The sequence below is a fragment of the Patagioenas fasciata genome, chromosome Z (assembly GCF_037038585.1).
Source record: "Patagioenas fasciata isolate bPatFas1 chromosome Z, bPatFas1.hap1, whole genome shotgun sequence".
Lineage (NCBI taxonomy): Eukaryota > Metazoa > Chordata > Aves > Columbiformes > Columbidae > Patagioenas > Patagioenas fasciata.
The window spans coordinates 85,029,373-85,151,268 of record NC_092560.1 but is presented as its reverse complement, the minus strand read 5'-3'; the positions used below and the strand labels follow the sequence as shown (position 1 = coordinate 85,151,268).

Sequence of the window (121,896 nt, the reverse complement as noted above, 5' to 3'; positions counted from 1 at the left end):
AGCATATTTACACCGGGCGGTTTAATTCACAGAGAGGATGGGAGCGGATTTGTCAAGAAGCTGCTGGAGAGGCTGACACATGAACCATTCACATATGCGGGGACCTCAGTCATCACAACATTGTCACACAGGTGCCTCATCATGTCACCTTTTGCTTGTAAACTGCCAATGAAGCCACATACGTCTCCACATCTACAAGGACAAGCCCAAACGCAGGACCAGAGGATCGACAGAACACTGAAGATGACACTGGGGGACAACAGGGTGCTGGGCCGGGCTCAGCAGAGCCGCCCCGGCTGGGCTGGGCTCAACTGGGTGCAAGCAGCACGGCAGGACAGGGACACAGTGGGGACATGCGGGGCAGTGACACTCAGCACACCAGCGTCCCCCACCAGGGCTGCGGGGAGCGGACCCGGCCCCGCTCTGCGCCCCAAGGGGCACGCGTGGGATCCCGGCTGCATTTCGGCTGGAAAATGAACACGCACACGCGCACACACACACACACGCACACACAAGATGCACCGTGAGCCGGCGGGAGGATCCCAGGCCACGGCAGCCGCGGTACAGGTACCTCAGCCCTGCTCCACCACAGCGTCTCGGTCCGCGGATTAAAACTCTCTCTTAACCCTCTCTTTAATTTGTTTTTAATCTGCAGGGTTACATATACATCTGTATGAACACAATGGACATGCACGTTGCGTTAGTTCACTTAGAAAAGACCCTGATACTGTACTACAGAGTTCTCCACCGTACACCACATTCCCGCCGCAGGGAAGATGAAGCTTGACGGCAGTTTGTGTTAAACATTCCTAATGGTCTTCATTTCTTGCTTTTTCTATATATAGTTATTATTTTTAAACAGCAAGCAGATATGTGTCTTCCGGATGTCAATCTCATCTCCATGTACAGCGTACTACACAGACATCTAAAAAAATCCATGTTTTTTAGATTTAGAAGCCATTTTTAAAATTCATTTATTCCTTTTTGGGGCAGGGAAGATTCTACAAGTACCATTTTCACTCTATTATGTAAAGACAGCCGCCCTCGGTGAGCTTTTCAGACAAAACCAGCAAAGAAAAAGCTATACAAACATATACATCAATATGTTTAAATAAAATAGTATTTTATAGATCTTTTTCTTTCCTGTGAGCATAAAGCAGCACACTTGCACACTATTAAATATTTCACAGAATGAGATATGTAAGAGGGAAACACAGTCAGAGCTAACGTTGCACAGGACAGGTACCAACACACCCACCCCACTAACTCACCTCTCGCCGTTTCTCCGGCCAGAAGGGTCCCCGCCGATGCCGGTTGTGCCGCCCCGGTCCTGCCCCGGTCCCCGCGAGGCCAGCGCGGCGGTGCCACCGCGGCTTTGGGGCCTCGCTGCCCCGCGCCTCCCGGCACAAATGGCAGCGGCTTTAGGAAGAAAACGCTTTTTATCTTTTTTCTTTTTTTAAATAAATACCTGCATTGGTAAAGAAAAACACCCTTATATATAAATACTCCTTTTTTCAAGTTTGCTATTCCACCTTAGAGAGACTTTTTTTGTTATGTACACGTGGACTGTTTCTTGCAGACGACAGCAAACAGTGACCGGGCACAACAGCGCTTCCCGTCCTCGGAAACTGAGACTTTGGGTGAGAAACCCCCGGCACGGAGCCCCCCGGCACCCCAGGGCTCCACCTCGTTCAGTGCTCACTGGAGACAGTACATGTAAACACGGGCTTTTTGGTAAACACTGACATTCTGCGAGTGTCCAAGGAAACGTGCGGTTAGGAGGGCTGCGGCAGAACCCACATCCAGCAAGGGGCTGGATTTGGCCGCTGGCACAGCCGGGGTGATCCCGAGGATGCCACCATGGCAACACTGGTCCCGCTGCTCCATGCTGCGCAGGAGCCATCCTCAGCACCATCCCCAGCACCGTCCCCATCCTCCCGCTGCAAGGGAACCACTGGTGTCAGCATGGGCACGGCGAGGAGCGCCGCGGCAGTGAGGGTTCCCCTAGACCATGAAGCGGTGCTCCTTGCCGTCGTGCGCCATGAGGATGACGAGGGGTTCCCCTAGACCATGAAGCGGTGCTCCTCGCCGTCGTGTGTCATGAGGATGACGAGGGGTTCCCCTAGACCATGAAGCGGTGCTCCTTGCCATCGTGCGCCATGAGGATGACGAGGGGTTCCCCTAGACCATGAAGCGGTGCTCCTTGCCATCGTGCGCCATGAGGATGACGAGGGGTTCCCCTAGACCATGAAGCGGTGCTCCTTGCCGTCGTGTGCCATGAGGATGACGTTGCGGTTGGAGGTCCAGATGAGCCGCGCCAGGCGCAGCGCGTTGTGTGAGCCCGGCGACGCCGGCTGCACCGGTGGCACCTGGTAGGTCTTGATGCAGCGGAGCTGGGGCGCCGAGTTGAGCATGCCGATGCTCCCCAGGAGAGACGTGTTCATCTGCAGGGACAGCACCGTCAGCCCCTGCCTGGATCCCCCTGGACCCCAGCGTCCCCTCGCCACCCCAAACCGTGACAATCGATGTTGCTCGAGCTGGGCCAGCTGTGCTGTTTAATGCCCTGTTGGTGCACGACCGGGCACACGGGAAGCCCTGACCAACTCTGTGCGCTCAACCTTACTGCGCTGCTTGGGGGAGTTTTTAAAGGATGCTGAACATAAGCGTACGCCTTCAGAATTTCAGGGAAAACTGTGAAATATTAATGAGATTGTATTTATGCTAGACTGGCGTTTACCAAAATCACTAAAACACTAGAGCCGAAGATGCGCAGAACAAAGAGCAGTCGTGGTGGGTACGGACAGGAAAGCCCAACAGCGGGAGCTTTTCCTTGCCCGGTGGCTGAAGGGCCGATGGGAAGCGACCTCCTGAGCCCGGCTTGCTGTGAAGCAGCCCAGGCACCGCTGATGCGCCCCGTGCAGCTCCACCATTTAACAAACGAGACCCTCTGATCTGACCCAGCAGGAGGCACAAACCCTGCCCTCGGAGCAGCGCCCCGGGAAGGCTGGGCGGAGCGGGGACGCTGCGGGCGCGCTGCTGCTGCTGCTGCTGCTGCTGCCGCCACCTCCTGAATTCTGATCAGGACAGAGCACGAGCCATTACTTTTTCGCGGCTCTTCTCGGCAGCAGCGCGGTGTCAGAGGGTGTAAATCACGGCATCTCTAGCAGGGAGCGTGTGAGCACCACTGACATTTTCACAATTTAAATCATCTTGAGTAATAACCCTTTTAAGATGACTAATGCTACTGATTTTCCTGCATTAATAATAGTGCCAAATAGAACACAGAAGGGAAAAATCACTAGCGCACGAGGTCACATTTTAAAGCTAAATGTGTAAGAATATTTAACTCTCTATGCAAAAGCCGCTTTAGCGTGCACATTTACACACCTGGAGGAGCGCGGCAGATCACGATTTACAAGTCATGCCCGACTTTTTTCCTGCCAATTCTGAAAGATCTGGTCTGATTGCTTCCCAGATTCTCCCTCAGCACTTAAATGGAACAAACACAGCTGATGGATGAAGATTCCTGCTGTTCTCATTTACCGTCTCAGAAAGCGCACGATACAGCGATGGGTAATCATTTACTAATTTCTTATAGCACCTGTAGAATTACTGAATGGCACAGAAACTGGGGAAGCACGTTAAAGAGCGTACCTGGTACTTACGGGTATAACTGAGTTCTGTTCTATAGTCTGGCTACTGTAAGACTCAAAGACTGCAGTAGCGCACATCGCCTGATCACATCGGCTGCTTCCAAATAACAAATTAAGTCTAAAGCCATTTGAAGGAAGAAAAAAATCCTGCTTAGAGGATACAGACAGCAGCCTACAGCTGACAAAAAGCATCTGTACCGATGCGAGGTTGCCAAGAAAATGATCGCTCACCTTTTAAAGACAACAAACCCCTAGATACCTCACAAAATGGTGGCCTGAGTGGTTCAGGCTCAGCGTTTGCACCTGGGGCTCCCCGCTGTCAGCGTCTCCTCGTGCACAGCCGATCCCCAACCATTACCGGGGTGGTGAGGGCTGCAGCCTTACCTGCCAGAAGCAGAGGTGGCTGTCGGAGTTGGAGTAGGTGGCGAGGTAGCGGCCGTCGGGGGCGAACGCCACGGCCGTGATGGGGCCCTTGTGCCCGTGGATGGTCTGGGGAGGGAACGGGAAGAGAAACAGAGCGGTCACCACGCGGCACCGCCACGGTGCCCAGCACAGTAACCACAGACACACGAGCACGGGGGCTTCCAGAAACCCTCTGTGGAAGGCTGAGGGAGGGCAGTGTCGGCACGAAGAATTAAACCTGACGCAGAGATGCCTCCCAAGCTGTGTCTCCAGCCCTGTCACACGCGGGACTCGTGCCCAGCACAGAGAACACCTCCTCCTGACACCCAAATGGGAAAACGCCGTGGAAACGGCTGGTCAGGTGCTAAATACCACGACAATTCATCCTAAGAGTTCTAATAGCTGCTCAGTCAGTAAAATGGAATTAAATCAGCGCAGGAACACAATCCCCGCCAAACTCAGCTGTTACACCAAAGTGGTTTGTCAGGCATATGCACATACTCTGCAACACCCGCTCAGCAAAGCCGGCTGCGACAACAGGAGCAGCTGCGCTACACCCATCCCCGGCACTCCCGGAGACGAAGACCGGCTCGGGGCTGCAGACGGAGCTGGCCGCATAGAGTAAGAACCCCTTAATATACTCATCTCTTGTTTATAATGCAAAAGGCATGTGAACTCCAACCTGCCCCTGTAATGTAATCACCACAACCTGGGATGAAAGTTTGAAAAGGCAATTAATTAGGTGATCCAATGCTGGGACCCATCAAACTCTTCAGCACTTAACAAGCAAGTAATACTTGTCAATAAAATATGTTTTGGTAATACAAAGGTAGAAAAATCAATAGTACTAGCACACTTGTTGCTCTTTTTACTACTGAAAATGTGTTCTAATAAGTACAATCCTTAAGGGAATTAATCTGCTTTGTTATTTAAAGGAAGTGCTTCTCTAATTGATGCTAATCCTTTCAAGCCAAGATTTATTTTTCAGTGCACTCCGTCAACAGGCACTTCACAACGCTCATCTCGTGCTTCCGAGGCCAGCGGGTAAGCCTAACGAAACCAAATTAGTGCTGCTCATTCCAAATACTCTGCTTGCACCCAGACATTTGGTGCTGGGACTCCTGAACGCTGCGTTAACGAACCGCAGCGCTAACGAGCCAGCGGAGAACACGCGGCCCAACGTGCTTTCTGTGGGATGGCTTTGGACCGGCTGCCCCCAGCTCTGCTGCTCCGAAGCGGCTCCGTCCGCACGCAACGAGGAGCGCAGGTCTCGGTCTCGGTGGCGGGGCAGAGCGCGGGAGCGGCTGCAGCTGCGGCAGCGCCGGCGCAGCCACCGCGTTCTCACGGGGGACGCTCCCGGCAGAGCCCGCGCTGTCCCCACGCAGTCCCCAGGCACGGCAGACCAGCCGGTGACAGCCACGTTCTGAGCGCGGCGTTCCCTAAACCCTGCACTGAACTGTTACAGGTGATGTGAAACAAACGCCGTATCACCACGGCAATTCCATTTTCAGAAACTTACTAAAACGCACACTTCAAGTTGATAAAGTAACCTACACACCCTATTGAGACATACTAATATTTTACTGCCTTTATTATTTGACATTTGTCTCCCCGATAACCCCGCTCGCTGCCACCGCTTAGGGCTTCACTACAGGTTACAAAGGTTAGAACAGGACTAAAAGAACACGGGCAAAGAACTTGCAACGAGTGAGAGATACCTGAGTCAACCAGGACCCAGGGCCACAGCACCAGCACACAGCCTGCTGTAAATTAACGAGCTAAAACTTCAGCACAAGGAAGAACATCTACACCCACACTATGCCTTATTTCCCCTCGACAAGTTGCAACCTTTTCAAGCAGCGTTTGGCCAAATTCAAATGCCATGTATACATTTCAAAAGAGAGACAGATTTGAGGATGCCAGCTCACCTGAAACAAATTACCAAGAGCATCCCAAGCAGAGGACATGAGATGTCCAGGGGCACCAGCACACTAAGCCGCGTACCTGTTCCAGAAACTTCCTCGTGGCTGCAGAATTACCAGCGGTGCTTTTGGGTGCGGGTGCGTGATTTCTGGCTCACACAGTGCACGGATTCCATGGGGTTTTGTCAACAAAGGCCACGTCTGCAGACGGAGCGGCCGCAGCTCTGCCGCACGCACAACTGTTTTCCAATTCACCGCGAAACATCAATTATCTTTATCAAATAACAGTATCTCATCTCAGTCCATTATCAAGATGGAGTCTTATTTTAGCTGGACTGCAGCCCTATCTGTATATCAAGGCTGGCCGCGGTGCCAGAGTGAGCGAAAGGCTGCGAAATAATCAATAATCATCAGCAAATTGTGGTCGACAGGTTGCGAGGATGGAAGTTTTTGATGCAACCTGCACCTTTCTGCGCGGCTGATGAAGCTCACGCTCCGCGGCAGGGGCGCGCCGCCAGGGCAGCTCGGACGCGGCACCGGGGACCGCGGCGCTCCGGCCACCGCAAAGCCCTCCGGGATGCGCACACAGCCGGGATCCAGGGGAGAAGCTCGCTCGGGAAAGGGCAGCGAGAAAGGACACAAACGGGAACACCAGACAGGTCGCCAGCGATACCTGTCTATTTAAACACAGCCAGCTCTCTGCTTTCCAGAATAAAAGTGGGATGAGATCACCCACATAAATGAAAAAAAGCATAAAAACATACATTAGGTTAATCGCAGAGCACCCTTTCTATCCAAGCTGTTAGCTTTATTCAGCGCTTTTCTTATGATAATTTATTTTTGAAATAGAAGTAAGGCACAGAACGAGGTTGCAAGCGTTTTGTGCCGGGTTTTCACTTCTGAGCATGGCGTGAGCGATCTGCAGGCTGAACGTCGCCTCCCCGGGAGGGACGGAGAGGTGATCCAGCCACACACCTCCCTTCCAGCACCCAGCAGATCCTCCAGAAACTGAAACCCCAGCAAACCTGCCACCACCCACATGGCCAAGCAGGTCATTGTCTGAGCACCAACCCTGCTCCCCTTCCCGCAGCAGATTCCTGTTGCGTTGTGCTGCCCGTGTCGAGATCTCAGTCTCGACCTCCGAGATGCACACGGAGACACTGGAGGATTAAAATGAGAATTAGTGTCTATTTCCTAGCAAAAGTAGAACTGATGTGCAAGATTAAAGACTGATTTCTACCAGCCACCAGGTATCTTCAGAATCTGGCTTAAAACTGCTGCATTTCCTCTTCAGACAACAGAATAAATGGCAACAAAATCATTTGCTTTTCCAAACCAAACCAATTCCTCCCAAAGAAAGGCACGTTTCATATCAACTTGATGCTAGTGAAACCTTTACATAAATATAACATGAACACTGTCAGCGTAAACCCAAAGTATTCCAGAGCGTTCCTCCCCACAATCTCCTCCAAGGCACGGATAATTAGTAGGAACTTAGAATGTGAAGAATGTGAAACCACCTGGTAGCCTATTAGCCTGGAAAATACTGAATACATGACTTGATAGAAAAGGGAAAAAGAGAGAGAACCTAATCTCTCCCTAAAAATGAGGTAAAAAAACCCCACCACGTATTTTGAATTCTCACAATACAATAAAAAAGGCTGCAATTTTAAGCCCAATTTAAAGCTTTAACAATTAACTAAAGTCCCAAAGCCCTGACATAAGATATTTCCTTGAAAGTGAGATTTCATGTAGAACAGTCTAGCAATTGTAAATATTCATATTGCAGTTACAACCTCTCTTTCAAAGGCATTAGGAAGAAGCGCACGTTACCAGGCACATCCGCACAAAGCGGTAACGCGAGCCAAGAGCACGGCACAAACGCAGGTAACTCAGGTGCTGAGCTACCATCTTACCGGCTGTACTCATAACTGACACCTTGTTAAATAACTGATACTAATACTGTAAATTTCACTGGAAAAAACCTGTCATCTATAAATGTTGATCTATGGTTTGTTAAGAAAGGTGATCCTTGGCATCCATCATTCTATTAATCACTCGGTGTCATTTTCCAGTCCGTACATACAACCGCCTTTCCTGAAAGCGAAATAGAAATGTGCTGGGAGGAAAAAACCCCACCTAGAAAGTGGTTTTGTTCCTTATCGATGCAGTTCAAACGCCTCCCCGTTTTTTGTTCAAGCAGATCACCAGCACCCTGTGTCACCTGCAGTGTGAAAATCAGGGAAGCGTGTTCAGAGCATGGCTGCGAGAGGCGAAACCCAACACCTGAGCTTCACCCGCAGCAGCGCAACGACGCTGTAACGCACCGGGTAAGGTCCCACATTGGATCATCATGAATTACTCAACGCCCACATCCCCACACAAAAGCAATCTCTCCCTTTAGCCAGCATTTCTGCTGGTTTTGGGGTGAGACCCCAACAGCCAGAACTATATTGGCGTGGGGACAGATCCGTGTCTCAACTCACGCTTGATCCAAGCACACCAGGGCAATTAATGCATTTTGATAACCATTGTGAAAGGCTTTCACTTCTGAATAAAAGCATGTTAAAAATGTTCAGCTTTTTCCCCATTTCAAAACTTCCTCCTACACAACCCTGAAGTTATTTCACATCTCCTGAGCAGCCTGGAATCTGCTGCTGAGAAACAGAAGAACTTACAAGATCGGATTTGGAACAAGAAACCTGTATCCAATAGATGGCGTTGCCCCCTAATAGTCATGTACCCAGCACACTCCTAATTTTCAGATCTTATAAAGAATAATAAAATGTGCAAAGGAGCCTGCCCTAATTATCGCAGGAGCCCCAAAGTGTATTTCCATATTCAGCAGTTTTTATAGTTCATTAATAAATCACGATCCAAGTGACTAAAGCTCAAACAACATAGATCAGTCCATACTTCCTATTTGCCTGCATTATATAGCTATTTATAAAATAAATCTGGCCATCTGAGCTTCCAGAGGACATCTGTCTAAGCAAAACCCACCAGAACATCCCATACAAAGGTGTCAGGTGCCAGATTTGGGAAGGAAAGCCCGGAATCTGGGCACAGCCGTGCTCAGCCCAGCGGGTGCTCTGCGGATCCGCAGCACAAAACGCCACCTGCTCTACAGCGCACACATTTGTTGAGGACTAACGGTAACGTCTTTTAAACACAACAAAAATGCACGGCTACACACACACAACAATAAGGCAGATCCAAAATACAGATATTGTGTCCAAGCTTTACATAAAGACCATTGAAACTCAAGGAGCTGATCACGCAGTACAAGGAATAACAAAGAATGTTACCAGAGAACTTCTCTGAAGAGATACGGCAAATACTTGGTCATGTAAACGGTTTTAACTCCAGGTGCTCATTTCAACATGACCTGTAAGTCTATCTTCTCCTAGGGCACTGGTCACCCGTAAGAAAACCTGGATCTTATTTGACGTCAGAAAAGCGTAAGTACCTCAAACGTAAGCATCGTGGCATCTTGTAGGGAGGAGTTTTAGGAAAAAACCAAAGCCCTTGGTGGATTTTCTCTGTTAGGTAAGTGCACTGCTATAACCACTTATACAAATGGTGTGTTTCAGAGCAGGGGTGCACCCACCCAGCCCCGGGAACTCCGTACCGAACCGGGGATCCCCGCGGCGCTGCCCCGGCGTCCCGGCTGCTTTACCTGGCACTTGCCGGTGCGGATGTCGTAGAGCGCCACGGAGCCGTGCCGCGCTCCCACCGCGATCCGGTGGCTGCGCTCGTAGTAGCTCACCATGTAGAACCTGCGTGGGACACGAGAGCGAGTCACAGGTGAGACCGGGGGGTTCACATCCATCTGCAACGCCATCGCGTGATTAGTGTCGGAACAGAGCTTGATTGAAAAACCCATCCACCGCCAGTTTTCATAGGTGGCATCCGACTAACAAAGCCAACTGGTGTTTGATACGTTCTGCAGAATCACATCACATTTATTTACTTCTATTACACAGTGCTCGACTTCTCCAATGAGTTTGGGAGTAAACCACACGATGATCACCAGGTCCCCGAGTGTCCCCGTGCCTGTTCTGTGTACGGGGAACACAACAATGCTGGATGGCAAATGTTAAACCAGGCAATCCTGACACCCTACAAAGCACTTTTCCTTGAAAATCAAATGAGAAAGAAAGAGAGCAAGCATAGGGAAAAATACACAAACTCATACATGCTTGTTTGGCACGGGGGGGCGCAAAACGAGAATTTATCCAGCACTCCCTTATCTAATAACATCCTGCAGGTGAAAAGGAACTGAAGCATGTGATAGTCCTTAACATTCAGGCACCAGTTTGAACTCGAACAATAGCAAAATCCAAGGAATTTCTAGACCTTGCAACACGGGAGAGCCAAAGCACAGGAGAGCAGCAGGTGCTGCTGCAGGCCAGCAAACGGCATTGCCCTCGCTCCTCACGGCCTTCACACGCTGGCTCCGGATTGCTCTGGGAAAGAGGGATCCACCAGACTGCACAACAGCAGAGGGTGCGGGGAAAAAAGCTTAAAGGAAACAGCTGGTTTTGGGTGCAATTTTCTAAAAGAATTAATTACTCCTTAAGCTGACATCCGGTTGTCAGCTCTTTAGCCTCATTCTTTATGTTAAATGTTCATTAGAAAGAGCCTGTTGATTAACATCATGGCTAAATTAAATCTTAGTTTCAAATTCCAGTATCTTGCAGCAGCCAGAGGGGTTCTGGATAACAATTCTGACAGGCTTCAGGACTATTTCACTTCTCATTACTTTTCCTTTCCACGCAGTGAGGCGCTGGGCACCACCAGCATCGCCACAAGAGCTGACGGACCCTGACCCCTCCAAACCCTGCAAATACCCAACCTCGGCCCGGCAGAAAGAGCTGGGGTATTAAAAGAATTACCATCGGGATTATGGCAAAGTGCTTCCCCTTGGAACCTCTCCAGAGATTCAACCATTTGCTGAAATCCAATGAACATTTCCATTGGGCTGAAGGGTGGGGTGCTGTATCATTTTTACAATGGCTCTAACTATGTAGAATAGGAAATATTACTGGTAATCTAACAAAATTTTAAGAGGACATATCACTATAAAAATCCAAGAGGAATAAGGAGATTTTTGCATTAATTCCCACTTAGCCTTGCATTTCTCTTTTAAGGTAAGCCTTTTAAAGTACCGGGAAGAAGGAAGATTACCTCTGTCAGTGGACTACCTGTCAACAACATCATTCTTCTTTTCTTGAAACTATTAAATATTTTAATAGCTTATTAAATTAAAAGGTAACGGTCGACAGATGATTATTATAATTTATTGGTTGTACAACTTTAATGGTATAACTGGGATATTTATCACAGTCTAAAGATACTGTAAGTGTTCCCATTTTATAAATCACATTTTACTATTTGAAGTCTCATTTTCAGGGGGTGGCAGAATGAGCCCAAGACAAAGAGAACGGCTGATGGTGAAATCGCACTGTGGGTCAGCGAGGGAGGCGGCTCCGGGGCCACCCGTGCCTTTGGGTGCGCGGTGATCCACCGGGCCACCGGCAGCGCCTCACGAGGCGGCACCGCCCTCCCCGGCCCCAAGATTCTGGGCAAGCTCCTATTTGTCACTTTCCCGAGCTGCCTCTCGCCACGAATGGCGGATTTTCAACGCTGCCCGAGCCGTTTCGGCACACTGGGGTGTGCGGGGCAGCTCTACGTGACCAGCAGCGCTCGCTCCGCTTTGCGGGGGAAAGCACCGTGCCAAAGGTTGTTTTGCTCTTGAGAACGAGACACATCCTGCTGGTGACCCAGCAGCTTTCCTCACGGTTTTCTCACCTGCAGATGGCTGGAAAGCACTCCTGAAGACCCTTCTTCTTAACCAAAGACCCTTCCAGGCAATACATGATGATGTCCATCACCTTGGAAACAAAAAGTTAAAGTCATTTGATATACAGTATTTTATGTTCCATAATAAAAGTTCTAACTAGCAAAAATAGAGAATTTCCATGCCTGACTGCATCTTTGATATCCAACTTTCAAATATAACTGAGATAAAACAAACAAGAACTGTCCTGCACGTGAGAAGAGTTTACACCAGCAATGCTACTGATAACGGGAACCATTCAGAGCACCCATAAACAGCTTTAAACCAACAAACCAGCAGTGAACATCAGTGATGGAGCTCTACAAGTAGCTCTGGTTTGAAAAGGGCCTCTGGGCATCAGTATCAACGTTACAGATCTGTCACATCATTTGTACCGTTCCTCAACAGCATCCATCAGCGCCAATGAATGTGCCAGATCAACCATGCACGGGATCCCCAGTGCCACGAGCACCCCCGAGCTCCAGCAAGTTCTCTTGCTTGGGGTTTTGCCCCAACAAAGCAGTTTAGTGCAATTTAATGCAATTTTAACATTTAGAGTTCAAAAAATGAGCTGGGCAGCATAAATCAAATCCTCTTCGTGCACAGAAAGGTTTGCGGCCCACACGAAGGAAACTCCACAAGACACGGAAGCCCCAGCAGGGCCGGCGGCACAGCCTCACCTCCACCAGCAGGTCCACCACGTCGGTCGGCATCTTCTCGATGAGGATCTCGATGACTCTGAGAATCTCCCCTTTCGCCCGGGCCAGGGTGGTGGTGTGGATGTTCTGCTGGGACTGCGTGTTGGCGGCCAGGGCCGTGTGTCTGTGCACCTGCAGACAGCGGACAATGGTCATGGGCAGAAGGTCTGCACCGTGCATGATGCTCTGCTTCACTTGGAGATCTGGGGATCGTTCCTCATCATCAGTGGAGCCACTAATGGTCACCCTTGGTGGAGTCTGCAAACTAGGGCTTACCTGCTTTACGTCATTCTGAGTCTCACTGAACTAAAGGCCAAGGTAAGGGAATGCCCGGGTCTTGATTACATCTTTCCTTAGGTATTAGATAGCTGCTTCATAACAGGCTTTTCTGGCTGGGCACTGAATATTGCCCACCCTATCGCTTTGGCTCAGGCTCAGCCAGACTGTGCCCAGCCCACACCAACCCCTGCGGCTCTGTCCCCACTCCATTTTAACTCATACTTAATGTGGTCCTGTCTGCATTGCCCAGAAAAAGCAGGATTTTACACATCCTATTGGAAGTTTCCATAATCAGCGTACAACGATTAAGCCAGACACAAATTACATCCCAAATTCTGGGTGATTTGAGCATCTGCGGGAATACAAACATTCCGCTTTCCGGGAGGGGCGGGCGGGAGGGCGCGGGTCCCGGGGTCACCCACCTCCTTGGCGATGGTGGTGATGAAGGCGGGCGGGCGGGCCGTGGCGATGAGCGACAGCGCGTGCCGCGCCGAGCGCGCCGAGTCGGCCGCCGGGCTCAGGGGCAGCCCCATTGTGATGCTAAACGGGCGCCGGACAAAGCGGGAGAGAGAAAAGGAGCATTAGAAATATGGAGTGAAAAGATTAGAAACAGCTTATAATGTCAGTTCAAGGTCAACGGGAGCACTCAAACAGTTAGAATATAATGGACTTCCAACAATGAGCGGTGATTAGGAGTCAGGGTGTTCTATCATCAAATACAAAATCGAATAATCAACCATGAAGATTGAAAACAGTATGCGCATCTGTCTAAAGCGTTAGAAAGGCCTTGTTAACAAATTATCCGTATGTGCTGAATACATATAATCCAACTGAGGACGAGGCAAATGTGGAATGTCTTCCCGAGAATTTACGGTTTCTTCTTTTATAATGTTTTAAGCACAGGCTGCAAAAAACCCCCCGCTCACGGTAATTGTCCTGAACTGAGCTCAGCACTGGTTACCGGGGAGAAAAGCTTCCGCCAGAACCGCCAGCACTGCACCCACGTGGCCTGATTCGCCTTCCTGCGTGACCCTGCGGCAGCGGCACCAGGTGACACAGCCCGTGCCCTGTGCTGCCCAAACACCGACAGCACTCACATGCTCTTTAGAATCTCTAACACCGAGTTTTAGCCACAATTCTTTGGATAACAGCAAGGGACTAACTGCCATCTAAATGCCCCATACGCCACATTTTCATTTGCTATGATATGATAAATGCAAGAAACGATGAGGTAATGATGACTATAGCAGCGAGGAAAGAGCCTGCAAACCAGTTTGCCAGCTTCAAAACGTTTCCAGGTGTTCTCCAGGTGTGGTCGGTCCTGCTGCTGTGCCCACACCTGCACCAAGCGCTGGCCCCACGAGCTGTGAAGGAGCTGGTCACAGTACCAGCGCGTGTGAACCAGAGTGTTAATAACAGTGAAGCTTTCCGCTAAAAAGCCTCAGAGGCTCAAGACTTTGTTAAAGCAGAAGGCTGCAAGCAAGCTCCGTGTCAAGCAAGGCTTGGAAAAGAAAAGCACAGTCGTGGAGAAGAGCAGAATCATCCCATGCTTTATCTCTGGCATCTCTATGTGCTTCTATTATAAATTGGTAAACCCTGGTTTATCAGATTCATTTGCTCTGAGAACAGTCAGACACAACCTGCTCTGAAAAGAAATGAGGGAAAGGAGACATTGCCCCATCTTTGGGGTTGTTTCAATCACAACACATCTGCTGCCGCAAGCAAACCAGACGCCGTCCCCGTTTCCCCCTCGTGTCGGCACAGAGCCCAGCCGAGCGCAGACCCGCAGGACCCAGGGCGGCCAGGAAGAGACCGGTTCGTTGGTCCCAACTCCAAAAACACTGGAGTTAATCTGCTTATTCACCTTGCAACATTAACATCTGAGAGCTGCTCTTCTTCTGGGCACCCTCCCTTCCCCAGATGCACCCCACCTTCCCCCAGGCCTGAATCCCAACAGCTGGAGGCTTTTGGGAACCAATACGCTATTCAAATAATATCTTCAACTAAATATAGATTCTCTTCATAGATAACTTGTTTATGTGTGTAGCACAATTTGTCACAACCAGATGTCCCTATATAAAAGTTTTCCACTAAACACAAAACGAAAGAGATTTAGCCTAGTTCAGTACACACGTATATAAACATATGGATCAATCAGAATGCAATTTGCTAATTTTGGTATATCATAATCTATATCAAACTATAGCTTGTAATTCAATAAGCAAAACACCAGACAGCAACGATCCCTATAATCATCGTGCCAAGAAATCCAAGTCCACTAAGTGCTGGAAAACCCCTCTGAACGGAGCAGCCCCACTGGCACAGCCGGCTGCCCGCACTGGGGGGACTGGGGCAGCGAAGTGCTTATAAATACCGGAGCTTTGGGAAACACCTCAGATATTTAGTTAATTCAGAAGGGAAAAAGAAAACCACGGCTGGTTTTTTGGTCGATAGATGTGATCTTTTTGTTAGTTTGAAAAAGCAGCAGCTTGCCATAAAGCTCCTTCCCACCGCACCCTCGGCAGGAGGGGCCCGGGGGGCAGGTGTTTCGGTGCGGGGCCCGCGGCGGAGCGGGGGGCAGACACGCTGAGCCCCCACGCGCCGCAGCGGTGCCCAACAGGCCGCTTTCAATCCAAACCTCGTTATGGGTTAATAAGCAAACGCCTTCTCGCTCGTTACGCCATTTATCAGGACGGCAATTGCGCTGGGCTCCTCCAGGCTGCGCGCCGATGCGCTCACTCGCCCGCGCGGCAGACGGAGCCGCGCTGACCTGTGACAGCAGGGACGTCACCGTGGGACGCGGGGACCGGGCACCCCCGCCAGCCCACGGCGGCACAGGCGGGACGGAAACATCGCGGCTGCTCCTGCGCAGCGCAAAACTCACCCAAGTCCACACAACCAACCACCTTCAGCCCGTTTTTAGTTCAGGTCTTCAATCAAAACTCATGGATGCTCAATAAAAACGCTGCTCGTGTCCTGCGAGGTTGCACACGTTAAAGAAATCCCAAACAATAACAGTCAAGAATCCCATTATCTTAACACCAACTGCATTAAGAGACAGGATTTTCCCTCTATTGCAAAGTCATCTTAATGACCTCACTGAAGCATTTAGCCATAATTATTGGATTTAACCATAATAATCTGCTGGCATGACTGACAGCACATAGCACAATCAAGTGTAAAAGTTTGCCTACATGTTTGTGCACATGTAACTAAAGTTGTACAATAACAGCAATTTCTAAGAAACAACACAAATACACACTTAGAGTTCCACGCAGCAAAAAAAAAAGCATTACATTTTTCCGTGTATTTTAGGTCAAAGTGTCAGACTTCGTCACAAAACCTGCTCCTTCCTCCAACCCCAATTACAAATACCTAATTGAAAGAAGACTTTATTTCACAGAGGTTAGAACGCAGGTGCAAGGCAGCACACCATATAAATCTTGATTTAGGACACCTTCTTGAGTTGTTCTCTGACCCCAGAGCCAGGCTGTGCTCTATTGAGTTTATCACTTCTGAGCAATCCTAAGTCTACAGGTTATCTTGATGCTATCAACAGCGGTGCTGTTGAAAACACAACCACCTTTTCAAAGGGCGCTTTCCAAAACAATTCACATCCTAAGAGCTTGAGCTTGTAAAACCAGGGTGGGGAGGGGGAAAATCCACGTATTCAGACACACTGGTGGGAAATACCTTCTGAAAAGACTGCTTTACAACAGAGAAAGGGTACAAAATAGTATAGAATCATAGGGTGGTTAGGAAGGGGCCTTGAAGGTCACCCTGTCCGAGCCTTGCTGTGAGCAGGGACACCTTCCCCCAGCTCAGGCTGCGGGACAGACTGATGCATTTTAGATATAAAAACGTTTAACTCGCTTCTCGGAATAACTGGCAATACAATGGGAAGCCAAGCGCCACGTACCCCCGGCGCAGAGGGGGTGATGTGCTGTTGGGAGGTGCCAGCGCCGCGGTGTCAGTGTCATGGTCAGAACCCCTCCTTTCCCCACTGGAAACAGCGAGTTAGACGGTTGAGACGCCCCACTGGAAACCGGAGTCACCCCACGTCCCACCCCTGGGCAGGATCCCACCCGCTGGGCTGGTTTGGGGGTGAGCACCCAACACCTACTTGGCCAGCTGCTTCTCGGCGTCGGCGCAGAGCTCCAGCAGCCCCATGAGCACGGCCGACACGTCCATGTAGGGCTCCCAGACGGTGAAGCCGCGGCCGATGAGGTCGATGGCGGTCCTGCGCACCGTGCTGTGCGCCGGCAGCTTGGCGCTGGGCGGCTGCAGCAGCAGGAACGTCAGCGCCTTGCCTGCGGGGGGACAGAAGCCGCTCAGAGCCGCGCCGGCACCCTCTGCTCCCGCAGCCCCCCGCAACCGCAACCGCGGCACGGCCGGCCCAGCCGAACGCACCGCAACAACGCTGGCTGCCCCGAGGCTTAAACGTACTATTGGCAACACTAAATAAATAGTATTAAATGCGGTTTGGGAAGAGTACGCAAAGGCTACATAGCTAAGTATTGTTGCCTGCAAATGGTGCAAAAGACAGAATAAATCAATACAGAAACAACAGTCCTCCCTTCAATAGACACTCACTGAGAAAATCATGTAAATCTGTAACATTAGCAGAAACGTTCAGAAAAAAACAATTCTGAAATAATTTCTACGAAAAACAAGCTTAAAGGATTAAACTTGGGAAAACTAGTTAAAATGAACCATGCTGAGATGACAGGCTTTTTAACGGGGATCTCGGCTCCTGGTGGGTCTGCTCAGCTGAGACACGGCGCAAACCAGGCACCCAACTCACCAAACCTCCACCAAAACAACGGCTCTTTTCCACACGTGCTGCACGCACTGAAGAAATGTGATCAATCATTTCATTTAGGAGACTATTTTTTTTAGTAATTACCTACCTATAAAGCAAAGGAAGGCTAAACCAAGCAACACTCCCAGATAACTTATCATTATTGCTACATAATTATTCGTTACCTCTTCATAACGTTCATTCAGCTCGCTCTGGTGGCAAGGATAGCCTGTTAACAGGTTTTTCTCCAGCTTTCAGAAGCAGGCTCTGAGCTGCTTGTTTTGTGTGTTAAATGAACCACCTGTGGTGTGACGTGCTCAGCAAAGCCAACAAGAGACGCTTCCCCAGTCCGGTCACCCCAGCCCCACACGTCTAAAAGAACTGAAAGGTCCTTCTTGAAGCGGACACCAGGCCACAAAGCTCTAATTTGTCTGAATTTCACGTCTCAAATATCAGTATTTTTTTGGAAATCGCGCCGACTCGAACATGAGGGCAGAGAAATCCGCCCCTCGTCCCGGGATCTCCGGGCACCGCTCCTGCTGCAAACGCAGCTCAGGACGGGATGGATGAGCCCACGTCCCTCCGCCGCCCGCTCCTCCGCCTCGACATCTTTGTTTAAGCTTTGACTTGGTTTAAATGAACGAATTAATATTGACAAAAACATCAACTAAGCTAATGAGTTGTTAGTTAAGGCAATAAACATGTCACATTAGAGTCAGCGCAGTAAAGAGGTAATTAGCCCGGAGCGGCTCCGCCGGGGGGGCACCGCGGTGACCGGGACAGCGTCACCCACACGGTGCCACCGGAGCGGTGCGGCCGGTGCCTGCTCCACGCAGAACCGCAGCAGAACCAGCGGCTTGTCTGTCTTGTTGGATATATACATAACACCCTTGAAACCTGAAGATCTGCCCCGGTGAAAACAGTTGTGCTGATTTACACGCGCCTTCTGCTAACGACAGCCACTGGGAAACTCAATAACAGAATATTATACAGAATAAAGCTCCCTTCTTTAAAAATTAGGCTGCGACTTATGAGATGGAGTCACTTCAAGCAGTAACTCGGCAGAAAAGCAGTTCAGGAGATGAAATTCCTATATAATAAAGCTCCATATGCAGCAAAGCCGGTGCTGTTAAACACCTGCCTGCCTTTCCAGGGGTTTGCTGAACACATCAAGGTTTGAGCCTTTGCTCCTTATGGCATCTTTATTAATGAAGACGTGACATGAATACTAAAGCTCATCAGTTATTTTCGATGCATGTAGCCCCCGGATTTCCAAGATGCCTTTCCTGGCTGAGTCTGGAGAGCTGTGACCACATTACATCAGTCAGCATTGTTACCCCCGATCTGCCGAGAGATTGAAAAATTAAATCATTTGCAGAGGCAAATCAATAGCACAGGCACGAAGGAGACGCTGATAACTCCGACTCGGGCCTCACAACGTGCCACGGGATCAAGTTCCAGCTAAATACAAATGATGGGCTCGGGAACGTGAGTTAGCGTCCTTGCACCTCGTTCTGTTTTGTGTAGGAGGTGCGGGACTGCTCTCGTTTCCAGCCTGCCCTCCCAATTAAACCAAATTGTCACCCCTTCGGAGGGATGTTTTCCCGGTTTGACGAATATCTGTGAATGCCAAGAGAAATACAGAGATATAAATGTGGAGAGCCGGGTTAAAATCCATATCCCTTCGGCCCTCCCTGCTTTGAGTACAGCAAATTCTTATTGCGCATCTTCTCTCATCTTTCAGACAGGTATCAAACCAGGGATATCCTTAGGCCTAAATTAAAAATAGCCACATTATTGAAGAATTTGTTCTAAAGACTTAATGATAAAATGATTTCTTTTCAGTCACACTCAATGTCCGATTTCCTAGGTGTTTTTACAGAACCCATTTTCACGTTGGCCTTTAATATCATTCTGACACTTAGGTTTTAACTGAACTCCCTTTGGCTCTGGTCTCTTCGAGCCATTTAAACCTCGTCCTGGCACCAGACCCAACGCCTGCAACTCCTCAGCCCCTTTCAGCACTGACACGAGTAACGCCTGCGTTCATTTGCAAAAGCACGGTCTCACAGTGTATTCAGAAGCAAAACAGTCATCAAGTGTGACAGTAGCGAGATCGTACCATATTCAAAGCAAGAAACCTCAGAAACGTAATTTAATCTTCGGGGGAACGCTCCCTCCGTGTTAATTATGCACGTCATTTCTGGAAATGTAACGAGAGGTTTAATAGGTCAGAACAATCAATTCTGGGTGCAGTAAATTGCCAGCGTCTCTGTTAAACACCATAGTATATATTGCTTTTCCAGGGGAGAATATCCACTGGGGGGCCAGGAGAGCGCTGCCTCTGCATCACGCAAAATTCTGGAAGACTTTGCATCATTCATTAGGAAGGGGACAAAGGAAAAAGCAGAGAGTCTTTCTAAGAGCTGGTTTCCCAGCCTTTTCAGCCTAACCCCGGCCTAGTTAAACCCACCTAACAGTGCCATTTTTCTTCCTCTCCAAACCTGCAGAGGGGGAATCAGATGTGAACGCAAGATCAATTCTGTTCCAAGACACTAAATGAGGTTTAGATCAGACTTGTTTCAATTTATGGAGAGAGCCCAACTATGCTGCCTTAAATGCCTTCTTCCTCCAACTCCGAAATTACATTACAGAGCTATAGCAAGAGTACACTACCATTATTTTAATCCAAAATTTGTTTATAATCTAGCATGAAGGAGAAAGCCAATATGACTCGGGTCATAACTGTGCATTAAACTTTGTATTTTCATTCCTGTTAATTGCATAATTCCATTAAACCACACTATTTATTTTAATGTTTTCTAAGGAAAGCTATTTCCATAGAAATGATCATCATTCCATAGGAAGTAGCTGTTTCTTCCACCCCACTACTGACCACACTATGAATCTCAGGTCTACCCCATGTTAAATTCTACTGTCAGATTAAATATATTTGGGACACTGCAATGCTGGAAACCCCAGTTTAACAGAAGACATGAAACACCTGACTTTACACCCCACATCATTCCCTGCTTGTGTACACTTGGTGTGCCTGCATACGTGTAAAAAGGGACTGCAAAGCCACAGCACAACCTCTCTACCACAGACACCGCTCCAGCTGCCATGATTGTGTGACGTGAAACCCCAAAACGCGCTGTGCGAGGAGGTTATGCTCGTGTAGCCTGAAAAACAGTATCAGTAACTCAGTGCCACGAACATGCTGTCGTATTTGACACTGACTGAGTTAAAGGGCAAAACACTTACCATTAATAACTATACTGATGGCAGATGCTTGGAAAAATACACTGCGTTAACAACAGAATCAAGTATTTTCATATTCAGGACGGAACAGTCGTTCAGATTTATCAGCCCATTAACTTTATAAACACAGCATTAGCTGCAGTTTAAGTGTGATGTGGTGCATCCGTAATGAGAAATTCTTCGGGTGGCGTTTTATAATTAAATATCTCATGAACTATTTGTAAGGTCAACAGAGATTAATGCAGGATGGCAGGCGAGGTTACCACGGGGATTTCTAGAGAATTCCACCCTCTCAAAAAGGGTCACGATTATTATTTTCTTAATTACAGTAAGAAACCACAGGCGCAATTTTTACAGCACAAACTCTGCGGGTGTTAACGGTGTAAATGAAGGAATTCATTTTGACAACCGGTAACTTATTTGAGTGCTGCTGACTCCCACCATGGCTTCCATGCTACGGCCAGGAACACAGAACCACCGCACCCACTTTACTGTGGCGTCTCAAAGTTTTAACAGGACGCACACCAAAGAGAAAACACGTAAGTCTGAGTGTGCACTACGAATTTTGCTTTTTCTTGCTTGAAGAAATGATTTTAGAATAGAATCATTTTGGTGGGAAGAGACCTAAATGCACCTGGCTCTGATTTTCCACCAGACACCCTGCACGCCTCCCCACGCCCTCATGGCCGGTACGGTTTTCTCCAGCTCCACATCCCGAAAGGTCTGTGCGCGAATACGCGACCCCGGCAGCGCCCAGCCCTGCGCGAACGACTCCACCGAGAGCAGGAGCCGCCGCGCGCTGAGCGTGCAGGGAGCCAAGGGGAGACACCTCCTGCCCCACCCGAGCGCTGGGCCACTCACACGTGTGCCTGGCCAGGGAGTAATTGGACCCGCCGCTGGTCAGCCCGAAGCCCTCGGGAATCTGGCTGGAGCTCCGGGGCCGCGTGAGCAGCTTCGGGGGCTCGATCTCGGCCCCGAACTCGGCGCCGATCACGCCCAGCAGGACGATGGCCGTCGCCTGCTTCCGCCGCTCCTCGTACGACGTCGACATCTTCTTCATTTGGGGGAGGCCGGACAGACAACCTACCACGGAAAGGGAGAAACGGGAGAAAAACCAAAAGTGAGGGTTTTCATTAATATTGCAAACAACGTTGTGTTTCCCAGTAAAATAAAACAGATTTTCATTTAACTTCAATCGCATCTTCAGGACCATTACTGCCCTTACCCGGATTTTTGGCTGGTGAGGATGATTCCATTTTACTTTTCAAAACAACACATGACAAAAGTCTAAACACCACCTATTTCCAGGCCTGTGTCCAATGAAACCCCCTCCAAAACCCACCAAGATATCACAGGAAAAAAGAGCCACCAGCAATCTGCCTAATTTATATTTTAATTTGTTCACTTGAGAAAAGATCCACAAAATCCTGGTGCTGCACGGCTCCCTCTGCTCCCGAGGCTCACGTGGCTGGGCAGGAACAGCACAGAACCCACGGGGAAGGGAACCAGATTGAGAACCTGTCTGCACAAACCCTCCCGGTGCAGGGAAGGCGCTGTGCGGGGACAGCGACGCGCGGCCGCGGGGAGGGAAACAGCGGCCAGCTCAACAATGGCAGGGGAGGAAAGAAAGGAGAGCAAAAAATCAATAGTAACTGCCTGAAGAGAAAGAAAGATGAAAATGGGCTGGAACAGACAAAGCCAAACGTGTAACAGCTTTAATCGGTTAGCGACGGCTCAGCCCAGTCCCGCCATCTGCAGACACCGGCTCCTCGTTACCGCTTGCACATGGGCCCCGCGCCGTCCCCACGGGGCACCGGGGGTCCCGCACACCCCGCCTGGGGTGTCCCCACCCAGGGACACCGCTGTCACCAGCCAAGGGCCACCGCCAGCCCAGGTGCTCAGCGCCAGCCCGCCTGACAGCTCGGATCAAGATGAATTGGCACCAACTCCTGATCCAAGATTGTTTTATAGAGTTTAATTTCGTTTCTTCCCCTGCTTGGATGAGCACAGCCCCGGTTATGGATTCCTATTCTAACACGGCCACCAGCAGCTGCCGGGCAGGGCTGGGGACACCATGGGCGGCGAGTGGTGACCTGCTGTGGGCTGAACACAAACCCACCCGTGGGCTGAACACAAACCCACCCGTGGGCTGCTTCCACTTGGAAACTGGTGCTGCACCGTCCCACCTTTCGCTTGATTCCAGCAAGGTGAAGTCAGCCCTTCGCTGGATCCCAAGATGGATGTCGGAGCATCCTTCAAATCACAGGCCTGGCTCAGCAGAACTTTCCCGTTTCAATGTGAACGGCAAACACCGAACCAGTGGGCGGCCCTGAGCCCCAGTGGGACAGGAGCTCCATCGCTGCATGGCACACAATGCTGCGTTCAGTCTGACAGCCCGCTACGTCTGGAATTAACACGGGATCCCGAGGGAAAACGGAGCCGGTTCCCCGGCTCCAGCGCCCGGATGCGGAGGAGACGACTCTTGAGGAGCCAAACTATCAGTTCCAACCAGAGCGCGGTGGGGAATATTCTCAGAGGGTTTCGTGAGCGATGCGGTGTGTGTCAGTCTCTACCCTGCTCACTGCTGTAACGTGGCATCTTCTGCCTCAAAAAAACCCAAATAAACCCAAGAAACTATAAAAACACCAAACCAACAAAGAACCCCAAACCCCGACCCTCTCCCTGGTAACACCCCTTCCCAAAACCTCCACATAACAGAGGAAAAAAACCTCTAAATATTTTTGCCCCCCATCCCTTTGATTTTTTAATTACTAGCAGAAACATGCAGTTAATTGCAATGATTTCCTAGAAATAAACTGACAGCCAGTTGGGAGATCTTCAAATGAAATAACGTCTCTAGAAGCAGTCCTTCCTGCACTTCCATTTGTCTCAGGAAAACGCGGTATTTTCTCAGCGCGCCGTGCCTCCGTTTAATCACGCTAACGGGTGACACGCAGATCCATTTTCTTGACAGGACGGTTGATCACCCTATCACAGGGAGAAAATTAATAACCTCAAATAGCTCTATGTGGAAAACAGAAGCTGCCCTGCTCAAAGGACAAAAAACCTCCTGCATTTCAGCTGTAAAAATAACACAGTTCCCACTGCACGCACCCAAGAGGAACCCGCGGCGGCCACGGTAAACAGCCCAAAATATCTCCATCTGGGAGAATCACACGTCCACAAGTGCTGAGAGGAGCCAGCGTCACAGATAGGAAGCGCGTTTAGGAAGCCTTTAAAACACAGGTAAAATCTTTCTGAAGTTTAAATTGTTTAAAAGGCTGTGAGGTATTGATCACTTCATTTAAAACCAGAGTGCAGCCACGAGGTCAGGCTAAATCTAACAGTTTGAAGCACTTTACTAAATAACTCCAAAGATCGCGTTAATTGGCTTTGCACAGTTCTTGGGTAAAATTAATTTTATCCTAGCTTACAATAAAAGGATTAAAAGACAAATTAAGTTGTGCAGGTTTAAGTGGAGCGGGAATCAATGGATTTGAGCGAGGGCTGAGCGGCTGCCGGCCGGCCGGGCTGGATCTGCCCATGCAGCAGTGTCCTGGGACACGGACTCCTGCTCTCCAGCCTCTTCCTCCCTTCCAGCTCTGACAAAAACACACAGGTCAATCCAGAAAGTCCTCAGTCCTTCCACACGACACTAGGGAAGACACAAACACCCAAACTTATCAGCAACAACCTGCGCACCGGGAGCTGTCAGCCTTCCTCTGCGCTAAAGGGACACGGGGAAAGAACACAGAGGAGCTATGGGAGAGAGCTTTGTTTCATCTTGGCTGTCAATAATCACAACCACTTCTTCACGTCAAGTGTACTATTTTCTTACACTAAACACATTCACATAAAGCTGCTTTGCTTGTGACCTCGAGAGGAAACTGCAGAAACCTTTCAGAAAACTGTATGCTAAACATGCCTATGAGAAATACCTTTACCTTTAATAGCTCATGGTTCTTAAACCAGCCGAAGCCATGCTGCATGCTTGCCTACAATTCTAGTTTTTAAGCTACGTACAGAAGAATAATTACAGTAATTTCAGCACCTCCTGGAAGCTCACAAGAAATCAGAACCGAAAAATATGACGAGGAAATAACAACAACAGCAAGCAATCAGGAGAAGAATGCAGAACGGCTGCTGGGCAGCGTGGCCATTGCTGCAGAGGCAGCTCCCTCCTCCGGCACGGCCGGGAAGGGCTGGGACGCGCCGGGGACACGCTGGGGACACGCCAGGGACACGCTGGGGACACGCCAGGGACACGCAGCCATGCCCACGGGCTCACCAGCGAGCTCCTCACCATATAGCGCTACAGAAACATCCAGTGGCCCCACACAGTTTACCTGTGAATATGGAAACCTGACATGTGCCCAAAGCTGCGACCCTCACCCTTACAAACCAGAACCACTCCATTCAACAGACCTGAGATCCACACAACCTATTTTGTAAGAGGTCTTGTTACTGTTCCTATAATTGAGACAAGAACTATAAAAGACTAAAACCAAACTACGCTGCAGCTTCACCCAGATATAGTTGAAATGCACACCGCTGGAATGACATCTATGCAATACAACTAGAGACATTTTAGTGTGATAGCAATTAGTATTTTCAAATGAAATCTGTGTTTTCCAAAGGTATCTGCTAAAGCACTGTCAGCCAGGGAAGGGGCCACACGAGAACCAACGTGTGTCTATTGTTCTCCCTGATGAGGTACACACTTCAAAACAGAGATATGTATGTTTAGATAGCAAAAAAGGGCTTGATAAAACCACTTGAAAACAGATTCAGGTAAGGATGAGCAGAACCACTGTGGAACAAACCCAAAGGCTGTTTTCTGGGGGTTTGGTTTGTTTTCCTCCCTATCAGCACGCTGATTTCTTTGATAACACCTGTCCTGCTATTTTCTTCATGTGTCCACAACAAAGTACTTGAAAATACTCCACATCATTTTTCTGACCGTTCACAGGACACTGCCCGGCAGACAGGTCTGTTAACCGCAGGACACTGTACATCAGACAGGTCTGTTAACCGCAGGACAGTGCCCGGCAGACAGGTCTGTTAACCGCAGGACAGTGCCCGGCAGACAGGTCTGTTAACCGCAGGACAGTGCCCGGCAGACAGGTCTGTTAACCGCAGGACAGCGCCCGGCAGACAGGTCTGTTAACCGCAGGACAGTGCCCGGCAGACAGGTCTGTTAACCGCAGGACAGCGCCCGGCAGACAGGTCTGTTAACCGCAGGACACTGTACATCAGACAGGTCTGTTAACCGCAGGACAGTGCCCGGCAGACAGGTCTGTTAACCGCAGGACAGTGCCCGGCAGACAGGTCTGTTAACCGCAGGACAGTGCCCGGCAGACAGGTCTGTTAACCGCAGGACAGCGCCCGGCAGACAGGTCTGTTAACCGCAGGACAGTGCCCGGCAGACAGGTCTGTTAACCGCAGGACAGCGCCCGGCAGACAGGTCTGTTAACCGCAGGACAGCGCCCGGCAGACAGGTCTGTTAACCGCAGGACAGCGCCCGGCAGACAGGTCTGTTAACCGCAGGACAGCGCCCGGCAGACAGGTCTGTTAACCGCAGGACAGCGCCCGGCAGACAGGTCTGTTAACCGCAGGACAGCGCCCGGCAGACAGGTCTGTTAACCGCAGGACAGCGCCCGGCAGACAGGTCTGTTAACCGCAGGACAGCGCCCGGCAGACAGGTCTGTTAACCGCAGGACAGCGCCCGGCAGACAGGTCTGTTAACCGCAGGACACTGCCCGGCAGACAGGTCTGTTAACCGCAGGACAGTGCCCGGCAGACAGGTCCGTTAACCGCAGGACAGTGCCCAGCAGACAGGTCCGTTAACCGCAGGACACTGTACATCAGACAGGTCTGTTAACCGCAGGACAGTGCCCGGCAGACAGGTCCGTTAACCGCAGGACAGTGCCCAGCAGACAGGTCTGTTAACCGCAGGACAGTGCCCGGCAGACAGGTCTGTTAACCGCAGGACACTGTACATCAGACAGGTCTGTTAACCGCAGGACAGCGCCCGGCAGACAGGTCTGTTAACCGCAGGACAGCGCCCGGCAGACAGGTCTGTTAACCGCAGGACAGCGCCCGGCAGACAGGTCTGTTAACCGCAGGACAGCGCCCGGCAGACAGGTCTGTTAACCGCAGGACACTGTACATCAGACAGGTCTGTTAACCGCAGGACAGTGCCCGGCAGACAGGCCTGTTAACCGCAGGACACTGTACATCAGACAGGTCTGTTAACCGCAGGACACTGTACATCAGACAGGTCTGTTAACCGCAGGACACTGTACATCAGACAGGTCTGTTAACCGCTGGTGTGTGCTGCCAAGGGCAGGACATTTGCTGCTCTGCTTTCTGACAATATTCCCCAGTGATGCCAGCAACACGGCGGCGGCCGGAGACGGGAGACCCGGCAAACCCCTCACGGTGAGCAATGGCACTGATCAGGTAAGCACAGAATACTCTTTTTAGAGACAGCTGGAACCACAAAAACACCTACAGAAAATGAAAAAAGGTTCATCTCTGTTAAATGTTTCCTGTAAGGCCTTGTCTCAAATCAGAGGTCTGAGCACAGGGATGTCGGAGCCCCCAGATCATCCTCACCATATGCTGTGAAACGGTCATTTTCGGGCTAACAAACCCTGTCGGGAACCTGTTCACCTCCAGCCAAAGTGCTACAGAGCGGCTCCTGGCAGCCCAAGGGTTAAGCCGCCGATTTTCTGCTGTGGAGGTGGTGCTACTTTAAGCCAACAGTGTTTAAATCCAGCCCCACACCATCGATCCAGCTGCTCTGCTCAAGGTGAGACCAAATCAACCTGTCGGAAGCTCTGAGCAATAGGCCTGGTGGTGCTCAGCGTCCTCAGCCCCGCATCATGCTAAATCGGCAGTGGATCGCTCTTCCGCAGAGCCGGAATCAGCCCAAAGCCCAGCTCAGCCCAAAGCCTCGCTTAAACCCAGCCATGGATTATACGTATTAGCTCCTTTCATGCAGTTACACACTCCCATCTGGCCTCACCGCAACTCTTCTGCAGGAGGAAACACTGATGCGAGCACCAATTAGCACCTTCTAACGAGGCGATACGAAGCCAGCAGCAACCTGACCCCGCGTCCACAACCGCGGGTCCTGACGCCGCTGCTGTCGATCACCGTCCGAAAACCCCCAGACCTTTAACAGTTACACCTGAAGCAAGTAAAGCAACACCACATTTGATTTTGGAGCACACAGAGAGAGCTTTCCCTGCTTTCTCTCACCAATAAACGTCCCTTTTTTCGGAGGTGCTCAAAGCGTCAAAAAGCAAGTGTACTACAAGTATCTAACCAACTAAAGCCGGATGAATGCAAATGTAAGGCATTATTTTCAACAGCATTTAACAAGCTGTTAACAAGACAAGTGTAGAGTTTTGGATCTCTCTAGACATAGGTGAGACTTCAGTAACACCAGAACAGATCTGGACTTCACATTCTGACGTACGATTATTATTTTATTGAAAGGAACGTTAAGAGTAAAACTATTCTACATGATAACCATTTTGAAACCTAACGGCAACTTTTCTGATGCTTTATGAAAAGATGTTGCTCCCATTGGAAATCAATAGGAAGGCAGAAGAAATTAGATAGCTGTGATTTGCCAGGGAATCAATAAGAAATAGAGCGATATTAGAATGCACGTTCTTTCACTTCTACATATTAAAATTCGACCCACAGGTGAACAAAACTTCCAGAATTTACGGGTGACATCCCGTGAGGTGCCATTGTATTTTTCGAAGGTACCTATCATATCATGTCTGACAATGTAAGGTATTTTGCTTTTAAGATCTTCCTGTTTCTGACAGATGAAAATACACTCCTGCTGCTTCAAGGTGTTATTTGCAGTGATCGAACACTGCTTCACGAACGTGCTGCGGCACAGCAAATCCCTGCTGAATGTTTATACGCGGGCATCTCCTATGGCGCTTTGCACCAGCCATCCCGGGGGGTACTTCAGGTGCAAAGGCACTGAACCCCCCAAAATGTCCACGGACAGAGGGAAGCTTCCAGCACCCCTCAGCACGGGAGTCCACGGACACGGGCAGACACAGCCCAGGCTTCATTTACTGCTTGGTTAGACCAGTATTCTTCGATAGGCACACACATTTCGTGCGAGCTGTAGCAGACTTTACCTTGCAGGGGGATCATTTCAAGCCGAGGAGCCGTAATCCCCGTTTTACGCGATCCCGGAGGCTCCCGATGCGTGTGTGCTGAACGCACGCCACGCTCCGTTTGCCTTTCAGTCAATTAAGCTTTAAGCTGTCAGCAAACAAGACTTTTAAGTTAATTTTGAATGGCCACAAATCAAGCTGAAGGTTGTGAAAGGGCACGCTCGCATGCCGGCATGAGAAAGGCACTTTAATTGCCTCTGAATAGCTATTATATGCTGCAATTTGCCTATTGAATCTTAGATGATCTATTTATTTCGCAAAGTGCAAAGACTGGTGAAAGAATTAAGTGCGTGAACTTTAATCACCTTCTCTCTTGCGTAAGTAGGTAAAATCAAAGTCTTTGCATATAAGAAGTACGACTGGAAGCACAATCTTTTAGCGCAGTTCAATACGGTTGCGTTATATTGTATTTTTGAACGGTGCCAGCTGTCCAAACTACAGCTGGCGTGTGGAACGAGCCACCTCCGGCGCAATAACGTATTGCCGGTTTTTTAATCACAAGTAACTGGCTGATCAACAATTCCTGCACCCACAGCTTCACCGAGTGGTGAGAGATGCTCCGTACCCACACAGCAAAGTCTGCCCGCATTTGGGTCTTTTAATAAGCTATATGTAATTATTAATTAAAACAGGCTTTGACATTTTAAACCTTATTAACATCTATGGCATTTTTCACCAGCAAGTCTAAAAAGGCAAATTGAACAAGCGCAGAGGTTTCAGGTCTTTGCTTTCCACCACCACTCCACTGTTGGGGAACCAGTATCACCTCAGGGCAACGGCGTCCAGACACCTCAGCAATAACACCGCCAGTTCACAACCGTTATTACTCCTGGCGATGCGGTAAATCCATATTCTGCAATGAAGTTACCGGATGACAGGTGGAAAAGAGCTTACTTGTCGCATAAAGAAGACAGCAATCTCAAACCACAGATGCCCAGTAAACTTACACAAAAAAAGCCTTCCCAAATTTCACAAGTTGCTTCCAACACTAAAGGAAACCTTAAAGAACTTGTAGGTTATATTTACTAATATACTGGTCATCAATTAAATGTTTCATGTAATAGTAAATAGCACAAGATAACAGTAATCTCCACATGGAGAGCCCAGGAAACCCCACGCTGCAGCGTCTCTGCCTAATGTCGCCGAGCGAAGACGAGCGGGCAGAAGGACGCAATTACGGTATGAATAGTTCTCTAAGACAAAGAGAGCTCACTTTTCCCATTCAACGGGATTTCTGAGAGCAGCTGTGGCACAAAGGGAGAGGGGGCAGCGCTGGAAGCAGACATCTGCCACCACCGACAGCGCGCAGCCACAGACACAGCGGGGCTGGTACCCCGCAATGGCGTGCAAAGCACGCACCGACCTCCATGGGTGTGCACCCTGCAACAGCGTGCAAAGCACGCACCGACCTCCACGGGCGTGCACCCCGCAACGGCGTGCAAAGCACGCACCGACCTCCACGGGCGTGCACCCCGCAACGGCGTGCAAAGCACGCACCGACCTCCATGGGCGTACACCCCGCAACGGCGTGCAAAGCATCACCGACCTCCATGGGCGTGCACCCCGCAACGGCGTGCAAAGCACGCACCGACCTCCATGGGCGTGCACCCCGCAACGGCGTGCAAAGCATCACCGACCTCCATGGGCGTGCACCCCGCAACGGCGTGCAAAGCACACACCGACCTCCATGGGCGTGCAGCCCGCAACGGCGTGCAAAGCATCACCGACCTCCACGGGCGTGCACCCCGCAACAGCGTGCAAAGCACACACCGACCTCCATGGGCGTGCACCCCGCAACAGCGTGCAAAGCATCACCGACCTCCACGGGCGTGCACCCCGCAACAGCGTGCAAAGCACACACCGACCTCCATGGGCATGCAGCCCGCAACAGCGTGCAAAGCACACACTGACCTCCACGGGCATGCAGCCCGCAACAGCGTGCAAAGCACACACTGACCTCCACGGGCGTGCAGCCCGCAACAGCGTGCAAAGCACACACTGACCTCCACGGGCGTGCACCCCGCAACAGCGTGCAAAGCACACACTGACCTCCACGGGCGTGCACCTCGCAACAGCGTGCAAAGCACACACTGACCTCCATGGGCGTGCACCTCGCAACAGCGTGCAAAGCACACACCGACCTCCGTGGGCGTGCACCTCGCAACGGCGTGCAAAGCACACACCGACCTCCATGTGCAGCCCACACTGGTGTGCAAAGCACACCAGCGCTACTCTGTGCAGACAGCCCGTCAATGCCGCCCTTAGCACGACCACTACACCAAGAAGCTTCGTTGTCCTTTTAGAACAGGGTCACGTTTCATTTGTATCAAAACTTGTTTTTGTATTCCACCAGCAGTAATTCTGTCTCAGGCAACTTCAACCAGAGACTTGACCCGAAACCAGAGCTGCCATAGAAACTGTCTGAGATCAACAGGAAGAACCAGTTTTCTGTTAGACTTCCCAAAAAGCTGCACAAAGCCTAGTCCATGAGAAGACAGCTTTCGCGATCTATAATCTGCAGTATGCTATACTAAAATACACTGAAGTCATTCCAATTTCAAGGATATTGATATTTAGCATATAGGTATTTTGCTTAGACACTATGTAAATCAGCATTAAAAAAGATCAAAAGATAACTGCTTATAATTAAAACACCCATTTCCTATGGTCTGTCACTTCAGAACATGCCTTTGTCTGTGCTCACCTGCAGCGGTGCCATCCCAGCCCATCCAAACCCAGTGTTCTCATGTCTGTGCTCACCTGCGGCAGTGCCATCCCAGCCCATCCAAACCCGGTGTTCCCATGTCTGTGCTCACCTGCGGCGGTGCCATCCCAGCCCATCCAAACCCGGTGTTCCCATGTCTGTGCTCACCTGCGGCGGTGCCATCCCAGCCCATCCAAAGCCCGTGTTCCCATGTCTGTGCTCACCTGCGGCGGTGCCATCCCAGCCCATCCAAAGCCCGTGTTCCCGCGGCGGTGCTCACCTGCGGCAGTGCCATCCCAGCCCATCCAAAGCCCATGTTCCCGTGTCTGCTCACCTGCGGCGGTGCCATCCCAGCCCATCCAAAGCCCGTGTTCCCATGTCTGTGCTCACCTGCGGCAGTGCCATCCCAGCCATCCAAAGCCCGTGTTCCCGCGGCGGTGCCATCCCACCCCATCCAAAGCCCGTGTTCCCGTGTCTGTGCTCACCTGCGGCAGTGCCATCCCAGCCCATCCAAAGCCCGTGTTCCCGTGTCTGTGCTCACCTGCGGCGGTGCCATCCCAGCCCATCCAAAGCCCGTGTTCCCGCGGTGGTGCTCACCTGCGGCGATGTCGTCCTCGGCCAGGTCGTGCTCCTCCTCCTGCGCCTTGGCCTCTGCGCCCAGCGTGTCCGGGCTGGCGCTCCCGGGCTGCACGGCCTCCGTGGGCACTCCCGCTGGAACAGGCAGACACCCGCTACAGTCAGTGAACAACACCCTCACCGCAGGAAAATCAAATCATCCTGTGCTATTGTGAACCACGCAGTGCAACGCCACTAAACAGATAAAGAGCAACCGCCTTCCCATTTCCCTTCACACTGTATACACAAAATTATCCTTTAAGAGTCCTTTCCACACTGTAAATATCTCTCGGTTTTTATTCTTTTTCTGACTTCTTCCAGCAGCATTAAAAATATTAGATACACATCTTACAGACTAACAACCATATACACTGGTATTAGGAACTAACACCATTATTACAATTCAATATTTACTGCAGCACCCTAAGCTTATTATTCATTTGATACACTGAAATGTTGCAGCACAGAATTATTTGCCTTATCCCCTTCTGCTCTTTTAAATCAAACTTTGCAGGAGCAAGATGATCAACCTCCAACATAAACAGCAAAGTCTTGGGGGCCCAATCAAACTCCCTTTACTTCAATGAGATGTCCCATTTCAACTGATGGCAGTTTAAGTTTTACTCAATTAATCTAGCTCTAAGGCCATTTTTCTATCTGCAGCAGCATCACCAATCTCAGAACGCGTCTGTTCCTCGTTGCAGAGCCAGCACCCCGAGCGTGCCGCGTCCCACCACACAGCAAACATTCACACTAACTGAGGTAAAAGACATTAAATACAAGCATGATATTCAGCAAAGAAATCCCTGGGAAAGGAGAATTCAATTTGCAGAATCCATTTGATGCTGAAGATGGTCCCTGCTCTTTAAACTCAGCACGCAGAGAAGGGCAGCAGCATTTTTCCCTTTCTGAACGTCATCTGAAAACACATCCCCATGGCAAACGCCCCAGGACCACCAGCACCTCAGAAACAACTGTGTGCTGTGAAAAGGAGGAGCAGACAAGGCCAGGGCAAATATTTACAGTCGTATGACAACGTTGGTAGCTACAAGATGAAGCCTTGGAAGCTTAGCTGTCCTCCTCCCTGCGGGAGCCTGAGCACCACCGACACCTGCAGCATCTCCACAGGTTTAACCCACAGCACCACTTGCCCAGCCCTCCTGCGTGACGCAGGGTCACAGGCTCACACGCCAACGTGGGACTGCAGGGCCCAACCAAACCCCGGATCTATCGCTCCCCGCACACAGCGATGTGAAGCTCAGGGCAACGTGGCCAAGCAGGAGCCGCCTGTATGCTGGAGACCAAAGGGGAAAGAACCTCTGCCCCTCTATTAGTGATCACCGCTTGTTTTAATCAAAACACCCCTGTTAACGGGTAAGGGAAACACTCTACATCATGCATGAGAACTATTGCAGAGCAACAATATATGCTGGACACAAATATGCTGCTATTAACTTCTGCCCCTGCATCCAGAGGCAAAACAGAGAGAAGTGGAGGATAAAGGAATCAAAGCAATATTTAGCTTTCATATTTCTTCTCCTCTTCTGGTATAAAACTACCCTGCTCACAAGTTCATAAACAGTTCTTATCCCCTTCAATTCCTCCCCAGACCTTTTAAAATGTGTCTTACAATGTAACTGATACGCACACTTCACTGACAGCAGCACATTTGGAGCCTCTATTTTGTTTCTCATATCATATTCTTCAGGGTGTCAGCATCTTTAAGTCCATTCACATGGACAATAAGACTTAAATGCCTCCTCAGCCCTGTCATTCAGGAGAACCAAACTCTGTAACCTTAATTCACATAGTTTATTTATATTAACTGTGTTCAAAACTAACTCCAATTTGCTAGTCCTGAGCTGTTTGACAGGTAGCAGCTACTCCTGAGCGTAAAGGGCAGCTCTAGTTGTATTCTACAAACTGAGTCCAGCTGACCTCCGAATCAGTTAAAAATGATCCGAACACCCAAACTGGCCCGAACACCTGCCAAGGCGAATCGCGCTCTGTGCCCCGACCAGGCACCCGCTACACGCTGTAACCAGCAACAGCTCCATCTGACCAACAAATCCTCAGCATCGCTTTAAATAACCGCTTCCGTGTCATTTACACGTTCCATTTAGATTTAATAACATTATTACGCATCTCTCAAAAATCAATTGGTGTTTAATAAGATCTTTCTCTGAACAGAAACCACATTCGTCGGTGGAAAGATAATCTCATCTTTAGGAAAGATGAACACCTACAACTTAGAAGCAAATGTTCTCATCCACTAAAGCATGAATTTTTACTGGTTTGCTATATCAGGCAGATGCTTTTGGACATTATTCTACAAAGGCAAGTTTCTAGCTGGATAATTGACAGGAGTATCTCATGATACTGACAGTTCTTCCAAGAACAAACTCTTAGAGTCCATACAACCTCTGCTTTAATAGCAATGAATTAAACAAAAACACTGGAGAAAAATACAGCAGCTTAGTGGTCAGCAGCTATTTGATGTATTAATATCTGGTCAGCCGTGGCTGTGAACACCAGCCTGGGCAGGAGCTGCACCCAGTGTTGCACAGCCGCTGATGGACACACTGCACCAGCTCCTTCCAGAGGCCTCTTACGCTCCTGGGGTGCCAAAGGATCCTTTATAACAACTCCCGTCATCTAATTATACATTATTTGAAAAGGAACGTCAGTGTTTGACCTTAGATTTTCTCCCCCTAGATTGCAGCACTGTTCATGAGTGTACAATTTGTTTTTTAATTTTTTAAAAATTCTAGTAACCGAGTTTAGTGGTTCAACACGGCATTACTTACGCGATATAACGCTGTCGATGTACTGCGGTAAGTAAGGAGCCCAGGCGTCGATGGTTTCCTTGCGCCCCGCCTGCTCGATGCGCCGGAGCTCGGCCAGCAGCAAGGCCTGCGCCGCCTCCCTCACCTGCAACGCAACCCAGCGCCCGGGCTCAGACACGCTAACACTCACACACCTTGGTTTTAGTCCAAAAGATTCAATGTGCAAGGAAGCTGAGCGATAAAAACACTCGCGGCCAAATGGGATATAAATGCACTTCCCTGATGCATAAGGATATGCGGTAAGCGGACTCGCGTCACTCACACGTTGTAATGGGTTTCCAGCAGTTCCCAAGGAAGCCACCTGAGCACACATCCCTCCCGCACAGGACCCCCGTGTCCCCACCACTCAAACACCCGCTGACAACCCTTCTAGCGGCTGCTGCAGAGATGCTCCGAAATAGAAAGCAACTCAGCAGCCTCTTGAAAAATATGGGGTAAGGTCTCTTTAATTCTAATAAGATCCTTATTGGAATCACCACAGTTTTTAATTTCTGAAAATACATACAGTGTCCAGAAAGTGGGAAAAAGAAGTATTAAAATGTGATCACTTTTTCAACATTTTGACAGGTTAACCGGAAAATTAACTTACTGAATCTGATATAAAACCTGCAGGAACGTGAGCTGGAAAATGATGTTTGTATTTTTTAAAACCAAGTTTCTCTTTTAGCGAATTTACCTGTCAGCTAAAGCCTTCTTATTAAATGTGCTCTCCTGAAGGCCAGATCCATGTTTTGGTAGACATAGCAATGGAATGCGAGGTCATTGATAAGGACGGATGCACATCTCGCAAGAGGGGCCACAAGGAACAGGTGACCAGAAACTGACCAGCAGAGTATAACATCCCATTCAGGTGATACTTCGTATAAAAGCGGGAGATCGAGGATCTCATCCCTTTTCCCTATGGCCGACATTAGCAGAGGACCTTGTGAGTCGTCCCTGCGAATCAAGGCCCAGTGACAGACTGAATCCAGCTCCGGTTGGCTGCAGAGTCCAGTCCAGGACTTTGGGTGCCGGCTCCGCAGTTGTTGGGACTTTCCGGATGGGTTTGGTATATTTTGTATTATTTTCTCTATTTTATCAGGAGCATCAGTAAAACACTTAATTTTTCCAACTCTCTTCTCTCTGTCCTCCTTTCCCTCCCAGTCGCCTGTCCTTAGTGGGGAGAGGGAGGAGAGGGGGTGAGCAATACATCCGCCAGGGTTTCTCGCCACCCCGCAATGCACGCCCGCCCGAGGAAGAGGCGCTCACCTCGAGGCAGCGGTCCTGCCAGCGGCGCGCCAGCATCTCCAGCAGCGGCGGGCGGAACTTGTCGAGGCCCAGCAGGTCGGGCAGCATCACGCAGTGCATGGCGGCCAGCTGGCTCCAGCCTGCGACAAGGGACAGCGTCAGTGGCTCTGCCGGCACCGCCAGCGCGGGGGCGGGAACGCGAGGGGAACCCGCACCGGTGCCGCGGCAGGGCGCCCCAGTGGTGCCCTCTGCCGCGGGCTGCCCCGTCTCTACCGGTGCAGGAGCCACTCCACACGCTCGGGTGGTTAACTTGCACGCTTATGAACACACTCAACACACGCACTAAATACAACAACGAGCCCTTACAAGTATTATGGCCATTTCTTCCCAAAAGCCTAAGCCATGGTTCTGCGTTCAGGATTTAGATGCCCAGTTCAAACCATAATTAGTGTTACTTATTGTACTTATTAATGTCCTACATGCAAGTGTGATAGAATTCTATTACAGAAAACTTTGCATATGAATTGCCACACAGGGTTTTCTGTCCCATTTTAAAGGTACACAAATCTATACCACCACGTTTGTCTACCCTTATCCCCCCATCTAAAGTGTCCTTCACCAGGCGTGTTCATGCTACAACCCTGCAATGTTTCACAGCCAAACCAGTGGTGAGAAGCGCACTGAACTCAAACAACACAGCTTGCAAAGGTGCTTGGAAAGCACTCTATGCAAAAGCATTCTTTCAGTATTATGCTGCTCTACGCCGACTTGAGAAACCGGAGAAATACTTTAGGTGAGCATACAGATCTATATTATTACATTGTCAGCAATACTGAGCATAAAAATCTAAATATTTTAACTAATGAAGCTCTTCATGGTGCTACAACATAATGTCAATTTTCTTTAAATAAAAATGGATTCTACAGAAGAATTTCCAAGTCAAGAGAGCAGTGTTTCTACTGCTTGAGATGCATGAAAGCAGGAATTTACAGCTTAGTAGGAAGGGCATAAAAATTGTGATTTAAAGCAGCTTGTCTACAGGGATACAAGGGGGTGGGTGGTTGGTTTGGCCACCTCCCGGTCCAGAGAGCAGCAAACCCAGAGCCCTCGGACAGCCCATTCCAGGCAGCCCACGGCACAGATCCGCTCACCCCGCCAGCGCTACAAAGGGCTCCAGAATCAACTCCTCCACAACAACACCCTAAACACATCAAATTAAAGCCATAACAATGATAAGGGACATTAGTTGAAAGTAAAAGACAAACAGATAGAAAAGTGAGGAAAGAATACCTTCATTGACTAAGAAACAGGTATGTAAAGGAGGAGCAGTGTCAGAGCCAGAGGGCCCAGCTTCAGTGCTGGAGGCAACAGCAGGAGCGACTTGCAGAGGAAAGAAGAAGAAATAAAGAGAGAAAACAAAAGGAAAGTGAGGAGAGCAGCTTCTGAAAAACAGATTAGTACCACTGAAGAATGAAGAACAAAGCTGGAGGGAACTGTGGTAATATTAACTTAAAAAAACTCTAGGTTTTACAAGAAGTGCGATGCCAGTGAGGAGAAGACATGCAGCTGCAGAGAAACACAAACACCCACAAACTCGCAGCTCTGGAAACAAAGCCATCACACACGTGTCTTCAGATCGCTACATTGGGCTTGACAGCACAGTTCCCCAGGAATTTAAAACAGGAGCTTTGCTGCTGCTCCTTGTGCTTTTTTAGACAGGTGTGGAATTTGCACTGGTGGTTAAACCCCTGAAATAACCCCTTGGCAACCTGGGCCGCCCGCCTGCCACTCGCAAGCATTGCAGCAGGTATTAGCAATAGGGAGTTCTAACAGGTTCCTTTGTGTCCCCACCCAAATGATTTTAAGCCCAAGCACAGCAAGGACTAAGAAGTGCAAGCAGAGCACAGCGTGTCGGAGCACAGGGGAGCAAAGAGGAGAGCCCAGCTCAGGCCCGGTGCTCAGAACCCAACCCTGACGTGTATTGTACAGACTGCAGTGTTTCTTGGTGCAAACGGCATTTAAAAGCAGTTCTAAACATTATACTTCCACTACCATTATCACATGAAAAGATGCGCAGACCTTATGGCACACACATGCTACAACCCGGGGTCAACACGGAGATTTAGGGGTCACTATCCAACACTTCCTTCCTACAGAGAAATTACCATATGTCATGCACAAGCATCTTCAAATTAATGCCGCTCTTTTATTCCGTTGCAGAACAACAATGGGCCGGAGCCCCCGACCCGATGCGGCATTGTCTCGGGAATGGTCTGTTTGCTTTCCCCGCAGTCAGCTCCTTTTGTACCGGGACATCTGCATCACAACTGCTGCTCCCACCGCGCCCCACACGTGCGGCCCAGGGACCGCCGTGCCCTTCGGGGGGCACAACTTCGCTTCAGGACGCGTTCACTAAGCTGCTCGCTCTACGGAAATCACCTGTTTGTAAAAACACGACCCGCTCCGTTCCAAAAGCGAAGCCTTGCCGTGAAGCTTTCCCCTGGTTCTGCTGCAGTTCTCAGCCTTCCTGCAAGGTCGGGGCTCATCCGGGACACACACGGGTCACACCAACCCACAGCAAGGGGGGCACCACATGCATTAATTGTCCCGCTAATTGACTTTCAAGAAGAATAGCACTAGAAACGTATGAGTAGCAAGATGCTGCCGTGGTGCACGGGGGATGTAAAGGGGGACATGAGCAAGCGCCTTCCCCAGAGCAGGCACCACAGGTCACTGGACCTACCAAACGGGACGATTCCGGAACAGGAGCGTTCGTATATGGTTTTGACAGCACGCTGAATTTCACCTTTATCAACTGTCTCTCATGAAGTTTTATATATATATAATATATATATGTATACATATATATACACGTTTCTACCGGATCTCTGTATGCCTGTCCCCCAAATTAGCAAAGCTGTGCGAAAGAGAAATTACAGAGTTGCCATTTGGGAAAGGAAAAACCAGAGTGGAACAACATCTTTAAAAACGAAACACAGACCCTCTCTGTGACAAATGTGCCTTTTCTCCCATCGAATTTGCCATAGAGACATCATCTCTGAGAAACCCTGACCTTTCAAATACTTATCTTTCCAGGAGGAAAAGCAAACAGCTGTAAAACAAAGAAACAAACAAAAACCCCACTAAACCAAAACAGCCACAGATGTTGAGGCAGGAGTCCTGATTTCCCTTTTAATTTAAGCATTTGTCACTGCCTGCTGGTTCTCTGTTCATGTAGCGCCCTCGATCCTCAGATATCAGTTTTGGCCTCTTTTGCACGCAAGTGAAGCAAATCACAGGGTTGATGTAAAAGCCGCCCGCTGTGCTCACTTGCTCCGGAACACAACAGCAGTGGCACAAGGCGGACAGCCAGGGAACCCTGCAGGGGCGCCCGCCGTCACCCCGCATCACCGCACGGGATGACTGCACCAGCTGTGTTAGAACAGCTTCCTCCCCCTTCATAAAAAGGAGAGGAAGTGTATATATACCACGTAGATGTGTTTTACTTATAACATACAGTATGTTAGTGTGCACAGCCCTTAGTTACAGACTTTAAAACTCTACCTATCACCCCAACACCACACTTAAAATATGTACTTATCTGTAAAAATTCCTTGTCAGGGAATGACTTCATGACAGCATCAGCATCTTAGATTCATTCTTAAAAAGACCTTAATCATTAACGTTTTTACCTAGAACGTTACAAATCTTTTTCTTTCCACATAGAAGCTAGCAATATTTTAATCATTTGATAGTGAGGTGATAACTACAGTGTTAAGAGCTCAAGTGACATCAAATTGTTCCAAAGCAAGTCATTTCTTACCTTGCTTAATTTGTCCTTGGGCCGCATGACTGGAAACAGAAGGGGGTGGCTTCGCTTTGGACATCTCGGGGGTGCCTGGCCTAGGAGGCCTGAGCACAAACGGCACATGAAGGAAGGAGGATGGGGAAATAGAGAAAAACAACATTATTTGCTGGAGATACTATGACTAAAACTTCAAAAAGCAACACTATAAAAAACCGTCAGTTTGACAGGGAAAAAAATAGTGTCATTTACAGTTCCTCAGTAAGCTTATTCTTGGTGATTGAAAGTTCATCTGTTTTGATTTATTTAGAATTTGGCTTCATTATAAAGACTCTTTGAAAACAATAAGCACTAAAAAAGAGGATAAAAATAGCCTCTCAGACCTACTGGTGCATATGTTAATACAGCTCTACGTTCTACTAACACTGTAACTTCAGCAACTCCATTCGAAGCAAGAAAAGCATAAGAAAATACTACATTAAGAAAAGCAATAAGCTCATTTCCATCTAGGTCCCCCGGGTTGTCATAGCCATTCAATACAGCAAACCCACAGGAAAATTAAACAAAAGACAAAGCTGTATTGAAACAGAGCTCAAAGGAAGTTGTCCCGCTGGAGCGTCTGCGGTACCTGCTGGGCCCTTTCTTCATGTGGTCCCCGATGAAGGTGGCGTTGGTCATGCTCATCAGCGTGTTGGCCAGCGAGATGACGGAGAGCAGGTGCTGGGTGGTGACGGCGCGGGACACGCCGTAGGTGCCCTTGCCCAGCCCCTCGGTGAGGGACGCCTTGCGCCCCCCCTCCACCCCGCGCGAGGGCTGCCCCACGGGCTGGTTGTAGCCCGGGAGCATCAGGGACATGTGGCCTCCCCGGGACAGGAGCCCGAAGGACACCGAGCAGTGCGGCTTCAGCATCCCGAGGCGATCGAGGCAAAGCTCATCCAGAACAGAATTGAGGCCCCAGGCATGAAGACAGGACATAAAAAGCTTTGCGGTATCCATGGTCAGGTTATACTCTAATAAAGTTAACGGTTTAGATTTGCTAGAGCGATATTCTGGGTCACCGTCTTCTCTCCTCTGTCTTATCGACTCTTCATCCTCATCTTCATCATCGAGAAGATGCTCTTTTATGTTCTCTTTGATGGTTTCCTTGACCTGCTGGAAGAGGACGGCCGCTCGCTTGCCGGTCAGGAAGGAGCCTCCTTTGTCGGCCGCTCCGGCAGCCTTCTGCAGGCTCTCCGGAGCCGTGAGCGCCGTGTTGGGTCTGGAGGCCTCCTCGGTCAGCAGCTGGATGATCAGGGCTTCCACGTCAAAGAACAGCACGTGGATATCTGGGTCTGTTAGGTTGGTCTTTATAGCTTGGACCATCAGGGAGTTATGGGAGTATTTAGGTAAATTCCCCTGAAAAGTCAAAGAAGAAAATTAAATTTCAGTTGCGTTACTTTCTTAACACTCTTCACCAAGTTAATTGGGTAATCAAAGTTCAGGAAACTCACATGATAAAACATGTTATGACAAACATTATAAAACAGCAGAAAATAGTTCTCAAACCGTAATTAATTTTCAGCACTTAAGTTACTTTGGTTCCATTTACATCTATTTACACGTATATTTCAGTAATACTTTTTCTGAACTGTCACACAGCAACAATTACCAAAATGAAAGCAAATCAAGCTCTAGCTCCACCTTCAGCAAGACGTGCAGGAACAGATAACACGTGTCCAACACGGGGGAACAGGAAACCAGATCAACGCTCCTGCCGTTCCTCAGAGTCACAACATCATGAGAGAGGGGGATTTGCTTGTGATGAATATGGATCACAAGCGGATGGACAGGGTTCCCTGTCTGCTCATCCATGCTACAGACTAGCAGAACATGTACAATGGAGCAAACACCTCAGACTCTATGAAATGCTGCTAAATCCAGATTTGAAATAAACTGAACCTGAAAAACCACAGTAGAATGCACACTGAAGTGGGAGGTGGCATCACGAGCAGTAACATACACTGGGGAACAATGTTCAGAGATATGTGGGAGTGATTGTGTTGGCTGACATGAAGATATATTATTATTCATCTAGAAAGAGGTCAGTTTATCTGATGCACAAGTTCTGTCCTCACTGACCCTAGAGAAAGATGGTGAACGCAGTAGAGCTGTGACGAGGAACTTCATGATCAGACTCCAGTAAGAAAACCACAACCACTGACAGCACTAACAGAAAGCACCAAGTGAAATGTGGTTTTGCAGTGTAGCTCCAGATAACACCGCCTGCGTTAGGAACTGCACCATGAGGCTGAAGAAGGCCGAGAGTTTTTCTTCAAGGCCAGTTTGCTCCTCGGACTGAGCCGAGCCAGGCCAGGGAAAGCTGGCTCAGATAAGAACCCTTCAGTTACAGCAATGAAGACTTCCCGTATTTAACACAGTTATTTATAGAAATAAACGTTTCGGGTGCTGCATCAACACCAGACAAGCCAAAAGCCAACTCGCCTTGTCGGAGGCCTCGGAGGCGAGCAGGTTGGTGGCCAGGGTCTGCAGCTTCTGGTGCGCCACGTTCTTGAGCGCGGCCAGGCTGCGGCGCGTCATGGCCTGCTTCAGGTTGACGGCGGGGTGGCTCAGCGCGTCCACGGCCGCCGGCACCGCCTCGTCGCAGGCGTTCAGGATCTCCACCGCCGTGATCCCCATCACGCACCTGTCCAGTGCTCCTGGCGGGGCGGGAAGAGGGACGGTAAGCACAAACCGCCCCGGATGGCCCAAGTATCACAGGTACAACAACGGGTGAAAATCATTTACATCACAGGACGCAGGGCGGAAAAATTCCTGTTGTGTTAACAGCGATTTTTAGAACTAACGTTCCTAAAGGGATGGAGTTTGCCTACATTTCCATTAAGCTACAGTGCGCTTAAGGAAAAACCAAATTAACAAAAATGAAGACAAGTTTAAAAAACCCACAGCGAGATTCTGTGCTGCCCAGAGCAAAGGCTGCAGTGGCCACCAGTTCTAGTGGAACGCTGTTCTCACTCTCAATTCCCTATCCCACCAACCACCTGGGTGGATTAAATTCCACAGGTTTCTCAGGTTCCTCTTTGCTTCCTAGAACTTCAATTAAAAAAACATTCTCATCTAGTTTTCACAGTAAGCTGAAAATAACATTCAGACTTCACTGCCGGTTTGTGGGTTTGGTTTTTTCTCTCCTATGAGAGTTAGGAGTTATAAGGAAATTGCATACATGTATTTTGATGCATTTTTTCCTCACTTTCTCCCTTTCAAATATCACAAAATTTTCTACAAAGCTGTTTTTATTCAACGCCTTGTTGCCTGTTCTGTTAAGGCCCATTTTTAGTTTCTTCCAAACGAAGCATCAGTCCCTTGAAAACACAAAAGCACCAAAACAAACAGCAAAACCCAACAAACACCTTCTTCCCCCCGCAGAGCAGCGGTGCTGCACTTCCCAGCAGGCGCTCGGGACAGCGGCCACGGGAGGCCGGGCACCAACAACCCGCGGCCACCACGCACAGCCAACGCTACACCTGCTCCAGGCAACCAGAACCCACAGGGGAACGGCCACAGCACACTGCGCGCGTCCAAAACCAAACCAGCTATTCCATACAGTAACATCTGTATTTCACCAAAGCTCACATCATCTATACTTTCTGCAGAAATGCTACGTTTCCAAATACAAATGTATAAAAAAAATTTAACCCTTCTCTCAGATGCAACTTAGAGAAAACTATAACCTAATACATACATATATATATACATATATATATAAATATATAAAAAAAATTGTTTAATGGATGCCTTTGAAGTGAACCTTACCGGTGTCCATCTGCCAGACGTACACGGAGCCATCGGAGCAGCCCACGACCAGGTAGTCGTCGGAAGGTCTCCACTTGATCACCTGGATGGGGAAGAGGTGGCGGGACGCCAGCATGATGCATTTCTTCTCCCGCAGGCTGAGAAGCCCTACCGAGTGATCGCTGGCCACAGAGCAGATGCAGTGCTGGACTCTCGCCTGAGAACAGAGACAAGTAAAAGAAACCTTAATCATAGCGCTGACAGGTTGTATATAACAATTTCTTCTTCACTGGGCCAAGCGTGGGGATCAACATCCTATTTATAGATAAAATACAGGCAGACAAGTCTATGGCTAAACTCACTAGAAACAGAATCGCACTTGTGGAAATTCTCTTAAATCCAATCTCTTGCACCTCATAAGGAGCAAACAGGTATTAGAACCATTTTGTTGGGCAAAAAACAAGTAATTACTGTTTCCAAGTAAATCAGTGTTATTTTGTTAACTAAATTCTACCTACTCATGCAAGTTACAGCAGACTAAAGTGTCTTCAACCCCCTTGCCTTGCCTAGCTATGGTTCAATATCCAGCTTTTCCACTATTTTTAACCCTTTATGTATCTAAAACATGATGCAAACAAAACCATGATTAACAGAACAATTGAATTATTTTTAAGTGTCTGCAATGTTATACATGGGGTCAGTGCTAGATCTTCAGTACTGCACATTACATTCACATTCTCAAGAGGGATTTGAGGAGCTGCACCAGTTACGGAAAGCGTGAGACAGGTTATCAGACGTATGATGGAAAACTTACACTACAGTTTTCTGGTGGAACTAGAAGCTGTGTAATTTCTCCACCATGCACACAGAAGATATGTTTCATCTCGCCAGAAAATATATCCCATATGATGACTGAGAAATCCACACCACCTGAGATCAAATACCTTTGATCATAACGAGAGGAAACCTGATGAGGATACAGTAAACATGTAATTTTGTTTCGATGGCCGCGGAGGGTCCGGTGAGGTGGCCAACCTGAGAAATGGGGTGAGGGGCAAGAGGGGGAGAGAGGAGGGGAGGGAAGAGAGAGAGGAAAATGTAATTCAACAGGACAGTTACCAGGTTTGGTTTTTCTGGACATGGACTGTTAGGCACGTGGGGGTTGTGTAAAATAGTGTAATGACATGAAATTTAAACTGGAAAAGAGTTTTTGTGAACACAGAGCAATAATGACAAGTCTGTTCACTGAGACCAAATAAATGAGTTAAATCACTCTCATCCTAACACTCATTCTTCTATAGTTAATGGAATCATTGAATACCAGGTTGGAAGGAATCACAGTGGTTATCTGGTCTTTGCCTTCCCTGGCAAAAAGTTAAACGGAGTAAGTCAGTTATAGAAAGGAAACACTACAACCAACAGCTCTGTATGTAACTGACAAGCTCAGAGGTACGTTTACAGACAAATATTTCCACGTCTTTTCTGTTTATCAGCATTCGTAAAACCAACCCCAAATATTTGTTCTAAAAGTACAATCACAGAAGTATGACAATAACATTATCTGGGACCAAAACACGCACCAGCAGGCCACCCCGTACCACCCAGCACGCTCCCCAGCGCACAGGGGGAATCCTGTTGGACCTTCCCACCGCGGGTACAGCCGCCACCGTGCCCAGAACAGCTCCGGGAGGGACACTGGATGTGAGCTGTTCCTAACTGCGGTGTACATGGTGCCCGGCATGGGCTGCGCTCTTACATCTGGGCAGGAACAACCCCAGGACCCAGTATAAGTCGGGAAACAACCTGTTGGAGAGCAGTGTAGGGGAAAGGGAGCTGGGGGTCCTGGGGACAGCAGGGTGAGCATGAGCCAGCACTGGGCCCTTGTGGCCAGGAAGGCCAATGGTACCTGGGGTGGGTTAGAAGGGGGTAGGTCAGAGAGGTTCTCCTGCCCCTCTGCTCTGCCCTGGGGAGACCACACCTGGAATATTGTGTCCAGTTGTGGCCCCTCAGTTCCAGAAGGACAGGGAACTGCTGGAGAGAGTCCAGCGCAGCCACCAAGATGCTGAAGGGAGTGGAGCATCTCCCGGGTGAGGAAAGGCTGAGGGAGCTGGGGCTCTGGAGCTGGAGAAGAGGACACTGAGGGGGGACTCATTCATGGGGATCAATATGGAAAGGGGCAGTGTCAGGAGGATGGAGCCAGGCTCTTCTCGGTTACAGCCAGTGATAGGACAAGGGGCAATGGGTACAAACTGGAACACAGGAGGTTCCACTTAAATTTGGGAAGAAACTTCTCAGTGAGGGTGTCAGATCCTGGCCCAGGCTGCCCAGGGAGGTTGTGGAGTCTCCTTCTCTGCAGACATTCAAACCCGCCTGGACACCTTCCTGTGGAACCTCAGCTGGGTGTTCCTGCTCCGGGGGGATTGCACTGGATGAGCTTTCCAGGTCCCTTCCAATCCAGACATTGTGTGCTTTCCAAAGGGACCCACGCACCTCTCCTGAGCATGTGTTCCCCTTGCAGCAGCTGCACGATGGCCGTCTGCGTGGCGGGCACAATGACAATGCTGCCGTCCTCACGGCCGCACACCAGGCGCCCGTGCGCGGGGATGTACACGCTGGCCGTCACCCGCAGCGGCTCGCTCGCGCTCGGCACCACGCTCAGCTGGTCGATTATCCCCGCAGGCCGAGGACTGAGCTTATCAAAGGCTTCCTGGAGGGACACCGAGGTCGTTGTTGGCAGTCCTGTTCAAAAAGGAAACGAAATTAAAGGGGTGAGGCGGGATGATTTAAAACATAGTAATAATAAAAGAGATGAAGAACAGAAATGAGGAATGCTTTTCTGAGAAGACCTCAAAGCTCAAATACACCATGCCACAACATTTTGAACAAAGTAAAAGGTACATACTGGAGATTAATCTACTGTGTAACATGGAAAAAACATGTCAGAGCTGGAAGAGCAGAGGACTGAAGCTACAGAAGGAAGTTCTGCAGGCAGACAGCAATGACCACAGCTAGCATTCGGAATAAAGCAGTTAAAACTTAGTACCTGAAAAACATTCAGAGCAAAATCAGATTTTGCTCATGTAGGAAAACATTAAGTTAACATAACTCTTACAGGAAGCTAACAACTAAAGAAACCTCAGCTTCGTGGATCTGTAGGAAAAGCAGCAGAGCTCCACACGGTCACAACACACAAGACAGAACAGCTGCCCACGGCAAGGCGTGGGGAGGAGGCTGCTCGAGCTGTACCTTTCGCACTGCCCGGCTGGTCCAGGGCCTCCGGCACACTCCAGATGCACAGCCTGCCCGAGGAGTCGCCCTGGATCAGCAGCTTGTAGGAAAACTGCCCGTGGCCACAGAAGAACCGAGTCACCGGAGGGCAAATTAGTAGCTGGGAAAAGAAAAAAGTAAATTAACAACTTTGGAACACATGCAAACTGCGTACCATCCTCAAAATGTACTTTCCCCACATAATCCACCGCACCTTTTCAAAGCAGGGCAAAAACTACCTACTTTATGCTTTATCTTTCTCACAGCAGAAATAAGAAATACAACAATACAAACCAGAAGAAACTGTGGTTAGTTATAAAACAAGCCACAGGTTTAGGGGAGAGAAACAAAGATTTCTACATATATTTGGGTTTATTCTAAATATGGTAGTATTTCTAATACTTTGTGTGTATATTCTAAAACTGTTAACATCCTAACTGCAAGGTGAGCTGAAGTTACACTGCTCTGTGAGGAATGTGGTCTGCAACAGAAGCAAAAAAGGTTTAACATACATATATGTATGGGAACTGAAGATTCGTTTGACTGGAGCCTGAGCTCCACGTTCATGTGAAAACCAACAAGAACCAAACCAAACTAAACTAAACTGTAGGGAAATTGTCTCTTTCTGCTTTCTCTAGGGAAAGAAGAAATCCTAAAGGGCTACTCTGAAAAAGAATAACTGGTCACAATGTAAGCGCGTTTCGGTTCTCCGCAAGAGAAATGCGGTCCATAAAAGCAACGCCAAAGCAATGTATGTTACCTGTTTATCTGCTCTGTCCAGCACACTGTACAGTAACGGCGGAATTGCATTTTCCACTGCTTTCCCCACGTCTCTGCGAAATGAATCGCTGGCCGGCAGGCAGCTGGGGCGAAGAACAAAACCGCTCTGGTTACTGGAGTGTGGTTAGTACAGCGCTAGCTAAACCAGACTAAGCAAAACCAACCCTCAAGCTCTTAACCATGAAATTTTTTCCATCAATAATACAGTGTCTGGTTTTTTTTTTACTTTTGTCATTCTACATTTATTTAACCTCTTCAATACCTAACTTCAAATTAATTTCATCTTTTCACATCTATGTGCACAAACTCAGCTGGTTGTGCCTTCCATCAATGGGCTGAAAGAGTACTCTGGTACAGTAATACAATCAGCACTTCCTCCATATAGCAAAATCTTATTTCTTCCTTATTCGGACCTAGTTGAGGAAACATTTAAGTGCATCTGTTCCCATCACACAGCTCCAGTAGGAAGCAGGAAAGACATAGCAAATAGATCAGAAAGCAGTGAAGAAGTCCTGCTTGAGGAGATCCACATTACTGAGCATCGCTGCAGCGTCACAGGGGACACACGCTTGAAAATATGCTCACGGAACACTGGTTTCTGCAACATTCATGGGATTTTGTAACCAAATAAAAGCCAGATACTCAATATTTCTTCAAAGCTGCTCATGTCTTTATCCCAGAAAATCAATTACCTGGCTGGTAATTTATATATGAAGCTTTGTCCATGTTCAGTCCATACAATCACTTTATCAGCTGACACGAAGTCGCCCCCAGTCCAGGTCTGATCGTTTTCACTCGGGACAGAACACAAGAGGGAATAATCTCCCGCATCAAAAACCTGAAAAGAAACAGAAAAGGCTGCTGTGATTAACCAATTACCCACTAAATGCCCAGAAAGCAGATAATTTCAGTGTCAATGTAACTACGTTAAAGGACTTGGAGCCTCTTGATCCAAACGTCCTACTGGGCACGTATGGAAATCGGGCTCCGCAGCAGAGCTCGGCCTTACCCGCCAGTACTTGGAGCAGACCACGAGCAGCGAGCGCTGCGTGAACGCGCACAGGGAAACGCTCTGGCAGTTCTGGCAATAGATCGGCTTGGACTCCTCTTCAAATACTGGTGTTGTATCCTGAAAGAGCCAGCAAACCAAACCAACATTGAATTATGAGCCTGAAATTAAAGAGAGATGTTAGCTTCTGTAATCTCATCTGCAACAACAGCATTTCTTGATGGTTTTAAACTTGCTCACCTCATGAGCTTGTCGATGTTCCTGCAAACTCTACCTGGATAACCACGTTCTGTTTTGGTAGTTCTGTGGGTATAGCATATCCTGAACAGCAGCCTTCCTGGGACGCAGACCCTGTCTCTGCAGCAGGACAGGATTTTCCTGAAGTATTATTTCCTCATTTTCAGGACAGGGAATAAGCGTTGTGCCCTGCACAGCACCATTCCAGCGCTCAGACAGCAAACAGCACCCGAGGCCCAGCCCAACACGCAGGTGGAGACCACAACACAAGGAACCACCAGCTAATCATTTTTCTTGCTCAAACCGAACTTAGGGCCGTGACAGAGAGCACACGATGAAAAAGGGACTATGCCGTTTCATAAGCCACCAGATGGCCAACTTCTGAGGAAAAACCAAACCCTTGTAGCAGTTCTTATTCTATGATTCCTCATAAGAAGATCTGCAAGAGCACGCGGTATCCTCCTTTGCCACCTGAGTCTAACAAATTCCCCAGCTGGACGGATTAGCCGTGCCTGTTTAGCATCAGCACCGGCAGTGATCACCTTGATCCCGGCAGTGAGCTGGAACCAAGCAGAGTCAGCTCATCTTCCTTCTTTCTGGGCTCCCCACACCCCGAACAGCCTGAACTGTGATAGGCTCCCGTTTAGTTCTGGCTTTGCGCTCCTCAGTTCCACGACAGCCGCTCTCCACAGCTCAGAGCTGCGTTTCCAGTGTGACCGTGGAGCGATGTGGGCTAAACCACGGCCAGCTGCAACAGGGCTTCCAGACACGCAGCAAACCTCTTGTAAGACTTTCTTCATTAGCGCACAGGACGGCAGGAACTGCCAAATAACAGAGAGCTGTAGATAAGCCCTAATAAGGAATATTCCAAAACCTCTATTCTCTGCTCAGCAAGCCCTTCAGGCATCCTCACATGACTTCCGATCTTTCTCAAAGAAAGGACTGCAGATACACAAATACGTTTAAGAGCATAAGAAACACAGCTGCAGAACTTAATCTTCCAAAAGGAGTATTGTGATAAAGTCCCTTCTGTAATGCCACCACCACATTAAGACACTTCCTATGCGGTACAGGGCCAGCTTTAACTGACTTATTTCTTCTATCTATTATGCATAGTAAACCTGTATTTATTAGCATCATCTCTTTCAACTAATGAGCCCTTATAGTGCAAGCTCTTGCATGTAAAAGTCTTGCCTGTCCTGAAGTTACGCATGCAACACAGCATCCCTATCAGTTTGGAAAGCTAAACACTACTGTAACAACCTTTGTTACTAATTCCCTTGGGAACTCAGAACTCCTGTGAAATGTAGCACAAGATGACTTCACAACAGAACAGGACTTTCAAAGTAGGGAAAGAGAAAAGTATCTGTTTGTTACACAAAACATTTCATGGCACAAATCAAAAACAGATTTGTAGAAATTGGAGATGATCTTATGCTTAACTTTGAAATAAGTTCTCAGTGTCAAACAAAGATCAGGAGTTCTGCTGGTAACCTGAAGAATCAGCAAAGCAAATTTAAGGAAGCTGATTTTCAAATAGCAAAGAGGAAAAAATACAATATCATTAGGTGCTGGAAGAACAAGAAACAGCATCAGTAGAAGTTCTCCTTCTATCAGAACAGGCGATATCATGAATTCAGCAGCTTTTACCTGCATGCGACTGACTTCAGAGGTGATGATCCACACTTTGAGGATGCCAGTCACCGAAACCGCCACAACCGTGTCCTCTGGGGAGAAACACACGTCGGGCTGGTGAGGACAAGGACACGAGGACGGACACTGCAGTTCCTCCCCGGCCCTTGGGAAAGCTGACAATACTGTCCCTCTTACAAAGGCAAAGCCATAGCGAAAGCACTAAAAATAATTACCTTGTGTTCTATCGGATCGAACGATAGTCATGGAGCTGATCCAGTCGGGAGATATCTTTGATAACAAAGAGTAGAGAACTTCAAGGCTGGTGGCATCCACAACCAGAATTTCCGGATAATGCCCGTGGCACAACAGCCTCCCCTCGCGCTGAGTCCCAACGGTAAACTCATAGAACTGTGTGGATATCAACAGAGCACAGAAGTTATACTCCATGAGATATCAATTCCTTCGTTTTTAATCGAAACCACAATGCCATAGGTGCGTTCTGGTGCCCGTGTGTCTGCCGCTGACACCGCGCTGCCGCGGGAGGCTTGGCCAGGCCCCTGTCCCGCACACCCGCTCCCAGCAGCGCCTCCACTTCCCCAACAACCTCATCCGCGTGTTCCCACCTCCACAAACACACTCCTGTCCTCCTCTCTAGCCAGCTTCTATCATTTGGTATGATGCATTTGTCCAAAAGCTGAAGCATAGCACGTATTTCAAGCTCTGGGGCACCTGATGCTACAGCATGCGCTATTTATGAGATACTTCAGTACGCATACGGTGTCACTATTAAGCTTAAAAAGACACAGAGCCTTGTTTTGGTAGCTGATCCACAGTTGTCCCTGCGCCGCCGCACAGAACAGGAGCCGTGCAGCTCACACGAGCGCTCACCTGGATGCCCGTGTGGGTGCAGGCCAGCTTGGTGAACTCTATGCACCTCCCGTCATTCACGTCCCACAGACACATCTCCCTGAAACACACAAGGCAGATTAAAACTACATTTCAGTCTTCCAAGGATTTGCAGATCATGTACACCAGGAGAAACTTTGCCATTTGAACCATTTGTCAGTGACTACATGAACTGTATTTAGGGAAAGGAAACTCAAAATCAACTTGAACTTCCAGCCCTTCTATCCAAACCTACGGAGTCTCTTCTTCCCCACAAAGACAAGGGAAACAAGTGAAATGCCAAGGTTCATCACTAATGATTGATATTAAGTAGACACAAGTACATAACTGAGCATTTCTCGCTTCTCTCGCAAGCGTTTCAAGTCATTCTGTAGTTCTATTGCCCGAGTCAGGAGGTGCTGAGCAGGCCCAGGAGCAGAGCACATCACCTCTGCCTTTCACCCCATTTACAGCGTTACCCTTACAACTTCCTTAACAGTTAATCAGAACAGACTGTCAGCTGCTTCTCACCTTTCTCCCCCTTTTACATCAGATATATAGCTTCACACTGAAAAGACATTTTGGTTCTAAATCCAAAGGAGAAGATTTCAGTACTAAGTAATCAGTACAACGTGGAAATGCTAAGTTTTCACACATTCTACTCTCAACTTCCATGTTAAAAGGTTGTTCAGGCATATTGTTCCCCACCTCTTCCAGGTAAGAACAACTTCATTTTAACTGGATATGTAACAGACATATACCTGGTCAGGCACATTTATATAGACAGAGGCTAAGAAATTTCTTCCTCAACCAGAACTGATCACATTTGCCTTAGCCTGGAGGTCCGACCTTCAGTAAACAGCCTTCTAAAAACACAGCAAACGAACAGAAAAACCCAAACTCCAAGTCCTTTTTCCTTTATAGGCTTGTTTTGCATAGCAGAGAAGTCTGCCATTCAAGCAGCAAGGCTCAAGAACAGGCGGATGCTCTGGGAAGGAACACCTGTGCAGATACAACGAGCTGCCCTCTCCGCCCCGTCCCCAGCACGGAACAGGCGTGCACGGGGACACGCCGGAGCTCACCCGCTCTCCGAGGCGCTGACCATGTACTGCTTGTCGCTGGAAGCGGAGGCCTTGGACAGACACGTAATGGAGGCGGTGTGCCCGAACAACAGCGCCCTGGGATTAATCTGGAACGGGGAAACCAAATGGAAAGTGAAGACAGGCACAGGAACTTAATACCCAGTCCAGGTCTTCATTTTATGTACTAGAGAAATACAAGTGTTGATATATATACACACACGTTTAATTAGCATAGCAGCAGATACATAACCTTGAAAGAGTTTGCACAGCATGCTGCTCTAGTACATGAAAAAGCGTTTCTACCTATTCCTGTAAAGTAAATCTGTAGGGAAAAAAGCATTTTGCAAACTGATGTATGGGTAATTTCAATCATGGGCTGAATTTGGCCCAGCTTGAATGAAAAAATTGTGTTCTACTGCAACAGTAGTTTCCCCCATCAAGTATAGTTCACAACCCTATATATTCATAAATAAGTCTATATTAAGCCTATGCATAAATTAAAGATAAAAACCTGCCCTTTTGATCTGCCCTTTCTAGAAAGAACCAGCTGCTCTCTCGTATTCTTTCTTTTTAAATATACCAGACGCCAGCCTTACCTCCAGGTGCAGCGAGAGGCACCAGAACAGAGCTCCATATCGCAGAATAACATCGCACCAGTTTAAAGGCAAGGCAGACAAGGACGGGGACACCAGCCTTACCTCCAGGTGCAGTGACAGGCACCAGAACAGAGCGCCATATTGCAGAATAACACCACACCCGTTTAAAGCCAAGGAGGATGGGGACACCAGCCTTACCTCCAGGTGCAGCGAGAGGTCCCAGAGGCAGATCTGGCCGTCGTGGCAGCCGGTGACGATGACGGGCGGCTGGTCCATGAGCAGCAGGGAGGAGATGCAGTGGGTGGGCGCGCGGCGGCCCCACAGCACGATGGGCAGCACCAGGCTGTTCCCCGCCATGGCGCCGCCGCGCCTGCGGGATGGACGAGCACCGGTTACACCACGGGGCCCACGCTTAACGCGCCCCGATCCTCACTGAACCTACACTGACTCTGGAATGACTTTGTACACATCACAGTCACTACCCCGCCATTCCTCACGTAACGCAGCGCACAGTCACCACTCCTCAGGAGCGCCTGCATCTTCAGACACGGATTAAATGACATCCTCCAAACAGCCACCCGAAAAACACAGTGAACTGTGGGAGGATTACAGCATCACCGTTTGGATTTCTCACATGTTTTGCAAAAGATGCTTTTCCAAGTGGCATTTCCCTACACATACAGGCAGCACATTGCATCTCCCTATGTGCACAGACGCTTCTGCCAAAAATCACTCTCTTTGTTATAATAAATGTAAGTAATAAATGGCTGAAGTCCCAGGCTGCGGCAGCTATGACACGCCTGACAGCAGAGTTCATCCCCATTGCAAATGCAACAACCTGGAACCAAAAACCAGTTCTGGAGATGTCTGTGCACTGGTCAGAGCACCACGGTCGCCCCAGTGTCCCACTGACACGGCTCCTTCAAATTCACATTTACACTGGAGAACCTGGTGCCCCACAGTAGGTGAAAACAGGGGGAAAACGTTTCCAAGGCCAATGCCACTCCTGAATTCACCCTCTGGCAGTTCACTCCCCCTCGCACACACCGCTGAAGGGGCTGACTATGCAAATATGAGCTCCTTAGAAACACGAGTAGCCTAAATTAAAGATGTACGCTGGTTTGGAACCTTTCCGTTTCTGGTTTCCAGGCCTCGGTGGTAAACATTTTCAAAGCGTCATCTCCCTAAAATCAGCACATAGGGAAAGATTGGTTTTCAAAGAGTCAAGTTGTATTGACATAAAAGCAACTCCGGAACAGCCAGTCCCTCCAACACAAGTGTTCTGAGGAACTCGGTACTGCTACACGTGCTTATTTAATATCTGAAGGCAGCTTTGATCAGCACCATTTGCCACACAGCCTGGATTCTGGCCACTCTCCAACCAGAAATACATGCAACACTATCGTCACACCAACATTTAATATACTAAAACCTACTGACATAAACAACATGTGGAATCTTTTATCTGTCACAAAGCCAACATGGTCTTGGTGACTGTGAAACACACAAAGGTGTCTGACCCACAGCTTCGGAGAGAAAACACATCACAGAAACTCAAGCAGCAGCAATACAAACAGCTGGGCAGGTGAGCAGGAGTTTTAAGCACCAAATAAAGCGCTGGTTTTGATAACCAACGGCTTACACGCGGTGAGAACCTGCAATCCCCGAGTCTGCGTTGGCTTGGACCGAGCTGCTCTCAATAAAGAAAAACGCTGATTTTTGAGTTCTATTTCTACTGTACTAATGGTAAGTTTATACAAGACATACCTAGGATCCATCCCAGCTCCTATTACTCTCAGAAACAACTGAAACCCGGCCCGCGTGGCCATCGGCACAGAAAACACATCCCTGATGTGCACTCAGGTGTCTCCTGCTCCGCGCTCCAAGAGCTGCGGAGTCGCTCTGCTCTGCCTCCGTAAAACCAGGAGTTCCGGAGACCCACTGCTTGGAGCGCTTGTGATAAACGACGGGTGAAAGCCTTGTGCTGCAGAAATAAACACACACAATATTGCGGAGGTTTATGTTCTGAAGTCACCAGGCTCAAACCAGAACAGAATTTCTCATTTAGAGAAGGAGTAGAAACACAAACGCAAGCAGAATTCACCAAGGAAATATTTTTAAACGCATATTGCCCTGTCTTTCTACAGATAGACACCTATTCTCCTTTCGCTTGACCGACGCAGCAATGCTTGCATTTGTTCAGACATACGTAAGCCTATCTTACAGCGCTACAGAAGAGGGGAATTCTGCATTATGAGCAAAGGAAAACGAAGGTGATCCTGAGCCCCAGCCAGGCCGGTGCATCCTCTGGGTGACAAACTCCCATTTGATGCAAACAGAGGAAACTCCGCAGATGTTGCTCGCACGGCCATGGACCTGACCTTTCCTCATCCTGTGTCACCCGGCGGGGACGCCCACGTTTCAACAAGTGCTTCAGCATCACAGATACCTTCTACGGCAAAACACTACACAAAGGTCAATGTAAATTCACGGCACCTTTCATCTATATAAAAGTTACAGTGCAATTTCTATGAGAAAGGAGTTGTTTATTGATTTGGCCAAGCGCTGCCTGCAGCCCCAGTGCAAAGCACCTGTGCAGCCCGGGAATCCAACACCACAATGTACACAGACAAACGGGGACGGGACAGCAGCAGGAGCAGAATAATGAATAACTAAGCACGGCAAGTGATGAAACAGCTCCTGGGGCCTCTGAACCGCAAAGGACACACTGTGGTTCTCCACAGATCCCTTACACAAAACCTGCAAAGTGCCATTTTAGGCCAACTCTTTTCTTGCACCCAATTAGACTGCCTTGATTAACAACTACTTACTCGGAGCTGTTATTTAATGGAAAAGTATAAATAAAGGCCATCAAGCATTGAACTCGCTGTGCACAGCCTGGGACGAGCAGGGGTAAAACTGGCCGGGAAACGCAGCGTTCGTGGTTATGCAACGGCAGATCAATTGTTCTGTCTGGATGACCACGGCACAGAACCGCAGCATGATTACTGAATGCTAACGAATACACTGACCTTACCAAGAGCTACAATTCTAAAAATACTTGATTTAGAGTGAAATAACCACAAAATCAAGGGAAAACCAGAAATAAAGTGTTAAGACATAACAGAAAGAAATGCAATCATAAACAATAACAAAAATCGCCAAAGCAAACAACCAAAAGTACTCATCTAACTCTTACCACCCGGTTTTTGTAACGAAATAAAACACCTCTTCCCATTCCTCTCCCTCGGTGCTGCCCCAGGCCAGGGCCCAACGCTCAGTACTTACAGCGAGCGGGCGGTTGGGAACGCAAACGGCTGCACTTGGCAATGAACACGGGACCTGCCCTGCCAGGGCACCGCATTGTACCCCATGCTCCGCCAAACTGCCCGCAGAAACCACTCAAGCAGCAACGCTACAAACCCTTGCTTCAGCTGGATTTCAAAAGGAACGTACAGGATATCCAAGCATTCTAAAGTATTAGCACATACACCTATTTATCTTTTCCATGCAGAAAAACGCAAGAGAAAGCACTGAAAACACAAACAGCAAAACACTTTCTAAAGGCTCACGGATATTCACAATTTAACACTTTCATCTAAGAGAAGCAGAATTCTTAGAATATTTACTATCAACCCTTGGGAGAGAGAGTAAAAAGAAAAGCTACCTCTTTCCGTCTACTTTTTTATTATGGTACCGCAACAACTTCATTAAAACCTTCATTTTCAGAAAATACCACAAGCTCATTTTAACAGCTGCAGAATTCAGTCCACAAAGAGCAACCCTTTGCTGTCACCAGCAAACTCCAAATACCCCCCTGCAAAACCCAAACCTCGCTGCCTGTAAACAATCAATATTTCATTTTTACATCAATGATGACAAACCACAGCAGCAAACACACACTGTCCCATTGACAAACGGGCAAAAAGGCAGCGACGTTACCAATGAAACGCCACCTTTGAGTATTTATACCTCCCGAGAAAACACTGAGTTTGCAGAAAAGGGAACTGAAGTTGGAACTGGAAAAAGGAGACATCGCGCTGAGTTCCTCGTGCTAAATCCCCCTCTGTCTTCACTGGGATCGTCAAGCTTTCCTCTCCCGCTTCCACAAGCGCCGCCAGTCCGCTTTCTTTGCCCCAAACATGCACTAAAAGAATGAGCGTGTGGTTTTGTAGATGGGGGGTGTGTATATCTATTTGTGTATAAAGGCATACCTGCATCTATTTGCCAGATACAGACATCTCAGCTATGTTCTTTGCATTTAAAGTGATACCTTGGACTAATTGATGATCCAAAAAAACCAAAACTAATGTACTGATCTGGTAGGATAGCCACACAACTCTCCACTGCTCTGCTAAGGCTGCATTTGGGCAAATTTCACAATCTGGGATAAACTCCTATTTGAGTAAAGCTATTAAACTGATTTCTCAAGTACAAGATATTAAGTACTGCATCAGAGCCTCCCATAAACACCTTGATCAAGCCACAGCCCTCTAAACACTACTGAGGACTAGTATGCTATGGTAAATCACAGCTAACTCACCGAACCAAAGCACAACCAGAAGGCAGTAACTCCAACCCCCAGTGCGCTGGTGCAGTTACACACAGAGGCGCAGACAACGCTGAGTCAGCAGTGGTCACTGTTCAACCCGCTCCGGTAGGACGGGCAGGGTACAGAGACAAAAGGCAGATTCACAGCTTTATGACTACTGCTTCTGCACCAGCCACGGCACTCGGCTGGTCCTCTGCCCCATCTGTCACACCAAGGAAACCCAGCAGCCGTTGCTCTGGTTTGAGGTCTAAGTGGAAAGATCCTGCGCACACCCACAGGAGGACTCAGAGCTTTAGCAGATGGGTTGTCACCTTCTGCCACAACTCACACCTGCAAACTAACCCCAGTATTTTAAAAAGCATTTGGCATTCCTGTCTGTCTGCTTTTTGCATGTACTTTTACCTTCCAAAGTGACAGCAAGACCAGAAGAAAACCACCCACGCGCCTTGCTCCACCTGTACACAAACTGTTTGTGGAGCAGGAACATTTTACCGGCCACTTCCTCAGCTTGTCCCGCAACTTCCAGCCATGATGGGAAACCTCAAGTTATATACCCTGACCCAGCACCCAGAATAAGGATTTTTACAGCCAGAAAACGGCCTAGAACAGAATTAGCGTAGGGTGGGAAGCCAGCAGTGACTTCCCCCTGCACAGGGATCCTCCCAGGGCTGGGAATGAACCCTCCTTCGGGGAAAATACAAAGATACAGCTGCCTTGGTTTGAATGGAGCACAGCAAAAGCCAGGAAGGGCTCTTTCCAAACACATTTACTTCGATTAAAGCACAAGCATATAAAGAATTCATCTCAGGATATGTGCAGACATTAGAAGAACCGGCCAGAAAAATAAATCCAGGAATTGAGTGTTTCTTTATCATATATGCTCTCAGTATATAACAGCTCCAAAACGAACCATTAAACGCTGCCAAATGAACATCTGCTTTTAAACAAATGTAACTGTGCTCGCGTTCAAACAAAGCAATTCAGAAAGGTTGAGAATAAATCATCCCTTTCCCTATCAATGTTTACCACATGTTAATGCCATTTTTCTGTATTTTCAGCAGCATTTAAATGACATTATTATCCAGCTTTGCCCCCAGTAAGTACAGAGATGGCTGCCATCCATGACACCGGGACAAGCCTCCTAAGTGCATTGCATATTTTCACATGAACAGCAATTTTTATGCCTAATATTTTTCACGCATATGGAGTCTCTCATTCAAAAAGACATTAGTTAAGCATTGTAATACGCCTCCCAAAACCATTTACATAAAGACAATCATGCATTTATGGTAAAGGCTCATTTCTGTTACATCATGGCTTGCATTTGAATAATCCAATGCGTTTTATAAAAATGTGAGGATTTTTAATTTAATTACAAGTTACCTTTTCCCATTTTACACTTGGGGATGGAGAAAAGGGATTAATGGGGTAGGGAGAAGAAAATGAAACCCCAAGAGCTGTCCAGGGGAGCTGATGATCCCTCCATACCCGAGAGGCACAAGGAGCGTCTGGGGCCCCAGTTCCACACAACACCCCTAATGCTACTGCTGGGAACACTCACACCGGCCTCACCACCCCACTCATTAAAGCTCAATCCCACATCCCCGCAGGACAGAACGAACCTGCTGCTTTGCACTCCATCTGGACTGTCCCGCTACACAGAGCTTCACATGAAGTGGGCAGGCGATTTCAATCCAGGTGACAACAACTAACGAGCCAGCCCATCATTCTACTTAGGCTGATTGGGGATTAACAAACCAGTGGCATCTGGCCACCTTTTATCTCCATGTTCTTTTGCTGATTCAAAACTCATCACCTGAAGCCTTCTTTGCTTCTCCCCTAAATCAGGAGCTTCTCCACACATCCAGCCAGCAACTCCACATCTCTTTAAATAGATTTATGCCTAATAGCCATGCCCAACCTGCAGTGCTACAGCACAGAACCTCTGTGTTTCAGCACAGTACTTGTCGCAGGGCTCCCTGCCCTGAGTTGACCATTATGTATACAGTAATCTAAATTAAAAGACTGTAAACATTGCTGTCAAACCTTCCCAAAGCACTCAAGATCAAAACCAAAGTCAATGAACACAAACTTGTGTTCCAAACCAGAAACAGACAAGTAACCAGTTAGGACACAAGTTCTCCCTTAACCTTCAGCTGGCAGTAACAACAGCGACAATCCAATGACACATCGCTGCTGGCCCCTTGCTACAGCTGAGCAAGCAACTACAAACATCTCATTTTCAAGTATCTAACAATACGAAGGTAATGTTGGTTATCCCCCCAAAACCACAACTGCCTCTATATGAAGAAGGTTACAAAACAAGAAAAAAGAGGAAATAATAATTTGGGGCTCTAAGTCCTTCATTACAGTTGATACCTTTGAAAGCCATTTGCAGGTTTTGCTGGCTCGTAACTTGATGACACATTAAACCCACATATGTTTTTCCCGTTTAAAACTGTCACGATCACATGGACAGTTATCATAAGCAGTTGCCAAGCAAACCACATCACATCCCCAGCTGCTGTCACAGAAAAAGGGAACAGATTAGAGAAACCACGACATAACGAGAATTTGGCAATGAAAGAAATTCAGGTCGCTCCGCAGGCCTGTTTCTGGAGGAAGGGTCGGTAACTCCGATAACCGAGAAGGGGCTCTCGTTAGCGACCGGCCGCGGACACCGACCCCGGCACACCCGGGGCACTGCGGAGCGAGCGCCGGTCTGCGCTCAACCCCGCGGGGAGCACAGGCCCGAGACCCGCACAGGCCCCGGGACCCGGCCGGGGTGCTGGGGACTGCGGGCCCGCACTGCGCCGCTGCTCGGCCTGCTCACCCGCGGCCAGGCCCCCACACCTGCTGCCGCCCCCAGGCCCCGCCGTCCTCTCCGCACAACACGCCGGCCCCGCCGCCGTCGCACCGCACCCGAGCGCCGCCCGCCCACGACGGAAAGTCCCCTCTGCCCGAGGGCTGCCAGCGGGCACCCACCTGTCCGGCCGGGCGGCGCGGAGGGTGCGGTGCGCACGGTCCCGCCCGGTGCGGCGACCAGCTGACACCGCCGGCTGCCGCGACTGCTGCCGCCGCTGTCGCAAAGCCCCCGGCCGACGTGACTGACGGCAGGCAGAGGCGTCACCATGGCAACCGCGCGGCGCAGCGGGGAGGCGGCGGTAACGGGGCTCGGCGGGCGGGCCCGGGCGCGCGGAGCAGCGCGTGCTGGGCTGGCGGAGGGGCCGGCACGGGCACCGGCGGGGACGCGGACACGGGCCCGGCGCGGGCAGGACAAGGCCGTTCCACCGCCTGCCCCGGTGCCGTGTGCGCACAGCTGCGGATGCGGTGTCGGTAGTGACAGTGCAGAACGGGGAGGGAGCGCGGGGCTCACTGCTGGCTTTACTTAGCTTATCCTGGAACGTCATTAATACAAATATTTCACTAGTTACCATTTTTCCCCTTAACTGCTGATGAGCAATTATGGCTCCTAATTTGTCCAGTTACCACACTCACCTTGCTTTACAAATACCTACAGCATTAGGGAACTAAAATATCTACATGTTATATCTGCAGAAGAGAAGTATCGCCCCATAACGCCACAAAAACTAGCCAATGACAACATTAGAACAATTCTAAAGTTGGCACATTCTGAAGGAATTCCCACCATACGCGGTTTCCACCTTCCAGGTGAAATAAAGCAAAATAGCCTACCTGAGCTGGGTTTGTTCTCAGGGCGGTGTCAACGGCCCATGCTGAGGAGATGAGGCAGGCTGCTGATGCTGTTGCTTTAGCAAAGATAACGTTTCTACTGCTGGTGTTTTACCTGTGCAAACAACTGCCTCGGTTACGGACAAACCCACGCGGCCGCCACCTGCCCCACACCAAAATGGCGCGGCGCGCCGCGCTTGCCCCTGACTAAAATGGCTTCCGGGCTGGCGGTGGCTCCGCCCCCTCGCTCTCTGCCCGCTCTCAAAATGGCGGCGGCCGGGCCGCCCGCCCCGCCCTCAAGATGTCCGCCGGCGGGCGCGCCTGCGCCGCGCGGTGCATGCCGGGCCGTGCATGCCGGGCCGCCGCTTCCCGCCGTGACGCTGCAGTAGCCAGGCCGGCTCCGCCGCCCGCCGCTCGGCGAGGATGGTGGGCGTCAAGGTGATCGCCAACGACACCGAGTTCCAGCCCGAGCTCAGCGCTGCCGGCTCCCGCCTGGCCGTGGTGAAGTTCACCATGCGGGGGTGAGTGAGGCCGGGGTGCGGGCTCCCAGGCCCGTCACGGTGGGCACGGGGGTCCCGGGGCGGCGGCCGCCGCTCCGCTCTGTCCCCAGCGCCATCCCCGCGGGCTCGGTCCCGCTGCGGGGAACGGCGCTGGGCCTGACCCAGCGGAGGCCGCTCCCGGCCCGGGGCTGCGGGGCCTCCCGGGGCCGGGAGAACCGCTAGGGCCTCGGGGGCTTCCGCTGGTTTTATGTGGTTCGGAGCCGAGCTTTCGAAGTTGGGAAGTGCGGTTTGGGGACAGAGTGCTGTATCATTTCAGTCATCGACCAGCTGCTGTGGGTAAGAGCTGTGAACTGTTGTTTTTTTAGCGCTAGTGACACCCTTTGTCTGTAGTGTGTAAGTATAGTCACAGCACCAGAACGGTATTTTCTGTTTCTGGTGTTAAATTCGCCGTTTTGCAGCCGAACCGGCTTCCCTGGCCCTGTTTGCGGGTGCGCTAAGCTTGGCTCTGGGATCAGCCCCTGCGCTGGCCTAAGGGGCGGCTGTGGACAGACCCTGTACCTCGCTCAGGGCTGCTGAAAGCGGCTTTTGCCTCCATGGAACTTCACGGGGTCTTCATCCTTCTGCCCAGGGCACGCCGATGCTCTCTGGCCCTGCTCGAGAGCAGTGTGAGGTGCAGCCGGGTGTAACGTGGGTGAACTGCTGGCCAAAGGCAAGCCTGACAGTTCTGATAGTCACAGCGATTTGCAGAATTAGGGAGAATAGTGAAGAATAGTGGTAGCGCTGGGGGTCCTGGCCTTCAAAGCGCACCTGTCAAAGCCCTAGCTTTAATGCCAGTGATCTGCATCTTTATTTTTCCACCCCGTATTTAAAGGTACAGTTGAACCATTCCACTTCTAATGGCTGTTTGGCGTTCAGGAGAATTCAGGTCTAATGTTCTGAAAGGTGTTCTGTTCAGGTAGAAGAGGCTGCAAGGACCACCAGCCGTGCACTGAATGGGTGCTGACAAAAGCATCGCTACACACGTCTGAGATCTGGTCGCTGCTGCTTAGTTCTGGGCTTGGGGTTCTCTGTAAGTCAGTGACTTTCCTCCCGTGCTGCAGCGGTGCTGCTGAGCGCCATCCTGCCGTGTGCTTGTGTGCCCAGGGTGTGTCCTGCCTGCTGACAACCTGGTGTTTTAGGTTCCCGTTGGATTAATGACTTGGTGGCTCAGGATATAAATCCCTACGAGTCAGCCTTGCTGCGCCACTGTGGATCCAGACCCGGGACGTCAGGAAAGCTGGAGCGAGTCTTGTCTTGCTGCACCTCTTGGCACGTTGGCATTGACAGAGCTCTCGGTTATGTGCTGTTGGAAGGAGTTTCCACGGGGATTTTTTGCTGTTTCATTTCTTGATTGCTGCTTTCGCAACAAGCTGAGTTGTGCGAATAGTCCTTAGCGGGATGGTTGTGCCTGTACGCTTCATCTGTGCCAGCAGAGGTATAATAATTAACAAGTACGCATTTCCAGCCAGGTTGACACAGTGAAGTCAGCGGAAGTCAGGTCTGTTCTGCCAGGGCCAAATAAGTCTGGTACTAGCTGGTTACAGTTGTAGTGAGTGAGATTTAGTGGAGTAAGGATTTTATCATTCCTGGCAAAGGTTTGCTACATTATTACTGTTAAATATTTCAAATCACACATAGAGATTTTACCATGGACGTTATTTTCTCACAAGTGGTGAGTGGAGTGCTTGTACTGGTTTTCTGCTGAGAGCTTTTTTGCTGTTTCAGGGAAAGCAGGGGACTCTTGGCCCTCCCTTATGTCACTGCAGCTAGCAGGACTTTGGCTCGTGGTGAAACAGGCTGGAGCTAAACCCATTAGCTGGAAAATATGAAGTTGGTATTAATTAATAGGTGAAGCTAATCATGTGACCTTGAAACTGTCTGGGGAAGTGGGACTTAACACTCGGTGATGTGTTTCTAAGTGTCACTCTTCATTGTCTCGCCAGGATCGCTCACCGTCTGTCAGCCAGGTAGGGAGGTTATTTTTACATGTGCCAAGGATGTCGGTGAGAACGTGAATGTGCTAATTCTCTTTGGGGCTGATGTTTTTCAAGAAAAGTTGCAATTAAAGTGCTTGTGTTTTTGTGTTCGTTTTCACAGCTGTGGCCCTTGTTTAAGGATAGCCCCGGCTTTCAATGCGCTGAGCAACAAGTATCCCCAGGCAACTTTTTTGGAAGTAGATGTACATCAGTGCCAGGTTGGTATTCAAACCTGTGTTTTCAGTTACAAGAGGAGGAGCAGACAAGGGAGTGAATGGGAGACTGAAGGAGAAGTGTTCAGCCCGTTGTCTGCTGTGGCTGTTGACACGTTTGGTGAATCACAAATAGCCATGCTGTGAAATTCTCCAAACTGGGGACAGGCACAAGATGTGAACAAACAACACTTGGATTTAGAAAAGTATTCTCGCAGCCTCCACTGTGACATCCTTCATTTGGGCTCGAACAGTTCCTGCTGCTCGTACTGTTTACATAATACTGCTAAGTGCAAACGATTCAGTATGAATTAAAGAGTAAGCCTTCCCAAACAGATATTGATGTGGTTCTCGAGCAAAGTGAAGAATGCAATAAACTGGTAGGATTAGTGGGAGCAGATTCCACTCAAGTGGTACTCAGCTGTTTTCAACAGACAACAGTGGTGCAGGTGAGCTATTGATTGACTTAAGGGTTGCTAACAAAAACAACATTGGTATGTTGAAAGGAAGTGTCGTGAGTTACTGCAAATTATAATGGAGATGAATATGAAAGCGGTAACAATGTTTGCAAATGACACTAAATGATGGAAAGGTTTGGAAAAACTACCGTGGGTGCGTAACAGTGGCAGTGTGAAGTCCATTCAAAGGATGACCAGATCATAATGATTTGGGAGGATCTGAAGAAATTAAATGAATTTAAAATTGTCGTCAGAGTTGAAGCTCTTTATAAAATAAGAACTATTGTCTGTGGTGTTTGAGGTGATGGAGCTGGATGGATACCTGGTATGTGCATTCTTGCCTAGGTAAGCAAGCTCGTTTTTGCTGTCTGATGTTGGTAATACTCTGTCGGGTAACGCTTGTCACCGATTCCTGCATTCCAGGGAACAGCAGCCACCAATAATATATCGGCGACACCAACGTTTCTGTTCTTCCGGAACAAAGTGCGAATCGACCAATACCAAGGAGCAGATGCTGTGGGTTTAGAAGAGAAAATAAAGCAGCACCTGGAAAATGACCCTGGAAACAATGAAGATACAGATATTCCCAAAGGATACGTATGTATCTCTTTAGATTGATTGACTGTTTGTTTGCATAACACGCATGTTTAAAAAAATCTCTTGCTTTTTCAACATATTCTTAGTCAAGTGATACTACTTTAGGCAAAACCGTAAGTTCCCTGTGGCTTTAAGAAGGTAATTTGTCTGGGCTTCCTTTATTCAGACAAAATTCATTAAAATGTGCTTATTCAGTAACTGTCTTCCCAAAATGTTTTTTAAAGCGTAAAAACATCCATGGGAAAAGACTGTCAAAAATGTTGCAAAGTTGCTCTGGTTGTTCCCTTGGCTTTTACTGCTTGGACTGTCCTTGAATTTGTGCTGTGGTGGTGCGAGATGTCAATGGTCTGTCTTCAGGCCTTAACGTATGAAATCGGTGGTTTTCAGCCTGGCACGCTGTGTGCCAGTTGGACGTGGTTTACTGCAGTTGCAGGTAGAAACTTCTGGTTATCTGGAAGGGGATACAGGTGATTCTGGCTCTGCAGTAAAGCCGCCTTTTAAATGGTCGAGGTGTGGAGCATGGATAGCACTCTGTGTTCATTCCAGAGTGTGTATTTAAAGCTTTTAGTTGGACTCTTTACAAAAGAGCTGGGCAATAAAACAACTAGTTCATGGTGAATTGGGTTTTCTGTTGTTCTGTGTTTTTAACAAGGTGTATGGAGAAAGGAGCAGGGGAAGGTTTCATAAAGTTAATTGGTATGCAGAAAAAGATATAACGTAAGGCTAGCTTTGCATATAGAGCCGGGAGGAGCTGTAGTGGTGATGTTTTAGTCAGTTCTGCAATATGTAATAGATTTTTGGGAGGCCTGTTTGTGTTCGGTTTTGGGGTTTTTGGTTAGCTGATGACAGCTCCAGCCTGGTGTCAGTTTGCCTGTGTTGTGGTGTGACTTCATGGTGCTGTGGTCTCGTTATCTAAAGTGCATCCAAAAATCCTCCCTGAGCCCCATTGGTTATTCTCAGAACAGCAAGCGTGTGCTGCAGGGTGGGGATGTGGAATGGAGGGGAAAACGTCATTCGGTTGTGAACAGGACACATCCGAGTAGCACAGCGTTCGTAGCTTTTGTTCGTAGTATCTTGTGAGAGAAACCCCTGAGGTTTGCTGTGTGTCTTGTTATTTTAATCTGTTGAATGAAGAATTTCATTCATCCCGATGCTTACTAATCCCAGAGGAGTTGATGGCACACTTGTCACGCACTCAGCGACGCTCTTGCCTTTCCTTTCAGATGGATTTAATGCCATTTATCAATAAAGCTGGCTGTGAATGTCTTAATGAGAGTGATGAGCACGGATTTGATAACTGTTTACGTAAAGACTCTACCTACTTGGAATCAGACTGTGACGAGCAGGTACAGTAGACAGTTTTCAGTGAGGTTTTCAATGATGGTCAGTTCTGCAAGCGTTTTTTGAAGAACTTGTCTGCTTTATATCATTATGGTGGTGTAAGAGAGAGCGGGAGATGGTAGTAGGATCTAAGTAAAATTAGTATACAAAGGTGGTTGTAGCCTTTCCATTTTCACATCCCTTTATGTGTGAAGAAAATCCAAGCTGAGCAGCACTTGCTGATATGTTAAAGTGACAAACTAGTGTGTGTGTGGAATATAGCAGAGGTAATACTTGATTTCAAAGCTCAGACTCTTTTCTGGTTAATTATTGCGCTATGTTTGGCTTTAAGCATGGAGAAGACAGCATTTAACAGCAACTCTTTTCTCCACAGCTGCTTATTACCGTCGCTTTTAGCCAACCTGTCAAGCTTTATTCTATGAAACTTCAGGGGCCAGATAACGGTGAGTGAAGTGTCTGTTCAATCACACTTTGAGACTAAAGCTTGCCTGTGTTTAGCTGTGTTTTCTAAAAGTGACACTGTCCCTGGAACCTTCTGAGAATCCCACACTAAGTTGTTTGTAAATGAATGTCCTGCATGGGTATTTGTGTGACACAAATGTAAGTGGTTACTGTTGTTCCATATGCTGCAAAGAGAAACTTTCATTTGCTCTAGGAATGAATGTGGGAGCTACTGAAAGGCATAGCTCTGTTTTTCTGGTAACTCAGTTTACATTATAAAGTTACATGAAGTGTTTAGTGTCATATGGCAGACTATGGCTTGTAGTGTTTTACTGGATGTGTTGTGTGGAGTTGTCTGTGACGTGGGTGAGCAGTACAGCTTGGGGTGTGCTTCACTGGCGGGTGGTGCTGGGGGATCCGCAGGACAGATACCGGAGCTATGGGAACCCGGGCTTTCCCTGAGCAGGATCTGGAGGCTGTGACGAGCGAGGGCTTCTCAAGCAGCATTTTGGAAGTCTATTTAAACACTGGAATACCGCTCCTGTATTTTAACGCAGGGCAAGGTCCAAAGTACATAAAAATCTTCATCAACCTTCCTCGATCTATGGATTTTGAGGAAGCAGAAAGAAGCGAGCCGACTCAAGCCCTGGAGCTGACAGCAGACGATATCAAAGAAGACGGTATCATCCAGCTGCGCTATGTGAAATTCCAGAACGTGAACAGTGTCACTGTGAGTACCAGCGCTGCGCTGGGGGTCAGAACTGGGCTTTGGAAGCTGTGCGGGTGGGGTTTAACCAACCCCCAGGAAAAGATGAGCGTTCTGTATAATCCTTGCTTCAAGTAAGGGGACTGTAGCTTCTCTAAAGGTTACGGAGACCTTTATAATTGGAAAAAGTGTTGGTTAGTTCAAAAATCTTGGGCACCTAATGTTTGTATGTATTAATTCAAGGATGGACAGTTTACCTTAACTCCTGTATTTGGGTTTTTCTTCAGTTGTTTGTCCAGTCCAATCATGGTGACGAAGAGACAACAAGAATTACATACTTCACCTTTATTGGAACTCCAGTCCAAGCAACAAATATGAACGACTTCAAGCGAGTGAGTCCTTACTTCACAACACTGCTGAATGTTTTAAAATCTACTCAAAAATGGGTTGGCAGAACACGTGCACTTGGTTGGTAGTACAGCTCCACAACTGAAGGTGGTTTTGGCATCCAAAAGAAAACGTGTAGCTTCATCTTACAGCTGTTTGGTCTTGCTTAAAGTGTTTGTTCATCAGCTTTGTCAAAATAACTGATAAGAACGTATGTAGGAAAGCTTGAGGGGCTGTCCAGTTGTATATGCTATAGCAAATGTTGGGTTTTTGACAGCTGTCAGATTTATGCCGGGGTTTTGAAACTTGCTTTCTGGTGGGGTTTGCGAAGTAGAGAAGCAGTTGCACGTACAAACTAAACAGGCTCCTTGGGACCGACCTGGCTCCTACTTTGAAGGGTTTCATTCCCTGGGCAACATTAAGCTTGAGATCTGGTCACAGGATGCCTGTTACATTAAACATCTGCTTTTTAAAGAGGAAATGAAGGAGGAAACAACTTGTTACAATGATTTTAGACACACTAGTGCTGAACAGTAGGGCACTCTCAATTGGTGATTTTTCTTTTTTTGAGAACGTGAAATGGGCTTGAAAAGACTGAAACCTTAACACTACTTACAGGTTTTTCACAATGTAGTTAGGTCTTTTTAAAGGAAAGCGCTTTAAATCTTAGTAGCCTTTGTAAAAGGGCAAATGCTGCTGTCACACCTGTGTACGGACTCGCGTGGAGGTGACCGGTGACACTGAAACACCACAAAATTTGTAACGTCAGAAGGTTGAAAACACCAACGCTCATCCGTGTCGTGTACTTGGTATTTTTAAGGTCAGAACACGATCTTAACTTCTACATGTAAAACGTAACATCTTTGCAGGTAATAATTAGGTTAATAAGTAGAACAGGTATTGCTGCTTTTTGGTGACACTGGAAGTCTTTGAAAAAGTCATTCTCATGTCCTAAAGTTAACTGGATATCAATTTTAGACCTTCCTAACACACCACTTCCAGTTCTCCCCAGACTCGAAATACGTTGATTCACAGTCTGCTTACCCTTTTTGTTCGATACAGCTCTTTTGCACTGAGTTGTGCAGTTAACGTGGTTCATCTGCAGTGCTTCCTGGTGGTGTCGGGAGGGGAACGGGACTGGCTTGGGATTTGTTCTCTGTCTCACTTCCAGTTCTCTGTAGACTCTGCACGTCAGTTTTGCTTTCAGAAGTACCGGGAGTTTCTTTGCCCAGCGGTGCTCAGCAGAGGGGCCGATCTTCCTGGGCTGTGCAGTCGTGGAACTGGAATTGTTTGGCTTGGAAAAGACCTTCAGTATTGTGGAGTCCAGGCGTTAACTAAGGCAGTGGCTAATCCTGTCTCAATTCAGATCCTCATTGACGCTATGTGTAAATTCCCGTTTGCTTCCTGAACGTGTAGTTTTGATATTAGGGTGTTGAAATATTTCATAACAAATGGGATGTGTAGTCTGACAGAGCTGCAGTGCTCTTAGGAATTTTAATTTTGGTTTCTTCTCTTCCAGTGATCCTGTCAGCTATGAAACCTTAATATAGTGTTGGGCACTAATTATATTTAGGTTTGTAGATTAACTGGGAAACCTTATTGTTCTTTTCATCTCCTCGAGTAGTTCCCCACACTGCTCACTGCTCTCATCCGTCTCACTCCCTCGCCTCAGTCTGTCTCTACCGTTCGTGTTTCTCTTCTAATTACGATAGAAATAGCATTGCAATGTGATTAAGAAGGTGGAGTGGGGTCCCAGCTGGGCCCCCTCCAGCGATGGGGGCTCTGCCGTGTCCCTGCGGGCTGTGCCACCAATTCACGACTCGCGCTCTGAAAAATTCTTTGCATGTAGTTGGTGGTGCTGGATTGAGTGAGCAAAGCTATAAAAGCTGCTTTCAAACTTGTTTTAATATGTTGTGTGTATCCTGCTTCTTGCACAATGTAACTCAGATCCTCTGGGAGGAGGGAAGGAAGTCTTTGGAGTGGTGGAAAAGGGGGACACGGAGGAGAGGATTCCCGCTTAGAATGGCCTGCGGTGCAGGGAGCGAAGCACAGGCAGGAGTGGGAGACATGGGGTTTTGCCCTGTTCAGCAGAGGGCTAGCATGAATGTTCCCTTCCTATACATATTTAGTATATTCCGAAATGCTTGATTTAAAGGCATGTTTGTTTTTAAAAATGTCTTTAACGCTAGAAGAGTTCGTGCTGCTGTTTCTGGGCCGTGCAGGCTCTGACTTAGGGCATAACTGGTCATGCGAATGCCCCCGGTCGAGGCTGTTTGGGCTGCATCAGCTGGTGCTGGAGACATGGTGCTGGAGACGCGCTCTGGGCAGGGTGCTGGGGGTGTTACTCTTGATTGGTAAGTTAGCGTTAGGTTCCTGTGACCTGTGGTGCACTCGAGCCATGCTTTTGTGTCTGGAAAGGCCTGCAACCACCCATGTCCCAGGTAGTTCTGGTTTATTTCTGGTGTGAGTGAACCAAAGGCACGGGTGCTGGGTGTGAGGCTGGAGCAGGAACACGGGCAGGCTGTGCGGGTGTCCTGTCCCCTGCTGCTGCAAGGCTCGCTGTCTGCTCAGAGCCGCTCATCTGCGCTACACGCTGCGGCTTTTTTTTCTTGTAACGTTTTGTTTGTTTGTTTTTCAGCTTAACTTCCCTTTTCTAAAGAACTAAAAAGGCAGAAGAAGTTAAACAGTAATACTAAGGTTGAAGCGGCCGTGCAGTGCTCCCTTGCTCCCTCTGCTCATCTCGCGTCTCTCACCCTTCCCAGCACCCAGCGCTGCTGCGATAGCCGCCTTCTGCACCTCCTGCCGTCAGGAAGAGCCTTCTCCGCCTTCTGGCTCATCAACTCATCTTCCCCTCCGCTCCCTGCTCCCAATCTTGCCTTAAACACTTCTCCTTACCTCTCACTCTTACCAAATTCCTTCCTGCTGTTATCTTGAACTTGACATTTCAAGGCAAACCGTGCAGTACTTTAAAAAATAGCTGGTGAGCTTGTACACGTGTGGCCGGGGCAGGGCTCTCCCGCCAATCTTAGTTGCTCAAGCTCTTTATGTCTGAAACACACCACGTGTGCTCCGGAAGGTTCGGTCATGGAGTGTCTGCAGCGCCGCTCTGGGTAGCGAGCCCTGGGCTTGGTTGGTTTGTCGCGGTGAAGCCCCGGGCCGGTGCTTGGCTTGGAGAACAGGCCGCTCCAACCCGCCGGCCCTCGCGCACGGCACGGCCGCGGCTCCGCTGGGACAGGAGCGGTGACAACTGCTGGGTGTCTGTGCACGTGTCCCCTTGCTTTGGGGAAGTGGGATGGTCAGAAATGGGCTTCTTTGAGCTGTGATCACGGAATATCCATAGTGGTGTGATTGATTTTCACAGATAATACACATGGGCCACTTGTCCCTTTCTGCCTCAGACTGGTACAGCAATGTTTTCGTGTTCCACACTTGCTAACACCTAATCTTTTAACTGTGGTTTTTCTTTCTTTCTTTTTGGCTTAATCTGTGTGTGAACACAGTTTGGTGCTTTGGAAACACACAACAAATGAATACTGCTTCTTGACAAGTTTAACTATCTTTTTAACTTCATTAATTGGATCTTAACGCAAGTGTTTGGGCTTCCAGTTTTTATTCTTCTTTCCTCACATTGTGGGTTTGGAATTTTCCTGACCTGAAGCATTAGCTGGAATTTACAGCTTGGAAAATGCTCCCGGTCAAGGGTTCCTTGTAGGTGAAATGGTCTTTAAAAGTACTTTTTATGGTTAGATCTCAGTGACTTTGTGACGCTGATAACTCAGCTGACCCAAAGCTGCTGCGCGGGGAAAAAATGTGGTGAAGTTTGACAAGAAACGCAGCAGGGGGAAGGATGAGAAGATGAGGAAGGGGGTTTGGTTTTCTGGTATCACTACTGACTGCGTGAGGTTTATTGTTGCTTGACTGCAGAGGTGATTAATACTGAACACGCTTGCTGTAGGAGTCAATTGCTTAGGATACAGGGAAGGTTTTACCCCTCTGTTTTCAGCGTGATTACGAGCACTAAAGGGAAATCCTTTGCTCCGCTGGTGTCATCTTCAAATCTGTGTTCTGGCAGCACCAGTCAGAGCCACAAGTGCTGCATAGGTTTGAACCCCATTACGGGGAAGTGCTCTCAGTGGGGTGCACAGCAAGGATGCCCAGGGGAACGAGCACACTTCTCTTTGGGCACCCAGTGCTTCTCTTCCCACTCTAATATTTTATACAGTGTATTAAGGGTGGATGCTTGGTGTATATAACATATTAAGCATGGTCTGCTCTGCAGTTCCTGTCTCCTAACTCTTCTCCAGATGAGACCGATGCTTTGCTGTCCCTATGGGGACTAAACGTAAAGTTTGGTTGTTGTGCATCCCTCTTAACCCTTAGAGGGACCCAGGCTTCTGCCAGCGCTACAGTAACGCATGCTGAGGTGCATTCACCTCGTTGAAAACTCGGTTGCACTTGCTTATTTTGAGAGTTGCCTTAAAAACTCCTTGGCAGGACTTTTTTCAGTTCAGCAGTGTTTGTGTTTTTCTCTTACCAGGTAGTTGGCAAAAAGGGAGAGAGCCACTAGGACGCAGCAGACACTGGGAGGAGGGAAGGAAGGAAGGAAGGAAGGAAGGAAGGGAAGGCCTTATCGCAATCAGATCTCCACTTACCTACAGCTCCTGGATAATTGCTTGACCATAACCAGAGACTGTCAGTCTGTTTCATTTAATGCCATTACCAATAAATCATTGCTTTTGTTGAGACCGTTTCCCCAGCGTGTTTCTGTTGTAATCCTCATACATGTATTTGTAAATAAAATGCGTTACTTTTGCCAAGTTTAATTTTGCTCCTCTAGTAACTGTGGCTCTTCCCTTGTTCCGTTCAAACCTCAGAGCTCCACTGGCTTGTCTGTAGGAACAGAAGACATAACGCAGCTCGCATTTGTTCAGAGAGTTTAAGATGTGGGATGTAAGTAAAACGCGGCCTTCAGAGCCCATCTGAAAACCCCGGCTGCCCGGTGTGGGACCGAGCGAACCCGGGGCCGTTGTTCTCACAAACAGGCACTGCTGGGGCAGGGAGATCTTCCCCTGCTCTGGAAGCTTCCGTGTCCTTCCCCGCCTCGAAGGGCGCTGGAGGAGGCGTTTCAATCCCTTCCCCTGGACGCGCAGGTTGGTCTCGAGCTCTTCAGCACCGAGAGCTGACTCTTGTGCAAGTGTTTGCTTTTTTAATATTAATAGAAAACACTGACCTTGTGTTTTGGGCAGACTCAAGCGAACTGCGCGGCTATGGGGCTTTAGATGTTTGTGCACCCCACCTTAACAGGAATGCGTTATTTCTTTTATTGGGTTATTTCCTTCTCTCTGGATCTTGATAAGGAAATGTTTCTTGTGAATATTAAACATCTTAATTAGAATGCCTATACTGCTTTGGTAAATTTTCTTGGAAGCGTGCCCTAAGCGATGTTAATAAATCGGGCATTGATCAGCACTGTATACATATAATATTGTAGAAATTCCCAGTAAAACTTGCTAAGTGTTTTAATTGGCATAATTAATTTCTTTGTAAAGTTAAATTTGTTACATTTCTAATTACCATAAATCCCGCTAAGGCTTAAATCCTGTCCTAATTGGCATTCCTTCCTTGAACACAGTGGGGTGGTTCTGCTCTGGCGTGGCAGATCCGTGTGTTAATACCAAGTAATGTGTCTCTGTGAGCGCAGATATTTTCTCCAAACGGAAAACTGGGGGTTTTCTAGAAGAGTCGTCTTTGTGAGCGGCGCTTTGCTGTTCCTGCGTCCCGGGGTCTGCATCTGTACCTGTACCTGTCTGCGGTGGACATGCGGCATCTTTCCCACTTCCTTCGTGGGGCGTGAGGCACGGACCACTCTGTATATAGAGAATCATTTTTAAATAGAACGGAGGACAATATGAACAACGGTTCTCTTTATAATTTTGTATTCTAATTATCTTCTGGGTTATTAAGTGCCTCATCTTAAGTATTGCTTACCTCATAATGTTTATACCTGAGAGATTTGATGATCCGGTGGTTCTCATGTTTGTAAAAGTCAAGTTTCTATCGTGGTTTCTTCGGCTGCATGATGCGTACCTTCCCTAACGATGTACAGAGAGCCCAATAAATGTTTAGGGGTGGCTCAGATGTCTCTCTGAATGGCACACGGGGCAGTGCTGAGGCTCCCGAGCTGGAGCTGCCGTGTGCTGGGGGTACCTGGTGGTGCTGGGTTCTGTGGGGTGAGTGCTGCTGGGCTTCGGCTTTCGTCTGGTGAGGAGGTCACGCTGAGGATTTGGTCCGATTGGTAACGGAGTCTGAAGAGAGGGACCCGTGGAGCTGACGTTCTCACCAGCCTGGGCTCCGGGTGAGTGCGGTTCCCTGTCCTTGGGGTCGCTCATTCCCCGCTCCCTTCGGAACCTTCTGTACATCCCGAGGCTGCGTTCCCGTGGGATAGGAGGGTGAAAGAAGCTGTGGGACCGCTCAGGACTGTTGCTGAGGTGAGTGCTGTGTGTGCAGGATGATTTCTGCGCTGGGTGTGCCAGCGAGCTCAGCCCAGCTCAGGGCGCAGCTTTGTCCCATGGCCCCAGCTGCCCCGCTGCTCTGTGCCCAGCAAAGCTTCACCTCTTGGGCTTCCAGTGAAGTACTGGAAAGCTGCGGGTGATCTGTGGGTGCGCGCGTGTTTTACACCAACACCACGGTTCAGCTGGTAGGTTAAACAGCAGCCGTGTTAATTGTGGGCTGAGATTACTAAACCGGTGTTACCGGTGCTGTGTTGACTGGCATTGACTGTACTCCTGGATATCTTTTGACAGTCTTCAGGCTGGGTGGATGGTGGTTTTCCTACCTTTTCCAGAATGGCTGACGTTATTTACGCGGAGAGGCAGGTTTTGTTTTCCTCCCGGGCACATCTGCAGGAGCGGGTTATTCCGGTCGGGGCCAGCAGGTGGCGCTGCCGGCCCGGCGGAGCGCGCCCGGCGGAGGGGGCGTGGCCAGGGGCGTGGCCGGTGCCCGCGGGACACGCGTGTGAGTGCCGCGGGTGCGGGGCTGTGCGGGGCACGGCGGGGCCGGGTGGTTTGTTCCGGACGGACAGCAAATCCCCAAGCGCTGCAGCGCCGAGCGGCGCCGGGGCGGGCACGCGTCCCGCGTGGGGGCACAGCGCGGGGCTGGCGTGGGCAGCTCGGTGCGTCCTGCCTCGCTGCGGCTGCCGCCGGAGGTCAGCGGGACAGCAACCGGCGGAGAACGAGCCAGCCAGTTAGCGGTGAAGGGTACAGGTTAGCCACGTGGCCAGAACACCCGAGCTGAACAGCACGGTGCTGCCGAGGTTTGGGTGGTTAATTGAGGTCTGGTTAACTGGCTTACCTGAAAATACGTAATCTGAGTCTTGCACGTTCCAAAACCTTGCAAGTGTAAAACTTACCGTACAATTTGTCTCCTCTTGCATTGTGTTTTGCAGCAGTTTGTTGTTTCCTTTCCCCGCCACCTCCCGTGGCTGGATGCGAACACTTTAAACGTTTAAACGAGAAGTCCCAAACCTGTCCTGTGAGTCACGCGGCGCTGCGATGGGGTGATGTGTCCGAACCCAGCGCTGTGATGGGGTGATGTGTCCAAACCCGGCGCTGCGATGGGGTGATGTGTCCGAACCCAGCGCTGTGATGGGGTGATGTGTCCGAACCCAGCGCTGTGATGGGGTGATGTGTCCGAACCCAGCGCTGTGATGGGGTGATGTGTCCGAACCCGGCGCTGTGATGGGGTGATGTGTCCGAACCCAGCGCTGCGATGGGGTGATGTGAACTGCCATCTGAACCCAGCGCTGCGATGGGGTGATGTGAACTGCCGTCCGAACCCAGCGCTGCGATGGGGTGACGTGAACCGCCGTCCGAATCCAGCGCTGCAATGGGGTGACGTGAACCGCCGTCCGAACCCAGCGCCGCGATGGGGTGACGTGAACCGCCGTCCGAACCCAGCGCCGCGATGGGGTGACGTGAACCGCCGTCCGAACCCAGCGCCGCGATGGGGTGACGTGAACCGCCGTCCGAACCCAGCGCCGCGATGGGGTGACGTGAACCGCCGTCCGAACCCAGCGCCGCGATGGGGTGACGTGAACCGCCGTCCGAACCCAGTGCTGCGATGGGGTGACGTGAACCGCCGTCCGAACCCAGCGCCGCGATGGGGTGACGTGAACTGCCATCCGAACCCAGTGCTGCAATGGGGTGACGTGAACTGCCATCCGAACCCAGCACTGCTGGGGCCGCTGCTTGCGGACGCGTCTCCTGCTGGAAACACTGCTCGTTTTCTCCTGCCGGGACCTGTAATTGCTGGTCTGCCAGGTATTTGCCAACATGTTTTTTCCATCTTTTGTCGTTGATTTTCAGAGTGCTGCAGGATGCAGAAGGGCAGAGGAAAACAACCCGCGTTTAGTAGCAGAGGGGTTTGGCTGTGTTTAACTCAGCAGAGGCCTGAGTTTTAATCCAGCAGGAGGCATCACAATTAATCCTTCCCGCGGCGTCCACTAGGACAGCTTAAGAAACTTCAACAGGTGCGTCCGGCCACGTGTTTGCAGCCGCTGCTCGAGTGGAAACGGGGGTGATGGCGGGACCGTCGCTTCTGTCCCCATCAGGTACCCCTCTTCTCGCCGATACCCGCTTGGCAGTGAGATCTGAACACTGCTTAATCGCTACCTGATTACCTTACGGATATTAGTTGCACTGGATGCAAGCACCGCGGGGGGGTGCGTACATATATTGATGCAAAGCGCACAACTAGTGCCATAAAAGTTGCCTCAATTGAAAAATTATCATGTTTAAGACTAAATTCATCTGGGCAGTAAGAATCACCTTCTGTTCCCCGGACTCTGTTGGAAGGAAAGTGAACCCCCATCTGCGGTGGGAATCGGTAACATGGCCGGAAAGCCCGGGTCCCGTTTGAGCCCCAAGAAGCCTGTCCTCAGCCATGGGCTGTTCACAGGGGTCAGCAAACGCGTTACCGGGTCCTGCACCCGATGGTGTGTGCGGTGGAGTGCGCTAATACACAGGGGGAATGTTATTAAATACTGCTGCCAAGCCCTAAACTGTGGGTGTCCCGGCTGGGTGCTCAGTTCAGCCCCACTGCACCCAAGTTTTACCCAGTCCCCCCGTGCCAGGGGCAGCTTTGGGGACCCTCCATGTGCGCCCCAAACGCAGAACTGCGGGAGCTCGCAGGGCTCAGAGCTCTGCCCACACAAATGGCTCACGTTTGCTCTTTTGGACGGTCGCTTCATACAATTCACCTAACGCATCTTGAGGGAAATTAACACGTGCGGATGCTGTCGTTTGTCACGCTTATTTGAGGAGCCCTAATCCGGCACGTTGTGGAATTCTCCACGTGCAATCACGTGCTATGGGGAGCGTCTCTGCTTGTGGCAGCATCATGGCCTTTGGGTGCTCAGGGGGACATGGGGACAGCGGGGGACGTAGGGACACGGGGACAGCAGGGACACGGGGACAGCAGGGACACAGGGACAGCGGGGACACGGGGACAGCAGGGACACGGGGACATGGGGACACGGGGACACGTGTCTCTCCGCAGGGCTGAGCTGTGAATTGGTGTGGAAGCCGGGCAGGTCCCGCCGCGGTTTCCAGGTTCCGGCAGTGCTGTGAGCCCAGAGCAAAACCTGCCCGCGTTCCCTGGGAATCAACAAACTGCAGGGAGGAGAGCTTAAAACCATCAGAACGTTCCTCTGCGAACCCTGTGGCACTGAGTTTGGATTTATGACTTGTTCTTTTAGGAAAAAAATCTGGTTTCTAATGAAATACGTCTTTAAAAGCTGCCAGTTTGAAAAAGCTGAAAGCATCGGTTTTCCCTAAAAGAAACAGATTTTCCTCTAGATGAAGAACCCGTGATAACGAGCTGCGACGCTGAATGGTTTAAACTATTATCCCTAAGAAATTCCCTGAGCTTTTTTTCCAGCAAAGCGCAGCAGTTAAATCTGATGGAAAAGAACTAATTTGAACAATTTTTCATTGGAAAATATACTTTTGGTGAAGCTGAAATGGTTTAGAGGAACATTGCGCCTTTCAGAAAACTTTCAGTGGAAGAATTTCGGAAGGATTCACGAACGGCACGGAAAACTACCTTTCCAATTGATTTAAGACTGCATTTCCTGCTGTCTAAAATAACGTGTAATGGTTATTTCTGTAAGGTCCTGTTGATATTTTTAAACGGAAGCATTGGGGGTTCCCGTGGCACAGGTGTTCTCGGTGTTTGGGGTTCTGGCTCGGGACAAGGCCGGGTGTCCGTGCTGGGTCACCGCCGTCTCCTTCCCTGCCCTTCATCACGAGCCTTCCAGCTCTTTTCTTTGGTATGAATCTATTCTTTAAAGTGGCAGTGTTTGATATTGGGCACGACGGCACCGACAGGAGACTCAGCACAAGTCACTGCTTACATTGCTTGCCTTGAAGGCCATCTCATAATTACGTGTGAACTGATCCCCACTCCAGAACTTTCTAACGGGAATTTTTCATGCTGCTCCGTTCAGAACAGCAATACCACAATTATGACAAGTATCGCACTGTGTCGCTTACGTAACAACTCACGGTTATATTGTCTTCACAATATGATGAGCATCGCGTTCTCTCCTTGCAGAACTGGGAGCAGTGGCGACTGAGACAAGGAGAAACTTCTGGCACGGGGCAGATAGAGGATGGAGAGGATGCGGGACCTGGGGAGGATGCGCGAGGGGCTGCAGAGAGGAGCGATAATTACGTGTGAGCACATATGTGGAATATTTTCTCAAGTGCTTTAACCCGGGGACATTTTTTCCTGAAGGGGTTGGTGCGAAGTCAAAGGAAAGGGGGAACTCACCGTTTTGGGATTAACGCGTGGTCTATTTCGAGAGCTGGCGAGCTCCGTTTGGGGATGTGAAGCGTGGGTGTGATGAGCCCGTGTTTCTGGGAGCCGGGCCTTGGTGCGGGCGCTGTGGGCTCAGCGTCGCTGCGGGCGCGCTCCCGGGGAGCAGCCCGTGTATCTCCCACGGAGCTGCGTATTGGCCGCGCACCTCTGCGCTGCCTGCTCCCGTTGCATCTCAGATACCACGTTTCACCAGCCACCCGCAGGACTCGGTCCTAACGAGGGTTACTTTTCAATAATTATCTTGTATTAACGAGCGAGAGTAGCTCTCTGGCTAACTTAGCGCAAAAGGAAGCTGGGGGTGCTGTGCCTCGCTGAATCTCTGCTCATCGCTTTTTAATGCTGATGGGAAAAGGGAGAGAAACGGTGATGGCATTTTTGTGAAATTCCACCCGTTTATGGGCACATGAAATTAAAGCTTTTATACACTTAGGAGCTCCAAAGGGAACAAATCTGTTTTCCCTGCTGAAGTCTGCTTAAAGCATATAACAAATGCGATTGCACAGCTCAATATTTCACCTAAAACAATACGCTCTACCATTTTAATTTTCCTGTACAAAATTGTTCTTCATATGAATTCATGTCGCATTATTTCCCGATTCCAACTAAATTAGAACTATATAGATATAAATGATATACATTACCTTTATTATACAACATCTAGGTAAAGATGAACTAATTCCTCAGCCATACCTCAGCTTTCTTATCAATTATCTCTGTGGCGTTTTTGCTTTTGTGCGAAGTCTTGCAGTTGAAGGATTATTTGACTGTATTTGTAACTATTGCAGCATTAATTGCATTTCTACGTAAGAATTAATACTAGTTTTTCATAAGAAATATGGAAAGCAGGGAGGAAGGAGGTGTGGCAGGTTTTAATTTGGGGGGTCCGGTGGTGGGTTGTGGGGTGACAGTGCCGGGGTGGGATAGGGATGGTACTGGGGTGTGATGGGGATGGTACTGGGGTTTGATGGGGACGGTACTGGGGTGGGATGGGGATGGTGCTGGGGTGGGATGGGGATGGTACTGGGGTGGGATGGGGATGGTACTGGGGTGTGATGGGGATGGTACTGGGGTGGGATGGGGATGGTGCTGGGGTGGGATGGGGGTGGGATGGGGATGGTACTGGGGTGGGATGGGGATGGTACTGGGGTGGGATGGGGATGGTACTGGGGTGGGATGGGGGTGGGATGGGGATGGTACTGGGGTGGGATGGGGACGGTACTGGGGTGGGATGGGGATGGTACTGGGGTGTGATGGGGATGGTACCGGGGTGTGATGGGGACAGTGCTGGGGTGGGATGGGGACAGTGCTGGGGTGTGATGGGGATGGTGCCAGGATATGGGGGGCCGGTGATGGGGCTGGTGCCGGGGTATGGGGGGCTGGTGCCGGGGTGTGGGGGGCCGGTGATGGGGCCGGTGCCAGGGTGTGGGGGGCCAGGGCTGGGGTGTGATGGGGCCGGTGCTGGGGTGTGGGGGGCCGGTGATGGGGCCGGTGCCGGGGTGTGGGGGGCCGGTGCCGGGGTGCAGCGCAGCCGTGGGGCAGCGGGGGGTGGCAGCATCTTGCGGGCGCGCTGCCCGAAGCGGCTGGGGGCCAGGCTGTCATCTCCATCACCGGGAAATTGGTCTTTTGGTGTAATTTTCCTCCAGTAATTAGTCTCTCTGTGATTTTTAGATTTTGTGTCATGTTGTGCGTGCAACGTGTTTGACAGCATACCTGCCGGGGAAAATATCTGCTGCGATGGGTAAGGAAGTATCATTTTTTATGGAAGCCATCAGGAAAATGGAACGCCCAACGTGGGAGCGGCTGGGGGCAGGATGGCTCTCCCTGGCGGGGAGGGCTCCGCCTGGGCCAGCGCGTGTGTGACAAACCGCGCTGTCCTGCCCGCTCCGCGGCCGTTTCACCGCTGCTCCTGGTGCGGATGGGACGGCGACAGTGGGGTTTTCACCCCGAAACCCGCCGGGTGCAGGGAAAGGGGCCGCTGAGCACCAGCAAAGTGCTGCGCGCATGGGGGCCTGGCTGCTTTGGAGGGGTTGGTCACAGCTTCAGGCGTGGGAATACGTTGGTTGACTTCTGTGCAATAGTTTAAGCTTGAGCGTTGCATTGGGTCTTAATATTTTAAGTGAGGTAAGTACCTATGGGGGTTTTTTAATACTGAGCCAACCCAATCAGAAGACGGTCCTTGCCAGGGACAGGGCGCAGCAGGGGACACGGCTGGGAGCAGGACATGAGGGGGGACTCATTCCTGGGGATCAGTATGGAAAGGGGCAGTGTCAGGAGGATGGAGCCAGGCTCTTCTGGGTGACAACCAGTGACAGGACAAGGGGCAATGGGTGCAAACTGGAACACAGGAGGTTCCACTTAAATATGAGAAGAAACTTCTTCCTGGTGAGGGTGTCAGAGCCTGGCCCAGGCTGCCCAGGGGGGTTGTGGAGTCTCCTTCTCTGCAGACATTCAAACCCGCCTGGACACCTTCCTGTGGAACCTCAGCTGGGTGTTCCTGCTCCATGGGGGGATTGCACTGGGTGAGCTTTCCAGGTCCCCTCCAACCCAGATAACCCAGGCTGCTTTCACGTGATTCAGGGGAAGTTAAAGTACCGTGTGTGTTAGGGCTTGCGGGGTGCTATGGCGTTTTAACACCCACACGTTTGTAGGAATTGTGACTAAACGTGTTTTCCAACAGGAACAGAGGTGCAAACAGAGGTATTTGCTGGGTGGCAGGTGTGTTAAGGTGGTTGGCTAAGTGATGTGCAGGTGCCGTTAGCGCGGGCAGGGCTTGGCGGTGCCGAGCGCGGTGTGTGGGGCGCGGTGGGGTCCCGGGGCTCCGCAGGGCTCCCCGCGGCACGGCCGGGGGTTCCTGGGGCTGTTTTCCCCGTGTGTCAGCGGATGGTACCTGCACAGGAACCCACGGGATCCTCTGGGAGGTCTGCGAAAGCGTCCTGTCTCGGAGATGTCGGTGTGTGCCAGCGAGCAGGAAAAGCACCCCCACCCTCCCCTTCCTTTACATTGCGCCTTTTTTAGCAATAATTAGAAGAACTGATTTTTCGAGTGAGTTTATCTTGGAAATGACTGATGTCTGCACCGTGTGAAAGGGATGGTGACACAAATGGCAGTAAACAAATTGCGTGGGGCAGGTGGCAAGTCGTGACATCAGGGCTAACAGCGGTGTGGCTGTGGCACCTGCCCGTGCCACGCTTGTTAGGCTGGTAAGGTACCAGCCTATTATTATTATTGTTGTTGTTATTATTGCCATTATTAGTCCTGGTTCCCCCTGGGGAGCAGAGGTGAAGCCTGTGCGGTTGGAAACCGGGGGGTGAGTTTCTGTGCCCCTGTGTGGGGACAGAGGGCATCCCTGGCACCACAGCCCCGTGTGCCACCCAGTGCAGGTGAGGGCGTCCCTGGCACCGCAGCCCCATGTGCCACCCAGTGCAGGTGAGGGCGTCCCTGGCACCGCAGCCCCATGTGCCACCCAGTGCAGGTGAGGGTGTCCCTGGCACTGCAGCCCCGTGTGCCACCCAGTGCAGGTGAGGGTGTCCCTGGCACCGCAGCCCCGTGTGCCACCCAGTGCAGGTGAGGGTGTCCCTGGCACCGCGGCCCCGTGTGCCACCCAGTGCAGGTGAGGGTGTCCCTGGCACCTGCTGGGCAGTGCCTCAGTTTACCCCGGGGGCCGTGCAGTCCCTCGTCCCCCCGTGCCCCGTCCCCGTGCCGGGAGCGCGGTCCCCGCTGCGGTCCCGCCATCCTGCCCGTGCTGCCATCGCTAAGCAACGGCGGGGAAATATGGCCCGGTGGCTGCTGCTCCCAGAGACACCTCCCACCGTGTTCTTTCCTGTGCCACCGCACAGTGTGGCGGATAAAGAGCCCGTTTTCTATCTTTGGGTGCCAGCGCACGTTGTGACCATCGGTGCGGGGACGGGAAAATCCATTGGCAAAAGGTAAATGAGTGACATTGGGACCCGGAGTGGCTGCTGTACCGAGACACCGCTACCCATCTCAGGGCTGGGTGCTGCCAACCAAAGTCCCTGAAGTTGGGGCTTTTTCACATCAGAACTTCAAGCTGATCAAAGAAACAAACACTTTTAATGAAACATATGCAAGATACTTAGAAGGAGAAGATTCACAATGCATCTGCTGCGGGACCAGAAGGCTTATCAGAAGTGTGAAGTGGGAGGAGAAAAATTACTCGCGTGTGATGCCAGAGAAGATTACAGCGATATTAAGCAGAAGGAACGTAAACACGTGGAGCTGGTGCTGGCTGGCGCGCGGCTCGCCCTGCACAAAGAGCCGCCGTGCGTGGCGCGGGGTGGCGTGGGGTGGTGTGGCGACTGAGGATGCTCCGGTCCTCGTGTGCAAAGCCGACGTGCGGGGATGGGCACAGGATGGTGTGGTGTGGCGACTGAGGATGCTCCGGTCCTCATGTGCAAAGCCGACGTGCGGGGATGGGCACAGGGGATGGTGTGGTGTGGCGACTGAGGATGATCCGGTCCTCGTGTGCAAAGCCGACGTGCGGGGATGGGCACAGGATGGTGTGGTGTGGCGACTGAGGATGCTCCGGTCCTCGTGTGCAAAGCCGACGTGCGGGGATGGCCACAGGATGGTGTGGTGTGGCGACTGAGGATGCTCCGGCCCTCGTGTGCAAAGCCGACGTGCGGGGATGGCCACAGGATGGTGTGGTGTGGCGACTGAGGATGCTCTGGTCCTTGTGTGCAAAGCCGACGTGCGGGGATGGCCACAGGATGGTGTGGTGTGGCGACTGAGGATGCTCCGGTCCTCGTGTGCAAAGCCGACGTGCGGGGATGGGCACAGGGGATGGTGTGGTGTGGCGACTGAGGATGATCCGGTCCTCGTGTGCAAAGCCGACGTGCGGGGATGGGCACAGGATGGTGTGGTGTGGCGACTGAGGATGCTCTGGTCCTCGTGTGCAAAGCCGACGTGCGGGGATGGCCACAGGATGGTGTGGTGTGGCGACTGAGGATGCTCTGGCCCTCGTGTGCAAAGCCGACGTGCGGGGATGGGCACAGGCGATGGTGTGGTGTGGCGACTGAGGATGCTCTGGCCCTCGTGTGCAAAGCCGACGTGCGGGGATGGGCACAGGATGGTGTGGCGTGGCAACTGAGGATGCTCTGGCCCTCGTGTGCAAAGCCGACGTGCGGGGATGGGCACAGGGGATGGGTGCGGGCTCTGGGTGCCCAGCACCCTCGGGGGAGGCAGCGGGGCGGCCGCAGCCAGCGGCAGCAGCACACAGACCGAGGCATGCTGCAGTGTCCATGCATTGGCGTTTTCCTCAGGAAACAAAAACTTCACCCTAATATCCGTTTTTTTGCAACCTGTCTTATCGAAAACATAAATACTGTGGAAAATGCATAATTTCTGGTTAGTTATCAGCAGGAATATCGCGTAATTATTTGTGTTCCACCTTCAGGAGTGTGCAGACATATGGCTTATCTATTTCAGCCACCGGCCAAATTCTGCTCTCCCTCAGCCCCTGCAGCCCCGGAGCGCCCAGCGAGGCTGCGCAGTTTGGCTGGCAGCAGGATCTGCAGCTCTTCTTTCTTGATAAATTGAGTGGTTTGCATTTTCAAAGCTGCCTTCCCATGGCGTCCCCACGTTTGCAGGACCTGCCCCACACGGCTGAGCTGCTGCGTGCTGCTGCTCGTCCGGCACCGGGAACGACCCTCTCTATCTAATCATAACTCAATTTAGTCTCTTCTTCTAAATATTTACGTGCTGACCTAGCAGTTTGATACATCTTGTGGGCAGCATTGTAATTGACTGTCACCCTTGCTCAGGACAGTCGTGTCTCTGTTGTTTCCCATCTCTTTTGCTGACTCCCGCTCAGGAGGCTGCTGGTTGTCCCCTCTGCCCGGGAAGCTGGCGCTCGGGTCCCTCGGCAGCGCCGCGGGGACGCGCGGGTCCCGCTGCCGGGCCCGTTTTGCCTGAGGTCGCCAGGCACAGAGAGCCACCGGCATCTGCTCCGGCAGCTTTTGTGCCGCTCCTGACCTTTCGGTGGCAGCTGCCGGGCTGCTGCTGGCCCCGGGGACGCTGGAGCCCCTGCTGCGCGGTGTCCCCGGCTCCCGGCCGGGGGACCAGAGGAAGCAGCAGCAGCCTCTGAAACGTGGCGGTGCCGCCGTCACAGCCACCGGCACCTCTTCCCAAAAGTTCTGGCGATGCTCCCTTGCCTTTTGTGGCCCACAGGGGCAGGGGAGGATGGAATGGCATGGGACAGAATGGAATAGAAAGGAACGGAATAGAATGTTTTCAGCTGGAAGGGCCCTACAACAACCACCTAGTCCAACTGCCCCACCACGTCAGGGCTGACCAGAAGTCAAAGGATGTTGTTAAGGGCGAGGAGCAGGCTCTGCGCTGCGAACGCTCCGTTCTTCCCGTGCCCGCACCGCGTGTGCTGTCACCGGCCCTCGGGGACACGGAGGAGAGCCAGCCCGGCAGAGCAGGTCGCTTTGCAGCTTGCAGCGCTTGGAAGAGCAAGCTGGAAACGAAAATAAACGAAGGCATGCAAACAGAATTCTTTCCAAAACACCCGTGCTCAAGTGGGGTTTTTTCCTACCACTGTTTTTAAAAAGGCATCTGGCAAGCCTTTCTTCAAATTTATTTTAGCTGAACGCAAACAAACAACAGCTCTAATAAGCATAGTAGCATATTCATTAGCAGTTCTGGCTACAGCTTTTGAAGATAAGGTGAGGAAGAAGTTCTTTAATTTTATTTGGGAAAACATACGATCATTACGGAAGGGATTTTAATCTTAAATAGCAAGGAGTATAAATATATGTAAAGCATCTCATTTCAGACTGTTTTGGTCTACGGATCCAGAATAGCAGGAGCTCATGTTTATTGTTTCAATATCCATCAGTGAATTCCCACTGAAGTGGCCAGCAGAAGTATTCAAGGTTCCTTTTGGGGAGTGTTTTCTGTATGTGGCAGCAGCCTCAGTTGCAGCAGGGCTCTGTGCTCACATCCTCAGCCTCAAACGGCTGCGTTCGCATGCACCTGCGTTTTGCCGTTGGAAAGTCCCCCTTCAGAAAGGACATTCCAGAGTTCATCCGCTTGGGAAGGGCTGTGGGGCACACAACTCGCTCGACGGTTTCTCAGCCGCCCCACGGAAACCCCACGGATGGGGAATCACGAGCGCGTGTGCGTACTGCAGAGAAATAACCAGAAACGCGTGTTTGCAGCGGTATAAATGAGGCTCATTAGGAAGCCAGCGGAAAAGATGGGGCTGATCTGAGCCACCAGGACCGGGAGTTTCCCAGACCCGTTTCACATTCAGCGCACGCAGTTCCTAAGAAACCATTGCAAGTGTTTCACGCGCACCTGCAGACCACGATGGCCGCTCCAGGCCTCGGTCGCGCGACGCCTTCCCCGAGCCATCGATAACCGCGTCAGGTTACTCGGGAGAAGCCGGTGGTGTTGTGCAAAGCTCAGATAGTAGCAGGTAATGAGTATTCCCATCTCAGCAGATTTCTAATGCAAACTCATACAGAGAAATATTACACATTAGCCTCCTTTAGAGGAAGCTCATTAAAATAGGAGTGTTTGCACTCCCACTGCTGTATGAAGATGTTGCATTTTTCAAATTTGATTCCTAAACCAATTAGTTTCCCATCCTACAAATGCCTTTTCTTTGCACGCCACACATTACAAAGGCGGAGTTGCCATTTCTGTAATGGGCACCGCTATTTGAGCTGAAGCGCTTGGTCTGGTGAGTCAGGTTGGGGGTGCGGGGTGGGAGCGCAGCTGTGGTTCGCAGGGCTGCTCAGCCGCGGAGCCGGTGGGAGCTCGGGGCAGCTCTAGGGACAGGAGCCCACCCGTGCTCGTACCGCGCGTCGCAGCCCTGGCTGCGCAGCCTCGAGCCAGCGTGAAATCCCGTTCCTCTGTAGACTGCAAAAAGCAGGGGACGTTTTGAAGACGTACACAAGGAATCTGTTAAATTGCATTTGCATTGAATTAACTTGGGTGGTCCCCACGTTCTCGAACATCTAAAGGAGCAGAGAAAATGTATAATGTCAGCGATGTAATATCACGTCTAGGCTAGCAGTGACCTGCTTAGCTATGTCAAGATGTTTTCCTTCAGGAGGACCCGTCCGTTTTTGCTCACAGGAAGCCATCCAGGCTCCCGGCCCGGCTCGATGGGTGTTCTGGGTGTTGTGCGATGCGTGGGGTGCGCGTGGCTCCGCGGTTACCGGAGCTCGTGACTCAGAGCCACCAGGCGCACGAACACCAGCCCCGCTTTGGGCAGGAACAATGGAAAATGCTCTTCCTTTCTGCAGCAGAACGGGGCGATCGCCACGTGGTTGCTCCTGAGCAGCAAACAATCCTCCTCTTCATGTTTGTCCGCCTCTAGTGCAGCTTGGTGCAAAGTCAGCGCCTGATAGACTAAATCATTGAGATGAAGACAGTGAGCCAAATTCAGCTTTCATTTACTGCCCTCAGGAGAGATGACCAGAATGTCATTAATAAAGTAAACAGCAGTAGGTGGCTTATGAGTAAAAGACATTAATTCCTGAAAGCAGGACACACATGGCGTGGTGTACGTTGGCCAACAGTTTAAAAATAATTACGTCTGAGTTGTTTATACAAATGTGGCTAGATTTTGGGTTTATCCGAACTGATCAGATCTGCCGTGAAAACCAATCTCAATTGTGATTTCCGTGCGGTCTGATGGCTCCCTGACCTACATCCCCGGCTCGCGGTGTGCGCGGGCGGTGACGGGGGCGCAGCGCCGCTGCCCCAAATCACAGCCAGCCTGCTTGCCAAGTGACTGCTTGGGATTAGGTGTAATAAACTCGGAAACTAGGTGTAAATAAAGGATAGGTCATCAAAGCACTGTAATGTGATGGTGAAGAGCGTATAGGTTCCGTAATGACGTGGGTCTGTGTAGGCGGGGATGCAGCCACCCTGCAGCCACCAGGGAGGGCATTTCTGGAGCAAGCCAAGAGGTGCTGTTTGCATTGTTATTGCTCTAATTTATTAACTCCCAAACACACAATAAACCCACACAACGCGTTAGTTTGCAGTCAGTAGCGCTCTTTGGGTGCAAGGCTCTACGTCTTGTTCGGTGCGGTCCGAGGTTGGGAGCCGGAGCGAGGGTGACGGCGAGCTCCCCGCGCCGGGTCGCGGCACTCGTCTCTCATTTTGGGAGGAGTCCTCTCCAGGAACGGCAATGCTGAGGGTTATTACAATAATAAATGAGTTGGCAGCGCAATTTCTGTAAGGCACTAACGCCCTTTCTTACCGAGCGCTGTTAATTCCTTGTAAAGCTTGCGCTCGCCGGACGAGCTGCGGCTCCCGCGCGGCTCCGCCGAGAGGCGGCACAACCAGGAGCTCGTGTGCTTCATTTCTTGTTGTCCAAACAGCTGTTCCTGATCGTCCTCCCTGCAGGTATCTGTTTGGGGATTAGTAATGCTTCGTGTGCTCGTACATCACAAGAAGTGGATGTGTAATTACATTAAACACGCTTCATCTCCTTGGACTCACTTATCCCGAATTGCTGATATTGGCTCAACTCAATGAATTTTCTTCATAGACTCTTGTATTTCAGTTTTAATTCGAAGCTCTGAGTGTTGCGGACAAGTGAAATATCAGAAATCAGCGACTCTTTGCAAAACGGGACAGCTAATAGCCCTTGCCGTTCGGGTCAGAGGTGTGCACCGGCTCGGTGTCATCGGCACTGCATTACTTCAAAAAAGAATGTATATATGTATTGTTCTGTATTCAATATTTGGCTGCCATATGGAGTCTGAGCCTGGAAAGGTTTCCAGCAGGACAGGCCCCGAGCAGCCTCTCTGGTTCTGAGGTGACAGCAGCGACCTGGACCGTGCTCCAGGGCCAGGGCTTCAGGCGTTGCCCTCGTCCGGGATGGGAAACACATACCCCTCATAGCTACGGATAGGAAATAAGCGAGGGAAACTATGCAGAAGGCAGTAATAAGGGCTAAAAAAGAGCTTAAAAGCTCCCGTAGGAGGTGCCACCCGCTCGGTGCCCTGCAGCTGGGCGCTGCCACGGGCGGTGTGCGTAGTCACAGGAGTGGCTGGCGGATGGAAGCAAAGGAGCCTTGCTGCACCTCGGTGCTTGCCGGGAACCTCAGGTTAAAAACAGGCTCAGATCTGAACGTCAGAGCTTGCCCGGACAGCCCCGCGAAGGGCGGGCGGGCGGCAGAGGCGTTTGCAGGGCGCGCGGTTTCGCACAGCGTCTGCTGAGCACACATCTGCAGCGCTGCGAAGGGAACACGAGTCACACTCAGATGCCCAATGCATTTTTCATTTTCCTCGGGGGTCTAATCAGAAAAATCTCGGATTGAAATAGATGAAGACAGTCACTCCGCTCTTTATTACAGGGGAAAAAAATGAAAAGGGAAAGACGACAGGCATGAAAACTTTAAATGAGAACCTCGTGCCCCTGGAGTGATTCACATCTCTGTGTGTTTTGATCCCCCTGTAGCTGCACAGCAAAATCCATAAAGATTTAGTGTACTCCCAAACACCACCCCCTTCGCACTCCTCTTTCATGACTGAGTCTCCTTGATTAAATCATGTTTATTTCACTTTATCTCAGTCCTAGGAAACCACAGATTTGCCTACATCAGAGTCCTAAGCAGCCCGAAACAAAGCAGTTCCAGAGCTGGGAGGCTGCCCTGTGAGTCTCTGAGGCTTTGGCAGGGAAGGTGCTGGTGCCAGCGCCGGGATGGACCGCTGGGTGCGGGTGGGCACACGCAGCGCCGTGCCACCCCGTGTCTGCTCCGCTCTGCTCTGGGGGCAACATCTGGCGAGTCCCTTGCCCACAGCTGGCGCCCCGGCCGCTCCGTGCACCCCAGCTAGCTGAAATCGGGGGAAAAGGGATTTCAGTTTTGCAGCAGCGCCCTTCCTGTGATGTGCCTGTTTGTCCCCGTCCCGACCCGCGCCCCTCGCAGCGCCCCGCGCTGCGTCCCCCGGGAAAGCGAGCAGGAGAATCACAACCACCCCGCAGCCCCAGCGCCCGTGGCTGCGATTCAGCTCTTGCAAAACCATCCCTGGGACCGCGGCGCGGCGTTTCCTCCCTTTTCCCCTGAAAGCACTTGCTTCATCGCTCTCACACGTTTCCCCGGCGTGGGGAAGCGGCTTCCTGCGGGCTCCCCCGCATCCTGGCCCGCGCCGCCGGGGACGCCGCGGCAGCGCAGGAGAGCTGCTGTTCCCACGTGTTTTCTCATTCCGATGGCGTGCGCTGTAGCACGGGCAGGGGCGATTCAAACGCGGGGTCAGCGGCAGGGGCGCCCCAAAGCCAGCCCTGGGGACACCGCTGCCCGCTCACCCAGCCCTTCGACCCACACAACTCCTGCACAAACCAAAGAGCCGTGAGCTCGTGGCACACGTGCGTTGTGCTTCAGTTTCCATGGTACTTACATCTACCCGTTGACATCTGAGATTATTTCGACTCAGCTCTACACTGCAAAAATAATAGTTTTTAAAAAATTCCTTCAACCTGGATATAACGACACTGAAAATTCGAGATGGATGTTCTTGCTCTCTTAGTTGTGTTTAGCTGGAAGGGCAGTAATCCTCCTTTTTCGGGCAGGAAGAGGAGGATTTGCAGCCAGCCCTGTCTGAGCACCGCGTGCCAGGGATGGGGCTGTTGCGTTGCTTTCGCACCGTCGCTTACCCCTTTTTTGGGTGGTATTTCCCTGGCCACCACATGCGATGGAGCTGAAGGCTGGAGGGAAGTTCACGGCTGAGCCCGAACCAACGCGGCTTAACAGACTTAGAGGCCTCGCATCTCCCCTTCGGAGGGAGATTAGAGCGCGTTCCTCCTCCAAATTCGCCCCAGAAGCAGCGAACTTGGTTAATCTCGTTCGGGGCCTTGTTATCCTCTTTGCCGAGACTCATCCCATTGAAGGTGAAGCCTCCGCGGAGGTTTCCCAGGGATCCCAAGGCGGAGGTTGCGCTGCTGCTCACGCAATCTGAATTTAGGGAAAGGTGCTGGCTATTGCTGCATGGTTTTTATTAATTAATACTTTATGATGAATATTAATTGCGCTCCAACTAATATTCATCATAATCAACAGTCCAGAAGCTGTAACAGAGCAGTGAGCCCGCCTGCGGCTGGGACGCCGCTTCACGGCTCAGGGTCTGCTCTGATGGAAAACACAATATTTGAGCCTACGCTGCTCCGCAGTTCACTCTTTACGACCCAAATTCCTTGTGCAGGCTGGAATATTTTGGAGCAGTTTTCAAGCACCTGGAGGCATCAGCGATCAGTCCCGAGCTTCAGGGAATGGTGACGATGAGCGCTGGGCGAGCGCAGCGCACAGAACCGCCCGTGTCTCTCTACCTTGGTCCTTCAGAACTACCAAGCACCAGGTCCAATCCTCGCTTTTCTTCAGAAGCACCTTCTGGACGCAGAAATGCCAATTGCACTGATCCCCGGCCATTGACCGTTGTGCGTGGCAGCTGCCAGCAGCGCCGCTGGATTCAGTGTGAATTCCCGTTAAATCGGGGCGGCTGGGCGGCAGCGCTGGGGGCTCTGCCGGGGTAAGAGCTGCGAATCTGGAAACTGAAAATGAACATCCTCACGCTAGAAAGAAATGGCCGTTTCTTAACTGTGATCTGCCCTTAATGCCCAGGTAACGAAGGGACGGCTTTTCTTGCCTTGCCTTTAGAAGATCGCGTCCTGGAGCCCCGAGCGCGGTGGCGCCGCGTCAGCCCCGAGACAGGGGCACGTTCTCACCTTCAGGGACGTGATCTTATTAATTTTCCCGTGATCCGGCAGCACGTGGATAACGGAGAAGGTAGGTGGCTAATTGGCTAATTCCTTTTCTTTTCCTTTTTTTGTCAAGTAAGAACAGAAGAGCAGAGCAAAGTGAGGAAGAAAGGGAAGATGTAATACGACATACTTTCATGTAGTTGTAGTTAAAGAATCACAGAACACGTTTCTTCCGCCTTCTGCGAAGCCGCGGAGCGTTTCAAAAGCACCCGCACATTCAAACGGACGGCAATGCCGCGGTTCATACCTCTCTGCCATTGATCTCTAATTCTGCCATTATCCAATGAAAAATACCAATAGCAATAAACCAGAGAACTCGATGTGCCACAGACAACCTTCAAACGGATGGCTCGGTGAGGGAGAGGAGGAAATGAAGCACTTAAATCTCTCATCAGATGCTCCGAAAATTATTTCAGCTGCTAAAAATGCTAAACAAATTTTTATTTCAAAGGAGACGTTCCAAAATCTTCCCCTTTGATAATTGCTTTTTTCTTAAACCATCTGTCATGTATTTGGTGGCAGTCTCGGGGGGCCGGTGCCCCCTCCCTGAGCGCGGGTGAGCGCAGCCCCAGGTGGGGCTTTGGGACCAGCCCGTGCCCGTCCCCACATCCCACCGGCAGGAGCCTGGGACCCGGGCTCGGCCTCGGGCGGGCGCCGTTCCTGCTGCTTCGGGAGCCTTCGGGGATGCGCTCTCATGGGCTTCGTTAGCGCCCAGAAAACAGCAGAGAGGTGCTGGTGGATCTTGGCAGTGTTGTGGAGCTCCCCAAGGCCGGGTCCCTTGGGCAGGGGCCCCGCAGCGTGGTGCCCGTTTTGGGGTGCTGCGGTGCCCGAGGGTGCTGCTGGGCTGCGGGGCATCACCCACGCAGGATGGATGGGATGGGAGAGATGGATGGGATGGGGTGGGATGGGCGGGACAGGACAGGAGAGGGTGGATGGGATGGGACCGGATGGGGTGGATGGGATGGGGCAGAAGGGACAGGACAGATGGGATGGGATGGGATGGGATGGGATGGGATGGCATGGCATGGCATGGCATGACATGGCATGACATGGCATGACATGGCATGACATGGCATGGACAGGATGGGATGAGACAGTATAGGATGGATGGGATGAGATGGAATGGGACAGGATGGATGGGATGGCATGGACAGGATGGGATGAGACAGGATAGGATGGATGGGAGGGGATGGGATGGGACAGGATGGATGGGATGGGAGGGGATGGGATAGGATGGGACAGGGTAGGATGGATGGGATGGGATGGGATGGGATGGGAGGGGATGGGACAGGATGGATGGGATGGCATGGATGGGATGGGATGGATGGGATGGGATAGGATGGGATAGGATGGGACAGGGTAGGATGGATGGGATGGGATGGGATGGGACAGGATGGATGGGATGGCATGGATGGGATGGGATGGATGGGATGGGATAGGATGGGATAGGATGGGACAGGGTAGGATGGATGGGATGGGATGGGACAGGATGGATGGGATGGGACAGGATGGATGGGATGGGACAGACGGGGCTGCTGTGACGGCAGGTTCCTGCTTCCCAGCGCGACTGTCAGCGGTGGCTTCTGTCACTGACAGCTCCACGCTTGCTCAGTCAAGTGCTTTTTTTCCAAAACAACACTGTGAGAAGGTTTCAGATTTGCAAAAACGCTTTCAATTTGGTGATGTTGTTGGAAAAATATTTGCTTCCAAATCGGCGTGCAGTGTAAAACAGAAGGGCTTAATGCTTGCTGCTTTGCATTACATGCTTTGCTAAGGAATGAGCGCAGCTCCGGCAGCCTTTTCCCACTGCTGGGGAAGCTGAACGCTCGCTGCGGAAAACAGGATGTTATTGCCTGACTTCATTTTCTTATGGGGTTAGGATTTCAAATATCACTCGAAAATACCAAAGCTTGTGCTATTCATTGACAGATTGATGGCCCACACTGTGATTTGTAATACTTTGGTGAACATCTTGAAATACTTATGTCATGGCTGAGGTAAGGTTTGAAAAAAACACTTGCTTATTTTGTTACACTTTTGTAAATGTTATGGTTTGTGCTGATATTAGCGTGTTGCAAACCCAAACAGCGCTGTGCTCAGCTGTGCCTCTCCCGTTGCTGCTCGGGGACGTGGCGCTTGATTCCACGTGAGCCCCGTGGGGCTGGTCCCGCACCCCCAGGATGCGACCCTGGGCTCAAAGACCCCCACTCAGGGACACCCACCCCCCACGGGCTCCTGCTCCCAAACCCACGTGCAATATCCAGCACAGCACAATGAGCGGTGGAGAGGTGCAGCCGTGGGGGCAGCGCTCGGCTGGCAGTGGGGCAGGGCTTTGCAGGACATGGGGCCACGGCTGCTGTTCCCACACAGCGCGGCTGGTTCTTGCCCTGGGGGCTCCTCCGCACTGTGCCGGGGTGGGGATGCTCCCATGGCGGGAGATGTGGTGGGGATGCTCCCGTGGGGTGGGGATGCTCCTGCGGGATGGGGATGCTCCTGTGGGCAACCATGGTGACGATGCTCCCATGGGGTGGGGATGCTCCCGTGGGGTGGGGATGCTCCCATGGGTGGCTGTGGTGACAATGCTCCCGTGGGATGGGGATGCTCCCGTGGGGTGGGGATGCTCCTGTGGGGAGCCACGGTGACGATGCTCCTGTGGGGTGGGGATGCTCCCGTGGGGTGGGGATGCTCCCATGGGCGGCCGTGGTGACGACGCTCCCGTGGGGGTCCCACTGTCCCCGCAGCGGTGCTCCTCGCTGGGTGCTCACACCCCGAAGCAGCTGGCAGAACTGGTGCTGGGGCTGTGGTGGAAAGCTGATTTATCATTATTCTCAGCTGTGACACATTTTCCTTGGCTAGATATGCTGTGGTCCTTTTTTAAGTTAGACTTCTGAAATCTCATGATCCTAAGGGTCTCTTTTGACATTATAGCAACATTTTAAATGAATTTGCAGGAGAATACACGAGAGAGATAAAAAGTCAGGTTACTGCAGTGTGTGCTGAGCCATCTGACTGTGGGCAGGGCGGCTCTGGTGGCCGCAGGTGCCAGAGGCCCCAGACTGATCCAGCTGTGGGTGTGGGCTCCCCTGTCACTGACCCCACATCTTCCTGGGGTGCTGGGACACACTGCGCATCTTCCCGGGGTGCTGGGACACACTGTGCATCTTCGCAGGGTGCTGGGACACACTGCACACCTTCCTGGGGTGCTGGGACACACTGCGCATCTTCCCGGGGTGCTGGGACACACTGCACCTCTTCACAGGGTGCTGGGACACACTGTGCATCTTCCCGGGGTGCTGGGACACACTGCGCATCTTCCTGGGGTGCTGGGACACACTGCGCATCTTCCTGGGGTGCTGGGGCACACTGTGCATCTTCCCGGGGTGCTGGGACACACTGCGCATCTTCCTGTCTCGCTGGCTCGCGGGTGCCAGCAGTTGCAGCTCATCTGTTGGCAGTCGGCGATGTGCTGAGAAAATGTAGCTGTAGGATTAAAATAAAAAAGGCTATAGGGTGACCAGATGTTCTGGGCATCAAACCCAAGCAGTCTGAGGGAGCGGGGCGAGACGTCTCCTCTCAAATCACGGTCAGCTCTGGGGCTGTGTCTCTGCAGAGCGCTCAGTCCTTCGGGGCAGGTGAGCAGCCCGGAGGCTGCAGAAGGCGTCTTTCCCGAAGATGGGATGGTTCTGCATCTCTGTCTCCATCTGACCCCTGGCAATAAGCCGGACCTACATTAACTCTGTTTTTCACTGGGCATCCTCGGCTGCCTGGTCAACCTCTCCTTAGGGACAGAGCCCCAAAAGCTGCGAGCCCCCTGCGTGGCAGGATGGCGGCAATGCTGTTTTCCTGGGTACGCTCACTAAGAGTTTTAAAAGGTGCTTGACCCAGTGGGGGGCACTGTGCTCACTGTTTTGGGGTCCAAGGGGATCATCTGCAGAGCTGGGTTGCCCCGTTTCCCTCCTGCCCTGCCTGAAGATGCCCTGGGGCAGGAACGTCTCTCTTGCTCCTCTGGTTCCTGGGTATTTTGCTGTATGTGACAAGAGCCAGGGCTGAGCTGGGCTTTATCCTCACACAGGGTTTAACCTCAGTAGCTGTTGCTCAGATTTAAGCTCAGTAAGTTATGTGGCTTTTGGGGACAGCAGCCCGGTGGCTCCTGGACACCAAAGCCAGCAGAAAAACTGTCCTGATGGGCCGGCTTAGTTTCTCACCAGGGGAGGTGAGAACACTGGTCCCCTGGAAATGCTGCTGCAGATACAGGGAAAAAGATGAAGTTTTCTTACACCTTCCTCTCTATGATTCCGTGACAGTGGGACAAATCCTCCCCAGTTTCTTCAAGCGGTTCCCAGCCCAGCAGTTACACTTTACATCTCTCTCCTTCCTTTTCTCCCATTCCCAAATCATCTGGAATTTTGCTGCTTGGCCCCTTCTGTTCACATTTCCACCCATTCTTCCCAAACCATATGCAGGGGTTGGTTTGCAAAAGCAGAGCCTTGCGTGACTCCTGGAACAGCAGCGAGCCCCAGAGCAGGAGGAAATGCAGCTTGGAAATGAATCGCTCCCCCTTAAGATGAATGCAAATCAGGGAGCCTGAAGAATAGTGGGAAATCAAGTAAAGTTAAGTGCTGGAAACCATTACCTCCTGCTGGTAGTTTAGGACTGTACAAGAGCCAAGTCCGCAGACATCAAAGTGTTTACAAATTCAGCTAAAGTCAGCTCTCATGGTGCTGTAGGAAATGGGATGGGCTGATGGAGACCCAGTGTGGGTTTCTCCGTAACAGAAGAAAATTAATGCGAGAGGGAATTTTATCATATGAAATCGCTCTGTGCAGCTGACACTAAATTTCGGTGGTTGTTATAAGAATGACCTTTCAAACCGGTACCAGCGTTGCAGTATCTTCCTAGCACTTGCCTTTGGGGCCCATGGGGCGGGTGGTGTCTGCACAAAAACGTGTCTGAAAACTTGACCTCCCTTCCCTGCTTTGGTTGTCTTCTCATTTCTGGACACTGTGGTTAGTTTGGAAAGCCAAAGGGAAGTTCGTGCTTAAAGGCTTTCAAAAGCCAGGTTACCGAGCTCTTGGAATATTGATAGCCAAAATCCCTGAATCCTGCACTGCTTGAAGGCGAAAGTGACAGGGATAACAGAGGGAGAACTCTTGGTTGCCTCAATTTCTGACACTTCCTAGAAACGAGCAGTTGTTTTCTAGAACTTACGTGTCCCCTACCACATGGAGAGATGAATATGTCCGCACAAACACCGCCATGCCCATGTTAAGGTCGGCAGCCCCTTCCCTTGCGGCAGCCGGAGGGAAGATCCGCTCACCCCACGAGCACCCCCATGGGCCCTGCGGGAAGCACAGCAGACGACAAGCCCGACAGCGCCAGTTGCAGGGGCATTATCCACAAAGCATGTAATCCTATCCAAACCTCCGACAACAGTTTCACAGTACGCCAGAATTTCTTTTAGGACATTTTCTATTTTCATCCCGTGATCCCATGTAATACATAGTCTTGGCATTTCTTATCACTTCCAACCATGCATTTCTCAATTTTTTTTATGTTTGTTCCAAATTTCAGTGCTGTGCATCCTTTTTGCCTTAGACCAAAAGCATATCGCACATTCTCATCATTTTAATTAAACTAGGGCCAATCCAGGGCAAATGTTTGATTTTGACTCAAAAGGTGCATGCAAATCACAAATTCCATTTGATTCAAAATGGAAAAGGCTCCCTGCGATATCCTTACTGTATCTGGAATTAAGCAGCCTGCCAAATTCATGGCTGCGCGGCACTTTAAAAAGTGCCTGTGTTTTTGAAATTAAAAAATGAATCCATACATTAAATGTGGCTGCGCATGCATTGTTTTAAAGACCCACAGCGAATGCTGCAGTATAAAACTCAGATCTTTCCACTCGAGGCAAGCGCCGTTTGAATTTATCGACTCCGAACAAGCAGAGCCCTGGGTGTGGGTAGGGGCTGGGATTTGTGTTCGGTGTCTGCCGGAGCAGTTTCCTGGTCCTGCAACGATTTGCTGTTGCAGATGCATGGACGTGCGTGGTCCTGTGGGGCCGAGGCGGCTTCTGCCCCAGGAAAACCCGCGGTTTTGTGAGGACAGAGCTGGAAGCATTGACAGCACGGAGCTGTCTCAGCGGCTTTGCAGTGCTGGCTCTCCCTTCTCTGCCCGGTTCGCTGCAGACCCGGCGCCGGGTACCACACAGGAGATGCTGCGGAAGGAGGGGATAGATGCTCTTTGGCACGAGGGAACATCCCAGCGTGCCCAGAGACAAACCCAGCAGTGCTGCAGGCTCTGCCCTGCTCGGTGCCACCCTCGAGCGGTTGTTGGGTGGTGTCGGAAAGGCCCGGAGCCGCTGGCTGTGTCATCTGCTGGACGCGGCCTCTCCACCCTGGGAACGCGGGGCTTGTTCTCGGAGAGGTCATGGTTATCACGAAGCTGTTCCTCCTTCCTGTTTCCCAGCGCTGGCGGACAGCGGTTTTGGATCACTTCTCGGTCTTTATCCGCGGAGAGGTCCCTGATGTGACTCTTCCCATCGCGTTGCGGGTCCACTGAGCCCCGTGGGGGAGCAGCGCGTGTCCTGGAGCGTGTCCAGGGGACAGTGCGGCCGGGCCAGCGTCCTGGGGCAATGCCCAGAAAGCCAGGAAATGCCCCAGAAAAGTGATCAGGAGGGCCCTCCTGGTCCCATCAGCCACTGGCCCAGCCCTCCTCCTCCTCTTCCTCCTCCTCCTCCTCCTCTTCCTCCTCCTCCTCCTCCTCTTCTTCCTCCTCCGGTTGGTTCTCAGGTCCTCGTTTTCCTTCCCTGCCTGTTTTCCACAGGACCATTTTTCTTTTTCCCAGAGAAACTGTATTTGAGTTATTTATTGATAGTGCATTTTCACATGAAAAAAAATCTACAGGGCTGTAATTTGGATGTAATGTTCCCCAAAAGCCATTCAGGCAAAATTTCTTTTTAACTGTGGCTAATTACGTCTACTCTGTTGCTCAATACCAAAAATAAGAGCATCCGACATAATGTTTATTATTGCTCTCACAAAGGGGAAAAATCATAAATTCTTTCTAATGGGATCTTTAATAATAAAAAAGAACATAATCATTACTATCAAAAGATGTATGGCTTCCATGGGGTTTATTTACCAGCATTTTGTCTGATTAAATCTCTGTTACGCTCACAGCATTAATTATTGGAGACTAATTAGGCAAAGTTGCAATGTAAACCCTAACAAAAATAGTCTCTCAAACCCCAAACTCTCCTCGCCGCCCCCTTTCGGCGAGGTGAACTTTAGCTTGCAGCGAACAGCAGATTTGTCCCCGAGTGTCCCGCAGGTCCCTGGGCAGGTGGCGCGTCCCCGACGGGCGGTTTGCCGGCCCGGCCGCACCGCTGGCTCCGTCGGCGTTCAGCCGACTGGTGGTGCGGGTTATCGTGCAGCTCTGCCAGGAGCTGTGCGCCGCTCTTCTCTCCTTTGTGGATTCTGCGAGGTGCTCCGATTTGTTTTCCTCGTCCCTTTGCGGGTACCCGGCTGCTCCGCGACCCTTCCCACTGCAGCGCTCATCCCCCGCGCACCAGCTGCTCGCTCAGCAAAACAAGGACACAAATCCTTCTCCTCCCCACGGGGCAACTGTCCTGGGGTCCAACCTTTCTCTGGATGTCTGAAACAGAGCGAATTTCTGCTCACCTGCAGTTTTTCAGGAGTGCGGAAGGAGAGATTAAGCAGTGCCTTGCTGAACCTCAGCTCAATGTGCTCCGTCAACTCCCTTGCTCTGTGCTGGGGAGAAAAAACAGGTAAATGCAGCGCTGCTTTTTTGAACGCTAGAGCCATTTAATTAATGTTCAGTATCCCTAATTTGGGCTGGCAGTCGTATGAACCTATATCTCTAAGTGTCTCAGAGCTCCTTACAACAGTGTGCAGAGATCGGTGCAAACAACACTCGAGCACAGGCGGGCGCCTAACAGAAAGATCTTTGATCTCAAACATGCTCCAGGAGTTCTGCACATCTTCCGTGTCCCATCTCTGCCCCAGACTGCACATCCCAACTGTCTCCATCGCTCCCCCGAGGTCCCTTTGGCAGCCCCAGTGGCTGCTGCCGTCCCATGTCCCCATCCCGGGCTGTGCCCGTCCCTGGGGCTCAGCCTGCCCCATGCGCCCCACACACTGCACCCCGCAGCCTTGGCTTTTCCTGCAGCAGGATGACACTGTGTACTCGGCCCAGACACAACCCAGATTGCTTTCCTTGGAAACAGTCCCTTGCAGAATGTTTGCCTAAATAAAAATAATCATTACTTGAAGCCGTGTCCTTTCTGGTTTCCCAGCGAGGCACATCTGTAGGTTTTTGTTTTATTTTGGTTTGGTTTGAAGTGCTCAACGTTTTTCCCCGCCACCCGTAATCATGAATATTGCACAGAGGCATCCTCGGCACAGTGCGCCGCAGATTCCTCAGCACCGCAGCCATGGCTTCTTTTTCACATTTATTTCGCTGGGCTTTCCATATCAATTCCATCTCATCTGGCTAAAAATAAACGTGGAAAGTGGGATTTCTGTGCCTATCTCAGGCTGCCGCAGCTGCCGAGCAGATGTAGCTGCTTTCCAGTTTTCCTGTTTGTGAAATGGGTGCAGCTAAATCTGTCTGTAGCATAATTATTCGCATCCATGACAGACGATGCTGTAAAGGATGTGGCACCTACGGCTCCTTATGCGTTTTCACACGCTGTTCCTTGATGCACAGGCTCATATTTTTGCAGGTTGAAGGCCAAGAACATTGAAGTTACTTTTTACAGGAAATCAGTTGCAGGAGTGTAAAGAGTGAGCCCGTGTTACGGTTGCTGGAGATCCAACCTTGTACGTTGCTTATTTTTTCAGGGAGTAACATTCATTCATTAGCATTTCAATTTACTTATTATTTGGATAATGCTAATGCATTTTGAAAGGCTTTCTCAATTTCCATGGTTTAGATGGAAACAGACTATTCGGTATCAAAAGCAGTCCTTGTTGCACGCAAGAACGCGATTTCTGTGCTAATAAGTCTTTCCGCTACCTTTTTCCAGGTTCAAGCCCGCTTTGGTCAGAGCGATGGTGGCTGTTGGGGAACGGACGGCCCGTGGGCGGCCGTCGTGTTTAACTCCGAACCCGGGGTCCTGAGCTCCGCTCTGTGCACCCTGCACTATTTCACAGAGCAGAGGGCATGGAAGGTGCTTTCTTTACACAAGCAATAACTGGAAATGTAGAGATTTGTGCCCAAATCCACAGGAAAGGTGCAGCTGGCCCCGCTTTGGTCGCAGATGCCGTTGAAGCACATTAGAGCGCAGTTACCACCTCACCCGCTTAATCCCCCAGGCAGCCGGCGTCGGAAGCGTTTCACCCCGTTTTCGGTATCTCCAAACGCGGTGGGTATCCGAGCCTGATTTCTGATGGGGAGAAGCAGTGATAGCGCAGGGGCAGGTTTGCTCTGCCGCGGTTTGATGTCTGCTCCGGGTGCTGCGGATCCTCCAGCTCACCCTCGTGTCTGCTGCAGCTCAGGATCCGCCAGAACACTTCACAAAAGCTTTGTAATTGTTTTGTTCTGTGCACGTGCGAGGGCGTAACACATTTTTGGGTTTTGCCGTGTTTTCGCCCCCCGGGTGCTGAGCAAAGCTGGAACACCCCCAGCCCCTGGTCAACGTGAGATCCCAAGCAGTGTCCGAGACCCCCAAGCAGTGTCCAAGACCCTCAGCAGAGACAGCACCAAGAGAAATAACACTGCGCAACACCTACACATCATGGATGGTAAGGACCGAGGGCAACCAATAATTATTGCACAGCTTTATTGGTAGCTGATTAAAAATAGATCCAAAGATGTCATGTAACCATTACTTTTGTTGGTGAGCACGCTCTGGCTCTGCTGGCCTCTCTGCCCCTCTGGTGACGCAGACACACCGTTCGTTGTCCGTGGACCGTCCGTCCCCAGGGGCCAGTTAGGCAGAGCTGCTGCCTCCCGAAGGAGCGCGCGGGGCCGCACGCCTGGGCGGCCATCAAGGCCACTCAGCGCTGCTGCCGCTCCCTTCTCATCTGCCCCGTGGATTTCCTGGGAGGGTTTTACCCTCTGAATTATGTTTTGAAGCTTCTAATTTATGCGGAGAAGATGGTTCTGTGAAAGATAACATTGCGAAATTATCTGCAGTTATTACTGTAATAGTGGGACGGTGATCTTAATAATGACACTACTAAAGCGAGCATTTCATTAGAGGAGGGCGACCCTGGCTCTAACGACACCCTTTGATACACTGCGCCTGCGATCTGCTAATTGCACCCTCGGAATCAAGTGCCGGTTCACTGGCCGCAAACCTGGAGCATCGCGAGCGCACAGACTCCCCCAGAGCAGGGAGTTTTCATGGTGGGGCGCCTTCTCCTCCCCTGTCCCGCTGGAACGCATTACATGGAAAACAGGACGGAACGGGCGTTCTCTGCGGCTGCTGTGCGTCGCTTTTTTCAGCACTGAACAGACTGTGCACAGGGGTGTGTTGTAAAATATATTTGGGAACCGTAATTAAGCGGAGAACGGGATAAACAGGAGAACAGCAGAAGTTCTACTCCAGCCATCCATTCGCTAGAGCTCCTCGTCACCCCTTGCTGAGTTACATCAACATCTCCGCTGTGTTTTTCATCGTTACCTGAGAAGATTAACAGCTTTTGGGTGCCAGTGTGATTTTACAAGTCCGGTCTGCCCTTAGTGAGAAACTCCCCAGACAGGGAGGAGGGAGCTCCTGGAGGAGCTGGAGCAGGGCAGGTTCCAGCGCACCATGTCAGATGTGTGGGAGGACTCCGGGAGAACCTCCGGGGATCCGCATACCAGCAATTGCTGAAATAATCTGGCCCCCAAAGCTGTTGGGATCGTACACATTAAGCGCACATCAAATAATAAAAGACAAATTCCTGGGGAGATGGAGCTTGGAGCTGAGGTCCCCGCTGCTGTGGAGGAAACCCCGTCTGCGAGTCCGCGCCCTTACTCCCGAGACCCTGGCCAGCAAAGCTCGTCCCAGGGATGTATATTGCGGGATAAAAACTCACACGTAACATGGGTTTGAAAACACTGAGAGCTCGCAAGAGAAACAAATAGACCCACAGGATGTTTTTACAGGATCGTCAGCAATAAACATAAATGTAATGCATTTGACGCAATGCATTTGAGTCTCAGAAATAAAGAACCAATCGTGCGGTATAAAAGGCCCGAAGACAGCTCAGCAAAGGGACTCAATCTTAACCTGCTAGATTGGTTATTCCGTGGTGGTTTCTAACTCACTGCTATGAGTGTGTTACGGATATTGCACACGCGTCTATACAGATATTTGCATTACGTAGTTGTGTGTGTGCGCAGAGGGAGAGGATCTGTGATGGTTAAGGTGATTATTTTAGCATTGTCATCCTGCACGTGTCACTGATGTGCATATTTGAGATGAATGTTGATATCATTGGTTTCTTCTTCTGATCTTTGAGCCTTTTGCTTTTGATAACAAAACGCAGACCGATCCACAAGGAATTATTGGAGTGATTTTCCTAAGACCAGCCTGTTCTTTCCGTTGTAGGATACAGATGAGGATTTCTATACACAGTCAGCAGTCTATAATCCGCCTGCTCTCACCTGTCTGGCAACTCGTATCGGAGCGTGCTGCGGACGGGGAGAACGTGTGGAGTCAGCAGTAACCGCGAGTGGGCAACGTGCAAAAAGAAACCGGCAAAAGGGAAAGGAGAGGGGTTTAAACCTCGATGATGAGGCTCCAGGAGAGCAGCGCTCAGCCGGGCAGCCCTGCTCTGCCCGTCCCGCGTGGGGAGCTGGTGGTGCCATGGGGCTGTGGTGGTGCCATGGGGCTGTGGTGGTGCCATGGGGAGCTGGTGGTGCCGTGGGGAGCTGCTGGTGCCATGGGGCTGTGGTGGTGCCATGGGGAGCTGGTGGTGCCATGGGGAGCCGGTGGTGCCATGGGGAGCCGGTCGTGCCGTGGGGCTGTGGTGGTGCCATGGGGCTGTGGTGGTGCCATGGGGAGCTGGTGGTGCCATGGGGAGCCGGTGGTGCTGTGGGGCTGTGGTGGTGCCATGGGGCTGTGGTGGTGCCATGGGGAGCCGGTGGTGCCATGGGGAGCTGGTGGTACCATGGGGCTGTGGTGGTGCCATGGGGAGCTGGTGGTGCCATGGGGCTGTGGTGGTGCCATGGGGAGCTAGTGGTGCCATGGGGAGGTGGTGGTGCCATGGATGGTTGCGGTGCTGTGGGGAGGTGATGGTGCCATGGTGCTGTGGTGGTGCCATGGGGAGGTGGTGGTGCTGTGGGGCTATGATGGTGCCGTGGGTGGTTGCGGTGCCGTGGGGAGGTGATGGTGCCGTGGGGCTGTGGTGGTGCCATGGGGAGGTGGTGGTTCCATGGGGCTGTGGTGGTGCCGTGGGGAGGTGGTGGTTCCATGGGGATGTGGCAGTGCTGTGGGGATGTGGTGGTGCCACGGGGAGATGGCGGTGCCATGGGGCCATGGCAATGCCATAGGGAGGTGGTGGTTCCATGGGGATGTGGCAGTGCTGGGAGGAGGTGGGGGTGCCGTGAGGAGGTGGTGGTGCCGTGGGGCCATGGCGGGGCCATGGGGAGGTGGTGGTGCCGTGGGGCCGTGGGGAGGTGGTGGTGCCGTGGGGAGGTGGTGGTGCCGTGGGGCCGTGGGGAGGTGGTGGTGCCGTGGGGAGGTGGTGGTGCCGTGGGGCCGTGGGGAGGTGGGCGCCGCGTCCCGCTGGCTGCGCGAGGTGCGGCGCTGCTGCATGCACAGGCAGATTGCCCACCAGATGGTTCAGCCTACTCTTGGAGAAATATTTGAAAGGGCAACAAAATACAGCAGGAGCCATTTGACAGTCCACATGGTTAGTGCAAAATTAGCCAAAATGAGTCCGCTGGCAGCACAGCCAGTGCTGAGCAAAGCTGGAGCTGCAGCCCAGGGAAGGCGCCCAAACCCTCGGAGGTTCAGCACTGGTGAGTGTCGCTCCTGGATTTCACTGATCGCTTCTGGACCACACAAGCTTAACCCGGTACCAAAAAACCACCAGACTTGTGCATCAGGTCAGTGGAGCTGGGAGAGGGACAGGGACCTGCAGCCACCAGGGGATTCCTGATGCCCCCGTCCTCCGAAACAACGCAGCCTCCTGCCTCCTGTGCCACCTCCCCGGCTGACACAGCCGTGCAGCCCCTGTCGGCGCAGGGGGATCCTCCTGCAGAACAGGAAGGCAAGGAAGGAATTAGCGAGTGTCCTAATTAGAGCCCAGAGAGAGTCACTGCATTGCCACTGATTTAGGCAATTAAAGTCTCTGCCACCCCAAAGCTGACATCTTCAGGTGGCTCGTAACAAAAATTAATACCGCTGCTAACTGTGCACCTAGTCATGCTGTAAAGCAAATTAATTACTGCAACAGAACTAATAATAACAGTTCGGGCAGGATAGGAGCAATATTATGGTTTACCATCAGAGACTGTGCTGAGGCTTTTGCCTCTCTGCTGCCCATGAGTGCAACCCGGCAACTGCTGACTGTAACATTTCTATTGTATAGTTTATGCTAAATATGCATATCTTAATTGCATTAGTCAAAATAATTAGCTAATATATTTTTGCATAATGACGAGGTAAGCAAATATCACCATAGCTCAGTGCTTCTTGCATGAGTAAATTTGGAAAATTAATAGACTCCCAATTTCCTAATTATCTGTCTTTTATTCCAAACTCAAACAATGAAACGCTATTGCACACTCCTGGGCAGCTTGTAATTTAGTTTGCACCTTGAAGATTTAAAAGCACCTGTTTTCCTTCTCCCCGCTTTGAGAAGGCAAGGAGAACAACCCTTCCTCCCGCGCCGTCCCGGGGACCGGGGCTGCTGTGCCCGGATGCCCGAGCTCCCGAGCTCCTGGCTCCCGGCCCCTGCGCTGTGTGTGCACTGCGCCCCACGGAGCCGGCGCGCTGCTCCCGGCCCCTGAGCCGTGTGTGCACTGCGCCCCACGGAGCCGGTGCGCTGCTCCCGGCCCCTGCGCCGTGTGTGCACTGCGCCCCACGGAGCCGGCGCGCTGCTCCCGGCCCCTGAGCCGTGTGTGCACTGCGCCCCACGGAGCCGGCGCGCTGCTCCCGGCCCCTGAGCCGTGTGTGCACTGCGCCCCACGGAGCCGGCGCGCTGCTCCCGGCCCCTGAGCCGTGTGTGCACTGCGCCCCACGGAGCCGGCGCGCTGCTCCCGGCCCCTGAGCCGTGTGTGCACTGCGCCCCACGGAGCCGGCGCGCTGCTCCCGGCCCCTGAGCCGTGTGTGCGCTGCGCCCCACGGAGCCGGCGCGCTGCTCCCGGCCCCTGCGCTGTGTGTGCACTGCGCCCCACGGAGCCGGCGCGCTGCTCCCACCCGCTCCAGCTGCGGCGCCTCGCTAACTGCACCAGCTTCTGTATCTCCATGCAACTGCAGCATTCCGGAGTGCGTCTGAACGTGGAGCTCGTAAACTCATAAACACAGATAGTGCAGAGCAAAACTGTGCTGGAACGGCTAAGCGTTCCCTCTCTTTAACCTGTGGAGGGCACGAAAACGGAGAACTTGGAGCATCTCTGAGCACAGACGAGGAGCCCATGCCTGCAAACCTGGTTCTCCTGGAACCTTTTCCTCCCCGGCGGGCAGGAGGGGGCTCAGACACGGGGAGACTCGCCAGGCTCCCCCAGTCTCCTCCACAGCCACAGGCACAGGGCAGCTCATCTCTTCCCTCCCTGCAAACAAACACAGTTTTCCCCACAATTTATTTTAGCAACATATTTTTTCTGCTAAACCTTCCTCACTCTTTCTCCCTGGAAAAAAGATTTCATTCTCAAACGTCAGAGCTGGGCAGCGTGAAAGGAGCCACAGCTGCCCATTTAGCGGGCTTGCACCGCACGGTTGGTACCGCGTGCTGTACAGTTGCAGATTGCCTTGTGTCCACCTCTGCACGCATCACGGCTGTTGGAGCTCTCCGGGAAGAATGAAAATGAAAATGACAAAAGCGTTCATCTGAAGGGAAGGAGGCTGCTGAGCTCATTTTATGTCTTCACCTCGAAAAGAATCCACGGCCTTTTCCAAAGCAGCCGCGTTGTGGATTTGAAGGGAGCACCGAGGTTTGTGGGCACCCCGCACCTGGGTTTGCTTTGGGTGCTGTTTGGTGCAGGCGTCAGGATCTGCTGGCCGCGCACACGGCGCCGCGGTCGCGGCGGTTTGACCCGTGTTTGGGACATCGCTGTCACCGACTGCCTGCGAAACTTGTGCAATATAAATGAACCAGCTGGTATCGGGAAAAGTGTGAAGAGCTTTGTTTTCTGCCGGGTGGGGGAAGGGAAGGGGAGGGGGTGTGCTGCGAGCTTTGTCACACAAAGCCCAGAGATTCCGTGCTTGTGAATGTGGCTTTAGTACAGTTTGGGATATTAGGACTTTTTTTGTTGTTTCTGCTCTGCCGTGTTCGGTGAAATCTGTGGCTCCTGTCACTCCTGTTTGCTGGGCAGCTGTTATTAAGCCTGGTGACGCATTTGCCTTTTGGCAACGCTGTCTGCTGGGGATCCCGTGGGAGGTGGGACCCTCACCGTCCACCCTGCCCCTTTCCCATGTGCTCGGGGTGCCGCGATGGACCCGGTGGGGATGCTCACCTCCCCTGCTCGCCACGCACCTGCAGCGCGAGGGCCACCAGAGCTGAGCACCCAGCGCGTCCTCGTCGGAGACGCAGGGCAGAGGAAACAAGTTAGAGACCCTCCCTATAAACCTGTCAGTGTGTCTTTATAATGGCACTTTTGGTTCATTTCCTAACCTCTCTGCAGCCGCATTGGTGCGTTTTGGTGTCCACAGAAACAGGTCATTGTCACCTCTTGATGTCAGGTGGCACCTTTGAGTTGCGCCTTCCATCTTCTCCTTCCCTTGCTGGGACTCCTCGGGAGGTTTCCCGGGGCGATGCCCGCTGGGGGGACGGGATGTGACACTCGCAGCCCTTTGTGTGCCACCTCAGCGGGACTGGGAGCAATCTAAAGCCGCTTCCATGTGAGGCTCATCCCCAGCCCACGGGACAAGCGGGGGTGGCACCCGAGCGGGTTTGTCCTGGGGGACCCCATGTGCACCCCAGTTCCGTCCCCCACCCACAGCCAGTGCGCTGCCTGCACATTCCAAAACTGTGCTGTCAGCAATATCACAAAAGCCACTTCTTTATCAAAGGTCATTACCAATTATTTTGTAAAGAACCGACGCTTCAGTAATTACCTGATTTTATCTTTCTTTTCTTTAATGTAGGTCATTTATATTTCATTATTGTCATGTTATGGCCTATCTGCTTGCAAAGAGGCATATATTAAAACCAGCAACTTCGCCTTCGCGTCAGAATTATTGCCCTATATTTCATTTGCCATTTTATCTACTGTTCTGGAGAAGATCATAGCTTGTTAGTTAAAGTGTTCTATAAACTAACGCGCAGGCACACACGGGCGCGCTCTCTCCCGACCGTTCCGCTCTGTATTCCGACCCTTCCCCACCCACAGAGCAGTGAAGAATGTCCTGCCTGTTTATTTTAAACCCAGAGGCCGACGGCTGGTACCTGGTTTTCCACCACATCCTTCTCATGCAGCTCCCAAAGGAGCTTGTCCCAGTGTCATCCCGCTAAAGGAGAAACTCTCTGTCACTTGTATCCTAGGGGTTCAGGATAATTATTGCAGCACCCTATAAAATGTATTAAATTCATCCTTATTAAATCCTAGAGGGCTGAGAGCCTATTCTGCTGCTTATCAGATGGTTTAGAGTTTATCCTGACTGCCTCCTCACACACACAGAAATAACAAAGGGGAAATGGTTTTTGCAAACTAACTCCTAGCTCATTTGGTCTGTTTTCGTGATTTCTGTGTCTGTTTAGAGCACACAGCAAAACGTTCTCCCAGTTCATGACAACTCAAAGCAAAACTCTGCTAGGAAGCTAATCCTGGAATGGGCCTGTCTGGTGTTATCATTTATGTTTCCCCATTGCCGTAAGAGTATTTTAATGATTTCAATAATGTTCATAGCATTTAATTATAACTCAGTTACCTGGTATAAGTAATTTCAGTGTCCTTTAATACAGCGCTCTGAGCCATGAGCTGTCGGAGCGCGATGCTCCCGCCTGACCTCACCCTTCCTCCGGTTGGATGCGAGGCAGGAACATTTAGGAGAGCTGGAAAATACATGTAATGGCTGCGTTTTGCCAGATGTGTGAATGAAACCAGATGTGACAGCTCAGCTGAGAACAACTGCGTGTCGGTTCAGCCCCCGGCGGGCTGCGGGAGGGGGGTCAGCGCCAGCACCGCTCCCTGGCCGGCCCGCAGGAAGAGCTGCCCGGGGTTGTGGGGGTCTGTAAGTCGGCAGCGCTCATCGCAGCGTGTGGGGTGTCCTGTTAAAAAATGAATCGGAGCAATGAGCGGTGAGCTGATGTGCCGGATACGTTACGGCAGCCAGGCTGCGGTGACGGATGCTGCAGCGCCAGCAGATGTCAGAGCCCACACGGGCTCCAGGACAGGTGGCAACAGCTCTGGCGATGTGAGACGGGAGAGACCTGCGGGAGCGGGGCAGGGAAAGGGGAAGCCAAGGGTGGCCCCGTGCAGCCTGGGAGCGAGGATCGAGCGGTCTGTCCGTCCACCCTGGGAGCAGGGATGGAGCGATCTGTCTGTCTGTCCGTCCACCCTGGGAGCAGGGATGGAGCAGTCTGTCTGTCTGTCCGTCCACCCTGGGAGCAGGGATGAAGCGATCTGTCTGTCTGTCCCCTATGCGGGGAGCAAGGTCGGAGCGGTCTGTCTGTCTGTTCCCCACCCTGGGCACAAGGACAGAGCATTCTGTCTGTCTGTCCCTCATCCTGGGCGCAGGGTCGGAGCGGTCTGTCTATCTGTCCACCACCCTGGGCATAGGGTCAGATTGGTCTGTCTGTCCCTCACCCTGGGCACAGGATCGGATCAGTCTGTCTGTCTGTCCCCCACGCTGGGAGCAGGGTCAGATCGGTCTGTCTGTCTGTCCCCCATGCTGGGCTCAGGGCTGGAGCAGTCTGTCTGTCCCCAACGCTGGACACAGGGTCGGCTCAGTCTGTCTGTCTGTCCCCCACACTGGGGTCAGGGCTGGAGCAGTCTGTCTTTCCCCCACCCTGGGCACAGGGTTGGTTCAGTCTGTCTGTCTGTCCCCCACCCTGGGCACAGGGTTGGTTCAGTCTGTCTGTCTGTCCCCCACCCTGGGCACAGGGTCGGATTGATCTGTCTGTCTGTCCCCCACACTGGGTGCAGGGTCGGATTGATCTGTCTGTCTGTCCCCCACGCTGGGCACAGGGTCGGATTGATCTGTCTGTCTGTCCCCCACGCTGGGCACAGGGTTGGATTGATCTGTCTGTCCCCCACGCTGGGCACAGGGTCAGATTGATCTGTCTGTCTGTCCCCCACGCTGGACACAGGGTTGGATTGATCTGTCTGTCTGTCCCCCACGCTGGGCGCAGGGTCGGATTGATCTGTCTGTCTGTCCCCCACGCTGGGCGCAGGGCTGGTGTCTGCGGGGTCTCGGGGTCCCGGGGGCCGTGGCGGGAGGCTCAGTGTGTGCACAGGTAACTGTGCCAGGCACGTCTGGTGCTCCGTGGCACTGGGGCTCCGCTGCCGCCGCCGCGCGCGGCGCACGTCACCATCCGTCTGTCACCGCAGGTAAGGCTCTGTCTGACCCGGCTGCTCCAAATGACCCCTCTTTTGGAAAGGTTCATCTCCATAAGTGTATCCTGCTGAGGGTGTATGTGACCTGTTGAGAGATGCTGCTCAGAAGCTTTTGGCACGAGTTGAGTACTTAGGGGTGACTGTCATCTCTTTTTAATCAGCTTTGTATCTACTTCAGGAGAGTTGCTCCTCATTTACTCCATGGTAAGAGAGAAGCAGATCAGGTCTCTGATTCACCCCCACAAGTCTTCCGGGATAAAAGGGATAGTTGATTTTAATATGTAATTAAATGAACTGATGATGACCGGTGTATTCACGTTATCAGTGTCTGTTGTAAAAACGCCTTAGACTACGTTGTTTCCTCGCACCCTCGCGATGTCTGACGGGGGATGCTCTCCAACTAACGCAGAGCTCCTTTGTGCTCTGGCTGGAGTTTGCTCACTTTTGCATCACGAGAAGTCTGTGATTTCTATCCTGTGCTTAAAAACACACCACAGGACCTGTGTGCACGTCAGGCTGAGCCCAGCCCAGCAGCACAGGTGGGGTAGCAAACGATGCCCCAGGCAGGGACCCCGGAGAGCATCCATCCTGCAGCGTGGCACAGGCAGAGGGACCAGGGTGCTGCTGCCGTTGTGGAATCCACAACCAGCGCAAGAAAAGCCTTCAGAAACCGCATACAAAACCTGCGTGCAGAGAGCAGCCTGACAGCGCTCGTCACTTATCGCACGGTCATACCTGGATTTGCAGGTACACGTGTGTATATATGCATAGAAATACGTATATATGGATTTAATGTGTGTATATGCACACACACACACGCATTAGATGCAATAGGATCTACATAAGACACACATAAAATGAAAAGCCACATGTAGACAACTGCACATGCACAGACCGGCTTCAATTAAAGCAGGACTATCACAATATCATCTCGCAAACTTTTTAAATAAGAAAGTCATTTCCTTACAAATGGAACCCTTGTTAGATAACTTTGCAGAGGAATTTACGCAGCTTAATTAAAGAACCAGCTCTGCCTTGTCCTCCATGTCCGACGAAATAAGGCAAATAGTTTTAAAATATTACACTCAATTATACTTATAAATCTTGCACAGGTAATGAACATATTCTTTAGATTGCAGAAAGAGCCGGACACTTATCTTACTCTTTAAGATAAAATACCACATCCATATAATGCATTGCTAAGCTTTCTTTTACCATACACGTTGCCCAGAAACCCATTTTCTATTAAATAATAATCATTGTAATTAATAGACTAGTTATTTTATCTCCCTAATCTGGTTACAGTAATTTATCAAAGGTATGTAAATGAATGCGAAAAAAAAGGCAGTTCATTATTATTTTCTAAAGGGTACACGTCTCTCGCTGAAGCATGTAAAATGTAATTCTCTTGAACTTAATAAGGTACTTGACTTGGCGTAATTCTGGGGAAGAAAACCCATGGAAGGCTTTACGTTCCCGTGTCACGCTGGATTTGCCGTACCCGCAGTTCTCTGGCAGCCCGGCACCAGGTGAAAGGGACCTGATCAATGACAGCACCTGAGACAAGTGCGCTCCAACCAACTTGAACTGTTGATGTTTGATGACATAATGTCCCCTCCGATTAATGACAAGGCTATCAAACACCTGTATTTAGCAGAGCAGATGTTGCTTTGATGGTTGAACGCACACAGAAATTGACTTCTACAGGACCAACGCTAACTTCGCCATTATGTTTCTCTGTTTGTTGCACGGTGTTATGAGCGGATTGGAACGTAACCCCGCGTGCGAGGAAGGAAGAGCACGTGCTCTTCACTACAGTTTCAGCACGGTTTGGGGGACACAGGGTTCTCTTTGCTGTTCCGTGTCCCTAGAGGCACCTCTCCCCAAGGTCTCAAAGCAACTCCCGAATGGAAGGACTTTGTGGGATACGTACAGAGATGATGCTGCCCACAGCGCAGCCTGAACAAGAGCACTATGCAGCCTTTACATCGTGTTCTCTTCTCCTTCCACAAAGGGACGGCTGCCTCCGAATCCAGCCAATGTCTCTATTTCAGCTCCAGCGACGGTTACTTAAGCTTTGACCCTAAGGGAGTCGCTTACACCGTTAGTCATTCACATGCTCACATCCGCGTTATGCAACTCAGCTGCTGTTTTCTGAGGAAAAAAACCCATTTGTTAAGAAAATGCCCATTAAGGGCAAATAAGCATAAGGACCACTTTCTGTCCAGGGTGACGAAAGGACCCTACCTTGGAGTTCTCCTCACGTTAAGCACGCAGAGCAGGGCCAAGCTGTTGCGTTTGGTGTCCCCAGGGGTTTCCAGCCGGGAGCTGCAGATGGGATCCCCCGGGGCTTTATTTATAGAGCACAAGTGTCTCCAGCTCTCCCCATGGCTGCAAGCCTCACAACATTAGGCACTGCTCTTAAAGTCCCAGCTTCCTTACTCCTGGTATTCCAGGAGGGTCGAAGATCTCAGTGGGTAAACAAGAAGTACCTGAGTCTCCTGGGAGTCGAGAAATGCCACAAAACATTTCCTAGAGGTAAAAAGCCTGTGTTATAAGCGGGGCCGCTTGCAGCCGCTAAAACCTTGTGCCCATCTATGTGTCAGGTGTCCTTGGCACGGTAAAACGTTACTGGGGAACAGAGTGACTTGTGGTTTTCTGTTCACTCTACATATTCATTTCACTTCTGTCACCCTAAACCTGCTTTGATTCTTACACCGTGTTCTTCAAATAGTGTTTTCAGATGTTGAAGTATCGCTGAGTAAGTGATTATAGCTCAGATATGGTGAATAACCGTTCCTGTTAGAGAAAACAGCTTGATAGCCATGCTGTTATGAACTCACTGCAGCGCTTACAGGGATGTGTATTGGACTTTGTACCTGCTCTAGCCCAACATCCACCCTTTGGTGGCACCGCCACCCCACCGAGGCCAGGGCCTCCGCATTCTCCAGCTTTGTGCACGTAGGATCTTGGATTGTGAGTTTCCGAGCAGGTTCCATCCTTTTCCTCCCTTTTGCCTGGCAGTTGGTATGGAGATAATGATGGCAAATCAATGCTTTGTTGGCTCACCGTGTGTAGAAAGAGCTGGCTCTGTTTCATCTAAAATAGCAGGATTATTTGGGATGCTTTGGTCGCACGTGGGCTCTTCCCTGTTGTTTGGCTCGTTTTCCGCACGCCCCACGGCAGGATCTGGGGACAGGCTTGAAGTTAAAGTACAAAAGGAGGTAACGTGGCATTTCAGCACGCGGGAGACAGCTCAGGATCACGTCCAGCAGCAGCGCGGGGAAAAGGAGCTTCTTTTTGTTGTGAAGGACATGGAGTCTGAACACGGCCCTCACACCCCTCAAACATTTATAAATACATATTTATCGGCCAACAAAGCCTTTGGAATCGCTTGCGTTCCCTTGGGCAGCTGGGAGGACCTGCTCCTCCTGTTTGCTGCCTTCCCCCGTCAGCAAATCCCTGCACACAGCACCTGGTATTCCGATACCGCCCGGTTCTGTGCCGCGGGAGCCGGGCACGGCGCTGGCGCCGAGGGCAGACGCCCCCGACCGCCGCAGCACCTCGTGCACGCCGAGAGCGCAGACACATCCAGGCTCACACACAAGGAACGCAAAATCACGTCCAATTATTACAGCTTTCCTACACATCCTAAAACATTGCTTCCACAAGCCAGCCTGAGACAGAGAATTACATTCATTTCATCCTCCTGAGATTAGAGAGAAGTTCAAGTTTCTGTTCTAGATAAATAAGATTTCCTTAGAGCGGTTTAACAGCTGCAACCAAAGGAAAAAAAGCAAGAGGAGTGAAGCCATCCATTTTCCGCAATCAGGCGCACAGTGGCAGGTGCGAGTCAAGGGGCATGGCCTTTAGCAGGACCCAGGGCTTGGCCGCAGCGCTGCCAATTAATCATCCAGCAACACGCACTCGACAGCTTGGAGAAGGCTCCGGTTCTTTTTCTCATGATTGCATTGCTAATTTGGTCTTTAAACTTCCTGAGAGCAGGCAAGACTTAAAGAAAAGCTGTCAGGTTTTCGGATATGATGCTTTTGGAAAGGGAACCTTTTCTAAGTTGGTTCAGTCAGCCATAGCTTGTGAGCGGCTAATTCAGGTCAGTGAGAAAGCGTTTGAGGGGCCGTTTCACCAGGGATGGGTGTTCTCCACGGCGTTCACCTGCACCAACTAGTGTGCATGTTCTTTTACTCGTGACGTGGGCTCCTGATGTTCATGTTACAGTGCACGCGTGCGTGTGCACACGTGAGTGCACGTGTGTGGGTGCCCATGTGCATGCAGCGCTCCCACACCCACACGCACCCCAGGTATTAATGTGACCTTATTTTGTGGGACACGGGGGAAGGAAAACCCCAGAGCGCCTTTACCCCGTGTTTTCCTGCTTCCTCAACAGTCGACTTGCTTGTTTGATGCCGTCGTCTCATAGACTGAAACAGCTCCCGGGGGGATTTGGGCAGGAGCTGGCACGTGTTACTTCTGGTTTATGTAAGGTCTTGCTGCAGCTTCTATTTTTACCCACGTTAATAAAAAGGATTGTTCATCATTATACCAGCTTAGCAGACACAAATCACATGCCTAGGCAAATCTTCGGGGGAGGTAAGGTGGTTCATTCCATTAATCCTGCGCTGCACAGAGCCACAGCGAATCCGGGCTCTGGTAGCGGGTCGAGGGCTGGGAGCGCGGGGCTCCTGTGGCCGGTGGTGGCTCTGCTGGCTGTGGGGGTGTCACACTGCCACTTCTCGTAAACACCGGGGAAAACCAACCAAACAAACGCTGAAACTGAGCGCTTTGTCAACACCCGAGATTGATCTTAACCCAGTAACGGTAATATACAAACATTAGTAACTTGCAGTCTAAACAAATATTGAAAAGTTTGACAGCTTTTCTTCTAATATAAAAATAAACACGCAAACTGTTTAGAAAGCGAGCCAGCAGTGTCTGATGTCCACAGACTGCAGCTGGACAGCAAGGGACGTGAGGCTGTGTTTTGGTTTTCGTAGTTCAGTGAACCCTGACGGAGCCGAGTGTGCGAGGAGTGAACAGTGCGGTGTCCTCGGGGTCACACGTGTCACCGGAGCCAAGGTCCCCGCTACAGACAGGAAAATGAGTGATTTACAGCATCCCCCATTTGGCCGATCTACTCTCATCTCAGCGTCTAAACCCCCTCTGCCTCCTGACCTCTGATGGGGAAAGCAACCTACTGCATCATTCAATGCCATCATAATAGAGAATGGAATTAGATAATGCAGTAGTAATGAATAATAAAATCACACTCCTGTTGTCTTCCTACCGAGGTTCAACAAAACAGAAAATGTTACAATACTACTTGGCTGGGAAATGGACCAGAGAGTTCGAATCACAGCCGAGTTTTTGCACGAATTTGGAGGTGACCGGCCCCATGTGACGATGGAGCGGGAACATAAACCAGGCCCAGGCTGAGCCAGAGCCAGCGGTGGCTTTGCAATGTGCAAACTGCGCGTCCCCGCGCGAGGACAGGCGACACAAACCCCATGCATCTTTATTAGCAAGCGCCGGGCAGCATCTGGAGAGGCCCAGGCAATTATCTCGTGGTACCTGTCCCAGGGCCAGCTGTGCTGTGCCAGGATGCTCCTGCGCCTGCTTCCAGGCTGCCCGAGATGGATGGAAATCATTACATTTGTGTGCAGTCAGCACTCTGACACTGACGCCGCATCAGCTGCCTGAGCTTTTCTCCCGGGGGGAAGACCGACCAGAAACGTGCTGGAAAAACAAGGGCACTGCTTCAGAAATCTATTACTGGAAGGTCTGAGGGGGGGGCGCTGGCAGGTTTCTGTATTTGCTGACAACTCTCCAATTCTCTGTATCAGGTCAGGTGGGAAAGTTAAAGGGAATTAGTCAAAGGTGTGAATTTATAATGAGTTATTGAAATGAAGCCATTGTCGAAACAGGCACATCTGGAATTAAAGTGACCTTAATGTGATATAGTTTGATTTTCCGCGGGGTGAGCGGAGTTGAACTGAATTAAGCCCGTTCTAATTGTGAGCAGGGACGCGGTCAGACGTGCGCTCCAAGGACCGCTGCGGTTTGGGTCGTTACTGCTGGGGAATAGTGCGCTTTGCAGGGGAGACGCGGAATCGGGCAGCGGCTGATCTGCGGCTTTCACTTGATCCTGCTCAGCAATTGCTTGGTGCACTGAGAATTTGCACTGATGTTTCTGCTTTCGGGAGGCGCCAGTGACTTTATTAGCTTATTTTTTGAAATAAAGTGTATACATACATACATATATACAAATTAACTTTTTCTGGCTATGCATATATGGATGTATCTGCCTGTTTTTCTCTCCTGCTCTTAAACATAAAACCAGTCAAATATGTACTCACGTTCACAAACATTAGCTACTAATGGCAATTATGCATTAATTTTCAAATACTGGGTTAACCCGAAAGAACGGCTGATGCAATCAATGGGTTTGAAGCAAAGTTCCCACCCAAAGAGCCGACCTTGCAGCGGCCCCGTGTGCTGCGCAGGTGTCCGAGCGGGGCAGGGACGCCGTGTCACCCCACGTCACTGTCACCGCGGGTCCCAATGCAAACGCACTGCCGTGGCCAGCCCGGGCTCGGTGCGATGGCGGGATGATAGGACGCGACCGGGGAAGCCAGAGATGAGCCAGGACGCCGCGTCGCGTCCCCAGCATGGAGCGCGGCGGGTGATGGAGGGCTCTGCCATCCCCTGGTAACCACAGCCTGTGCATCAAACGCGTGCCGCGGACACTAATGCCATTGCCATGACTAATGCCGCGGGAATACCTAATACGATCAGGTCCCAAAATATCTCTTTTTTACCTGCTTTTTTTTTTCAACCTCGTATTTCTATTCTGTCATTCCAACATTCATTTTTCCTAATAGAATTTTAAAACTTCCTGATGTGATTATATTATTCATTGCATCCTATTAGTGAAAACAAACTGACTCAAATGGACCTGTCAGGACCTGGCCGCAAACTGCTGGCACGCTGGGAAGTTTCTGGTGTTCTGTGTGGGTTTGTGCAGCCGTTTCCATTCCCGCACCCCAGAATCCCGACCCTGCGATATCTGTTTGCTGTTGCTGACCTGCACAAACAGCTGCTGTTTGCTTCTATGGATGCGCCTTAGCACAGCTACAGCCTTTACTCCTCATTGAATTACCGCAGCCTCAGGGAATCAGAGGAATTTACCTAAGCACTATGAGTTTAAGGATTTTTTCCCCCAGGTTCAAGGATTTAAAGCAAAAACTGGTTCAAATGAGCATAAATGGAAAGATCAGCTTGCAGGGGGAGGTAAATATCGTGAGAGGCGCTGCAGAGCCAGGCTGAAGGTGACAAGGAAGGTGAGAGCAGCAACCAACAAACTTCTGGAAAGAGCTGATCAGCCTGAAAATGCCTGTGCTGGCTAAAAACCCCAAAGAAGAAGGCGTAAGATGCAAATGCTCGTGACCCTTTCGTTCCCACTGCTAGTGGAACGAGCCTTTCTCCTTCTCCCTGCACTCCCTTTTGCGGTGTTTCAAAGACTGGAAACTGTTTTATTCCGTAGCTAAAAGTAAATGCGCCCTGATTACAATATTACGAAAAGGAGCATTATAGTTACAGCAAATAGCAAGCATTGTGCTTTCCTTGAAAGTTGCCTTAAAAGATTTAATTTATATTTTTGATGATGAGTGAAAATTTTCGCTTTAAAAAAAAATTAATCAGCCGTCAGCGCTGCAAATTTTAATTCTCTATTCACTAATGTTTAATAATGCCATTATATAATAATACATTAAGAAGCAAAATAAGACAAGCCACTTCATTTTGCTTTGGTCTGCCTTTGAGGACCGGCACTTGAATCCTGCAGATGAAAGGCTAATACTTTTATCCCTTAAACTACTCAGTCAGCCCCTGAAACTAAAGGACTTAAAGGAGAATAATTGGCTCTTTACAGAAGGAGAACAGAACAATGTGCTCTCTGCCTCTCAAGTTCTGTTTTGCATCTGGCTCCATATTCGTTCCTTTGTATAAATAAATTAAATAATGTCACCTAAAGAACCGGATCACAAAAATACTCTCTCTTTACACTTTGTTCCAAATTAATTTCCAGATGGCCGTTCTCTTGTGTTCTGGCCGAGGAGAAGATCCTGGCCCATGTGAAGCACGACCAGGGGCGCGGGGGGGACCGTCACTTCGTCTTTGTACGTGTTAATTGCGGGGACATCGCAAGCTGATGTCCATAAAAACCAACATGAGCACAGGGTCGCGTTCCCTTCCGAGTGTTGTAAACCGCAGAGAAGGCAGAGGCGGGATGGCCAGCCTGGTTTCTGGTGTCTGGAGGGCTGGTCCCGGTGCTCCCGGTGCTCCTGGTGCTCCCAGTGCTCCCGGTGCTCCCGGTGCTCCCGGTTCCGTGTGGAAGCCAAGCCCGGCGCAGTGCCAGGAGCGTCTCCTCTTGTCAAGCCAAGGGTTCCGTGTTCACTCAAGCTGAACACATCCCTGTGCTGCGGCCAGCACGAGGTGACCAACACGTCCTACTTAAGCCCTATCTCGAGACCGTAAATGTGAATTAAACGTTCTGTAGGCTGAATAACAATGCTCACGACAAAGGTGAGTTTCAGCCCAGGTCTTTAGGCGTGCTAGAGCTATTTTCTCAGTCTCCAAGTCCCTGCATGTACTCGCTCTGCATTTGCTCTGTTTGCAAGGCCGGTTTCCCTCCCCATGGAGTTGTTCTGGTCCCTTCTGTGTCCGCAGGCGTTGCAGCCCCCTCCTGACTCACCGCTGCGCCCCGAGCCCCAGCGCCTCCGCCAACGGCCCCGCAGGCTCCTTTTGCCACAGCTCCTCGCAAACCCATCACGCAGTCTCGCATGCTCCGACCGCCACGTGGCCATCAGAGCTTGTGAAATCTTCCAGCCAACAAACGCGCACGCGTGCAGTAACCTTGCTTCGGCATCTTATCTTGGGGATGCTGATGTAAGCACATTGCACAGTGGTTGGCAGTGAACTTTGCACATGTGTGGAGCCACGAGTCGGGAACAGGGAGTCATCACCGCTCCGGTGCAGGCAGGAAAACCTGCGTCTCCATGCTGGGCCTGGAGTTCGTGTTAATTAACAATTAACTGGGAGGATTGCTGCCCTCACGCTCAGCTGAGGAGATGCCGCACTTCTTCCTCAACAGGGCACTCACCTGGGAAATTGAAGTCTCAGGTTCAAACCGCATCCCTGCTCTGAGAGGCAGGAATACAGCTCCAGGTTCCTCGGAAAAAATGGTGACAATATAGGTGTTGAAGGCACTCCTGTCAATCAGCTTGTGGTACAAATCATTCTGCAAGCACAGAGCTGGTGCAGAATGGGGGTCACACAGCTCCAGATCCAGAGACAGCGAGCGGGCTGACGGGGCCGCCAGATTTCCTTCCCAACCACCGCTCCAAATCCCCGTGAGCGCTGAGGGCCATGTGAACCGGTGTGCCTCTGGCTGGGCTCACGTGTGAAAGGGATTTACGCCATCACAAGGGCTGTTTCTGTCACCCCAGGAAGGTAATTAAATGGTGCACAATTTCAAACCAGTCTTAACAGCCTTTTTCTGCTTTTCCTCCAGCTCACACCACTTTAGCACCAAACTAATTACAGGCGAGCTTTCCCTGTGACTCTTCTGGAGCTCAGAACTGACCGAGGCCCCACAGACAAGGGAGGGCTGTTCTTTTTCGACACCCACAAGTCCTGTTGATTTTTTTTTGTGTCTGGTTTTGTTTCTCAGCTGGATGTAAAATGTAGCTGCTCGTATTGGCAAAAACTCTCCAAACAGGATGCTCGGATAATCTGAAAAGGATGCTCCCCCGCTTCCCTTCACGAGGGAGGAGGAACAGAAAACAGGCTGTGGAGGGACAGAAAACAGGGGTCTGATCAGCTCCCGAATGGCTCAGCACCAGCACCTTCACACCTGGGGACTGCACACCAGAGATCATCCCCAGGATGGTGGGCACCTGCGGCAAGGGGCTGCGCACACATCTGGGCTATGCACCCACAGCTGGGGAGATGCACCCGCGCCTGGGGGCTGCGCACACATCTGGGGGCTGCACCCATATCTGGGGGCTGCACCCACATCTGGGGAGATGCATCTGGGGGTTGCACCCACATCTGTGGAGCTGCACCCACATCTGGCAGTTGCACCTATATCTGGGGAGCTGCACCCACATCTGGTGGTTACACCTATATCCGGGGGCTGCACCCCTATCCGGGGAGCTGCAACCACATCTGGGGAGATGCATCGGGGGGGGGGGGGGGGGGGGGGCGGGGTGCATCCACATCTGGGGAGCAACACCAACATCTGGGGGATGCACCCACCGGCGCTTCCTCCGGGAGAGCTGCAGCACCCATAGTGTCAGGATGCACTTTGCTGCAGTTTCATAACACCCATTAGACATTTAACAAAGTAAAACCTGTTTGTATGGTAAAATATTGTGCCCACGCCCGCTTATTATTCACAGGGAACCCATAAGTATTCATAGTCACTTTCTGGCACTCCTTTTGGGATTTCTCTGTGTTTCAGTCCCAGTTCTCCCAGCATCCCGGAGCATCTTCCTCTTCCTCTTCCTCTCCCTCTCCCTCCTTTGGGCTCCTCAGGTGCTTTTCGCAGCCCCCGCGGGTGCTGTTTGGGGCTGACCCAGGCGCCGTGGTGCGAAGAAGCACGGCGCTCTCGGGAGAGCTGCATCTCCTCAAATCCAGCCTCTAGGGAATACAAGGGATTCTTTGCTATTGAAAAGAAGCAGGAATTCAGCTCTGAAACACAGGTTTCTAGAGGTCTAACTCTGAATTCCCTCTGCTCCAATGCTTCTATAATACTGCTTGATTTCTCCAAAGCAAGCTGACAGTATGTGAAAGTCATTCTTATTTTTCCCCTTCTTACCCATATGAGAAAGGAAGCACAGTCCATTTGCTGGAAGCCCCTAAGCATCTGCTGATTTGTCAGTTTTATTTAGTTGAAATGCATTCACTTTCGCTGCATAGGGGACCATTTAGACAAGCTAGCTGCAGAAAATTAGTTCTACTTTACCAGCATTAACTACCCTGATTGTACATTAATTAAGATATGCTTTGTGACATACGATATGTCCTCACACAAATATTTGGGGAGTTAGGCCATTCTGACTATTTAAAATTA

At 50.7% G+C, this 121,896-nt stretch overlaps 2 protein-coding genes and 1 long non-coding RNA gene across 6 annotated transcripts; 2 read left to right on the top strand and 1 right to left on the bottom strand.

The window, feature by feature from the left end:
• Window positions 1-628: 628 nt before the first annotated feature.
• Window positions 629-61,992, bottom strand: LOC136115085 (WD repeat-containing protein 7-like). Of its 4 annotated transcripts, none has more exons than XM_065860958.2 (28): window positions 61,797-61,992; window positions 53,747-53,918; window positions 52,953-53,059; window positions 51,874-51,952; window positions 51,219-51,393; window positions 51,001-51,077; window positions 49,114-49,233; window positions 48,797-48,942; window positions 48,085-48,187; window positions 47,304-47,445; window positions 46,548-46,796; window positions 44,872-45,092; window positions 44,079-44,274; window positions 42,750-42,964; window positions 40,897-41,663; window positions 40,287-40,375; window positions 37,754-37,843; window positions 36,485-36,603; window positions 35,198-35,321; window positions 32,373-32,486; window positions 21,720-21,941; window positions 16,920-17,106; window positions 13,219-13,336; window positions 12,500-12,649; window positions 11,792-11,874; window positions 9,657-9,756; window positions 4,038-4,142; window positions 629-2,444 (listed from the first exon to the last, which is right to left on the bottom strand). In XM_065860958.2, exons 2-28 carry the CDS (start codon window positions 53,903-53,905, stop codon window positions 2,241-2,243), a joined length of 4,461 nt encoding a protein of 1,486 aa, XP_065717030.1. In that variant the 5' UTR covers window positions 53,906-53,918; window positions 61,797-61,992; the 3' UTR covers window positions 629-2,240. The 4 variants fall into 4 exon arrangements, with proteins under 4 accessions (XP_065717030.1, XP_065717029.1, XP_065717032.1 ...); XM_065860957.2 differs by lacking the exon at window positions 61,797-61,992 and adding an exon at window positions 61,086-61,191; XM_065860960.2 differs by lacking the exons at window positions 32,373-32,486; window positions 61,797-61,992 and adding an exon at window positions 61,086-61,191.
• A 122-nt stretch (window positions 61,993-62,114) lies between these two features.
• Window positions 62,115-73,193, top strand: LOC136114991 (thioredoxin-like protein 1). The gene is made up of 8 exons (XM_065860763.2): window positions 62,115-62,314; window positions 64,430-64,526; window positions 65,402-65,575; window positions 66,799-66,921; window positions 67,290-67,359; window positions 67,915-68,087; window positions 68,351-68,455; window positions 72,988-73,193. The coding sequence occupies exons 1-8, from the start codon at window positions 62,217-62,219 to the stop codon at window positions 73,015-73,017; spliced, it is 870 nt and encodes a 289-aa protein (XP_065716835.1). The 5' UTR covers window positions 62,115-62,216; the 3' UTR covers window positions 73,018-73,193.
• An 18,476-nt stretch (window positions 73,194-91,669) lies between these two features.
• On the top strand, window positions 91,670-101,515 carry LOC139826407 (uncharacterized). The gene is made up of 3 exons (XR_011736440.1): window positions 91,670-92,094; window positions 93,999-94,066; window positions 101,119-101,515. It is a non-coding gene; the product is annotated as an uncharacterized lncRNA (long non-coding RNA).
• Window positions 101,516-121,896: the final 20,381 nt, after the last annotated feature.

Coding starts and splice junctions, on each gene's coding strand:
- LOC136115085 (XM_065860958.2), bottom strand. CDS start 53,905: ATGGCGGGGAACAGCCTGGTGCTGCCCATCGTGCTGTGGGGCCGCCGC. Junction 44,275..44,871: donor TTCCACCAGAAAACTGTAGT/GTAAGTTTTCCA, acceptor CTCTGTTCTCAG/GCGAGAGTCCAGCACTGCAT. Junction 40,376..40,896: donor ATGAAGAAAGGGCCCAGCAG/GTACCGCAGACG, acceptor GTTTGTGCTCAG/GCCTCCTAGGCCAGGCACCC.
- LOC136114991 (XM_065860763.2), top strand. CDS start 62,217: ATGGTGGGCGTCAAGGTGATCGCCAACGACACCGAGTTCCAGCCCGAG. Junction 64,527..65,401: donor TAGATGTACATCAGTGCCAG/GTTGGTATTCAA, acceptor CCTGCATTCCAG/GGAACAGCAGCCACCAATAA. Junction 66,922..67,289: donor AATCAGACTGTGACGAGCAG/GTACAGTAGACA, acceptor TTTTCTCCACAG/CTGCTTATTACCGTCGCTTT.